We start from the raw sequence: 106,594 nt of genomic DNA, 5'->3' as shown, positions 1-106,594 counted from the left end.
GTGGAGTCAGGTTAGGGCTCAGTCTGACCTGGAAAGTACGCAAATTAATACACCAAGGAGCTAGGGCATGAGAGAGTTCACTGTTAAATTGTTTAAAACTATTTAAATCATGTGTAGACGCTTGGCTAAATGAGTGACTTTATAAATGTCTAGGCAACAGGTTAAAGGAATAATGAATTCCCACACAGCACACTATATGAGTGGTTAAACTCTGAGATTAATGAGCAGGGTAGTGTAAAAGTCTAAGTGCTTGGTTGTTCTGTTTTTATTCTTCAGTAAAGCAACGTAGATAGTGGAAGCCCTAAATTTTAGTTTTCTGGAGTGGTTTGATGTGTCAGCCTGAAAACATTGATAAAATACATTGTGAAGGGAGGGGGCAAGGTTTAGCAAACTGGAAATTTGTGTAATATTGAAAGCAAAAGAACAATCTAGAGCTGGGATTGTGGCTCAGTGATAGAGTGCTTGCCTAGCATGTGTGAGGCACTGGGTTTGATTCACCACATATAAATAAATAAAATAAAGGTCCATTGACAACTTAAAAAAATTAAAAAAAAAACAATCTAGAATAAAGTTACACTGACCTAAGAAGGGCAAAAAGGTTAAAGACAAATTGCATACACTCAAATACATACCTTGAATATATGGCACACATTTAAGTTTTTGAACAAATACTCTTGAGGAATTTCTGACATCCAACGGTATTTTTTTACCTTTATTTTGTTTATTTAGTTTTTTTATGTGGTGCTGAGAGTTGAAAGCAGTGCCTCACTTGCGCTAGGCAGGTGCACTATCACTGAGTGACAACCCCAGCCCCTAAGGATATTTTAATTTTTTTTTAGTTGTCAGTGGACCTTTCTTTTATCTATATGGGGTACTGTGGATTGAACCCAGTGCCTCTCACATGCTAGGCAAGCACTCCACCACTGAGCTACAGCCCCAGCCCCTGAGGGTATTTTTTGATTGGACAATAAGAACGTTTATATGTATTACATATAATACCTTTGTCAGATATATGGTCTCAAGGTATTTTTCTCCTAGTCTCTACTATTTTATTTTCTTAATGTCTAATACGGTTAAAGGGTTTTATTATTATTATTATTATTATTATTATTATTATCATTATTATTATTTAGTTGTAGTTGGACATAATACCTTTATTTTATTTATTTATTTTTATGTGGTACTAAGGATAGAACCCAGTGCCTCCCATGTGCCAGGCAAACATTCTGCCACTGAGCCACAACCCTAGCCCAAGGTTAAAGTTTTTAATTTTGAAAAAAAGGTATTGTGGGGGCAGGCCAAAAAATGGCTTTAGTTAGGCTCCCTCACTGAGACTTCAGGTGGGCTGTTATGTTTTTGAGACTTCTGGTGAGTTATGTTATGTTTTTAGTGCATAGCCAGGGCTGGGAACTAGCTGTTATGGTTAGTCAAGGCCAGAAACACCAGGATTCAGTATATGGACTCAAGGTCATAAACATTAAATTGGGAATATGTGCCCCCCCCCCATTATGTAACCTGTTGACAATGTGCCCTCTTTGTTTGGCCTGCATATAAAAAGGGCCCAAGGAAATGGGATAGGAAGGGCTAAAAAGAAACTGTCTGGGGCAAAGCTGAAGCTGGAGCTTGGCTAATGGCTATAGGGGCCTCCAAATAAAGGATGATCAATATTCCTACATCTTCTTCCATCTGCTCAACCCCAAATCTGTTTCCTGGGTCAGAGCCCCCTTGCACGACTGGTATTTTTTGTTGTCATTTTGGTTTTGTTTGTTCAATTTTGAGAGTTTGTTGTTTTGTTTGCACTGGGGTTTGAACCCAGGGCCTTAGCATATGCTAGGAGGGGGCTCTACTACAGAGCTAAACCCCAACCCTGGTGGTATTATTTTTAAAGAATGGGTTCTGTGAAATTCATTTGGTAGAGAGGGGTAGAGACTCTTAATTCAGACCAGATTGTTACCTGTGTTAATTTGAAATACTTTCGCAGTGGCTCAGGCAGTGGTGACTCATTTGTAGGTCAAGGGGCCAAAATATTACTATCTGACACCACAGAAAGCCATCAGTTGTATTAAGAGAATATTTTTCTAAACCAGAAGCAAACTCCAGGATGAGTTTATTCAGCTTTGCTCCACAGTGCATGCTTGAGTATAGTAATGGAAAGGAGCCACACATCTGGCTGTGTTGAGTTTTAGTAAATTTTGACCCACTTTGGCTAAATTGCTTTATCTCTATAGGCTGAAATACCCTTTTCCAATCACAGGTAAGGCAAGCTACAAATTCTCCAGGTCACCCATGAACAGCATTCCTTGTCAGACTATCTTTTTTTTACTCGTAAGAGGTTTCAGAGGATAAATGGCTCCTTAGACATCCTTGAGAAAACCTGTGTAAAAATCCATTCCACTTCTATTTAGTTACTTCAGACTGAAGTTGGGCTTTTCGCATAGGCTGTTCTCTATAGTATGACTTTTTGTTTCTTTGTTTGTTTCCTTTGTTTGTTTAGGTCTTGGGATTGAACCCAGGAATGCTTCACTGCTGAACTACAATCCCAGCCCTTTTTATTTATTTTTCATTTTGAGACAGGCTTTCCCTAAGTTGCTGAGGCTAGCCTCAGACTTGTAATCCTCCTGCCTCAACCTCCCAAGTTGCTGGGATTACAGGCAGGCACTGCCACTTTAAATGCATCCCACCTTATGCTCTTCCCCCACAGTCAGGGTGATAGGAAGGACCAAAAACATCTGAACACCTGATGGTCAATGGTCAGCTCTCAGGATCATTTCTTCAGTATGTTACCAGGCATAGCATTAACTGCTGGAACTGAGTACAGTGTGTCAGCTGGGCTTGAATTCAAGAATAGGAAAAAATTACTAAAGAATTTACAGACGGAAGGAAAGACAAAGCAATTAACCTAGTCCCAACCTGAACTGAAGGGAAACAGTGATAACTCCCCTAAAATATTTTATCAATAAGGGGCTGGGTTGTAGCTTAGTGGTAGAGTGCGTGCTTAGCATGTGTGAGGCCCTGGGTTTGATCCTCAGCACACATAGAGATAAATAAATAAAGGTATTGTGTCCATCTACAACTAAAAAAAATTAAAAAGTATTTTATCAATAAGGAAATAGCTTATTCCTGTGGAGTCTAAACTTTCAATGGTGTAAAGACTTGCATGTTGTGGAGTTTTTTTTTTTTTATTATTATGACATTAATTGTTCAATATGATAAACCAATCCCCTTTCTTCCCCCTCCCCATTAAAGTTTTGGTTTAAGAATAAGAGGGTCAAGTGGAGGTGGTGTCAGAGGACATTAATGTTCAGAAATATTCCTCTTCCCCATAGCTCTGTGGGTGTAATCTTGGATGGGCCTTAGAATGACATCCTAGTTCTGGGTTCTGATTTGAGATGGATTCATCTGGAGTCAGTCACTCAGGCCACCTATGTCATCCATGCCTCCTCTGCTCTTGCCTTCTTTTGGCCTGGAATGAGTTCCTGTCAACATCAGTCATTTTGTAGTCCCTATTTTCTTTCTTTTTTTCTTGGAGTTGGAGGGTACTGGGGATTGAACTCAGGGGCACTCAACCACTGTGTCACATCCCTAGCCCTATTTTGTATTTTATTTAGAGACAGGGTCTCACTGAGTTGCTTAGCACCTTGCTTTTGCTGAGGCTGGCTTTGAACTGGTGATCCTCCTGCCTCAGCTTCCCGAGCCACTGGGATTACAGGCGTGCGCCATTGTGCCTGGCTATAGTACCTATTTTCTAAGGTCTATCTTCATGATAGTTTTTCCAAAGTGTTATTTTGCCACTTTGGAGAACATAACATGACATCAAGAGTACATCACCAGGGCCAGAGTTGTGGCTCAGCGGTAGAGTCCTTGGGTAGAATGCTTGCCTAGCACGTGTGAGGCCCTGGGTTTGATCCTCAGCACCACATAAAAATAAATAAGAAAAATAAAGGTATTGTGTCCAACTACAACTAAAAAAAAAGAGTACATCACCAAATTCCTGTTAAAAAGAATTTAATAAATTTAACAGAGGGCTGGGGATGTGGCTCAAGCAGTAGCGCGCTCGCCTGGCATGCGTGCATCCCGGGTTTGATCCTCAGCACCACATACAAACAAAGATGTTGTGTCCGCCAAAAATTAAAAAATAAATATTAAAATTCTCTCTCTCTCTCTCTCTCTCTCTCTTTAAAAAAAAATTTAACAGACTCAATGCCTTTTTTTTTTCTTTTTAGTTGTAGGTGAACACAATACCTTTATTTTATTTATTTTTACGTAGTGCTGAGGATCGAACCCAGGGCCTCACATGTGCCAGGCAAGCGCTCTACCCCTGAGCCACAACCCCAGCCCCACCTTTGTTGTTGTTGTTGTTGTTTTTGATTGGACTTATTTTTGTATTTTTCAGTAAACAAGGGACTTCTCAGTATGATTGATTTTGTGTATAAAATGTTATTAGTATACAGATGGGAATGCCATTTAAACAGAATGGTGGGAAGATCTCTTTTCATGAAGTGACATCCCTGAATCACCATCAGTAGGCCTATGCATCCCACAAAAGTTTGCCAGATACCCATAGAGTCTTTACACTGACCTCCATTTTTTCTCCTCTGCCTTCCATCACTCCACCCTTACTCTCACACTTTGGGACCACATGCATGTGCAAGATGGAGCAAGGTGAGTTCCCAAGTGAGAGAACTATATTTCCAGGCAGGGCAGAATCCTTTCTGTGCTAATATGAATGTTCAGGCCCAACACTGGACTCAAATAAGGGAAACTTCTTAAGAGGCTACTCAGAGCTTCATGGGAAGGTAGCAGTGGAATCTTCATCTAGTACACTCCAAATTATGCTACTGCCCTCTCTCTTTATGAAGAACACGAGGAATAACCATTCTGGCCTAGAGGTCCTGCTGCTTCAAAAGAAACACAACAGAAGACTCCAAAACCAGAGTGAGACCCTTTTCCCCTTTCTCCTCCATCCCCGACCCAGAGAAGCTTGTAATTGTACCTTCCACATTGAAAACAGATAATCATGTTTTCAAATGTTCTTTGATCATCCTTGAGAGAAACCTCAATCCTGCTAATTTAATTTGGAAAGGGAAGTTTGGGGTTTAGTGCCATTGGAATCAAGTAGATAGAACAATCCTCACAGGAAAGAAGCATTCATTCATTTATGCTGTCATCTTCATGTGAAATAACCAGAGTAGAAAATAACAAAAATGAAAATTCAGGCTGAGCACAGTGGCACACGCCTGTAATCCTAGTGGCTCTGGAGGCTGAGGCAGGAGGATCACAAGTTCAAAGCCAGCCTCAGCAAAAGCGAGGTACTAAGCAACTCAGTGAGACCCTGTCTAAATAAAATGCAAAATAGAGCTGGGGATGTGGTTCAGTGGTTAAGCACACCTAAGTTCAATCCCCGACACCTAAAAAAAAAAAAAAAAAAATTCAGCTGGGCATGGTGGCTCACACCTATAATCCCAGCAGTTTGGGAGGCTAAGGCAGGAGGATCGCAAGTTCAAAACCAGCCTCAGCAGTTTAGCTAGGCCCTACATAACTCAGCAAGATCCTGTCTGTAAATAAAATATAAAAAAGGCTGGGGATGTGGCTCAGTGATTAAGTGGCCCTGGGTTCAATCCCTGGTACAAAAATATATAAACAAATAAATTTAGGGTGATATAGGAGACCAGGACAACTTTTTCTGGGGGGGGGGGTACTGAGATTGTATCCCAGGGAGTGCTTAACCAGTGAGCCACATCCCCAGGCCCCCCATTTTTAAGAAAAATTTTAATTAGTTATTGATGGACCTTTATTCATTTATTTGTTTAAATATGGTGCTGAGAATCGAACCCAGTGCCTCACACATGCCAGGCAAGTGTGCTACCACTGAGCCACAACCCCAGCCCCAGGCCCCTCATTTTTAAAAATATTTTGAGACAGGGTCTTGCTAAATTGCTGAGGCTGGCTTTGAACTCAAAATATTCCTGCCTCAGCCTCCCCAGCAGCTGGGGTTTTAGGCCACCATGCCTGACATCAGGCCCACTTTCTAAAAAAACACTTTAAGGATTTCTCAGTACAATCTTTGCTTTTGAGTGATCTCCTGCAATTCAAGGACACTTTAAGGTCAGGTTTTGTTAAAAATAGTTAATTGTGCCAGGTGCAGTGGTGCAGGCCTATAATCCCAGTGACTCAGGAGGCTGGGGCAGGAGGATTATGAGTTGAAAGCCAGCCTCAGCAATTTAGTAAGACCCCAAGTAACTTAGTGAGACCCTGCCTAAAAATAAATAAATATATAAACAAAGAGTGCTGGGGATGTGGCTCAGTGGTTAAGTACCCTTGGGTTCAATCCCTGGTAACAAAAAAAGAAATAAAGAGGGCTGGGATCGTGGCTCAGTGGTAGAGTACTTGCCTAGCATGTGTGAGACACTGGGTTTAATTCTCAGCACTGCATATCAATAAATAAAATAAAAGTCCATAAACAACTTAAAAAATTAAAAAAACAGAAATAAATCAAGAAAAGAAAAATAGCTAATTGTGAATACTTAGGTCACACACTATGAAGTAATTGCTAACGTGAAGTACTATGGTTACATCAGAATTTCCTCCCACAAGGGTTAATCAAATTTGTAAAGGGTTAACCAATTTGTAAAGAGAAGAAAGCATTTTTGCCATTTATCCACTATTTTATTTTAAAATATTTATTTTTTAGTTGTAGTTGGACACATTATTTTTATTTCATTTATTTATTTTTTTATGTGGTGCTGAGGATTGAACCCAGGGTCCCGTATATGCGAGGTGAGCACTCTACCACTGAGCCACAACCCCAGCCCCACTATTTTATTTTTTAAAATATTTGTATTAGTGCATTATACTTAAACATAATGTTGGGGTTCATTTTTACATAATCATATATACATGGAATATAATTTGCTCCACTTCAATCCCCAATACTTCCTCTTTGCCTCCCCTCCTTCCTATCCCTGTTCTCCTTCTTTTTGTTTACTGGTCTTCCTTCTATTTATTTATGTTTTTAAAAATTTATGCTTTAGAGACATACATAGAGGTGAAATTCACAGTGGTATATTCATTTTGTACACAATTTGGTCAATTTCACCCGACAGTTTGTACACTTTTTTTTTTCTACTGGGGATTGAAACCAAGGAAGCCTAACCACTGAGCCACATCTCCAACTCTTTTTTATATTTTATTTAGAGACAGGGTCTTGCTGAGTTGCTTAGGGCTAATTTGCTGGGTTGGTTTTGAACTTGTGATTCTCCTGTCTCAGCCTGAGCCACTGGGTTTACAGGAGTGCGCCACCACTCCCGGCTTGTCCACTATTTTAACTCCTTTTTTCTCTGCAAACTTCACATCTTTGGGTATCAAGCATCAGCAAAGCACTTGCACATAATATGGGCTTTTGCACTAAAAGGTCATTACTACCCAGAGGCCCCAGGCCCTGGAAGGAGTGAAGAACATCTAAGAATACACCTATACATGCCCATTGCCATCCTTACTAGATGATTATTAAACCAGCTCCTTATTCCCAATGTTGAGCCCTGTCCTTTTATTTTATTTTTTATAGACAAGGTCCTACTATGTTGCCCAGGCTGGTCTCAAACTCCTGGGCTCAAGTGATCCTCCTCAGCCTCCTGCATAGCTGGGACTATAGATGTGCACCACTGTGCATGAGAACTCCTGTTTATTGTTGTTGTTTTTGAGATGGTATTAATAAGTAGCTGAAGCTGTCTTTGAACTCATGATCCTCCTGCCTCAGCCTCCCAAGCCACTTAGATTACAGGTGTGTACCACCACACCTGGCTCCTATTCTGTGTGTGTGTGTGTGTGTGTGTGTGTTTTCTCACTATGCTGATAGGTTTGAGAATATATAAATTTAAATATATTAATGTAGTTTTTTTTCCTTTTAATCATTTTTTATTCATCTATTAGTTATTCAGCCTTTTTTTTTTACTTTGGAGAGTTGGGATTTTATGTGTGTTTGTTTTGATTTGATTTTTTTTAAAAAAAATTAGTTACTGATGGACTTATATTCATTTATTTATATGTGGTGCTGAAGTTCGAACCCGGTGCCTCACACATGGTAGGCAAGTGATCTTCCACTGAGCCACCACCTCAGCCCCTTGATTTGATTTTTAATTTGTTTGTTCTCGCCTTTTTGTTCCTCTTATTGCTCCTTATTCACTTTCTTCCACTATTAGTTCCCAAATTCTCTTGTTCCTTCTTGCTTTCTTTTTATTTATTTTATTGGGTGTAGTTATTTTTCATTCCTTCTTTGCAGACATCATCTGCTACCTCTCTCTGCTCCTCTCTGTTCATTTTTTAAATGTCTTGAAATTTCTCTTGCATTTCTATCTCATTTTCCCTTCACTGTAATTTTACTATGTGTTAGAACTATTCAGTCTATATAATCCCTACCCCCCACCAAAATCAAGTTGTGGTTATCAATACAGTGGATGATGTAGTTGACACCTGTTGTTTAAAGTTGGATCTAGTTCACAGCTGTTAATTGTTGGTGCTGATGTTAAATGCTGACCTAACCATTCTTCTTTGTCTGGCAATAAGTGTTATATGTCATAGTAGGCACCGGACATTTATTTTAAGGCTTTATATTGATTATTACTATTATTGCTATTCTTTGCTCACTCTTTATCTAGGAGAGACTAGGAAGTGATTGGGATACTACAAATTCATGGGTAGAGATCCTGTTACTGAGCTACATTCACAGATCAGCCAAGTGACAGCAAACCTCACTCCATGCATGAATTTGCCCCAATCAAGCTTCAACAATACTTCACATACAATAGGAGAAACAAAAACCCCAAACCAATGACCAGCCTCCAAGAAGGAACAGCTCTAGGAGGACCTCAGGTTCCACTCCTAGACATCTACTCATAGAGCAAAGAGAGAGAGAAGTCCCAAGATAATAGCTCAGAAAAAAAATCATAGTATGCAGCAGCTCTCCAAGAATGAATTAAATCAGTAATTTTACAGCAGCAAACTCAACAGAACTGAAACTAGAAATTTACACTTGGATTATGCTGAGCCTAGATGGTGAAGCTAAAAGATACCAACAACCTAGGACTTACTACAAAAAAGATAACTTCACACTGTTTTAATCAGCTTTTCATTACTGTGTCCAAAGACCCTGACAAGAACAACTTAGAGGATAAAAAGTTTATCTTGGCTTATGGTTTCAGAGGTTCAGGCCATGATTGGCCAACTCTGTAGCTCTGGGCCCAAGGTGAGGCAAAACATCATGAGGCAAGTGTGTAGTAGAGGAAAACAGCTGAGGACATGGCAACCAGGAAATAGGGAGAAATCTTTGCTCTCTAGGGACACAACATAAACTCAAAGACATACCACCAATGGCCTACTTCCTCTAGCCACACCCTTCCTGCCTATAGTTATCACCCAGTATGATAGTCCTTTCAAATTATTAATCCATCAAATGGATTAATCTACTGATTAGTTTACAGCTCTTATAATCTAATAATATCACCTATGAACATTCTTTCATTTTCTCACACATGAACTTTCAGGGTATACCTTATATTTAAATAATAACACACACTAAAGGACACATGCGTAAAGGAGGATGAGGAATACATATCAACAGATGCACAAGTCCATCTCCTCTGAAAACATGAATAAACAGGCAAACAAGTCTCCCCATAAAATTTACAGTACCGCAAAAAAGGAACCCACAGCTATGGAAGTGGATGAAATTCCACTACAAATTCATGGGTAGAGAAAAAGACTATTAAAAAACTGGTTATTAAAATGTTCCAGTAGGGGGCTGGAGTTGTAGCTCAGCGGAAGAGTGCTTGCCTTGTACACGTGAGGCACTGCATTCAATTCCCAGCACCACATATAAATAAGCAAATAAAATAAAGGACCATATTTTAAAATATTATTTTTTTAAAAGAAAGAGAGAGAGAGAGAGAGAATTTTAATATTTATTTTTTAGTTTTCGGCAGACACAACATCTTTGTATGTGGTGCTGAGTATCGAACCTGGGTTGCACGCATGCCAGGCGAGTGCGCTACCACTTGAGCCACATCCCCAGCCCAATATTAATTTTTAAAATTCATTTTAATTTAAATATTAAAAAAATGTTCAAATAGCTATATCTAAGGAACAAATTAGGAGAGCAAATACAGTAAATGAAAGATCATTTCTTTTTTTTAAATTTTTTTAGTTGTTGACAGACCTTTTTTAAAAAAAAAAAAATTATTTTTTAGTTTTAGGTGGACACAATATCTTTATTTTCTTTTATGTGGTGCTGAGGATTGAACCCAGTGCCTCACACATGCCGGGCAAGTGTGCTTCCACTAAGCCCCAGTCCCAGCCCCTGCAAGACCATTTCAATAAAAAAAATAGAGATTATGGAAAGAAACCAATTGGAACTCTTGAAAATGAAAGATGCAATGAATCAAACAAAAAATTCACTTGTATGTATCACCAACAGATTAGATTACATAGAAAATAGAACTTCAGGCCTCAATGATAGAACTTCAGGCCTTGAAGACAGGCTATATGAACTTGAACATTCAGTATACAATGAAGGAAAAAAATAAAAGACCATGATCAGAATGTACAAGAACTCTGGGACAATATCAAGAGAACAAACTTGAGGGGCTGGGGTTGTAGCTTAGTGGTAAAGTGTTTGCCTAGTATGTGAGAGGTACTGGGTTTGGTCCTCAGCCCCACATATAAATAAATAAAGGTATTATGTCCATCTATAACTAAAAATATTTTTTTAAAAAGAGAATAAACTTCAGAGTCATTTAGGACACAAGGGAAAATGGAGATACAAGCTAAAGGCATTCAGAACTCCAAATAAACAAGATCAAAAAAGAATCTCTGTGGTAGAGCACTTGCCTAGCACATGTGAGGCACTGGGTTCAATGCTCAGCACCACATAAAAATAAATAAAATCAAATAAAGGTATTATGTCTATCTATAACTAAAAAGTATATTTAGAAAGAACCTCTTCAAGACACATCATAATCAAAATGCCTAATAGAAAATAAGGAAAGAATATTAAAAGTTTCAAGAGAAAAACATTGGGTCATAATTAGAGACAATCAATAAGGCTCACTCTGACTTTTCAACTCAGACCCTAAAATCAAGGAGGGAATGTCAATGAGATATTTCAGGCTCTAAAAGTAAACAACTGCTATCCAAGATTGCTATATCCAGTAAAGCTATCAATGAGGATAGCTTTGTCTTTCCATGATAAACTAAAAGAATCCATGACCACTAAGCTAACACTACAAAGAATACTCAAAGATAAACGGCACACAGAAGAACCCAAAAACAAACCCCAGAGCTCCCAAATAGATGAAGATGACTAGAAGAACAACTAACTAAATGAAAATCAAGACTAATTTAAATATAGCAAACATACCAAAAAATGACAGGAAACTAGAAACACATAGCCATAATATAATTGAATGTAAATGGTCTCAAATTCCCAATTAAAAGACATAGATTAGGGGCTGGGGTTGTGGCTCAGTGGTAGTACACTTGCCTGGCATGTGTGAGGCACTGGGTTGGATTCTCAGCACCACATATAAATAAATAAAATAAAGATCTATTAATAACTAAAAAAAAGACATAGATTATCAGAATGGATCAGAAAAACAAAATCCAACTATATGCTATATGCAAGAGACTCATCTCATAGGCAAAGACACCCACAGGTGAAAGTTAAAGGATGGAAAAAGGTATTCCATGCAAGTGGAGTCTGAAAAAAAGCAAGAGTACCTATTTTCATATCTGAAAATGCAGATTTCAAGCAAAAATTAATTGGAAGAGACAAAGAAGGTCACTGCATACTTGTAAAGGGAACAATCCAACAAAAAGATATAATGACAGCTGCTCACAGTGGCTCACACCTGTAATCCCAGTGGTTTAAGAGTCTGAGGCAGGAGGATCTCGAGTTGAAAGCCAGCCTCAGCAAATTAGTGAAACCCTAAGCAACTTAGGGAGACCCTGTCTCTCAATAAAATACAAAATAGGGCTGGGGATGTGGCTCAGTGGTTGAGTGCCCCTGAGTTCAATTCCCTGGTATTCCCCACCCCCGCAAAAAAAAAAAAAAAAAAAAAAGATAAACCCAAGTAAATGTCAGCGCACTTATTTACATTAAAAAAAAAAAAGAATGCTAGGTGATTTCTTTAAATGCACTCTTATTACCAAAAGACAGATCATCCAAACAAAGTTAATAAAGATATTTCTGATCTAAATAATACTATAAATCAAATGGACCTAATAGGCTTTGTAATGGCTAATCTGAATTGTCAACTTGATTGGATTAAGAGACACCTAATATTAAGAGGCTTGTGGATATGCCAGTGAGGGTGTGTCAAGGCATGGTTGGCAAGTGGAACAGTGAACTGAAGTGGAGACAGTTGATTCTTCGTGAATGGTTTCTTGATTGCTGCTGCAATTGCCTAAGGATATCTTTCATTCTCCCAAAATGGACTCTGTAGTGATTCTCCAGGGGGTTTCCAGGACTTGGGTCCTGAACTGTGATAGCATCATTGATCCCTCTTGTTCTGAGGCTTCAGCATCTTGGACTGCACAACTACTGGTTCCTCCAGCTCTCCAGCCTGCAGATGGCCATTGTGGGACTATCCAGCTTCTGGTTATGTAAGCCAATCTAATAAATCCATTTTTATAATTGTTTCTGACCCTGTAGAGAACACTGACTAATGCAGAATTTGGTACTAGGAGTGATTCTAGAAACAGAATTGTAAGGACGAATTTCCTTGGTTGGTTTTATGGTTTCTGGAGTTGGCTGTCTAAATTGGTTAGGCCTAAAGTTACTAAAGTCTCTCCTACTGGTACTATGGAGAGCACTGATAATCCATGGTATGAACTGTTTAAGGACATTTGTAAACAAATGCTCTCAATTAGCCACTTGTAAAAAGCAAGTTTAGTGACTCATACTTTTGAACATTTCTGGAAAACTAAGAAATATGATGATGTTGGTTGGTTGCTTCTGGCTTCACTGGACAAAGTAACAAAGGAGAAGGATGAGCTCAGAAATTCAATTTCTCAGCTGCAGACTTGCATAACTGATGTAAAAACTGCTCAGGGCTGGAGTTGTAGCTCAGTGGTAGAGCACTCGCCTACCATGCGTGAGGCACCAGATTCGATCCTCAGCACCACATAAAAATAAAATAAAGATATTGTGTCCACCTATAACTAAAAAATAAATATTAAAAAAAAAACTGCTCAGGGTGCTCTGAGGGAAATCTTTCTTCTCAGAGGACTGAGGTTGCTGAAAACCAAACACAAATCCTCATCCAGCAATTGGCTGAATTAAGACAAGTTTAACTCTCAGCCTTGGAAGACATCTACAGTAAAAGTGAGGGTGCTGCTTGGAAAAGAATAGGGTCCACTAGATTAGGATAACAACATAAGGGAGGACCCTGAAGGGGCTAGGGACATTGAACTCCTAATTCTGATGAATTTATTTTGCCAGAAGTTGTTGAGTCCCCACCCTTAGCCATGGCCAAGTCATCCTTACTCCCATCCTTGGTGGTATTGGCTTCTTCACCTCACCTCGAGGGAAATAATTCTGTTTTGCCTATGAAAATAGTGAAGACCTTTCTTGATTCAGTTGCTCAGCATGAAAATGTTGACACTCCAAAGGACCCACCCTTACCACCACTTTTGACTCTAGGCCTGTAACTAGATGCAAGTCTAAGCAGGCCCTTAGAGGTAAGGTACAGAATGTGACCCACAAGGAGGTGCACTACTCTCCAAAGGAACTTCTAGAGTTTTCTAATTCATACAAGCAGAGGTCTGAGGAACGTGTGTGAAAATGGATTTTAAGGGTGTGGGATAATGGCAGAAGGAACATTAGGCCAGGCTGAATTTATTAATATTGGCCCATTAAGCAGATTCTAGTTTTTATGTAGCAGCTAGCAGTATTAAAAAATAGTACTAATATTTTGTTTGGATGGTTGGCTGAAGTATGAATCAAAAGATGGCCTCCTATGGGGCTCATTGGCAGAGCACTTGCCCAGCATGCTTAAGGTACTGGGTTCAATCCTTGGCATCACATAAAAATTTAAAACAATAAATAAATAAAATAAAGGTATTGTGTCCATATACAACTAAAAAAGCAAAAAAAAAAAAAAAAAAAAAGATGGCCTACTGTGAGTGAGCTGGAAATGCCTGATATCCCTTGGTTTACTATTGATGAAGGAATTCAGAGGCTCAGAGTGATTGAAGTGCTGGAGTGGATCTGTCATGTAGGACCTTCTCCTCCATCCTGGGAGGATCCAGAAGAAGGTGCACAAGTTTGTCCTTACTGAAATAGACACTTATTCTGGGTATGGATTTGCCTTCCCTGCACATAGTGCTTCAGCCAAAACCACCATCTGTGGACTTATCGAATGCCTTATCTATCATCATGGTATTCCCCACAGCATTACTTCAGACCAAGGAACTCACTTCACCACCAAAGAAAGTGAGATAATGAGCTCATTCTCATGGGATACACTGGTCTTACCATGTTTTCCACCATCCTGAAGCAGCTGGTTTGATAGAATGGTGGAATGGACTTTTGAAGTTACAGCATCAGCTAGGTGGCAGTACCTGGCAGGGCTGGGGCAAGGCTCTCCAGAAGGCTGTCTGTACTTCAAATCAGCACGCATTATATGGTACTGTCTCTCCTGTTGCTCGGATTCACAGGTCCAGGAATCAAGGACTGAAAACAGGAATGGTGCCACTCACCATTACTCCTACTGACCCACTAGAAAAGTTTTTGCTTCCTGTCCTACAACCTTATCCTCTGTTGGCCTGCAAGTCTTAGTTCCAGAGGGAAGAGTGCTTCCGCCAGGACGTACAACAATGATTTCATTAAACTGGAAGTTAATTTTTATTTTTTGGTACTGGGGACTGAACCTAGGGGTGTTTTACCACTGACCCACATCCCCAGGCTTTTAAAACTATTTTATTTAGAGGGGCTGGGGTTATGGCTCAGTGGTAGAGCTTGCCTTGCACGTGCAAGGCCCTTGGTTCGATCCTCAGCACCTTATATAAATAAATAAATAAAATAAAATAAAGTTACTGTGTACAACTACAAAAAATATATTTTAAAAATTTTAAAATATTTTATTTAGAGGCAGGGTCTTGTTGAGTTGCTTAGGGTCCTGTTAAGTTGCTGAGGCTGGCAAGTTAGGTGACCCTCCTACCTCAGCCTTCCAAGCCGCTGGAATTACAGGCGTGCACCACTGCACTTGGAAAACGGGAAGACTTCCCTCTGGCCACTTTGGACTCCTCATATCTCTGAGTCAACAGGCTAATAAGGGAGTTATGGTGCTGGCGGGGGTGATTGATCCAGATTACCAAGGGGAGATTGGACTATTACTACAAAATGGAGGTAAGGAAGCATAGTCCTGGAGTACAGGAAATCCCTTAGAGCATCTCTTGGTGTTACCACGTCCTGTTATTAAGTTCTGTGGGAAACTTCAACAACCCAATCCAGGAAAGATGACAGATGTCTCAGACCCAGGAATGAAGGTGTGGGTCACACCCAAAGGTAAAGAGCCAAGACTGGCTTAGGTGCTTGTGAAGGTAGAGGGAATACAGAATGGGTTACATAAGAAGGTAGTTATAAATACCAACTATAGCCACATGACCAGTTACAGAAATAAGGATTATAATTGGTATTAATGTTTCTTTCCTATTTTGTTAAGATTATGTTTGTGCATAGTTACACATGCATTAAGAGGACATGTTTGTTACTCTCCTATTATTCATTAATCATGCCATGTAATATTGATTGACTTAACATCAGTAATTAAAGTGATATTAAATGTGTATCAGAATATTTAAGTGGTGGGATGTCAGAAGAGCAAGCATCAAAAGCATTTTTCGACCAGGCGACGCACGCTGATATGGCTGCGCCAATACTGAGGGGCGTCCGGGAGCTGCTGAAGCATGCGAACTTCGCGCCGGTCCCGAGAAGACATCGACATAAGAAGAAGTGGGCAGCAACAGAGCCCAAATTCCCTGCCAGCCAGCTTGCTCTGCAGAATTTTGACATGACCTACAGTGTGCAGTTTGGGGATCTTTGGCCATCGATTCGTGTCAGTCTTCTCTCAGAACAGAAGTATGGTGCACTTGTCAATAATTTTGCTGCTTGGGACCATGTGAGTGCTAAGCTGGAGCAGCTGAGTGCCAGGGACTTTGTGAGTGATGCCATCTCCTGCTGGGAATTGGAGCCTGAGAATGGCCACTCTGCAACCCTGTCCCCAGCCTGCAGTCCAAATCTTCGATGCTTCACTTTTGCCAGAGGAGATGTCAGCCGCTTCCCTTCTGCCAGGCTTGGCAGTCTGGGTGTCATGGACTACTACCTGATGGATGCTGCCTCCTTGCTGCCTGTCCTGGCTCTTGGTCTACAGCCTGGGGACATTGTTCTTGACTTATGTGCAGCTCCTGGAGGAAAGACACTGGCATTGCTTCAGACTGGCTGTTGCCGCAACCTCGCTGCCAATGATCTCTCTACTGCCCGAACGAGCAGACTACAGAAGGTCCTTCATAGCTATGTGCCTCAAGATATCAGGGAAGGAAACTGAGTTCAAGTCACTTCATGGGATGGCAGGAAGTGGGGAGAACTGGAGGGGGACACCTATGACCGGGTGCTGGTGGATGTACCCTGTACCACAGACCGCCACTCCCTTCATGAAGAAGAGAACAACATTTCCCAACGGTCAAGGAAGAAGGAGCGACAGATGTTGCCTATGCTGCAGGTGCAGCTTCTTGCGGCTGGACTCCTTGCCACCAAACCGGGAGGCCATGTTGTCTATTCTACCTGCTCCCTCTCACACTTACAGAATGAATATGTGGTGCAAGGTACCATCGAACTTCTGGCCAATCAATATAGCATCAAAGTTCAGGTGGAAGACCTCTCTCACTTCCGAAAACTTTTCATGGACACATTCTGTTTCTTCCCATCCTGCCAGGTTGGGGAGCTGGTAATACCAAACCTCATGGCCAATTTTGGGCCTATGTACTTCTGCAAAATGCGTAGGCTGACCTAGCATCACTTGTCCCTGCAGTAGGAAGACAAAGGATGTACTCTATTGGAGGCACTGGAAACTGAGACCAGTGACAGAGATGCACTCTAGATCCCGTCTCCATCCTGAGTTTTTTCTGCATTTTTAAGCAGTAGGAAGTAGGAGTTTGTCCTACCACTCAATTGTGAAGTATCAACAGTTTTCTAACTCACTTATTACCCTTCCCCTTTTGCCAAGCTTATGCTAATGGTGCCTGTCCCATTTGGAGGTTAGAAGGAAAAAAAACCAATGAGAAACCTACACTGTAAGCTGTATACTTGTGAAGAAGCATTTAGCAAATAAAATTGTTGAAGTTCCATAGAGCTGGGGATATGTCAGGGGCTTTATGTCAGTGCAAGTACTGTTACAGTTGCATTTGTACCAACTGCAGCTGCTGAACACTAACTCCTTGGTGGCCAAGCTCAGGATCTCAGACTGGTGTTTGAGACTGGCCTCTGATTATAGAGTTCCTCTCACACTTGAGGTGAGTTCTGCTTAATTAGTTGATAGTTCAGCAAGCCCCCCTAGTTTCTCCATATGGCCTATGATCTAATTTAAGGAATAAGTAACTAAAAACGTTAAGCCAGTGCACAATAATTTGCTTACTTACTCATTGAGAAAGCTCTCCTTAGCTGAGTAATTCTGACCATTCCTTCTGCTGTCAAATGTAGATAGAGAAGCTTCTTCTGCCATAGGGATATCATACTTTTGTGTGTTTCTTAATAGTAAGTATTCTGTGGACTTCTGTATGTCAGGAAGCTAGGGAGCTCTGAAAACTATAGAACTGGGAGATATATAGAACTGGGAGATAATCAGACCTCTACAGCCTTCAGAATGACAACTCACCTCCTTTTGCTTTCTGAGTGCCTAGGAATATCCTAACGTTTTGTTTTCTTTTGTACCAGATTTTTTTTGTTCTTGTTTCTCATCTGTAACCAAATTCTAGTACCTGCTCTTTGGCCTATTTCAAAATCCCTCTGAACTCTTCCCCCAGCATCATAGGTTTTCACCTCATATAATGTGTATTTGGGGGCAACACTATATAATTTACTGACTGCATGCTATTTACATCTTTGTAATATTAGCCAAAAAATGGTAACCTTTAGTGGCAGGGAGATTAAAAATTGCTTGTGGTTACCTGAAAATTTTTTTCATTAAATTTTGTAGTCATTGTTATTCTGAAAAACTGACCCTTGTGCAAGAAAGGGTGCATGACTTTAGAATACCTGAAGGTTTCTTGACTCTTCCTGTTGTCCCTATCCCTCTTCTACCTCTTGCTGCCATTCCTTTTGCCCTTTATGCTTTTCTTGTTAATCCTTATTTGACTGTTAAAGATGTCAGATGAGAAAGACTTTAGTGAGCTTAAGCCTTTTTCATTCTTAGGATTTGCATTGTCACTAGGCTCTGAAAGATCTTTTAGACTCCAAATCAAGTGAAGCTAAGAAGGTAGAGCTCCAGGAGCTTGGCTGGTACTCTGAGTAGGACCTCAACCAGCTTTTATGCATATGGTTCCTACTTGCTGTTTTGGTCCTTGGCCACTTGGACCAGTCTGGTGCTATGTGAATATTAAGTAATAATAGTTCAAAAGGAGAGGCTTTCCTGTCCCTGTAATCTCATTCTAATTGGGGGCACCACCTCAGGTAAGAAAAGTAGAGAACTACTTTGGAAAACAGTTTGATTCTCTCTTATAATTGATTTGTGGTATTGAGGATCCCAAGGGCACTTTACCACTGAGCAACATCCCCAGCACTTTTTTTTTAGGGAGAGGTACTGGGGTTTGAACTCAGGGGCACTTGACCATTGAGCCACATCCCCAGCCCAATTTTGTATTTTATTTAGAGACAGGGTCTCACTGAGTTGCTTAGCACCTCACTTTTGCTAAGGCTGGCTTTGAACTCACAATCCTCCTGCCTCAGCCTCCCAAGCCCCTGGGATTACAGGAGAGCACCACCATGCCCGGCCCAGCACTTTTTTATTTTTGGAACAGGTTCTCCCTAAATTGTGCAGGCTGGCCATGAACTTGTGACCCTCTCACCTCAGCCTTCTAAATTTCTGGGATTACAGTGAGTGCCACAAAGCTACTATCTCCTGTAATTGAATATTCACTTACCCTGTACCCAGTTATTCCATACTAAGGATAAATCCCAGAGAAACTCATACGTGTATACCAGGGCACACGTGAAGGATGTTCAAAGCAGCCTGTTCACAAAAGCAAAAGCCAGGAAATAATCCAAATGTCCATGAAATAAAAGAGTGGGTGAATTAACTGAAATAGCCACACAATGAAATGTTATGTAGTTGTAGCCAGGCACAGTGGCGCATGCCTGTAATCCCAGTGGCTTGGGAGGCTGAGGCAGGGGGATCATGAATTCAAAGCCAGCCTCAGCAACTTAGCGAGACCCTGTCTCAAAATCAAATTTAAAAAAAGGGCCAGCGATATGGCTCAGTTCTTAAGCGCCCCTGGTTTCAATCCCTAGTGCCAAACAAAGAAAAGAAAAATATAGTTGTCAAAATAAAAACAAGTGAACTATAGCAGTACTATTATGGTTTGGATATGAGGTGTTTCCCCATAAGCACATGTGATAGACAATGCAAGAATATTCAGAGGTGAAATGGTTAGATTGTGAGAGTGGATTAATGAATTAATTAGTCAGTGGATTAATTCATTTAATAGATGAATACTTTGAAAGAACTACTGTTGGCAAATGGAGCATGACTGGAGGAGGTGGGTCCTGGGGGTGTGCCCTTGGGATTGTATTTTATCCCCCTTGTTCCTCCTCTTTTCTGTTCTCCAACTGTCCTGAGGTCCTCTACCACACCCCTCTGCCATGATTCTTCACCTCACCTTAGGCCCAGATCAATGGAGTTCATGGCTGGTCATGAACTGAACCTCTGAAACCATGAGCCAAATTAACTTTGCCTCCTCTAAGTTGTTCTTTTTTTTTTTTTTTTAATATTTTCTTAATTGTCAATGTACTTTGTTTATTTATATGCAGTGCTGAGAATTGAATCCAGTGCCTCATACATGCTAGGGCAAGTAGTCTACCACTGAGCCACAGCTCCAGCCCCTAAGTTGTTCTTTTTTTTTTTTTTAAGAGAGAGATAATTTTTTAATATTTATTTTTTAGTTTTCGGTGGACACAACATCTTTATTTTATTTTTATGTGGTACTGAGGATCGAACCCAGCGCCCCGCGCATGCCAGGCAAGAGCGCTACCGCTTGAGCCACATCCCCAGCCCCCTAAGTTGTTCTTTTCACGCATTTTGGTCACAGCAATGAAGAGTTGACTAATACAGAAATATAATAATATGGATGAATTTTAGCAATAAAACATGAAGTATTGTCCCGCCTCCCACCGACTCCCGGCTGTGCCGGAGTCGGGTGGGTCGGCGGCTATAAAGCTGGTAGCGGAGGGGAGGCGCCGCGTACGGTCTTTCGCGGCTTGGTCTTTTCCTGTGGTCACTACCGGTCACATCTGGCTCTTTCACCATGCCTGGGTCACTTCCTTTGAATGCAGAAGCTTGTTGGGCCAAAAGATGTGGGAATTGTTGCCCTTGAGATCTATTTTCCTTCTCAATATGTTGATCAAGCAGAGTTGGAAAAATATGATGGTGTAGATGCTGGAAAGTATACCATTGGCTTGGGCCAGGCCAGGATGGGCTTCTGCACAGATGGAGAAGATATCAACTCTCTTTGCCTAATTGTGGTTCAGAATCTAATGGAGAGAAATAACCTTTCTTATGATTGCATTGGACAGTTAGAAGTTGGAACAGAGACAATCATTGACAAATCAAAGTCAGTGAAGACTAATTTGATGCAGCTATTTGAGGAGTCTGGGAATACAGATATAGAAGGAATAGATACAACTAATGCGTGCTATGGAGGCACAGCTGCTGTCTTCAATGCTGTTAACTGGATTGAGTTCAGCTCTTGGGATGGACTGTATGCCCTGGTAGTTGCAGGAGATATTGCTATATATGCCACAGGAAATGCCAGACCTACAGGTGGAGTTGGAGCTGTGGCTTTGCTGATTGGGCCAAATGCTCCTTTAATTTTTGACCGAGGGCTTCGTGGAATACATATGCAACATGCCTATGATTTTTACAAGCTCGATATGGTCTCCGAATATCCTATAGTCGATGGAAAACTCTCCATACAATGCTACCTCAGTGCATTAGACCGCTGCTATTCTGTCTACCGCAAAAAGATCCATGCCCAGTGGCAGAAAGAGGGAAATGATAAAGATTTTACCTTAAATGATTTTGGCTTCATGATCTTTCACTCAAACTGGTTCAGAAATCTCTAGCTCGGATGATGCTGAATGACTTCCTTAATGACCAGAACAGAGATAAAAATACTATCTACAGTGGCCTGGAAGCTTTCGGGGATGTTAAATTAGAAGATATTTACTTTGACAGAGATGTGGAAAAGGCATTTATGAAGGCTAGTTCTGAACTCTTTAATCAGAAAACAAAGGCATCTTTGCTGGTATCAAATCAAAATGGAAATATGTATACATCCTCAGTATATGGTTCCCTTGCTTCTGTTCTAGCCCAGTACTCTCCTCAGCAGTTGGCAGGGAAGAGGATAGGAGTGTTCTCTTATGGTTCTGGTTTGGCTGCCACCTTGAACTCTCTTAAAGTTACACAAGATGCCACACCAGGGTCTGCTCTTGATAAAATAACAGCAAGTTTATGTGATCTTAAATCAAGGCTTGACTCAAGAACTTGTGTAGCACCAGATGTCTTTGCTGAAAACATGAAGCTCAGAGAGGACACTCATCACTTGGCCAACTATATACCCCAGTGTTCAATAGATTCACTCTTTGAAGGAACATGGTACCTAGTTAGAGTGAATGAAAAGCATAGAAGAAAGTAAGCTCGTCGCCCCTCTCCAAATGATGACACTTTGGGTGAAGGAGGAGGACTTGTGCATTCAAATACAGCAACTGAGCATATTCCAAGCCCTGCTAAGAAAGTGCCAAGGCTCCCTGCATCAGCAGCAGAACCCGAAGTAGCTGTCATTAGTAATGGGGAACATTAAGATACTCCGTGAACTGCGAGACTTCACAGTGTGTTTGGGTTGGGGTGGGGATAGGGGAATGGTTGGAGGAAGGGAATGTCTAGGGACAATTTTAAAGAATTACACATTGCTTAAATTTTTATGTGACTGACTTAAATTTTTATGTGACTGTTGTGCTCTTGGATAAGTCTATCTGCCCAATTTGCTAACATGCTTCCTGTTGTGGTCTAGCCAATTCTAAATGTACTCGAATGATGTTAAGGGCTCTGTAAACTTTATACCTCTCTGGCCATTTATATGCATGAAATTTAGTTTTTAAATGTAGTATGAATCCTGTGCTTCTGTTAGAGGAAAGCAGAGGTACTAGTCTCCAATTTAATTTTTTTTTAATGTGTAAGAATTTTATACTTTGAACAACAAGATTGTTGAAAGTAAAAAAAAAAAAAAAAAAGCATTTTTCATTTTTTCTTCCTTTCTAGGGAAAGAACTTTTTTGGTTATGTGCAGGATAGTTATATCATGTTAGACAGAATTATAACCTTCTTATTGTGTTTATTTGGAGATTAAGTATGATGTAAAGAGTCATGTTTGGGTATCAGATTGACAAGGGCTAACCTGAATTGTCAACTTAATTAGATTAAGAAACACCTAAGGGCTGGGGATATAGCTCAGTTGGTAGAGTGCTTGCCATGCATGCACAAGGCCCTGGGTTCAATCCACAGCACCACAAAAAAAAAAAAAAAAAAAAAGAGAGAGAGAGAAAGAAACACCTAAGAGGCTTCTGGGTGTGTCAATGTGGGTGTGTCTAGGAATGACTGGCATGTGGGACAGTGAACGGAAGCAGAGATCTACCCTAAATGTGGGCAGCACTGTCCAATAGGTTGGAGGCTTAGATAGAATAAAAGTTGGAAGAACAAGGAAATAGCAGCAGATGCATGCTTGATTCTTCTTAGGTCCTTCACTCTTCCAAAGTGGCCTCTGCCAGTGATTCTCCAGGGAGTTTCCAGGCCAGACTTGGGTAGCATCATTGCTTCCTCTTGTTCTGAGGCTTCAGAATCTTATACTGTGCAGTTACTGGTTCCTCCAGCTCTCTAGCCTACAGATGGCCATTGTGGACTATCCAGCTTCATGGATGGATGGATGGATAAATAAATAGTTAGATAGATAGATGCATATAGATATATATCCTGTTGTTTCTGTTCCTCTAGAAAACCCTGACTAATACAGATATCTACAGAATATTTCACCTCAAACAGCTGAATTGGACTGGAATGTAGCTCAGTGGTAAAGCACTTGCCTCACATGTGTGAAGCCAAATAAAGAAAACAAAACCAAAACAAACAAACAACAACAACAACAAAAAAACAGCTGAATTTACATTCTTCTCAGCAGCTCATGAAAGCTTTTTCAAAATACAACATATTCTAGTTCATAATGTAAATCTTAGTAAATACAAAAAAAGATAATAATCCCATGCATTCTAGCAGATCATAATGGAATGAAACTAGAAACAAAAAACAAACAGCAAGAAAAATAATAGGAACTAATAAACACATAGAGATTGAACAATACTCTTTTAAATGAAGAATGGATCATAGAAGAAATGAGAGAAGAAATCAAGAAATTCTTAAAAACAAATGAGAACAAAATAGAACATATCACAATCTCTGGAAAGTATGAAATCAGTTGTAAGAGGAAAATTTATATCGTTGAGTGCTTACATTAAAAATAGAGATCTCAAATAAGTAAGCTTAGGTTCCACCTCAAAGTCTTACCAAAGGAAGAACAAACTAATTTCAAAATCAATACAATACAGAAAATAATTAAGATCAGATACAAAATTAATGATATTGAGAATAAAAATACATTATACAGGATCAATGAACCAGGGTTGCAGGTGTACAACACCATGCCTAGCTTCAATGTTAACATCTTCTGTTAGTGTGGTACATTCGTTAAAATTGATGAATCAATATTGGTACATTATTAAATAAAGTCTATAGTGTATATTTGGTTTCATTCTATGTATTGAACATCTTATGGATTTTGATTTTTTCTTTCTGATACTGGGGATTGAGCCTGGGGGCACTCTGCCACTGAGCTACATCCATAGTCTTTTAATTTTTGTTTGTTTGTTTTGAGATAGGGTCTCTCTAAGTTGCTGAGGCTGGACAGGTATGGTGGTGCACAACTGTAATTTCAGTGACTTGGGTAGCTGAGGCAAGAGGATTGCAGATTTGAGGTCAGCCTCGGGAATTTGGTGAGAACCTGTCTCAAAATAGAAGGGACTGGGGATGGAGTTCAGTAGTGGAATGCCCCTGGGTTCAATCCCCTGTACCAAAAAAAAAAAAAAAAGTTGTTGAGGCTGGCTTTGAATTTGCAATCCTCCTGTCTCTGCCTCCCAAGTAGCTGGGACTATGGGTGTGTGCCACCACACCTATCACTGACCAAAGTTTGATGACATTTATCTAACATATAGTATCATGCAGAATAGTTTTACTGCCCTAATAATCCCTCATGATCCACTAGTTTCTCCCTTCCTCCATCCTCTGTAAATCAGATATTTTACTGTCCCTATAGTTTTGCCTTTTCTAGAAGGTCATGTATTTGGAATCACATCACAATAGCCTTTCAGATTTCTGAAATATGTATTTAAGATCTCTCCACATCATCATGGATTGATATTTTTTAATTTGAAATTTTTTTTTTTTGTGTGTGTGTGTGTGCTAGAGATTGAACTCAGAGGTACTTGACCACTGAGCCACATCCCCAGCCCTATTTTGTATTTTATTTAGAGACAGGGTCTCACTGAGTTGCTTAGTGCTTCACTGTTGCTGAGGCTGGCTTTGAACTCACGATTCTCCTATCTCAGCCTCCCAAGCCACTAGGATTACAGGCATGTGCCACCTTGCGGGCTGATTTGTTTGTAATGCTCAGTGATATTCCTTTCTCAAGATGTACCACACTTTATGTATTCATTTACCTACTGAAGGATACCTTGGTTGTTTCCAAATTTGGGCAGTTATGAAAAAAGCTGCTATAAACAAACAAACAAAAGAATACACATAACAAATTCAGGTGAGGATGTTGGGGGAAAGGTACACTCATATATTATTGGTGGGACTGCACATTAGTACAACTACTCTGGAAAGCAGTGTGGAGATTCTTCAAAAGACTAGAAATAGAACCATCATATGACCCAGATATCCCACTCCTTGGTATTTATCTAAAATAACTAAAATCAGCATGCTATGGGGATAAAAGGCACATCAATGTTTATAGAAGCACAATTCACAAAAGCCAAATTATGGAACCAGCCCAGGTGTCTGCCAACAGATGAATGGATAAAGAAAATGTAGTACATATGCATAATGAAGTTTTACTCAGCCTTAAAGAAGAACAAATTTGGGCTGGGGTTGTGGCTCAGTGGTAGAGTGCTCACCTAGGACATGAGAGGCCCTGGGATCAATCCTCAGCACCACATAAAAACAATAAACAAAATAAAGGTATTGTGTCCAACGACAACTAAAAAATAAATATTAAAAAAAGAAGAATGAATATATGGCACTTACTGGTAAAAGGACGGAACTGGAGAACATCATGCTAAGTGAAATAAACCAGATTCAGAAAGTCAAGGGTGAAATGTTCTCTCTCATATGCAAAAGCTAGAACAACATAAAGGACAAAAGAGAGGGAGGCAGATTTCATGAAAATAGAAGGGAGATCAGTGAAATAGAGGAAAGGGACGGAGGGGCAGGACAGAGGGACAGGAAAAGGGAGAAAATGAGGAATAAAATGGACAAAATTATGCTATACACATACACACATATCACAATGAATTCCACCTTGATGTATATCTATAAAGCACCAATTTGGGAAAAAAAAGAAGGAAGTCCTGTAGAATAAATGAAGGGGAATAGGGAGAGGAAGGTGGGGAGGGGAGGGAGAATCAGTACAGATTGAAATGGAGCAAATTACATTTCATGCATGTATGATTCTGTCAAAATGAACCTTACTACTATGTATAACTATGATGCACTTTTTAAAAAAGTAAGTGATTCAGGTTTTGAGCATGATAATTCATGGTGATGCATGCCTGTAATCCTAGCAACTCAGGAGTCCAAAACAGGTGGATTGCAAGTTTGAAGTCAGCCTCAGCAATTTAGCAAGGCCCTAAACACATTATCAAGACCCTGTCTCAAAATATAAAATAAAAATGACTGGGGATGTAGCTCAGTGGTAAAGCACCCCTGGGTTCAATCCCTAGTACAAAAAAAAAAATGCGATCAATAAATTTTAGTCTTGGAAGCTCTTAAACAATTATTGTTATAATCATAAAGTATCTACTAATTCAAATGGATACCGATCAGAAAAGTTTCCCTAATCACTTCTTCAACCCCCATTTTCACAACCCCCAAACCTGTCTCAGTTCTGTGGGTATCAACCATGTACCTTCCCAGTCAGCCGCAGGGTCTCATATTACAAAGAGGAATAGTGTATTGAAACTGAAGGCTCCCATGCCCCATAAGATACAATGATTTGATTCCTGAAAAGAATGACAGGTCTGTGTTTAGTGTAAATGATTCTTTGTCTGGGCTGTGCTGGTATTCGATAGGACCCACCCTCTGCAAGCCTGGAAGCACTGGGCATGGTGGCTTACCTGTAATCCCAGTGGCTGGGGAGGCTGAGGCAGGAGGATCATGAGTTCAAAGCCAGACTCAACAACTTAGTGAGGCCCTAAGCAATTTGGTGAGGCCCTGTCTCTAAGTAAAATAGAAAAAAGGCCAGGGATGTGGCTCAGTGGTTAAGTGTCCCTGGGTTCAATCTCTAGTACAAAAAAAAAAAAAAAAAAAAAGAAAGAAAGAAAAGAAAGGAAGGAAGCATGTGCCATGGGGCAGATAAACCACTGTTGGAAAACTTTAAAATGCTTAACTGATACAAGAGTGCACAGCCTGGTATCACAGAAGTTAGGCTGTAGACTTTCTTCCTTCTTAAGGGGTCTCTATATGTTACCAAAGCTGACCTTGAACTCCTGGACTCTTGGACATCCTCTTTTCTCAGCCTTCTGGCTAGCTGGGATTATAGACACACCCCACAGTGCCCAGCTAGACAGTAGTTTTTACATTGAAAGCTTTCTTATTAGAAAATTTCCATTCCAAATCACATAATTTCTCTGACTCAATTTAGTTCAATTGTGAATGTGTGAGGCCTGGATTTGATTGCCAGCACTGCAACAACAACAACAACAAAAATCCAAGTCATTTAAAAACAGTATAAAATGGTGCTGCAACACAATTCACGATAGCCAGATTATGGAATCAACCCAGATGGCTGTCAACAGATGAATAGATAAGAAAATGTGGTATATTTACAAACTAGAGTTTTACTCGGCCATAAAGAAGAATGAAATAATGTCATCTTCTGATAAATGGATGGAACCAGAGAACATCATACTGAGTGAAATAAGCCAGACTCAGAAAATCAAGGGTCAAATGTTTTCTTCATAAGTGGAAGTAAGAGCAAAATAAGAGAAAGAAGGTAGTTGGGGAGGGGATCAGATATCATAAGACATAAGGAAGATCAGTGGAGTAGGAGGAGAAGGAGAGGGAGGGAGGAAGGGAAAGGGGAAGAAATATGGAATGAATTCAACAAAATCATGTGATACACATTTGTAAATATACCAAAGGTAATTTCATCTTTATATATACATAGAAAAAGCATATAAGGGGCTGGGGCTGTAGCTCAGTGGCAGCATGTGTGAGGTACTTGCCTAGCATGTGTGAGGCACTGGGTTTGATCCTCAGCACCACATAAATAAATTAATTAATTAATTAAATAAAGACTTGCTGTCCATCTACAACTATATTAAAAAAATAAAGAAAAGAATGGAGTTTTGTGAAAGTGAAAAACAAACAAAAAATGTTTATCTTATTCTTTGCCTTCTGGTATGCAATTATAAATTTGTAGGAGAAAAGAAGTACCAGTCATAAATAAATAAAGGAGTGAAAGGAAGATCATCAGAGTAGAGGAGGGAGAATAGGAGGAGAGAGAAGGGGAGGGAAAATGGGGGGAATTTGGATTGAAATGAAGTTTAAAAAATAGTGCTACAAAAGTGTACAGATTAGTATCACAAAAGTTAGGGTCTTGATAAGCAAAAAGAGACCACATACTTGGGAGGCTGAGGCAGGAGGCTTGCAGTCTGAGGTCAGCCTGGGAAATTTAGTGAGACTCTGTCTCAAAATTAAAAATAAATAAATATCAGTTGTAGAGCACCCATAGATTCCATCCCCAGTAGCATGCAAAAAATTATAAAATGAATATAAATACTGATCATTAACCCTATTGCTTTGCTAGTAAATGAAAGACTGGTTCAATGGGCTGGATAACTAGTGGGTTCCAGTTTCCTTTAGTTGGAGCACATTGGTGGAGATGTGTGACTGGGGAATTAAATATGCAGTTTTTCTTTGGGCTGCTAACTTGATTGGAGAGCATCAGGCTCAAGTCATTAACATAGAATTTGTGCTTTCTAAATTAACTAGAAAATATGGGTATAAACATCATAGCTCACTCCTAATTGCAATAAACCCTCCTTATTTTGCTTGGGATTTCAAAAAAGAAAATAAATCATATTTTTTGATGTGTGTGTGTGTATATGTATGTATGTATATATATATATATATATATATATATATATATATATATATATATATATATGTATATATGCATAAAGTACATACATTCATATACATATACATGTCTATATAATTATACAGAGAAAGCACACGAAACACATGCAGAATTGTGTGTTGTTCACATGGTTACTCAGTGAAACATATCCTGTGTTCCGTGGACCTTCTCTTCAGGTATTTCAAGTTCGAATCTGAGAAAGGACTTGATCTCCTACGCGCCTTAGATTTGCTGAACCTCTGTCGGAACTGAACAAATGCGCGGACCCAGTTTCCAGACCGGCTTATTTATACTGGTACCTGCCCCTTCCGGTTGGGAGGAGCCCTTAGGTCTGGGGAAGGTATTTGCTGACGTACCCGGAACTGTTTCCAAGGTTTCTTCAGGTTTGGGAGGTTGCTCGGCGGCGAGCTGTGGGAGCCAAGGCAACCGGGAATCATCCCGGGGTCACAAGAGCGCCCCCTTGGCCCTCAGCTTCGGGGGCACAGCTGCGGTAATGGCTCCAGTGTCCAGTTCGCGCAGCCCTGAGCGGGAGGCCTCTGGCTCCGGAGGAAGACGCCGCAGTTCGTCGAAGAGCCCCAAACCCAGCAAATCTTCCCGCTCCCCGCGGTGTCGCCGGTCTCGCTCGCGTTCTTGTTCTCGGTCTGGTGACAAGAATGGCCTAAGTCATCAGCTGGGTGGTCTCAGCCAAGGTTCCCGAAACCAGTCGTACCGCTCGCGCTCGCGTTCGCGCTCTCGAGAGCGGCCCTCTGCGCCACGGAACACCCCTTTTGCTTCTGCCTCCTCGTCCACGTATTATGGAAGCTACTCACGCCCCTACGGGAGCGACAAGCCGTGGCCTAGCCTTCTGGACAAGGAGAGGGAAGAGAGCCTGCGGCAGAAGTGAGTGAGCTCGCCGCATCTTTTCTTGTATGAGCCCCCTCACCTTTCGAGTCCGATTTATCGTTCATTGTGTTTCTGACTATTCGCATTTCGTTCTACCTGTCTTGCACCCATTTTCGTCCCTTTCTTCATTCCACTCACGGCAACCTTGTATTCTGCCTTTATTTCCCATATATTTTCACTTGTCGGCGGGTCCCTTTATACAGCGCCCTATTTTATCGCTGTCCCCTTACCCGCTCCTGGCTTGTTAGCAGACGTCTCCAAGAGCCTCAGATCTACCGGAATTATAGCATTTACTTGGCTGTGTCATTATCAGTCGTGAGCATGATTTTATTTCTCACAAACTGAATTCATGGAAAGAAGGATCACTATTCTGTTGGTTCCAGAATTCGACATGCAATCAATCATTGCTTGAGTGGAGAAACAGACAAGTTTGAGATAACGGAATATATCAATGGAAATGTTTTGTACGGAATTGGAAAGAGTTGAAATTAAGGATTTATATTGCACAAGATAATTACATGAATGTGGGGGAAGTGATCTGCTTAGCTGTAGATGTAGTTACCTTAAGAAAGATCTGGGTAAGTGGTCTCAATCTTGTTGGTGAAAAATGATGTCAAGGTGAGATTGGGTCTCCTCTAATAAGAATGAATATTGGAGTGGGAAAGTGCCTGGTTTAAGGAAGAGGAAGAGGCTTAGAATCATTGCTGTGTGACTCACAATATCTAATATTTATTAAACATTACGTGTTGGGCATTGTACTAAGCCATGCACTATGTGTTTAAGAAACGAGACGTTTGAAAGTATTACAGGCATTGAGGGGCAAGTTAAAGTTCCAACAGTTGGGAGATGGCTTCATGATTCTTTTTCTTCCAGCAGTGGGAACTAATAAAGTATAGTGATGAGAAGGACAGGCTCCAGAATCAGACTGCTTGAAACCTTTGTTATCCACCTAATAGCAGTGCAGCCTTGTGAAAGTTAATTTAACCTCTGTGAACGTCATTTCTTCACCATTATAAAGATGCTGAGGCTGGGATATAGCTCAATGGTAGAGTGTTCACTGAACATACTTGAGGCCCTGGGTTCCATCCTGAGTATTGTAAAAAAAAAAAAAGCAGGGTGAGGGTATGGGGGTAGATAAAATTAGTACCATGTCTTTTAAGGTTGTAATAATTTAGTGCCTGGAACATAATAAATATCCCATAACTGTTAGCTATTAGTGCCTCATGCATGGAAGCAGAAAATAAAAACAGTCCTGAATTAGGTTAAAAGACCTACCCAAGTTAAATTGTTCAGAAAAGTATCCATAGAATATATCACTCAAAAAGCAAATGGCTTCTTTTTTTTAAATTTTTATTTATTTATTTATTTTTAGTCATACATGACAGTAGAATGCATTTTGACATATAATACATACATGGAATGTATATATATCAGCAAATGGCTTCTTGCTGGTGAATCCTCACCAAAAAATATCAGAACTGCTTAAGTTTTTTTTTTTTTTAATTTTAGTTATAGATGAGCAAAATACATCTATTTATTTATTTATTTTTGTGTGGTGCTGAGGATAAAACCCAGTGCCTCACATGTGCTAGGCAGGCGCTGTACCACCAAGGTACAACCCCAGCCCCATGCTTAAGTGAAATTTGCATTTGTACATTTAGAAGATAAATAATTTGTCTTAACAGTGCAGATGAAGCCAGATGGCAACAGGTATAAGAACAGGACTTTATGTTCTTCAGAGTCTGACAGCATTCTTTCCCCTATAGTTGTGTATTCTAAATACAGTTACAAGTATGGCCCCTTTGGGGCTGTTTCTTCAAAGTGGCAAACCCTTTGAGACTGACTCTATATAGCTATATCTTTTCCCCTGAATAAAGAAGTAAAAAATTCAAACCAATTATGTTTATTTTGAAGGATTATTAAAAACAAATGGAATCTAAAACAGCTAAACTTTGAGGAACTGAGCCTTAGGGTTTTTTTTTTTCAGTTTATGAAAAATAGCAAAAATTAAAACAGAATAAATCACAAACATCATAAAGCAAAATAATTAAACAATTTTAGTGTCCTCCAAAGAACAGAGAATGTACTCCTTTTCCAAAAAGGAGCTAAAGGGAAAACTGAGGGAACAAACCTGACATCTCATTGAGTATAATATTTGCCAAATAATTTTTTCTTTTATTTTCAGAACTCCCTTTATTTTCTATTTCTAATTCTTCATTTTTATTTTCTTTATTAATTCTTAGCTTCCTGAAAACTGAAGGTTTGACTAAATCAAAAGAGACTTCTTTTTTAATCATGCATGAACAAAGTTATTTCAAAATGTAAAACATTCTGTCACATATTACAATGAAGTGATCAATTAGAAGCTGTGCCATGCACTTGGCATAGGGATGCCCTGGACAGTCTCCCAAGCTATTGTTTCTTATCCAGGCACTGAGGCTATCTGTAGTTTGTACCATTTGATAGTATTACGAGAACATCAACTCCTATGTGATTAATTTCCACTTAAACCAGGTTTTTATTAACTTTAAAACATAAGGAAAGTCAGGTGTGATGGCAGGCTCCTATAGTCTCAGAAGCCTATGAGGCTGAGGTAGAAGGATCACTCGACCCTAGTAGTTTGAGGCTAATCTGAGCAAAATAGGGAGACCCTGGCTCTAAAAAGAAAAAGTATAATAAAACATTGGGAAAATAGGATTTAACTGGACTCTTGTTGAATTTGATTGTACATTTAGGAAATAATCCATCCATAAGTTATAATTTAAATGTTTATATCCTCTAGGAGATTAAGTGAGAGAGAGAGGATTGGAGAATTAGGAGCTCCTGAAGTATGGGGACTTTCTCCAAAGAATCCTGAACCTGAGTAAGTGATTTAAAAATATGTTATAATATTAATTTAAATCCTGTTCTATTGTGAACTTTTTTTTTTAATACCAGAGATTGAACCCAGGGGTGCTTAACCACTGAGCCATGTCCCCAGCCCTTTTTTATATTTTATTCAGAGATAGGGTCTTGCTGAGTTGCTTAGGACCTTGCTAAATTGCTGAGGCTGACCTTGAATTCATGATCCTCCCAACTCAGCCTCAGGGTGCTGGGATTACAGGTGTGCACCACTACGCCCAGCTCTGTGAACATTATGGTTAAGCAAAGAACTTTACATCTCAGGTTTTTTTTTTTTTTTATTTTCTTGTGATTTGTGCTATTTTACTCCTACGTCTTAAAAATGTAGAACAAGCTGGGCACTGTGGCATATGCCTTAATCCCAGTGACTCAGGAGGCTGAGACAGGGGGATTGCAACTCTGAGGCTAGCCTCAGCAATTTAGCCAGGCCCTAAGCAACTTAGTGAGACCCTGTCTCAAAATTTAAAGAAAGGTGGGGGTTGGGGATATAGCTCAATGGTAAAGTGCCTCTGGATTAAATTCCTAGTACCAAACAATAAACAAATAAATAAAAATAAAAACAGAACATATCTAAGGATTAAACATGTTGCTAGTGGACTTTAGCATGCTAATTGTTCTGTTTAAATTGTAATCCATGCATCTAATTTCCTATTTATAGAAAGGTTCAATTTTTTAAAAAAAATTTTATTAGTTATTGATGGAACTTTATGAATTTATTTATTTATATGTGGTGCTGAGAATCGAACCCAGTACCTCACACATGCTAGGCAAGCACTCTACCACTGAGCCACAACCCCAGCCCCTAGAAAGGTTCAATGTTAATATACATTATTTTGAATTATTATTCTCCACTAACCCAGTTTCAGATTGCATGGCAGTTTATAGCATTACAAAGAAATTTCTTTAAAAATGAACATCAAAAAAGAAAGAAAAAAAATGAAAATGAATATACTGGGCTGGGTTGTGGCTCAGTGGTAAGAGTGCTTGCCTAGCACACTTGAGGCACTGGGTTTGATCCTCAGCACCACATAAAAATGAAATAAAGATATTGTGTCCACCTACAACTAAAAAAATAAATATTAAAAAATGAGGGCTGGGTTGTGGCTCAGTGGTAGAGCACCTGCCTTGCATGTGCAAGACACTGGGTTCGATCCTTGGCACCACATAAAAATAAATAAATAAAATAATGGTATTGTGTCCATCTACAACTAAAACAAACAAATTTAAAAAATGAATATATTAGTATGGATTTGTTCAGCTGATTTTCCTATATCCAATACTATCTGAAGGTATGATGCTTTTTCCCCTTATTTTGTTTCTTTTGGTACTACTCGTAAGTTTTTTCTTCCCTCTTCTGTATTTCTTTGTCTACTTTAATTTGAATTGAGACAATTAAAATTGCCTGACAGGTAAACCTATAATTTGTGGCAGGATGAAAAGCATTATTATCTGAAACTTGAGGGCTAGATGGGGTACTAGGGATTGAACCCAGAGCACTCTATCACTGAGCTACATCCTCAGCCCTTTTTATTTTTTATTTTGAGTCAGGGTCTTGCTAAGTTGCTGAGGCTGGCCTCAAAATTGTGATCCTCCTGTCTCAGCCTCCCTAGTACCTGGAATTGCATTTGTGCACCTCCACACATAGCTTGAAACTTGTTCTTATAGATACCTTTGGAGAAAGCTTAAAGAACCTGAACTCAGAGAATTAGAGTTGGAAAAAACTCTAGAAATAATTTTCTAGACAATTCCTAAATTATTCCAGGTTTTATTTTCAGAGGAAAAGATTATATGATGTGGAAACTCTTCTTCTGAACTATTATAAGATTTTATTAATTCTCACTTTCAGAATTCTCTGCAAATGAATGAAATCTCTTTAAACTAGTTTATTAGGTTCTTCCTGCTGTGGGGAGACAGAACAGTTGTTGCTTCATCATATATCCTTTGCACACTTTGAATAAAATCCTGGGGCAGGGAAGGTAGCTTAGTGGTAGAGTGTTTGCCTAGCATGCTTGAGGCCCTGGATTCTATCCTTAGCTTTCCAAAAGACAAAAAAGGTAAGAATAAAATCCTAAAGTCTCCAGGCACAGTGGCACATGCTCAGGAGGCTGAGGCAGGATCATAAGTTCAAAGCCAGCCCCAACAAAAGCGAGGCCCTAAGCAACTCAGTGAGACCCTGTCTCTAAATAAAATTCAAAACAGGGCTGGAGATCTGGCTCAGTGGTTGAGTGCGCCTGAGTTCAATCCCCAGTACCCATCACCCCCTCCCCGCCCCCACCCCCCCCAAAAAACAATCCTGAAGTCTTTCCATAGCCTATCTCCAGGTTCTTTAATCTTTCCTTATGGTTTCTGTTCCTTTTTCCCTGTGGTTTCTTCTGAAATTGTAGATTTTTCTGTGTTTTGTTTGAATAACACTTTATAAACTCTGTAGAATGATGGAAATGCAAGAATTTTTTTATTATGAAGGTAGTAGACCCTTGAAATATGCTCTTACAAAAATGGTCCTGTGCTTACTTTTATGGTTCTTAGGCAATCAGTGTTGTTACTGAAAATTTTAAGGCTCTGTTTAATACTGCTATGGTCCATATTTCATCACTTTTCTAATTCTTACAACCATTTTCTTTAAATTAGCTCTGATGAACATACACCAGTAGAGGATGAAGAGCCAAAGAAAAGCACTACTTCAGCATCTAGTTCAGAAGGTATTTTTTAAATATAGAACTTTTTAATTGATTTTATTTTTTTAATATTTATTTTTTATTTGTACACAATACATTTATTTTGTTTATTTACTTTTATGTGGTGCTGAGGATCGAACCCAGGGCCTCGCACATGCTAGGCGAGTGCTCTACCACTGAGCCACAACCCCAGTCCCTTTAATTGATTTTAAAAAGTAAGTTTAGGGGGGCTGGAGTTGTGGCTCAGTGGTAGAACACTTGCCTAGCACGGGTGAGGCACTGGGTTCCATTCTCAGCACCACATATAAATAAATGAATAAAATAAAGGTCCATCAACACTAAAAAATATTTTTAAAAAGTAAGTTTATAAGTAGTTGAACATTGGACTTTGCTTTTATTCAGATTGCCAATCATCTATTCCTTTTCAGTATTTCAAAAACAATAAAATTGATGTTTAGAAATACTTCTTAGGAAATTAGTTTTTTTTAATTTGTGTTTCCTACAGATGAAAAGAAGAAAAAGAAGAAGTCTAGTCATTCAAAAGAAAAGTCTAAGAAAAAGAGAAAGAAAAAATCATCTAAAAGAAAACACAAGAAATATTCTGAAGATAGTGACAGTGACTCTGATTCTGAAACAGACTCCAGTGGTAAGCAAACCAACATCATTCTGCAAGCCTTTCTTCAAAAGTAGTTCTTTTTTTTCTTAAAATTTATTTAGAAGGACGTTGTTAAATAATAATAGCCAAAAGTTTCTGAATGCTCCTTGATTTTATGTAGGCATCCTGCTGTGTGCTTTATATTCATTACTGCTATTTAGTCCACACAATAGCATCTAATAGATGAGGAAATGGAGGCACAGAGCAGGTAATAAGTACCACACCCAAGGTCACATTTGGGATTCAAATGTAAACTAACTGACTACAAATTGATTGTGCATAGTTGTGCATAGCACAGGGAACCCAAACCAACTTGGGGTTAGGCTGCAAGATGTGTGGTGCCAAAGGAAACCATACAGGGCTCCATCAGGGGAGAGCTCTTTTTGTGTAATTAGCATGCCCAGTGGGCTCCACCTCTGTATAATTTTTTTAAAAGTCATGCTATAAAGTACTCCCTTCAGGTTGGCTGCAAGGTACCCCATCTGGGGTGGTACTTCACAATAAGCCACCAAAAAGGTGGCTTTAAAAAAAGTTTACTGTTTATCCGATTTATTTTATTTTTTTGGTGGTGCTGGGGATCAAACTCAGGGCCTTGCAAATATTAGACAAGCACTCCATCAACTAACCGAATTTATTTTTAAATGTGTTCCAATTTGAGCTGGTTTTGTGGCTCAGTGGTTAGAGTGCTTGCCTGGCACATGTGAGGCACTGGGTTTGATCCTCAGCACCGCATGAAAATAAATAAATAAAGGTATTTTGTTTATCTACAAATAAAAATATTTTTTAAAATGTGTTAAAATTCAACAGTGTGATATTATCTTATTTTTCTAATTATATTCTTACCTTTTTGTTTTCCTAATTTTCTGTAAATTTGTATAAAAGCCACATTTTTATACCCTCTCCTGGCTGATATATGACCAGAAGTTGCCTCCTTTGGGGTTGACACATTATATACAAGTGTCTCTTCCTCTGATGTTATCCAGGTTTCCTGGTTCCCATTGTCATTTTTCTTCCTTACTGCTGGAAGACTGAATTCTCTTAAAGTGCAAATCTAGGGCTGGGGTAGAGCTCAGTGATAGAACCCTTGCCTAATATGTGCAAGGCCTTGGGTTCTATCCCCAGCATCACAAAAATAAAACCAAAAAAAAAAAGCATAAATCTGAGGATGCCGATCCCCTACCTAAAATCTTTCAGTAGCTTTCCCTAGCCTTCAGGGTAAATTTCAGACCCTGATTGATCAGAATCCCATGTTCTTTCTCTTGACCCTGTCACTTGGTACAGAGGGGCTCTTTGCCTACAGCACCAGTCTGTCCCTTCCTCCAGCTTCACTCACTCATAGCAACCATGGGCATAGAGTACTTTTGTAATAAACTGATATTTTTTTAAACTAGCTTAAGAGTCACCTTTTCCTAGCTAACTATTCTTCAAACACCCTCCCCAAATCAGTCTGATTTCAAGATTCCTCTGTCACTCTGGATTATGTTTATCTCTATACCCATCTCTCTCCTCTATCACACTGAGCCACTAGAAAATATTCTCTGTACCGCAATACCATATTTTCACCTTTTTTTATCATGAAAATCTTTATAAACATTCAGAAAAGTAAAGAGAATAGCATGACTGATAGTATAATTAATACCATATTCTTATCCAAATTTAACAATTGTTAGTATTTTTGACATAATTGCTTCAAATATGTTTTTGTGTTGGTGCATTATAATTATACAGAATAGTAGGACTCATTATGCCATATTTGTACATGTGCATAACACAATCACATATGGGTCTTTTATTGAGATAGTCAAAGTAAGTTACAGATATACTTTGATGTAAATATTTCTATATGCATTTTTAAAAAGTAAGGACATCTTTCTACTTAAACACAAAACTGTTATCTCATTCAATGAAATTAATAATACTCGATATCGCCTTATACCTAGTATGACTTTAATTTTATGTTCCCAGTGCCTAGTACAGTTTCTGGCAAGTTGCAATAAATACTAGTATGAATTAATTTCTCTGTAACATCAAATGGTATAGCAATAAGACTTCATCTACTCAAAAGTATTAGGGTTTTAGAATTTAAAATTGTTTCTAATTATAATGTGTTTTAATTTACAGATGAAGTTACAAAGAGGAGAGCAAAGAAAACTAAGAAAAAGGAAAAGAAGAAGAAACACAGATCGTCAGTTTTTTTCTATAATGTTTTAGTGGAAAAGCTAAAATGTGTATAAAATTATATAAAACAGTATGATTCCCCTATATACTCATCACCCAGTTTGAATTATTTTCAACTCATGGGCAGTCTGCACTATCACCTATTGTCTTGAAACTAATCCCAAATATCATTCCATCCATAAATAGCTCACCTTTCTCTAAAAGATAAGCATTCTTAAAAAAAAAAAAAACACACACACACAATGTTCTTATCATGCCCAAAATATTTAACAATAATTACTCCATTCTCAGTAGTTTTTTCTACAGTTTATTCAAAGCAGAATCCAAATAATGTCTATAAATTGTAATGATTATATTTGTATAGTGTACTTCAGCATGCTCTTCTGACCTCTGTATTTCCCATACAATAATAGATCTAGAGACTTGACAAGCTTAATTTGGGCAGCTTCATAGGTGATGCTGTCTACTTCCATTAGGAGACAAAATAATGTCTGGTTGTCTCTTTTTGCTATATGAGCAGCCATTGGTTGTTATTGTCTAATCCTTTACTTCATTAGGGTTTGCAAAATGATGATAGCCTAATTCTGACTTTCCTTCTTCATTAATTAGGTAGAATAATTCTATAAAAGAAGCTTGCCCTCATCAATTACTTAAATATCCTGAAGTATAGTTTATATAGCAATTATCATTGCTTTGTTTTTTAAAATAATGAATTGGATTTTTTTAGTATTATGAGCTCAAAAAATGTAAACACATTTAATGTATTTTAATTCATTACAAAGATATTATTAGTGCTCAAATTGGTAAGAGCTGTTCTTAAGCTGTTTTATTTCTGTTGTCTTTCTACAATATAAGAACTATATTTCATTGTTCCCTTTAATCTCTTTTTAAATAGTGAAACATGATTTGGGTAAATATTAGAAAAATTTTAACTTAAACTTCTCTAACAAGTTTGAATTAGCTTGGAAGTCATTTTCATTACTGACTTAAAAAATTAAAATGTCTTTTAACATGGGAATATTAAGTGAATTTATATCAAATTATAATCCCTACAGGAAGAAATATAAGAAAAAGAAGTCTAAGAAGAACAGAAAAGAGTCTAGTGATTCAAGTTCTAAGGATTCTCAAGAAGAATTTCTAGAGAATCCCTGGAAGGATCGATCAAGTAAGTTCTTCTGATAGACTTTAACTCAAACAGATGAAACAGTAAAGTAACCATTTGGTCAAAATGTGAATGTGTTTCTGAATATCTTTCATGCAGAGGCTGAAGAACCCTCTGATTTAATTGGCCCAGAGGCTCCAAAAACACTTGCTTCTCAAGATGACAAACCTTTGAAGTAAGTTGCAGTGTATTTATAATATCTAATGTACCTTTCAAAAAGTATGGCTGTAACTTACCTTGCCAAGCTTATCCCCCTCTACTCCCCAGGTTCCATATGACCTGGACTACTAAAAGTTCCCTTTGTTTACAGTACATATTTCCACTTTTGTGCCTTATTCATCTTGTTTCTCCCCCCAACTTGCCTTTGCTTCTTATTCCTGCCCTGTTTTCTTCCCTATCCCCAATTTCTTCCTGTTAAAATCTTTATCCTTCAAAGCCCTTTTCAAAAAGAGGAAGCATATGCTGATTCCCAATACTTCAAGTAGTTGTAATTTCTACCCCACTTTAATCCTTACAGCATATTCCATTCTTTTATGGAAGGCATTTTTTACCATGTATTATAATTATATCCTTATTAATATGTAAACTCCAAAAGAACAAAGATTATTTTTATATTTCAAGCTTTGGGTTTAATAGGTATGCAAGAAACATTCACTGAATTAAATGAAGGGATAATAGCTTTTAAAGTCTCTTTGAATCAAAGGTAATAGATACTTGTTTCTAAATAGCATTATTATTAGTTATAAGTCTAAAAATATTAATTTTAGAGATATTATTTCTCCATTTAGGGTTTTTTTGTAAGGGAAAAAGAGAAAGGGAATGAGCTAGAGGAAGAAGCAGAAATGGCAGTACCTGTAGAGATAAATAAACCCACAATTATAAACCCTGAATTTACACTCACTAATATCAGTTCTTTTGTTTAAAATATGTATGTGTTTCTGAGTTAATAATGTAGGTCAAAGTGCATTGTTCATTAATTAAAGGAATTCACATTGGGCTTCCCAGCACACTACTGCTCAGCACATTCTTGTTGTTTGAAAAAAATGTTTTGTGCTCTCTTTAGACGATTAGTTTTATTATATTGAGATGGTTTTTAATGGACCTTTTCTGATTCTGAATTACTTTGTAGCTATGGCCATGCTCTCTTACCTGGTGAAGGTGCAGCTATGGCCGAATATGTAAAAGCTGGAAAACGTATCCCACGAAGAGGTGAAATTGGCTTGACAAGTGAAGAAATTGCATCATTTGAATGCTCAGGTTATGTAATGAGTGGTAGCAGGTATGTTCTTGGCATTGAATTCAATTTCCATGATTAGCTCTTTTCCTTTTCCTTCTACAAGAATAATATTTTGGTGATTGGAAATTGGAGTATAAATATTGGTTTGATATTGGCTTTTTGGTATAAACATACTTAGCTAACATCCCAAGTTTATATAAAACTTAGTCTCAAACTCAACTATAACCCTAACTTTGAAGAATCACTATTTCCTGTGTCCTTTCCTAGTTCATTTTTTGATACATATTTTATCCACTGGAAGATATAGTGAAGTTTAACTATCTATCGTAGTTCTACAAGGAATGTGGCATTTTAGTAGTAAGAAAAACATTTGCACAAGAAATGTTTCTTGGTTTTTGAACTTGCTTCCAGCTGTCAATGTACCCAGTTTTATGGTAATGAATAGCAGAGAAGGATTTTGAAAGATGTCAGGTTCAGCATGCTGAAAGGAATACAAAATTAGGGAGAAGAAAGCATAGTAACCAGGAAGAACAAGGAGAGTAAGGTAATAGGGCAGTAGTACTAAAATCAAATTGAAATTTGGATTCTTTAAAACTTACTTCTTTAAAAAGTAGATAACTAGGGCTAGGGTTGTGGCTCAGAGGTAGAGCACTCGCCTAGCATGCATGAGACACTGGGTTCAATCCTTAGCACCACATAAAAATAAAGATATTGTGTCCACCTATAACTAAAAAGTAAAAAAAAGTAGATAACTATTTTGAAATGACACTAGAAGCAAATATTTGCAGAACCCCTAAAGCACACCTTCAGAATCTTGGGAATTCTGAGGACCAACATGTGAAACATCATTTCAGAGACCTAGCACAGTAAGACAAGGAAAAGAAACCAGAGGCATAAGGATGGGAAAGAATGATATACCACAGTCATTTTTTGTGAAGTATATGTTTACATAAAAAATTCCAAAGAATCTTTAGTTGAATTATAAGTAATAGAAGGGTGTAACAAATTGTTGTATATAAGGTTACTACACACAAGTAAATTGCATTTCTATATACCATCAAAAAGCAACTACAGAATGTAATAAAATAAAAAAAGGAAACATCTTTTATAATAGTGTCAAAGAATACAAAGGACTGGGGAATGAATCTAACAAAAGATGCCCCAAACCTCTACAGGGAAAACATTATTAAGAGACATTAAATAAGACCTAAATGGTGGAAAGCTGCCATGTTCATGGATAGGAAGGTAATATTTTAAAGTTGTCATTTCTTACCAAATTGATCTATAGATTTGATAAAATTCCAATCAAACAGTTTTTCATGAAACTTATCAAACTGGTTCTCAAATATATTTATTAGATGAAAAGGCCAAGAAAAGCCAAGTCATTTCTGAAGAAGAGTAGGGAAGGTTAGATTTTCTCTACCAGAGATGAGAACTTAGGAAACTACAGCACTTTAGAAAGTACAGGAGAACACCAAATTGCTCATTGGAATAAAATACAGAGCCCAAGGACAACCATATGTGTATGGGACTTTGGTGTATGAAAGATATGGCATGTCAGATCAGTGGAAAAGAGGGAACTATTTAGTAAATGGAAAAAGAAAAAAAATGGTTATCCATATGGAAAAAGATGAAAGTAAGACCCTAAATCATCATATATGAAAGGCAGGGCCACTAGATTAAGGACTCAAAGAGCAGATATCTTTTAGACCTTGGGATGAAGAAGTATTTTCTAAAGAAAATAAAAAGTCTACTGACCATAATATATATTGATAAATTTGCCTAGGTTAAAAATAAGAATTTGTGTTCATGAAACAATGCATTAAAATAAGTAAAAAGACAAGTTTCAAACTGGAATGATCTTAGAATACACACAACTCATAGTTGAGAAAATTTAAAGAATACCTGTAAATAACACAAAAGAAAAATAGGAAAATGACACAAACAGGCATTTGTCAAAAGAAATAATACATATGCCCAATATACACTTAAAAAGATATTCTTATTATTGGAAATAGAAATCAAGAATTTAATGAAATACCATTTTACACCCATCTGATAGACAAAAGTTGAAAGTTCTAACAATACTAATCATTTTAATGAATGTGGACCTATAGGCTCTCTTAAATACTGCTAGTAGAGCTGGATGCAGTAAGGCATGCCTGTAATCCTAGCAGCTCAGGAGGCTGAGGCAGGAGGATCATGAGTTCAAAGCCAGCCTCAGCAACTTAGCAAGGCCCTGTCTCAACATAAAAAATTAAAAAAGGTCGGGGATGTAGCTCAGTGGTTAAGCGCCCCTGAGTTCCATCCCTGGTACCAAAAAAAATGGTATTATTAAGAAAAGATTAATGAGGATATTCTGTGAGAAGAATTACTGAGAAATTAAGCCAAAAATAAAATTATCTCCAGGCATCGCCGAATGGAGGCTGTGCGACTGCGGAAAGAGAACCAGATCTATAGTGCTGATGAGAAGAGAGCCCTTGCATCCTTTAACCAAGAAGAAAGACGAAAGAGAGAGAACAAGATTCTGGCCAGTTTTCGAGAGATGGTATACAGAAAGACCAAAGGAAAGGATGACAAATGAGGATTTTCCGACTGCTCAGCAGATATTTTTAATAACAAAAAAGAAAGCCTGGGTTCCATACATATACACAAAAAGATTATTATGCTCTGAAAAAGCTTTACAGTGCTACTGTGCCTTCTATTTAACTCTTTCAATCCCTCAATAAAAAGCTGCTTATTGATATATCTTTAGTAAGTTCTTTGGGTTATTTTGGATTGACTTACAACTTTCTGGTTTAAAAATCCAAAATATGAGTGAAATCCTACTATATTAGGGGAGGTGGCATAGAGAGAAAGAATCAGTGAGATGAGAAACCTTAATCACATGCCATGGTTCGGTGCTACTATTGGCTCTACATGATGCTCTCCCCCATCCCACTGAACTTGTGGGAAATGATCATTCCTCTGTGTTGAATGTGTTATAAATGGACTTGATAGAAGCTATATAGGAGGCTATTTTTGTTAACAAAATGAAGGCTTTGCTGAAAAAAGAAAATCTGGAATTTGAAAACTGACTTGTATAATGCAATATACAGTCTGCCCAGGAATTAATGTAATTTTGGTTTAAGTCCCTACCTCCATTCTAAAACTAACAAACCAACATGCATACTAGCCTATGGATTTGTTGAATTGAAAATGTGAACATTAGGTGGAATTCCTAATAAATTACTTAAAAATAGTTATTTTAGGGGCTGGGGGTATAGCTCAGTGGTAGAGCAGCAGGTGCTTGGCATGTGTAAGGCCCTGAATTTGATCTTCAGTACTGCAAGAAACAAAAAGTTCTCTCAAATATAAAGTCTTGGGAAATTTATTGCTATGCCAATATAAATTAGTATTTCTAAGTGGTACTTTAATGATAAGATAACATCTAAAAAGAGTGAGAGTCAACTACGGTCAAGAGTACTGATGGGAAAAATATAGTATTTTAACTTAGTTGTTTCAAATAGATGTAGATAAAATGATATTAAACTTTTTTAACCCTATCCTTTATGTAATAGGTAGATTTCATTTTAAGCATGGTTAAAGCTTTCAGTTTATGTTTTTATATCTATCATTCATTTTAATTCTTAACTTTGTATAAAAGGCCCTTATTTCATCACATTTTTTAAAGTAAAAATTGTGATCATAATATTTTTCCTTCCCTTATTTTGTTCAATTTTAGTTAGGTCACAAGTGTAAAAGGGGAGGGGCAATGGAAATTTTGACTTGTTATGGTTGGAAACTGTTTGATCTGTGTTGTTATTATGTACATAGGATGAATTTAGGTTACTGGGTGATGGGTAAATTCAGACTGTGCTATTTTTAAATGCCCTCTCTCCTTATAATAGTTTAAAGTGGTTTTTCTTTAAGGAATTTATAAGTAAAGCAGTCATATTTCATAGTATAGAGCACAGGTTTTTCTGTATGTTCTAAGTAAATGTCTACTTTTAACCCACAACTACTGAACTAAACAGCTGTCGCATGTAACAACATTCATGACCCCTGAACTTGAAGGGATTTGTATTTATCCATTTTGCTGAGCCTAATAAATCTGTAGTTTCCTAAAGTTAAAAGGAAACTAGAGCTGAGCACAGTGGCACATGACTGTAATCCTAACAACTCTGGAGGCTGAAGCAGAAGGATCACAAGTTCTAGGTCAGCCTCAGCATTTTAGCAAGACCTTGTCTCAAAATAAAAAATAAATAAATAAAAAGGGCTGGGGATGTAGCTCGGTAGGAAAGCAACCCTGTGTCCAGTCCCCAGTATTGCAAAAGAAAAACAGAACCAAGTTCCCAAACTTGTCTTAATCCATTTACTTCCTTATATAATAAAACCTAAAGTTTATAATTCCCACTTAAAAGTTTTATTCTCTAAGGACGTTATTTTTTAAAAAATATTTTTTACTTATAGATGGACACGATATCTTTATTTATGTTTTATGTGGTGCTGAGGATCGAACCCAGTGCCTCACACGTGCTAGGCAAGTACTCTACCACTCAGCTACAACCCCAGCCCCAGGACATTATTTTTAGTTGGCATGGTAGTTTTAACAGTAGCAATTTTGTGATATCCAAATATTGTGAATTTTTATTTGATTCTCTTGTGTCCTCCAGAGAGTAGATGCTCAACGACTGTTTGTTGAGTAAATGAAAGAAAAGGTATTTATTTCAGAACCTTACCATTCCTTTCATCGGGGTTTGTATAGGAAAGATCTGCCAAAGAATTGTTTTGGTAGCATATTCTTTGGGGAAGTAAAGGGAAGAATAAAAGGGCTAAAAGTATTTCATTTTCAGCTTATTACAGTTAATGCTTCAAACTATGCTTAGTCACTTGAGCCATCAAGTCAATAGTAAGGCTATTGTATTTTAAATGTATATATATATATATATTTTGTTCTCCAAGAAAACTTATCTAGTTTCCCACCTCATGTCTATTGCTCTGATAAGATTACCCCTCCTTTTTAATTTATTGTACAAATATAATAGTAAAAAAATAAGGAAGAAAAATTACAGTTCCTTCCCATCAATTATCATTTGTATTTTGTGTTTCTTTCCAGTGTTTGTCTTTGTAAATATGTATTCTAAAGTACTTGTAAGTAGTCACTCAGAGTATAATGTAATTTTGTCTTTGGTGTTTTAAAATTTGGCAACCAGACAAGGGAGTCTCACAGGAAAATTAGAAACAAGTGATAATCTGGTGTGAGGATAGGAAGACAAAAAATAAGTGAGGGTAGTAACTGAACCCATCCCTGTGTCATTATCCTCCCACCCCCATCCTCAAGCCACCCAGCTGCTAATGTAAGTAAAGTGGTAAGTTGAGGAAGGCATCATGCCAGGTTGCGGAGTTTCAAAATGTATTATTTAGCAGTGAGATTTAACTCACTATAAATGAATGGGCCTATGAGGAAGGGAACCCTTCAAACTGGTTATACTATAAACTGTAAAACTGTTGCCTTGTTTTTTTTTTTTTTTTTTTTTTTTTTTGATTCCCGCTTGTGTCCATAAAAGGTGTGTCTGGGCTGGAGACTTAAGTGCAGAGGGGAAACAAGAAGCCAAGTACTAATCTTAGTTTGGTCTGAGAGGTGAATTTTAGCACCTCTCTAAATTCAGCTCTGTGCTTGCAAGGATCTAAAGGATGCATAGAGGGATAATAAAATCTTTTAGAAACATACTAGTTAATCTGCTAATGTGATGGAAGTTGAATGGAAAAATGAATGCAAAAAATTACAGCTGGATTGTATGCCGCAAGTTTATTATTCAATAAATATTCTGTGGTTCGATGTGCTGTATTGTATTTTTAATATATTTGGATTAGAAAAACTGTTGAGAGCCACAGCCGAAGGGGCCCCAGCAAACTTCCAGCTGCCAGCAAACTTCCAGCTGCCGGCTGATGATTGGCTCACAGCGGCCCCAGCAACATCTAGCTGATTGGCTCCTCGGCCCCAGCAACATCTAGCTGATTGGCTCCTCTGCGGTGATGCTCATTGGGCTGTTTCCCTGCCCTTTCAGACCACGGAGCTGCTCATTGGGGGACTTTTTTGGCTCCGCCCACGTGACCCAGCCAATCGGCCTCAAGAGCAGGAGGATTGTGGGAGGTGGAGAGAAGCTTGTGTGGGAGAGAGAGGCTTGTGGAAAGCCGGTGGTGGCAGTTGAGGCTCTGAGGGTTTTTCCTGAGAGGCTGTTTTGTTTGGCGTGTGTGGTTCTAAAAATAAAGTTAGTTTCTTTTGACAAGTGGCTCCTGATTGTGCCCAGCCAGACTGCGGCATTTGGTGGCTCGCATGGGGAGCGACTGAGGTTAAGTGAAACTGCTCGCCCCTGAGGGCAGGGCGAGAGGATGGGTAGCCATTTTAAGATTCCTCTTTTATTTTGCTTCACTTTTGTTTTAAGTTGCCTGTCCCTGGAGATGAGTGAGACGGAAGAAAAACCGCTCACATCTGAGGAAAAACTATTTACGTCTGAGGAACAGATAGGGAGAAAGGACGGATGCACATGTCAGGAGGATAGAAAGGCTATAATGACTTTTTGTTGTTCCATTTTTATTTCATTCTGTCTCGGTTTTGTTTGGCGTCATCTTGTTGGGTTGTATTATAGTAGAAATACGGGATCAGAAATTAGTAAAAAACAAACTGAAAGAGTGTTAAGTAAATTGTTAGAGGAAGGAGGCATCTCAGTAAAATCAAGAACAATCAGGGCATACGTTGATACAATACAAAAATGTAGCCCATGGCTTTTTAAGGAGGAGTTGTTAAATATATCACAATGGAACCATCATGGTGAAGATTTAAAAAGAATAGAAAAGAAAAGCCCAGGGACTCTGCCAGTTGGCACATTGCCATTGTGGACGTTCATATCTTGTTTGCTTAGTCCAAAGCCTTCAGTTCAGACAATGGTAGAGGAAGAAGAAGACATAATGATTCAAGTAAAAGAGAAGGTCTCTCAAGTTAGTCAGAGGAAAAGATTCAAGTAAAAGAGAAGGCCTCTCAAGCTAGTCAGACAGAGAAAGAAAGTGTAAAACAGAAAAAGCCATCAGGGGGAAAGTTACAACAGGAGACTGCTACTAACACCTTTCTATCACCAGAGGGTGTAAGTGTCCAACCAACAGCACCACCTCTACAGGAGACTGCTACTAACACCTTTCTATCACCAGAGGACGTAAGTGTCCAACTAACAAGGCCACCTCCATATGCTGGGAGGTCCCCAACCCCCGCAGTTGATAGTTGGGATCCTGAGACAAGATCTCAAATATTAACATGCCCTGTATTTGAGGCAGGAGGGCAGCGATTTTACCAAGTTTTAAATTTCAAAACAGTGAAGCAGCTAAAAGACGCTGTAACAACCTATGGTCCTCAAGCACCCTTCACTGTAAGCATGGTCGAATCCATTAACAACTTGAACATGACGCCAGCAGATTGGGCTAATATGTGTAAAGCTGTGCTAAATGGAGGACAATACCTGTTATGGAAGGTTGCCAATGAGGAATTTTGCAAGGAGACGGCTAGGCGAAATGCAGCAGCTGGTTATCCTCAGAGAAATCTAGATATGTTGTTAGGAAAGGGACCTTATGAGGATCAGCAGCAACAAATTGCATATGATCCTGGCGTATATGCACAAATTGCTGTAGATGCAATTAAGGCATGGAAGACTTTACAAGGACATGGAGGTTTACAAGGTCAATTATCTAAGGTAATACAAGGAGCTAATGAACCTTATGCTGAATTTGTAGATAGGCTTATTCAAACAGCTACCAGAGTTTTTGGGAATACAGAACAAGCAATGCCATTACTAAAACACCTGGCTTATGAGCAAGCGAATCGTTGGTACAGAGATATCATTAGACCATGGAAACATGAAGATTTAAACAAATATATTAAATTATGTAGAGACATTAATGAACAAGAGCAAGTCGTGGCAGCTGCAGTAAAACAGGCTTTAGATGCCAGAGACATTAATGAACAAGGGCAAATTGTGGCAGCTGCAGTAAAACAGGCTTTAGATGCCAGGCCAAGAACATGCTACAATTGTGAACAAACAGGACATTTTAAAAGGAATTGCCCCATTGGAGGAGGGTTTAACAAAACTAGGTATCAAAGGAGTAGAATACCAGGTATTTGCCCACGATGCCGTAGAGGGAGACATTGGGCTAATGAATGCCGTTCTCAAACCACCATAGAGGGTACTCCATTATCAAAAAACGAACAAGGACCAGGTGTTTATCCACGATATCGTGGAGAAAGGCATCGGGCTCCATTGCCAAAAAATGGACAGGGGGTCCCAATGCTCCGGGGCCCAAAACCACAAATATACGGAGCACTGGAGGAACCCAGCAACCCCATCAGGGTAGTGCCCAGGACACATTGTCCATCAGATCCCTCATCAGACAAACCAGAGGGAGCGCAGGGTTGGACATCTGCGCCTCCGCCAGAGCAGTACTAACTCCAGAGATGGGAGTTCAAATCATTCCCACAGGGGTGAAAGGACCTCTTCCCAAAGGAACAGTAGGCTTATTATTGGGACGTAGTTCATCTACATTAAAAGGACTTATGATAAGTCCTGGGGTAATTGATCCCGATTATGTAGGTGAAATAAAAATTATAGCTAGTTCTCCAAGAGGTATATCAGTAATTTCACCTGGAGATAGAATAGCACAGTTGTTAATAATACCCAGCCTACATAATAAATTTCCTAGTCATAGTGTAGAAAGAGGTTCCAGGGGATTAGGCTCCACAGGTGTAGATTGGGCTATGCTTTCTTTAAATTTAGATTCTCGCCCCATGCTAAAACTAAATATTCAAGGACATGAATTTAATGGGCTACTGGATACAGGTGCAGACCTTAGCATCATCTCTCGTCAAGAATGGCCAAAACATTGGCCATTACAACAAGCCACTCAAACGCTTCGAGGCCTAGGAGTGGCAACTAATCCCCATAGAAGTGCAATGGTATTAGATTGGAAGGATCCTGAAGGATGTGAAGGAACTATACAGCCATATGTATTGGATCATCTTCCCGTAAATTTATGGGGACGAGATGTCCTAGATCAATTAGGTTTGACATTAACAAATAACATCAACCAAAATGCACCCACTATTATGACTAGACAAGGTTTTAGGAAAGGAAAAAGATTAGAAAAACAAGAACAAGGTATAGCAGCACCAATACAAATAGATCAAGGAACAGACAGACATGGGTTGGATTTTCAGAAAGGGCCACTGAGACAATAAAAATTACTTGGAAATCAGAAAGACCAGTATGGGTTCCTCAGTGGCCCCTGACTAAAGAAAAGATACAAGCAGCCCATGACCTGGTCAAACAACAATTAGCAGAAAGACATATACAACCTTCTGTATCTCCCCATAATACTCCCATTTTTGTCATCAAAAAGAAATCTGGTAAATGGAGATTATTGCAAGATTTAAGAGCCATTAATAATGAGATGGTTATTATGGGACCTGCTCAATCAGGGATTCCTCAGTTGTCTGCTTTGCCAAAAACCTGGTATGTTTTAGTTATAGATATTAAAGATTGTTTTTTTTCAATTCCAATTCATCCTGAGGATAGTCCACGTTTTGCATTTACTATCCCTGCACTGAATCATGAAGGTCCTGATCAGAGATATGAATGGAAAGTACTCCCTCAAGGGATGGCTAACAGCCCAACTATGTGTCAAATTTATGTTAACAAAGTAATCCAGCCACTTAGAAATCAAAATCCTGAACTACAAATATTTCACTATATGGATGATGTATTATTAGCACACAAAGATAAAAACACATTGCTAGAATGTTATGCCACACTTACAAACTTATTAAAAAATTATAATCTAGAGATAGCAATAGATAAAGTACAATTAAATTTTCCAATTAATTATTTAGGAGTTCTATTATCCTCAACCATGGTCCGTCCACCCAAAATTCAAATACGAGTAGATCAACTCAAATCACTTAATGACTTTCAAAAGTTATTAGGAGACATAAATTGGATAAGGCCTTATTTAGGTATACCAACAGGAGAGTTGGGACCTTTATTTGATATCCTAAAAGGTCCATCAGATCCAAATTCACCCCGAATGTTAACGCCTGAAGCAAGAAAGGCATTAAAAATCATTGAAACATATATGGAAAATATGCATTTGGATAGAATTGATATAAGTTTGCCTTTATTATTTATTGTACTACCAACAAAAAATATTCCTACAGGAGTATTTTGGCAAGAAGGTCCATTATTATGGATACATTTATCTTATTCTCCTAACACTATTCTTACTAGGTATCCTGAGGCTGTAGGACAATTAATACTCAAAGGAATAAAAGCAGCAAAGGGAGTGTTTGGAATTTCTCCCAATAAAATTATTACTCCATATACTATGAATCAAATTGATGAGTTAGCTAATGAGTTAAATACTTGGGCAATAATCATGTGCAAATCTAATGTTTCATTTGATAACCACTTACCATCTAATCCTTTATTGTCTTTTTGGTCATTGCATCCTGTAATTTTTCCAAAAATGACAAGAAAAACACCTATCATGAATGCTCCAAATATATTCACTGATGGGTCAAATAATGGTACAGCAGCAGTAGTTACCCCTGATCAAACTTTTACATTTTTAGTACCCAAACAATCAGCTCAAAAGGTAGAGCTTAATGCAGTTTTACAAGCTTTTGTGATGTTTAAAGATTCTGTATTTAATTTATTTTCTGATAGTCAGTATGTAGTTAATGCTATAGTATCTCTTGAAGATGCTGGTAGGATTTCCCCTTCTTCTACTGTTTTCTCTTTGCTTTCCACTATACAAAGTCTAATCTGGGACAGAAAAGATCCATTCTTTATAGGACATATCAGGGCACATACAGGATTGCCTGGAGCCCTTAGTTTGGGCAATGATTTAGCAGATAAAACTACACATGACATACATATTTTCTCTACACTAGAAGAAGCTATAAATTTTCATAAAAAGTTCCATGTCAATGCTAATACTTTACAAAAGCGCTTTAAAATAACTAAGGAACAAGCTAGACAAATAATAAAACAATGTCAAAATTGTGTGACCTTTTTACCACAAGTTAATCTTGGAGTCAATCCTAGAGGATTGATACCTAACCATATTTGGCAGATGGACGTCATACACTTGCCAGAATTTGGAAAATTAAAATATTTGCATGTTACAGTTGATACTTCTTCTGGATTTTTGATGGGCTCCCTTCATGCCGGAGAAAAAACTAAAGATGTTATAGCTCATTGCTTACAAAATTTTGCCACTGTGGGTGTTCCAAAACAGTTAAAAACAGATAATGCCCCTGGTTATTCTTCTACCTCTTTTAAACAATTTTGCTCAACATTTGGCATTACTCATATAACAGGAATCCCATACAATCCACAGGGACAAGGCATAGTTGAAAGAGCTCATCAAACTATTAAAATGTATTTATTAAAGCAAAAAGAAGGAATTGGGAAGGGGTATATATTCCCCAAAGATAAACTTAAAATAACCCTTTTTACTCTAAACTTTTTAAATTTGGATTCATCAGGACTTAGTGCTGCGGAAAGGCATATGTGTCCAAAAAATGTGCATAAGCCCAAGGTACTTTGGAAGGATATTCTAACAGGACAATGGAAAGGTCCTGACCCAGTAATTGTCTGGAGTCGGGGGTCTGTTTGTGTGTTTCCACAGGGAGAACAGCAGCCGATTTGGATTCCAGAGAGATTAACCAAGGTCCTGACCCAGTGATTGTCTGGAGTCGGGGGTCTGTTTATGTGTTTCCACAGGGAGAACAGCAGCCGATTTGGATTCCAGAAAGATTAACTAAAGCGATTTCTACAGACCAAAAAGAAGATGATTTAGCTCAAATCCATAACAACTGATATCCAAAACTCCAGTTTGGCTATTCTTACATCTGCAACAGAACCAGGATGCTTTTTTCAATATCTATTTTATTATTGCCCTTTGCCATATCATGAAGTTCTATTTTGTTTTTTGAGCTCATACAGACCTAGGTTAATGTTTTGCTGATCAGTTCTATTTTTTGACTATAGAGTTTTTAAACATTGCAATGGAGATTTCACCTGTAAAAAGTTATAAGGCCTTTACTATAATGTTATGTGTTGTATGTATTATATGTTTGAATGTATGTATGTCCATATATCATATATGATGAGCGCTCATGATAAAATGGATCCAAATATTTTTTTTCACGTGATTTATATGGTTTAATTTAAATTGGGTAAACAACTGTTGAGGATTGTTTTAATATGTAAACAAAAAAGAAGGTTAACAGATCTGTTTGTTTACTTTCACCTTTCCTTTTCATTATATTTAATAATTCTCTTAAAGATAATGTAAATGGTTAAGAAAATTGTTTTCTTTTAGTGCCTTCTGGAATGTTACATAATTTTTTCTTTAGCCATTATTGCCAGAATTCCTATCTTCATCCCAGTGCTGGTGAAGTCAAAGATAAAACCAATCTACAGCTTCTACAATAGCCATCACTGAACTGCTTGCAGAACTTGCCTGAACACATTGTGAGCTCACCTGTATGCATTGTGAACTATCTGTTGGTGCAGCGACTTGTGGTAGTGTTGGGGTATTTTTGCTGATGATGTCATTGGTGGTACAATTTTTCCAAAAGGAGCCATCAATTGGCTTGGTGTATCTTCCTCCCTTCTGCTTGTCATGATCGTCCAGCTAAAATTTGGGGGCCAACAGAGGTGAGGCAAAGAACCTCACCCCCCCTCTGGTACAAAGACCTCTCCACAGGCGTGGCTGTATACTGGACCGGTAGTCAGTGACGGGTAAGATCCAATTGCAATGGTACCAACCTAAGGACCATATGTACTATTGGACAACCTAAGGCAGGCACGGTCCCTAAGCCACATGCTTGTTGTTTAAACAGAGAGGGGGAGATGTTGAGAGCCACAGCCGAAGGGGCCCCAGCAAACTTCCAGCTGCCAGCAAACTTCCAGCTGCCGGCTGATGATTGGCTCACAGCGGCCCCAGCAACATCTAGCTGATTGGCTCCTCGGCCCCAGCAACATCTAGCTGATTGGCTCCTCTGCGGTGATGCTCATTGGGCTGTTTCCCTGCCCTTTCAGACCACGGAGCTGCTCATTAGGGGACTTTTTTGGCTCCGCCCACGTGACCCAGCCAATCAGCCTCAAGAGCAGGAGGATTGTGGGAGGTAGAGAGAAGCTTGTGTGGGAGAGAGAGGCTTGTGGAAAGCCGGTGGTGGCAGTTGAGGCTCTGAGGGTTTTTCCTGAGAGGCTGTTTTGTTTGGCGTGTGTGGTTCTAAAAATAAAGTTAGTTTCTTTTGACAAGTGGCTCCTGATTGTGCCCAGCCAGACTGCGGCATTAAACAATGCTAAAACATTCTGTAAGATTCAGACAATTGAATTTAGAAGGTGATTGACTCCATTAAAAGATTTTTGGCCTCAATAATGTCCCTTGGCCATTCTTCTCGAAAGTGAGCCATTCCTGGTCTACAGAGGAAGAAAAACAAACACCAAATGCTTTTAAAATTAAAAAAAAATTGAACCAGGGATTTACTGTTATATTCCTAGTGAGCAATAAGCCATTTTTTTGCCAGGGAGAGAGTAAGTAGAGAGGGTGGCAGGGTTCTCTCTATTCGTTACTGTTTTTTGGACCCAATCAACAAAAGGATTAATGAGCTTACATGTAAAGATCTTTAAGACAGCTACTATACAGATAAAGGGATTATTTAATACATGATATAACTCCATGTAATTTTGAAGTTTCTTATAGAAACAATAGACATGACCGGCTTTTTTACCCACCCTATTCCAGCAAATAATCCTCAAGTTTCTAATTATTATTATTATTTTTTTGGTGGTGCTGGAGATTGAACCCAGGGCTTTGTGAATTCTAGGCAAGCACTCTACCAAATGAGCTATATCCCCAGCCCCTCAAGTTTCTAATTATTGCAAAACCAGACACTAAGGAAAAGATGTTCTAGACCAATGGCAGAATTCTAGTTTTAGTTCATTCTAATAGGGTAGGTCCAAAGAAGATAAATGACTATTACGTGAATTATCTGGCTGTGGGTCTTCTGGATTCCTGGAGTATAATGACCTTTTCCCCACCCTTTCAAAATATGTCTCCAAATGTTCATTACCTTAGAACTAATGAATGGCCCTCAAAAATATAAGAGACATCAATGGGTGTATCCTAAGAGAAAGAAGGACAACTGTCAGTATAGACTGAACATACCAACTCTTAATTCCCTCCCTACTCTTCTCTAGATACTCTTGAATTTCCAGAATTCGTCCTAATTATAAAGTGGGAACCTCTAAGTGGTAGTTCTTTGTCACTTCAAATCTATCTGAAAAAAAGATCTTTTTGGCAAAAAATATCTTAAGAATTGCCACAAAATTGGAGACAGGTTGTCAGAGGATTATGCTGTTTATTAATAGGAACCTGAGGAGTTCATTTACTTTCTTTATATGCTTCAGTTTACTCAGCTGACAATCTCTACCTCTGAAGAATGACATCAGATGGAAATAATATAAATGAACAAGGTTTGAAAACATAATGAAATATAAGTCATAATGTCTCAATGTTCCCCTCCCAATCTGACCTCCAGAATGATGCCTGGAATATTGAGCAAGAGCCTTCTTCCCAAGACTATCTATATGTTGTCTCCAGTATGGTCTGGATCATTTCAACCAGCCTTACTTCAAAATCTCTGACTTTCAGAGCAAGACAACTGATGGAGGGATATATGACCAGAATTGAACTCTCCATCTATTGTACCTCTTTAGATTACTTCAGCTGAAGATACATGTGTTCTGGAATAGAATGAGTAGGGGACATAGTTGGCTCACTGATGATATGATCCATATATAAAGCCTTAAAGTCAGATCAGAGCTCAGGCAACTTTTGAGAAAGGATGGGAAGACAAAGGGAAAATAACATTTTTCATGTCTGTTATGTTCCAGGCATTATGCTTGGTACCAGCCCTGCTCCTCTGAGGCCCTTTCTCCTGGAATCATGGGTGTTATTTTGGCTCCTTTCACACCAACTCTCAAGTCAACATGCTATTTGTGGTCTACCTAGTGGCTACAAGCAGTCATTCCTTCAATATTTTTTTTTTTTTTGGGCCAGGTCTTGTTTTTCAGCAAGACAAACATCCCTGCCCTTATAGAACTTACATTCTAGTGGAACAGACAAGAACAAAATAATTGATGATACAGAATATTTGAAGGTAATAAAATGTAATGAAGAAAAAGCATGGGGGATGGGATGGAACAGAAAGAAAGTGCAGGAGAGAAGGTGAGGGGGTAGACAACTACACAATGCATGTAGGTAGAGGAGAGTATTCTAGTCAAATGGCACAGCAAGTGCAGAGTCCATGAGGCAGGACTATACCTGGCTTACTTGAGAAGCAGCAAGATCAGAGGGGTTGGAACAGAGTAAGTTAGTGGAAGGGGTAGTGGGAAAGCAGATAAAACAAGGGACCAGATCACACAAGGCCTTGTAGCCATTTGATATGCAAATATAAGTCTCTGGACCTGCAGTGTGAGCACTGCCTGGAGACTTGTTAGTGATGCAGAATCCCAAGTTTTACCCCTGACCTGCTGAATCAGAATCTCCATATTACCAAGTACTTTGTATGTGCTTTAGAATTGGAAAAGCACTTTTGGAAAGTTTTAAACAGAGGAGTGACAGAAATTCACTTGATGAGGTTCACTGGCTGATTGCTATATAGAAAAGAGGCACATTGATGGCAAGGACAGAAGCAGAGAGACTGGTTTGGAAGCTGTTGAAATAATCTTGGTGCAAGAGGATGGTGTCTTGGAAGAGGGTGGTACAAATGGACTGGTATGAAATTGTGGGGCGCTGGGTATGTTTTTGAAGGTAGAGTCAGCTGGATTTCTTAATGGATTGGTTGAGGAGTGTGAGAGAAAAGAAAGGGTCAAGGATGACACCAAGAATTTGGCTATCAGCTGAGACAAGGAAGACTGTATGTAGCTCAGATTTGGAATGGAAAATTGAAAGTTTAATTTTAAACACAATAAATGAAATATTTATTATACCTCCAAGTGGGAGAGATCTGGACTTGAGCTGTAAATTTGGGAACCACAAGCTCTTGGTGACATTTTTCAAGACTGATCGAGATAACTATGGAAGTGAGTAAAGGAAAGGGATTTAAGACTTGAGTTTTGGAACACATTACATGTAGAAGTTGGTGTGAGGCAGAGATAGCAATGGAGACTGATAGAGAATGTATGGTCAGTGAAGCAGGATGAAAACCAGAAGAGTGTATTCTTCTAGAAACCAAGTGGGAAGTTTCATGGAGGAGGGAATAATCAGGTAGGACAAGTGCTGCAGATGGGCCAAGTAAGATGAGGACAGAAATATGATAATTAAATTTTGCAAAGAGGGCATCATTGATAAATTTGACTAAAGACATCTCCATTCTCCTTGAAGCTTCACTGTGGGGAACAGAGCATCAAAGGAAGAGCTTACCGGAGGTTTGCTTTTGTTGATCTTGATGGTGAAGTAGGCAGTGGCACTGACTCGCGGCATGGGTACCTGAGCTGTTGGGATGCTCCAACGCACGCAGTAGATATAGCGGAAGGTGTGACTTAGCTCTTCCTTCTTTATAAACTCTGTGTGGTGCACCCAGCGGCTTTGGTACTCCCAAGTCTGCTTCATAGAAAAAAGAAAGCTCACAGACAAAGAAAGGCAGACTTCTACTCAAGCACTTTTGATAAAAGCAGTGCATAACAGTCAGGGTTGCAGCCCTGTTCCGGAGTCCTTGCATTTTTTTTTATTGGGAGTCAAACTAGAATCAACTCTCAGTTATCTCCACAGTGGGGGTGTGAAAAGGTGAAGCTGAAATGAAATAAAAAAAATAATGCACATATCACTTGAAATTGGGCTTTAGACTGGAGGGGCACACCCTCTGAAGTGTACGTGTACATATACACAGCCACAGGCTGCTCCACACCCTTACTTGGGTGTGTAATTGGAATTGTGGTTAATTGGAAAATAATTAAAGAGTGATTAGAACACGTGTTCTGCTTGCCCCATCTCAGGAGACCTACAGGTGTGACTAGAAAGGAATGAGGCTCCTTGATCACAGCTAGAGATGGTTTATAAAATAAGAGCAGAAGAAGTCAGGCAATAGGATAATCCATATCCCTCAGAAAGGGATGATGCTGTTTGCACCATAGGAAAAGCTTCTCCTTTCCAAAGCACTAGTGGAGTCAATAAACAGAAGACCTTAGAATATCTAACACTCATAGGATCTGTTTTCTGCCTCTCTTATTGCATTTGACACTCCCCTCTGTACTCCAGTGATGAGAAGCAGTGTTCACTGTAGTATCCATATTAAACATTATGGCAGGATTAAATTATCCATAATACATAATGGGCATAGCATCTTGGGCCCACAATACATTGAAAGCCCACAAAACTTTTTTTCTTTTAAAATCAGAAGAAATGGGCACAGTGGTGCATGCCTGTAATCCCAGCGACTCGGAAGGCTGAGGCAGGAGGACCACAGCTCAAGACCAACCTCAGCAACTTAGCAAGGCCCTAAGCAACTTAAACCTTGTCTCAAAATGAAAAATGAAAGGGGCTAGACGGGCACAGTGGCACACACCTGTAATCCCAGCTGCTCGGGAAGCTGAGGCAAGAGGATCATGAGTTCAAAGTCAGCCTCAGCAAAAGTGAGGTGCTAAGCAACTCAGTGAGACCCTGTCTCTAAATAAAATACAAAATAGGGCTGGGGATGTGGCTCAGTGATTGACTGCCCCTGAGTTCAATCCCTGGTACCAAAATAAAAAGGGGGGGCTGAGGATGTGACTTACTGGTTAAGTACCCCAAATTCAATCTCTAATACCCCAAAAAATAATAAATAAAAATAAAGTGAGAAGAAAGAAATGAACTTTTAGGGCCGATGTCATCTTTATAATGATGTTGTCTTAAACTAAAAATTTGAGAAAGGATCCCACAAAAGGAAGAGGGCAGCCTGGACTGGAGGATGACTCAGGAGGGTTGCTTGAGTCCAGGAGTTCAAGACCAGTTTGGGCAATGTGGCAGGATGCCATTTAAAAAAGTATAGTGTATATATGGGAGAATAGTGCATAGAAATCATAATGCAGCCCTGATTCTTAGCACAGGACCTGAATGTAATAGATATTCCAAAAGTTAAATTCAGGCTGGGGATGTAGCTCAGTGGTAGAGCAGTTGCATAGCATGTAAGAGGCCCTGTCCATTACCAGGGCCACAAAACAACAACAACAACAAAAATTCCAACTGAATCCCCTTGGGCTACTGAGGTACAGGAAGCTTCTGAATCAAAGAACAAATGTAACTAGGAAGCAGGATATCTAACAATCCCAGTGATATGGGAAAGGAATGTGGGGAAGCAGATGGCAAAAAGATTTCAGGCCCTCTTTTGTAAAAAGTAGGCTGATCTGCTTTGGTTTGTTTCCAACTCATATCTAGTTGGCCAGAGAGAACCATGGGAATCTAGATTTCTTGAGATCAGAAACTGTGTCTTCTTTCATATATCATCCTTTTTTGTTTGGTACCAGGGATTGAACTCAGGGCTGCTCAACCACTGAGCCACATCCCCAACCCTACTTTGTATTTTATTTAGAGGCAGGGTCTCACTGAGTTGCTTCGTGCCTCAGCCTCCTGATATATCATGCCTTTTCATGAAGAAGCCCAACAGTCAACCCCTTGTAGCCCAGTGAAGCTTAACTTATTTCCCCTTAACCTTTTTATATTACTTAATATATGTTTTTAGCTCTAAAATTTAATCTTTCACACAATTACAGACTTCATAGCACTGGAATGGTCCCTAGAGATAATCTAACAAAGCCCCTTACATTGCAGATGAGAATTCTGGGTCCTTGAGTAGAGACATTCTAACATGACACCTGGATGGTACCCAGGGATCAAAGCAGCCAGCTCAGTGTTTTTTTCCACCCCACCAGATGCTTCAATTTTAAGAGTTCTTCTTCTGAGCTTGGCTCTTTGTGTATTTTTTCCCTTTCATGAACTAAGGCAGCCTTAGATTGACATTAAATTCAACTATTCCCATTAGGCCAGTCTCTTCCCATTTTTATCATTATGCAGGCCCCTGTTTTTTGTTTTGTTTTGTTTTTTGGGGGGTGGTGCTGGGGATTGAACCCAGGGCCTTGTGCATGCAAGGCAAGCACTCTACCAATTGAGCTATATCACCAGACCCCTAGGGCTCTGATTTTTATGTACTTCCAGTGAATGTGTATGTTATCCTTATGTTTTGTAATGTTTATATAATACCACTTCATATACTCACTTCCAGGAAACAGTATGTCACTGTGTCACTCTACCATGGATGGCTTAGTCATTTACTTATTATTGGACCCACAAAACCAACAGGCATCTGGAATTACATGCACAAAACTGTTATCTATAGTAAATGACCTTTGGGAGAATAGAACTGGGCATCCTGGCAGTGGAGGGGAAGCTTTCATTTTCTACTTTGTGTCTTTTTGTTCACTGGGTTTTGAAAATAATGTCTTATTTTTATTTATAAAAAGAACTGTATTAGATGATGGGAATTTTCTATTTTTTTAATAAACAGCCCACTTGGGGGCTGGGGTTGTGGCTCAATGGTAGAGTGCTTGCCTAGCATGCTTGAGGCACTGGGTTCTATCCTCAGCACCATATAAATGTAAAATAAAGATATTGTGTCCACTTAAAACTAAAAAATAAATTTAAAAAAAGACTAATGTAAAAAAAAAGAACCCATTTGTGGGGCTAGGGTTGTGGCTCAGTGGTAGAGCACTTGCCAAGCACGTGTGAGGCACTGGGTTCAATTCTCAGCACCACATATAAACAAATAAATAAAGGTCCATCAATAACTAATAATAATAATAATAAAAGAGAACCCACTTGTAAAGCTAGGAGTGGTAGCACATGCTCGTAATCCCAACTACTCAGGAGTCTGAGTCAGGAGGATTGCAAGTTTGAGGTCAGCCTCAGCAACTTAGTGATATCTGTCACACACACACACACACTTGTATATTCTCATTGCCAGATTATGTTTCTGAAAAGAATAAATAAATCGTTGTGCTCACTGGCAATATATGAGTATACTATCCCTACCCCCACAAATGCACAAGCTTTCTGATACCAGGTCTAATCATTCTTATTCACATTGCAACACCTTGAAATCTTTTGAATTTGCATTTTAGGGATTTTCATTGATGATAAAACTATTGTCATCAAAAATAATTTTATTATTAGGGTAGAAAGAATATATTAGATGGGGGCTGTGGGTGTAGTTTAGTGATAGTGCACTTGCCTGGCATGTACAAGGCCCTGGATTTGGTCCCCAGCACCACAAAAACAAATAAACAAGCAAACAACAAAAGAATATATCAGACAATTAGTAAATGAGATGGCACAGGGCTGTAATCCCAGTAACTCAACTCAGGAGGTTGAGGCAGGAAGATCACATGTTTGAGGCCAGCCTCAGCAACTTAGCAAGATCCTGTCTCAAAATAAGAAGGACTGCAGGGCTTGGGTTGTGGCTCAGTGGTAGAATGCTTGCCTAGCATGCATGAGGCAGTGGGTTCGGTCCCCAATACCACATAAAAAAACTAAAGGTATTGTGTCCATCTACAACTAAAAATATTTTTTTTAAAAAATAGAAAGGAATGCAGATACCTCACATTTCCTCATCTATAAAATGGTCATTGATATACGTATGTACAGGTTTGTTGTGAGGACTAAATGAGATAATACATGGTGAAGTGCTTGGAGTGCTTGGCACATAGCAATGGTTAGCAAATGATCATCACCTAATTGACCATCCCCTATTATGTGGTAAACTCTGAGAAACTGACAATAAGCTTAAGAAAACTCACCATCAGAAATGCCTTGCATTTGGGGGCTGGGGTTGTAGCTCAGTGGTAAAGTGCTTGCCTAGCACGTGTGAGGCCCTGAGTTCGATTCTCAGCACCACATATAAATAAATAAAAGTAAAGGTCTATTAAAAAAAAAAAAAGAAATGCCTTGCATTTGGTAAATGGATGGACCCGGAGACTATCATGCTAAGTGAAATAAGCCAGTCCCCAAAAACCCAAGCCAGAATGTTCTCTCTGATGCCGATGCTGACTTACAGTGGGGTGGGGGGAGAAGGGAAGGTTCACCAGATTGGACAGGGCAGAGTGGGGGAAGCGAGGGGGGACAGGAATGGAAAAGAAAGTAGAATGAATCAGACCAGTGTAACTCCACATCATGTACAACCACAAGAATGGGAAGTTGTACTCCATGTATGTATGATATGTTAAAATACACTCTACTGTCATGTATAACTAAAAAGATCAATTTTTTTTTTAAATTAAAAAAAGAAATGCCTGGCACTGCCAGGCATAGTGGTGCATGCCTGTAATCCCAGTGGCATGGGAGGCTGAGGCAAAAGGATTGCAAGTTCAAAGCCAGCCTCTGCAACTTAGTGAGGCCCTAAGCAATTTAGCAAGACCCTGTCTTGAAATTAAAAAAATAAAAAGGGCTGGGGATTTGGCTCAGTGGTTAAGCACCTGGGTTCAATCCACATACAAAAAAAAAAAAAAGGAGGGGGATGAGGAGGAGGAGGAAAAAGGAGGAGAAGTAGAAGGAGACGGAGACGGAGAAGAAGAAGAAAGAAATGCCTGGCACCTAGATAGTAGACCTCACTTCTCAGGTTCACTGTATTAGTGGAGCCGGGAACAAGGTTCTTTTTTATCATGAGTTATATAGAGCTTTTAGCTTTTTAGTCATCTTCTTTCTAATTGACTCTATCCTCACAATAGGCCTCAAAGTAGTTGAGACAAATATTTTGACCCCTGGCTTTTCATCTATGAAGAAATAATGGTAATGAGATAATAAATCCACTCATATATTCAACACAGATTTATTGAGCATCCACTGTGTAGCTGATGTTGCTAGGGCCAGGGACAGCAGTGATCTCAGCCTTCATTGTCCATATTATCTGATGGTCTCTGGTAGAGATAAGTGCTGAGAGAGGAATGAATCAGAGAAAGGGAGAAGATTGCAATTCTCAGTGAAGTGGCCAGGAAAGGCCTTGATGAACACGTGGCATTTTAACAAAGATCTAAAGAGAGGTAAAGCAGTGAGCCATGAAAATATATCTTGAGAGAGTTCCAGGCAGAGCAGACAGTGAATGCAAAGATCAGGGCAAGAACATACCTGGAAATTAAAAAACAGCAAGGAGGTGGGAGGCTGAAGTGGGGAAAATAAAAAGGGAGAAGGTAGTTGCCGATGGAGTCAGACTCATAAGTGGTGAGAAAGGAGCAGGGGTTTGGATAACTTTATATCTTTTAGGCCATCATCAGAACTCACTTTCCCTTTTTTAAAAAATAACTTTATTTTTTATTTATTTGTGGTGCTGAGAATCAAACCCAGTGCCTCACATATGCTAGGCAAGTGCTCTACCACTGAGCCACAACCCCAGCCCTCACTTTGCCTTTAATCAGAATGGCCAGTGTGAGCTCCAAAAGAAAGTTCACCTGCTTTCTCTGTCCCACTCCAGTCTGATTTAGGAGCCCTGACTGCAACAGACAGAGGTCTTTGCCCAACCTCAAATGGAGACATGTTGTAGAGCAGGAAGGCCCCAGAGTAACTAATACTTCATTCCTCCTCACCATGCTCTACCCCTCTTGATGAGAACAGTGAGAGGTGCTACTGGAGCACAGAGGGAGAGTATAGAACCAGAAATGCCTGTCCTTTCCTCAGAACCACCTGACCAGGGTCTCTCTAGGGCCTAGGAAACTGCTCCAAAGAATGTAGTCTAATGGCCTGGCCAGAGGAACAACACAGCTGGAAACTTGTCTTAGGAATAGGTGAGTTCACCTCCATCAGTTTCAAATGGTTTCTCCTCTGTGGAAGTACAACGAGAGATTTCAAGCCTTATTTCTTTAGGTACCTGCCAATTAAGCAAAGCAACCCAAGATCTTCCTCTGAAATCTGCCAGGAAAAGACATAGAGGGATCAGAGCTGGACACAAGTGGGGAGGGGGAACTAATGGACATGTACATCTTACCATCTGGGCAATACATTCCAAAGCTGTAGCAAAAAGACACTTGTTCCTGGGGATGTGGATGTAGCTCAGTGGTGGAGTGTGTGCTTTGAATGAGCGAAGCCCTAGGTTATATCCCTAGCATCACACATACAAAAATGCACTTGATCCACTCACATCCACTCTTTTAGTATGAGCATAGTGAAGTTGGGAGCCACTGGACCCCCACTGAATGCAATAGCAGGAACAATTTGCTTAATGGGAAATGCTAGTTGTCTTTTTTTTCCCTCTAGGGCAATATCAAGTTAAGATGATACAAACACAGAGCAATATGATTAAGCTTTTTACCTTCAAAGACTAACCCACCTTGATTTTGGAACCCAGATGGAGACAATGCTTACTTAATCTAGTCACCTTTGATGTCATTACCTAGGTTTTCTGGACCTCAAACTTTTGATCAAACAAGGGCCCTTTTAACTAACTTACCAAAACAAACTTCTCAATTTGTTTACGGCCTTTTTCTACTGTGAATTCACCATGAGTAATCCACTTGATGTTTTTGATGGGGTTTCTAGCTTCTGCAAACAAGGCATGGATTTGTTAGTTGCCTGGTAGTTGCCATGAAACAATTCTTCAGGCAACCAAACAGGATTATTACCTTCCACAAACTGAACGGCAACAGCGATGGCATCCTCAACCAGAGCCAGAGCTACTTCGGTCACATTTCTCTTGTCTTGTGTGTCCTCCATCATTGCTGTCATCATAGACGTTGTTGCATTGGTTTCAGAATCCTTACCCAAAAACATTACCTTCCGACTTTTGGGTATTTCAGATGCATCCATTTTCTTTTGCCTGGATAAAGACACTCAAGAAGTTACTCTCTGGGGCTGGGGATGTGGCTCAAGCGGTAGCGCGCTCGCCTGGCATGCACTTGTCGCTGGGTTTGATCCTCAGCACCACATAAAATAAAGATGTTGTGTCTGCCGAAAACTAAAAAATAAATATTAAAAAATTCTCTCTCTCTCTCTCTCTCTCTCTCTCTCTCTCTCTCTCTCTCTTTCTTTCTTTAAAAAAAAAAGAAGTTGCACTCAAGTAAATATAGACTATCTCTTGAAGAATCATGACACAGGTAATAGCCGTTGTCCCTAGGAAGAATATTGGGAGTTAGGGGTAGGAGTGAGACCTCACTCTTCTTGACTTTGTACCTAGCTGCTGGGTTCTAATTTTCCTGAAAATCAAGGATTTCCACATTCTTAAAGCCATGAAGACTTACATCAAAATGTGTAGAACTGGACATAGTGGCACACACCTATAATCCCAGTACCTTGGGAGGCTGAGGTAAGAGAATTACAAGTTTGAGGCCAGCCTCAGCAACTTAACGAGACCCTGTCTCAAATTTTAAAAAATAAAAAGGACTGGGAGTGTAGCTCAGTTGTAAAGCACCCCTGGGTTCAATGTTCAATCCCTAGTACTTAAAAAAAAGTAATAAAATGATTCTTAACTTCTTTAGAGTTCTAGAAGTCCAAATAATAATTTCTTATTGATTCTTTAAAAGTACCTCAATCCCTGCTCTGAGCAACTGGGGTACAGGCTCTTTTAAGATAATGAATTCACAAGCTGGGGGTGTAGCTCACTGGTAGAGCACTTGCCTATCTACCTTGTGCAAGGCCCTGGGTTCCATCTCCAGCACCACACACACACAAACAGGGGTCAATTAAAAGTCAAGGCAGCAGAGGGCGGGTTGGTGACTCTGTTTTTTTTTTTTTCCCCCTCTTGGACTTTTCAGGCATATAATTAGACCATCTCCAAGAAATTATCATTTTTACTATATATTTTCCTGAAAAATATATCTTTATGGGTATTAGCTTTGACACTTCCAGAAAAAAACAATGTTAAATGGAAATGGAGATAATGAGCAATCTTCTTTTGTTTCTGAATTCAGTAGGCATGTTTTTTGGTGTTACACTATTAAGGATAACACATATGATTTGATATTTACCACATCAAGAAAAAAATTTGCTCCTATTCTATAAAGAAAATTATAAAGTTTTCCAAATGCCATCAACATCTTTTGAGAATGTTATTGGCGTTATCAGGGCTATGGACATTCATCTGTCACAGAGGTATCTTGGCACATTTTTAGTCTTTGAATATTTTTTCCTCAAGTCTTGGATTCTCTTTCTTTCTGTACTACTGCTTAAGTCTCTTCACTTCTGAGAAATCACTTCTTTTCAACACACTTATAAATCCTTGCAGGTAATTTCTTATATTGGAGTTCTGCATGATAGCAGATGTCTCTCTCCAAATGGAGCTATTTACTTTTTCTGTAAATAATAGTTTCCAGTGTGGGGGTGATTGATGTGCCACATTTCATTTAGCTGTTACCCCAGGGCTATGATATTAGCCACTGGATACCTCCCATTTGCCCTTCCAGATCCACTCACTCCCCTTTCCCATCTCTCCCTGATCACTGTCCTGGAAAGCTGATCACACAAATAGGCTCTCTATTGCCCTCTGGTGTCCAGAAGTTTCCACACAAGACCAAGCTGAGGGAAGGAGGATGAGGTGGAAGTTATATATCCCCTGATGGCTCTCCCCCTATAGGGTCACCTGTGGCTGACTTCCTGGACAAGGTTCCAGCTTCACCTAGGGCCAGTGTCTCACACAACCTCTTGGTTTGGTAAGAGTAATCATTTTTTCCCATCAACCCCCACTGGATCCCACTATCACTGGCGCTGGAGAAATAAAATGTTCCCTTGTTTCCCTGTACTCTAGTTACATCTTTGTATATATCCCCCTTACCAATTATTCTAATTTTAATATGCCAACAGTTTCCTATAGAGATGCTGAGACATAAACAGAGGGACTCTTGTTACCATGTAGAAATGAGGAGACCAAGCCTGTCTGGCTCCATAGCCAGTGCTATTAACTACACTACTCTTCTCTCTCCAGGATTCAGAAAGGGTGGTGGGGCCTTGTCCTCACATTTTCATCTGGCATCCAGAATGTACCCATTCTCCTGTGAACCTCCTTCATGAGGGGCAACTCCTTGTTGCCTTTCTTAACATCATTGTTGGTCATAGGGGGTGGTGGATACTGTACAAGGCAAACTGGTTCCCATGGCCATCAACCAAAAATAATTTGAACAGCCTTTACATATTCCTATCATAATATTGACCTGTGTTCATTTAGACCTTGATATTAGCCCATTAAGCTCATTATACCTCTGTCCCAATTCCTTCTTACTGTAGCTGGAGGGTAGACAAGATCATTTGCTGAAGGAAATAAAATCTTTCCACGCTGCCTATTCCAAAACTGGCAGAGGCTAAAAGATGGGTGTGAAGGGGATCTGAAAGCCCTCAACACTGGAGAACTGGCTTACCTTGGTCCTTGGGCCATGCCCATTTGGCCAAAGGAATTTGCCATCAATTCTGTGGCTAAAGACAACCACCCAAAAGGTTTTGTAATTTTTTTCAGTTCAATAGGCTTTGGTGAGTTAGAGCATCTTGATCCTTGAGAGAATTGGTCATTTGGTGACTTAGCTTTCAGTAAATTGTCTCTTAAGGGATTGATTAGAAACCAAATCTGTGATCTCCAACACCAAGCAAATGAGCTAGGGGCTTTAAACATGGAAGGATCACCTTAAGATCTTCTCCAGGAAGCCATATGCCCCCGCAGAAGGGGGCAGTTGGGGAGCAGGGCTCAGAAAGAAGCTCAGGTTTTTGTTTTTTTTTTTTTTAAAGAGAGAGTGAAAGAGGGAGAGAGAGAGACAGAGAATTTTAATATTTATTTTTTAGTTATTGGCGGACACAACATCTTTGTTTTGTATGTGGTGCTGAGGATCGAACCCGGGCCGCACGCATGCCAGGAGAGCGCGCTACCGCTTGAGCCACATCCCCAGCCCAGAAGCTCAGGTTTTATCCTCACACATCTGTATATCATTCTTGACCATCCCTCCAACTGGCTTCTTCTAGTTCTTTTCCCCCCCTTCCCTTTCTAATAAGAGGCTAGGTGAGCAGGATGGGTGGGAAGAAATGGGGGCACGGTCAAGTTTGAGGTCTGGGTGATAAGTAAGGAAAAATCATTGCAGATCCTTTTCATGGAATCTCCCACCCCTTAAGAATCCCCATACCTGAGTGAACAGATCTTTGTTTGAAGCAGTAGCAGCAGAAGCAGGGAAAGTCTCAGAAGGAATTTCTCAGCAGCTTTTCCCCCAAGATTCAGAGCCGGAATGTTTACAAATGCTGCCAAGGCAACACCAGTTTCAACCAATGAGAAGAAAACCCACATGTTTCTGGCTGCTTCTGTTAATAAAAAAGGAAAATAAAGAGGGAGGGAAGGAAGGGGGAGGAAGACCAGTCACAGCCACCATCTGACCTTGATATAACAGGACTAAGTCATAGGAGCCATACCCACTTCGTCCCAGCAGGAGATGAGCTTGCAGGGCTGTGCCAGGAGGACTAGTAATGTTGCATTTCTCAGCTGGTATGCATTGGGCATCCTGATGATATGCCAGTCACAGTATTAAACCTTTAATGATAAATTATCTATACCTTATAACAGCACCATGAGATAGGTATCTGTACTTTCATTTTATAGATGAACAAAACAAGGCCCAAAGAGTGTTAAATAAATTGCCCAAACTCAAACCCAGAGTTGTCTGCATCATTAACCAGGGTCATTTACTTTTTCATTTCCAAATTCTAAGGTTAGAACCTCCCCTGTGCCATTGACTATTTTTAAAGACATTTTTTGGACTGGGGATGTGGCTCAATGGTAGAATGCTTGCCTGGCCTGTGTGAGGCCCTGGGTTCCATCCCCAGCACTGGAAAAAAAGTCTTTTGTGAATCAAGCATGAGAGAGTATACTAGAATGGTTATCAGCACAGACTCAGGAACAATTTACTTAACACTTATCTTTCTCAGTTTACTTGTCTATAAAGTGGGGATGATGATAATACCTAAAGAATAGGATTTTGGAGTGGATTTTTGTTGTCATTGTTGTTTGTTTTTATTTTTGTTGTTTTCTTTTGGTTTTGGTAATAGGCATTGAACTCAGGGGCACTTAACACTGAGCTACATCCCCAGCCCTTTTTATTTTTTATTTTGAGACAAGAGTTTCGCTAAGTTTCTGAGGCTGGCTTTGAACTCCTGCCTCAGCTTCCCCAGCTTCTGGGATTATAGGTGTGTGCTACAATGCCCAGCTGGAATTTTTTTTTAAAGAGATACATTTATTCAGTGTCAGGATCACAATATTATATTTAGCAATCAACAGTATGGGTGCCAAAATAATCTTTATTAAAAGCTTTTGTGCTGGGTGTGGTGGCACACATCTGTAATCTCCATGGCTCAGGAGGCTGAGGCAGGAGGATTTCAAGTTCAAAGCCAGCCCTAGCAAAAGCGAAGCACTAAGCAACTCAGTGAGACCCTGTACTCAGTGAGTACTGCCCCCCCACCCCCACCAAAAAAAAAAAAAACTTCATTGGAATGCTTTATACTTTCCACAGAACTAAAACTAAAGTAACCTGTCATACAATTAGTCACAAATACAGTCCTCAAGGTTTTTTTTTTTCCCCCATACACATGAATGTTGTCTAGAATATGGCTTCTTTGTAAGCAGCTAAGCCCTGCCACCACTGTGTCTCGTTGAATTGACCAATCTGCTGTAACCTGTAGTTTCCCTGTCACCACCCTGGCTCTCCTCTTCTGCTAAGCTTTGTTTCCTGGCAGTAATTAAAACCTTCTGTCACTGGCATAGATACTGCTACTGCTGCTGCTGGAACCGCTCTAGCTGCCTTTATTTTGTGGTTTGGCCATGTATAGGCTTCCACCATTATAGGGGCCAGAGCTTTTGCCTTCAAAGTTTCCTCCTTTCATGGATCCCAGATTTGAAGATTGATTGTTGTAATTGCCAAGATCCTTGTAGCTTCTACCACCTCCAAAACTGTTTCTAGCCAGGCACAGTGGCAATCCCAGAGGCTTGGGAGGCTGAAGCAGGAGGATCGCAAGTTCAAAGCCAGCCTCAGCAACATAGCAAGAACCTATCTCAAAATAAAAAATAAAAAGGACTGAGGATGTGGCTCAGTAGTTAAACACCCCTGGGTTTAATCCCCACTACCAAAAATAAATAAATAAATAAACAAACAAAACTGTTTCTATCATTACCAAATCCATTGTAGCCATCCATGTTTCCACCATATCCACCACCCCCACAGCTGCCATCAAAGCCTCCATACTCACTTGAAGTTTCCTCCATGACCAAAATTGTCATTGTCACCAAAGCCACCTGCATGACTACCACCAAAGTTTCCAGAACCACTTTGACTTCTATGGCTAAATGAAGCATTAACCATCTCTTGCTTCTACGGCGCTTTCTTCACTTCACAGTTGTGGCCATTCATAGTATGGTTTCTATGAATGACAATCTTATCCACAGTCATAGTTGTCCAAGGTTACAAAAGCAAAGCCCTGAGCTGGGAGACCCTGTCCCTAAATAAAATACAAAATAGGGCTGGGGATGTGGCTCAGTGGTTGAATGCCCTTGAGTTCAATCCCTGGTACCCGCCCCCCCCCAAAAAAATAGCAAAGCCCCTCTTCTTTCTGCTGACTCACTCAGTCATGAGCAGTCACTTCCATTTTTGCATAGATGATGTTCTTCTGCATCTTCTTTACTGCCACAAAGTTCTTTTTCACAGTTAAGTGGGCCCCTATTCTTTGAGAATCTTTTCTTTAGACAGCTCTCTTTGGTTCCACAACTCTTCCATCCACCTTGTGTGGCCTAGCACACATGGCTACATCCACTTCTCTGCAGTGGCTTAAGTGATAAGCCCCTGGAGTATTTTGTGTTTGGGTCTCTTGTTACCACATAGTCCATGAGTGTTCCCCATGGCTCAAAATGGCTTCTTAGATTCTCATTAATTATTTCAAAGCTCAGCCATCTGATGAAGAGCCTCTGCAGCTGTTTGGGCTCTTCAGGAGACATGACAGCACTGGGAAGAGAGACTTTAATGATGCTTTGTCCATAGGCAGAAAAATCTTTCTTTTTTTCTTCATGGTCCTGGGGATAGAACGCAGGGTCTCATACATGCTAGACAAGTGCTCTATCACTGAACTACATTCCCAGCTAGGGTTTTTCTTTTTTTAATATTTATTTTTTAGTTATAGGTGGACACAATATCTTTATTTTATATTTTTGTGGTGCTGAGGATTGAACCCAGTACCTCACACATGTCAGGTGAGCGCTCTACCTCTGAGCCACAACCCCAGCCCCAGTTTTTCTTTTCTTTTTTTTTTTTTTTTAGAGTAACAAGGCATGAGTTTTATTAAAGAGATAGGAAAAGGGAAAGGGGATACTTGTAAGGGAGAGAGTGGGTCCTCTCAAAGAGGAGATGGATAATGTGCCTTTCCTGCACCCCAGTTTTATTGGGGATCCCATAGAGGTTTTCAGAGAGTTCCACCCAGGTCCACCTCTTGACTTTTAACCGACAATAGGATGATGATCCTGGTGATGAGAATCAGGGCCAAGTTACATTTCTCTGGAATGTTGAAGACTGAACACCCAAGAAATGCCTAGGCAATTATTTAAAGGATAGAACAGAGATAGACTTCTCCGCAGAGTAGGGGCCCCAGAGCTGGGTGTCCAAGGAAGTGGGGGTGTCCTGCCCCTTTTATAATTTTAGATTTCCTTTATTCTCATTCTCTCTCCTCCCCCATCCTGACTACAAGACTAGTGACCAAAAGGTAGTTTTTCTTTTTTTAATGAGGATTAAACTCACATAAATTTCAGAAAATTCATGTGAACACTGAGAACAATGCCTGGTACATCAAAAACTCTAATGGCTAGATACTACTCCTACTATTATTATTAATAGTAGGTGTATTATAAATGATATTCTTTTAAATGGCCTTAACTGGTGAAATGAAAAGTTGCTGACACTATATCAGAACTCAGTTTTATTTTATTTATTTATATTTTTTGGTACCAGGGATTGAACCTAAGATTGCTTTACCACTGAGCCACATCCCTAGCCCTTTTTGTGTTTTAGAAAAGGGTCTTGCTAAGTTGCTTAGGGCCTTGCTAAGTTGCTGAGATTGGCTTTGAACCTGTGATCCTCCTGCCTCAGCCTCCCAAGGCACTGGGATTACAGAGTGTGCCACCATGCTCGGCTCCTGATTTTATTTTATTAGCCCATGAAATTCCCAAGTCTCAGAATGCCTGCCCTGAATCATGCTATGTATATGGAGAGGTTGCTCACCATGAGGCAATTGATCTCAATCCTGGCAAAGGAAGAAAAACGCTATAAATATCCTCATTACCCAGAAGAAATACTGAACTCTCAACCTGGAAGACACCACCATATACACTGAGGTTCTGCACACAAATGGTGTTGCTGAGATGTTGTGGTGAGGAAGGTGAGTGTGAGGGACAGTGTATCTCAGTAGGAAGAACACAGACTCTGAACACAGAAGGGATTCAAATCCCAGCAGGTCCTTCCACCTCTCTGAGCCTCGTATGTACAATGGGGATCTTATTTCTTTTCTTTTCTTTTTTTTTAGATGTTGACAGACCTTTATTTTATTCATTTATTTATATGTGGTGCTGAGATTCTAACCCAGTGCCTCACACATGCTAGGCAAACGCTCTGCCTCCGAGCCACAACCCCCAGCCCCGGGGATCTTATTTCATGGGATTAAAAAGAGGATGAAATGAGGTAATTCATACAGAGAACTCTGAACAAGGACAGGCATATTGTGAGTGCTCAATAACATTACTTACCTCAATCATGATGAGGAAGAGACTAACCATAACAGAATAAAAAAGCAGAGGAGCCAGAAAGAGCATGCCACTGCCCTGAAGCTGGGAGCTTGTATTCTGAGCTCTCATTCATTAGGGAAAATGCCCAGTAGCCAAGCTAGAAGGAATCCTGTAGACACTCTCACCAGTGAGCACACTCGCTCCAGGGCTACAAATACTATTAATGAAAATAACTGGCCTCAGTCCTATCCACTAGTTTGATGCCCATGTAGATCCTGTCAGACCAAATGTTATGAACCTTATAGTGCCACAGTATGCCTGAAACCACAGCCTGAATCACCAAGCCCCACAGTAGTACATTCCAAAATGGCAGAACTCTTACTTCCTTTATGCCAAGCTTTGGTGAGCAGCAAGGTATTAGAAGCCCTGGGCCACTGATGAGTGGCACATGGTGAGGGCCTGGCATGGAGGCAGGGAGAGTGGGATTCTTTTTTTGAAAAATTTATTTATTTGTTCTAATTTGTTATACATGACAGCAGAATGCATTTCAGTTCATAGTATACATTAGAGCATAATTTTTCATTTCTCTGGTTGTACACAAAGTAGAGTCACACCATTCGTGTTTTCTAACATGTACCTAGGGTAATGATGTCCGTCTCATTCCACCATCTTTCCTACTACCATGTCCCCTCCCTTCCCCTCCCTCACCTTTGCTCTATCTAAAGTTCCTCCATTCCTCCCATGCTCCCCCCACCAGCCCCATTATGGATCAGCATCCACTTATCAGAGAAAACATTTGGCCTTTGGTTTTTTGGAACTGGCTTACTTAGCATGATAATCTCCAACTCCATCCATTTACCTGGAAATGCCATGATTATATTCTCTTTTAATGCTGATAACATTCCATTGTGTGTGTGTGTGTGTGTGTGTATCACATATATATATCACATTTTCTTTATCCATTCATCTATTGAAGGGCATCTAGGTTGGTTCCACAATTTAGCTATTGTGAATTGTGCTGCTAAAAACATTGATGTGGCTGCTTCACTATAGTATGCTGTTTTTAAATCCTTTAGGTATAAACTGAGGAGTGGGATAGCTGGGTCAAATGGTGGTTTCATTTCAAGTTTTCTAAGGAAGCTCCATACTGCTTTCCAGATTGGTTGCACCAATTTGCAGTCCCACCAGCAATGTATGACTGAGTCTTTTTCCCCAAATCCTTGCCAACACTTATTGTTGTTTGTATTCTTAAAAGCTGCCATTCTGACTGGAATGAGATGAAACCTTAGAGTAGTTTTGATTTGCATTTCTCTAATTGCTAGAGATGTTGAACATTTTTTCATATATATGTTGATTGATTGTATACCATTTTCTGAGAAGTGTCTGTTCAGTTCCTTAGCCCATTTATTGATTGGGTTATTTGTTTTTTGGTGTTAAGTTTTTTTTAATATTTATTTTTTAGTTGTAGTTGGACACAATACCTCTATTTATTTATGTTTATGTGGTGCTGAGGATCAAACCCAGGGTCTCACACATACTAGGTGAGTGGTCTACTGCTGAGCCACAATCCCAGCCCCTTGTGTTAAGTTTTTTGAGTGCTTTATGTATCCTAGACTTAGTGCTCTATCTGATGTATGTGTGGTAAAAATTTGCTCCCTTTCTGTAGGTGCTTTCTGCACCCCACTGATTGTTTCTTTTGCTGAGAAGAAGTTTTTCAGCTTGAATCCATCCCATTTATTGATTCTTAATTTTATATCTTGTACTATAAGAGTCTTGTTAAGGAAATCGGAGCCTAATCTGATAATGACTATTTGGGCCTACTTTTTCTTCTATTAGGTACAGGATCTCTGGTCCTTGATCCACTTTGAGTTGAGTTTAGTGCATGGTGAGAGATAGGGAGAGAGTGGGATTCTTAATTTCCATGCAAGCAAGTGACAAGAGACTCCTTGCAAGCAAAATGCTTTGGGTGGGGGGCTGGGGCTGGGGCTCAGCGGAAGTGTACTTGCTGGGCATGTGTGAGGCACTAGGTTCATTTCTCAGCACCGCATAAAAATAAATAAAAGGTCTGTCAACAACTAAAATAACATCTTAAGAAATGTTTTGGGTGGAAGAGTGAGTGGGTGGAAGGAGGCAGGAAAGATTTTCTAGCAGATTAACAAGACTCCTTCTTTGAAGCAGGCATTAAATCCACAGCTGAAACTTTACCTCCTACCCCCAGCCAAGATGCCAACAAATTATAGACCATCCACCTCCAGGGCTCTCCAGATTGGAAACCTTTTGAATTCTCATGCAGTGCTAAGAACAGACTCTTCCAAACTACACCCTCTTCAGACACTAGTGCAGGTAAGTATGGAGATGTGGCACAGAAGCATGAGATGGAGAGCAGTGGTGAGAGCAGCAGGTGAGGCAGAGGAGCTAGCTAGAGGATTGCCAGCTCAGCCCTTGGCTGGTTGTGAGTTCCCCATCCCAAATTCCCACGTTGTCACCTCCCCCCACCCCCATGAGCCTCAAAGTACCAGGGTGTCCAGTCTCCCCAGAACTCTAGGCCCCTATTCCTGTCCTGGACCCTGCTGGAGGTGTGCATCTGCTGGTTCATGTTCTAGTGATGCAGCAATGTGTCCACATTTGCCTGAGTACAACCTGTGCACAGACATCCTGCCCCAGAACTTCAAAGGGCCCTTCCAGACCATTCTGAGAGAAGCTGACTTTGCTAATGGCCTGTCAGGCCAAGGTGATTTTGCATACTGTCGGATCCCCAGGAGTTGTACATGCCCTGCCCTGCTCACCAGGACTGCCTGGAGCTGGACAGAATGCCAGGGAAAAGAGAGGCCTGTGCCTCACTTGCCCCCAAGTGTGCAGTGGGGACAATTTGTATGAATGACATTGGGCTCATTACAGAGAGTTGCTTTGGAGACACCTGTAGGTCATCACTCTGTTAGCTTCTTCCTGAACTGAGGAAAATCCAGGGAGAGGGCCCTAGGTAGGGGTGTTGTATGCCAGAGCACAAGAAAGGGGATGGAACACCTCTTCAATACCATAGACTTTCTTCAGAACTCCACACCCTAAATCTTGAATTATTTTCTTTTCCACCTATATAATTCCAGTCATTTTCATTCCCCATCAGTTTCTTCCCTCTCTTTCCCATACACTCTCATTTTCACCCTACCACACCATTCCCTGTCTATATTCTTACTCCTTTCCCTTCTCCTTCCTCTCCTGCCTGTGCCTAGCAAGGTTGATGACTCTCAGCAATGAAGTCTAGGTCAAATGTTGACATTCTCTTTTTTCATGTGAATCCAAGCAGCCAATACATATATTGAAGTATCTGTAAAGTGCACAGATAACAGGAATTGTGGAGAAGTAAGCTAAGTCATGGTTCCCACCCTCAAGGACTCATAGTCCAGTTGGAAGATGAGATGTGCTGACATGAAAAGATAACTAGTGAGTCAAAGTAGGGGACAGTGAAATGCTTCTGGGCTCAAAACACGAGGCATATTAGATTTGGGCAGATCTAAACAGGTATAGCTGAGTGATGTCATTACAAGTCTAAAAAGCCACCAGACTGCCCTGGGAAAGGAGAGAAGGTGATAGGATCCCAGGACCTTTCCCAAGCTGCAGGCCCATTCTCACTACTGTGCTAGTGAGACCCAGCTTTAGGCATCTCTGAGAGTCATGATATCATGGAGTCCTCTCAGAATACTCTGACATCCTTGAGTACAAGTGTCTCATTGCTCAGAACAAAGGTACTATGAATGGCAAAGCCTCTTGGTTAGCTGAATTTCTGATGGTGATGTCTTGATATTCCAGCCCATAGTTATAACTAGAGTAGGCAGCTCTCATAAGCACTCAATGGAAACTCCAAGGTTGCCCTAGAGACCTTACCAACTCTACCCCAAATATTAACTTCTTAGAAACAAGCCACTCTACAGCCACATGTAACAGGTGACACACAGGGGGATAAGCACAATATACAAAAAAAAAAAAAAAAAAAAAAAACCTCTTGGGCTGGCAACATCACTCAGTGGTGGAGTGCTTGCCTAGAATGCACGAAGCCCTGGATTATTCAATTCACAGCACCACACACACACACACACACACACAAAAAAAAAAAAAAAAAAAAAAAAAAAAAAACCTCTTAAGCATGTGGAAAATATTTTTTGTTTTCTTGGAGATTCTAGTTCTTTGGGGGGTCATAGTCAAAATTGCATACTTGTAAGTTTTATTAGCTGATCAATTAGTTTATAGCCCAAATATAATTGGCTTCTCCATGTTTTCTAGAACCCAGGAAGGTACCTACCAAGAAACAAATCAACAGATGGTACAAAATATTTTCAAACTAATAAAGCAGCACTTATGTGGGTTTATATAAGAAGTGCCAGGCCATCTTCTTAGTGATGCCCTGAACAGAACAATTACAACTCTAATCCTGAAACAAGATTTGTGGAAATCCCAAAAGCAATTATTTGGCTCTTCATTGCAGAATAGTCTTTGGGGTGGAGGAAGAGGTACTGTAGTCCATGGCACAAGATATAGAGGGGTACACAAATATACTGAAGAAACCCTTAACAATTAAAAATTATACAAACATAGCATAGGATATGTTATTTACAGGAATTTCCATCTTTTATCAAAAATACATCAAAATATAAAGGTTATTAGAAGATTCTCAACCTCAGTAGGCCATGAAGATCTGCTCCAGCTTCTCTTAGAAAACAAAAGAAGAGCACACCCCAAAAGAATATTCCATGCAAACCTCATAGATGAAATATTTGACCAGGAGGGTGAAGAGTGGATGAGGGTGTATGTGTGTGTGTGTGTGGGGGGGGGGACACACAGACCCAAACCAATAAGCTAAATGTCATTTTCTTTAGTTATCTAAAATTTGGATCTACATACTTAGTACAGACAAAAGTAATTGTTCCATGTGTCTTGTTTCTCTCAAAAACACAATAGAATAATTTGAGTTCTTAAGTCATAAAAATATCAAAGTGAACTGGGTGCAGTGGTGAATGCCTGTAAACCCAGTGGCTTAGGAGGCTGAGGCAGAAGAATTGCAAGTTCAAAGCCAGCTTTAATAACTTAGCGAGATACTGAACAACTCAGTGAGACCCTGTCTCTAGATAAAATATTTTTTAAAAAGGGCTGGGGATGTGGTTCAGTGCTTAAGCACTCCTAGGTTCAATACTGGGTACCCCTCAAAAAAATCAAAGTGATATGGAATCTCAAACACTAGATGATGCTTAATTCTCACCCCCACCTGTTACCCCCATGTAGAAGCTTCCTTGTGAGGATAGCCAGCTTCAACCCCATCCACTAACCACTTTCCCTTAGAACAGAGGAAGCAGCAAGAGCTGAGAAGGGTAACCAGGCATGCAGTTCTCATGGTGGCATTAAACTGCATTTTTATTTCTGCTTTTAGAAAACTCCTTTAGAACAATTAGTCTCATCATTGAAGTTCTTACTGTCTGTTGCCTTCATTTACAGTGCTCTGAGATTCTGTAGATGTGACCACTCTAACAGAACCAGAGATTGAGGCCTTAGGATCCTCCCAACATCACACTTGTATAAGTGCCTTTTGGGGGGACTTGGGATGAGCTGAAGAGCTGTTACAGTGATGCTTCAATGCAGTGATGATCCCTTCTACATGCATAAGGTTATATATACACTTATAAACTATTTCACATATATAATTGCTTGAAATCATCTCAAATACCTAGGGCCATGTGCAGCAAATACCATCCTCACTTGAGAGATAGGGATGGAGGCTCAGATCAGTAAAGTGATGTACTGAAGGTCACCCAACACACAGGTGGAACCTCCTGATGTAAACATGCTCCCAAATCTCATGTTTCCACATCTCATACCATCTATTTGGAAAAGAAGGGGGTAGAGGAATGGCTCCATGGAAAGCACTTGCTTAGCATTCCTGAGGCCAGGAATTCCATGCCCAACACAGCAAACAAAAAAGAGAGAGAAATCTGGGCATGATGCTGCATGCCTGTAATCCCAGCAACTTGGTAGGCTGAGGCAGGAGGATCACAAGTTTGAGGCCAACCTCAGTAATTTAGCAAGGCCCTAAGCAACTTAGTGAAACCCTGGCTCAAAAATAAATAAATAAAAGGCTGGGGATGTGGCTCAGTGGTTAAGTGCCCCTGCACTAAATCCTCAGTGAAAAAAAAAAAAAAGAAAGAAAGAAATATTTTATTCTGTGGTCTTCATGACCTCAGGCACATCACTGAGTACAGGTTGGGATGCAGTCCTTGGGAAAACAAATGCCTCCAGGAAAGAAATAAAGGTCAAGTTTATAGATGAGCTAAAAGGGATCTGAACTTTAATGAAAAACAAACAAACAAAAAAACACACCAGGGAAATTGCTCCCATACATTCCTGAAAATGTAGAAATTTAAATTAAATAAAACATCAACAACACTTCCTTTTCAGTGGAGTTCCTGCTACTGTTTTCAGGGTTTCTCAACCTTACACTATCTGGCATTTTGAGCTACTAGAAACTTGTCATGGGACAGGGTGGTATCCTATGTACTGTAGGATGTTTAGAAGCATCATGGGCTTCTGCCACTAGATGTCAGAAATATGTCCTCCTCCAAACTCCATAGACTGCCTATAGATCTTCTGAGTGTGCCCTGGGGGCAAATTGGTACTGCTGAGAACCACAGCTTGCTTGATTGATTGATTCAATATTGGGAATTGAACCCAGAAGTTCTTAACCACTTAGCCACATCCCCAGCCATTTTTATTTTTTCTTTTGAGACAGGGTCTTGCTAAATTGATTAGGGCCTTGCTAAGTTGCTAAGGCTGGCCTTGAACTTGCAATCCTCCTTTCTCAGCCTCCCCAGTTGCTGGGATTACAGTTGTGTGCAACTGTGTCCAAGAACCACCACCGCTTTAAGTCCAGAGCAGCCTGACAGACTATCTTGTTCTGCATAGACTTCCAATGGCCCTCAGAAATTCCAACACCCTGAGGGAGACACAAAAGTCCTTCCTGCTGCAGCCCTGCCAACCTCCCCAGTCCCTCCTGCCTCTCCCTGCCTTACACTCTGCCCTTGCTCTGCAAAACTGCTGGTAGAGCTTTCCCACACAGCCGCACTAGTTTCCATCCCCACCCTCACTGCTCTTCCCTTTGCTTGGAATATTTTCCCTGAGTTATGTCTACTAAACCCTACCCAACTCTCAAGAGTTGGCTTACAACATCATGATAAATGGAGAAAAACTGAAAATATTTCCTCCAAAATCAGGATCAAGTCAAGGCTGTCCACTCTCACCATTCCTATTCCACATAGTCCTCAAAACGTCAGCCACAGCAATCAGGCAAGAAAAAGAAATCAAAGGGATGCAAGTAGGAAAAGAAAAAGCCAAACTATCTGTTTTCCATCAACATGATCCTACATCTAGAAAACCTTAAAAGTCTACCAGAAGACTTCTAGAGTTTATAAATGAGTTTAGCAAAGTAGCAGGATACAAGATCAACACCCATAGCTTTCCTATACTTCAACAGTCATTCAGTCAAGGAAGAAATCAGGAAAACTATCCCATTGACAGTAACCTAAAAAAAAAATAAATATAGGCTGGGGCTGCAGCTCATTGGCAGAGTGCTTGCCTAGCATGTGTGAGGCACTGGGTTCGATCCTTAGCACCACATAAAAATAAACAAATAAAATAAAGACATGCTCTCCAAACACAACTACCAAAACAAAAAAATTTTAAAAAATTAAATACATTGGAATTAATCTAACCAAGGAGGTAAAAGAGCTCTATAATGAAAATTATAGAACACTGAAGAAAGAAACTGAAGAAAACCTTAGAAGATAGAAAGACATCCTGTCATGTTCTGAGATAGGAAAAATCAATATTGTCAAAATGGCCACTCTACCAAAAGCAATACACAGATTCAATGCAATCCTCATCAAAATACCAATGACATTCTTCACAGAATTAGAAAAAAACAATTCTTAAATTCGTTTGAAAGAATAAGAGACCCAGAATAGCCAAAGCAATACTAAGCAAGAAAAGTGAAGCAGGAAATGTCACAATACCCGATCTAAAATTATAATCCAGACTTGTAGTAACAAAACCAGCATGGTATTAGCATCAAAATAGACATGATGACCAGTGGAACAGAAGACACAGAAATAAATCCACATGCCTACAGCCATGTGATATTTGAAAAAAATACCAAAAATATATTTTGGAGAAAAGACAGTCTTTTTAATAAATGGTGCTGGGGAAACTGAATAGTTATATGTAGAAAAATGAAATTAGACCCATCTCTCTCACCCTGCACAAAACTCAAATTGAAATGGATTAAAGACTTAGGAATTAGATCAAAACTTTACAACTTCTAGAAGAAAACATGGGGTCAACAATCCATCACATAGGTGCTGGCACCGAGTTCCTTAACAAGACCCCCAAAGCACAAGAAATAAAACCAAGAATCAATAAATGGGATGCTGTCAAACTGAAAAGCTTCTGCACAGCAAAGGAAATGATTAAGAGCATGAAGAGAGAGCCTACAGAATGGGAGAAAATCTTGGCTAGCTACTCCTCCAAAGGGATAAATATCCAGAATATATAAAGAATTAAAAATAACACCAAAAAAAACCAATCAATAAATGAGCAAAAGAATTAAAAAGAAACTTCTCAAAAGAAGAAACACAAGTGGCCAATAAACATATGAAAAAATGTTCAATATCCCTAGCAGTCTGGGAAATGCAAATCAAACTACACTAAGGGGAGAGGGGACAGGAGAGGAAAGGGCAATGAAAAAGGCAGTGGGGGGGGGGGTTGTTAATTGAAATAGATTTCCATGCATGTATGAGTTTGTTGGGATTAACACAGCTACTATGTATAACTATAAAGCTCTGATTAAAAAAAATTTGGTTTAGTGTAGACTTACCCTAAGCCTTTCCTTTACCCCCAATCTAAGGTTGGTTCATGACCCCACCTCTGTGTCCCTATAGCACCTTTTGCAAATTTCTGTCACAATTCTTACCCCTCATACCCCTATGTTACTCCTACTGACTGTGAGCTCCTAGAGGATAAGGCCATGCCATTCAAATCTGAGGCACAGTGCCTGGTGTGTAGCACTTATTCAACCAATCTTTATTGACGTGAACCACAGAGAAGAGCTAAAAGGACACCAGGTTGGGAGTCAAAACATCACAATTATCTTCCCTTGTTGCTGCCGCCAGCTTTACCCATAACCTACCACCATGGCCTAAGCCCGTGGAATTTGCAAAGCTTCCAAAGTCTTAGACAAGAGCCGAGCCCATCTTTGTGTGCTTGCATCCAACTGTGATAAGCCTATGTATTCAGGTTGGTGAAGGCCTTTTGTGCTGATCCCCAAACCAACCTAATTAAGGTTGATGAAAAGAAGGTACTAGGGGAGAGCATAGGCCTCTGTAAAGTTGACCACAAGAGAAAACCCCATAAAGTGTTTGTTTGCAGTTGTATAGTGGTTGAGGACCATTAGCAAAGAATCCCAACAAGGATGTAATCCAAGAGTACTTCATATGCAAGAAATAAACAAATAAAATTTTGGGTTGGGGCTGGGATTGTGGCTCAGAGGTAGAGTGCTCACCTAGCATGCCTGAGGCACTGAGTTCAATCTTCAGCACCACATAAAAATAAAAATAAAGATATTGTGGGCTGGGATTGTGCCTCAGTGGTAGAGCGCTCGCCTAGCACGTGCGAGGCCCTGGTTCAATCCTCAGCACCACATAAAAATAAAATAAAGATATTGTGTCCAACTACAACTAAAAAATAAATAAATAAAGATATTGTGTCCACCTGTAACTAAAAAATGAATATTTTAAAAACAATTTTGGTTAACAAAGAAAGCACACCAGAATTTCAGTCCGAGTTCTGCCACTCGCAAGTGATCGATCACTTTGCATCTCTGAACCTTTGTTGACTCATCTGAGTAATCAATTCAGACTAAATAAGTACCTAATAGGTCCTTCTAAGTTTGAACTATTGATTCTATAAGTTTCTTTTTCACATCTTATTTTAAAACATTTCCCAGCCAGGCATAGTGGCACATACCTATAATCAATTCATGAAGTTTAAGGCAGGAGGATCACAAGTTCAAGACTGGTGTCAGCAACTTAGTGAGACCCTGTCTCAAAAAGTAAAAGTGGTTGGGATGTGGCTCAGTGGTTAAGAACCTAAATTCAATCTGCAGTACCAAAATAAAACAAAATTAAAAAAAAAAAAACATTTCCCAAAGGACAGGGTCATTATCTTCCTCTCTCTTCTGAGTGATACAGCTTCTTCTACTGTTCTTCAAAGTCTTTTCCTATTGACTATTTCGTTTGACCCTAGAAATAATTATACTGTGACAGCTTAGTAGCTGTAATTTTAAAAAATCAGCATTCTTCAGAACAAGTGGCATGAAGATGAACAGTGTGAGATACTACCACTGCATATTTATATGTGCATAAAGACACCCTTTAGGGAGGTGTGATGATTGGGCGGTGCTGGGCAAGAGATTACAAGTCTTTTCACTGCATATCTTATATCATTGGATTTTTTAAACTATGTGAATATGGCATCTATTTTTAAAAAATTAGGGATAACAAAAAAAAAAACGAATAACAACATTTCCAATGCAACATTTCAACAGGCCATAGCAGGTGACAGACGGATCTGAGATTAGCAGCCAGGCCACAACTGTCAAAACGGCTATCAGAAAACCCTTTTAACTACATGTGAAAAGAATCAAGCTGGGAGCTGGGGATATAGCTCAATTGGTAGAGTGCTTGCCTCACATGCACAAGGCCCTGGATTTAATCCCCAGCACCAAAAAAGAAAAAGAAAAGAAAGAATGAAGCTTGGGGTCTGGGGTTGTAACTCAGTGGTAGAGTGCTTGCCTAGCATGTATGAGGCACTGGGTTCAATCCTCAGCACCACATCACCACATAGAAATAAATAAAATAAAGGTCCATCAACAACTAAAAAATATTTTTAAAAAAGAATCAAGCAGGGTATGATGGTACACACCTGTAATCTGAGGAGGCTGATGCAGAATGATTCCAAGTTTGAGGCCAGCTTAAGTAATTTAGTGACAATTATCTAAAAATAAAATTTAAGAAAAGGACTGGGAACCAGGTGCAATGGCTAATGCCTATAATCCCTGCAACTTGGGAGGCAAGAGAATCACAAGTTTGAGGCCAGCCTCAGCAATTTATCAAGACCCTCAGCACCTTAGTGAGACCCTCACAATAAAAAATAAAAAGGAGCTGGACATGGTGGCACATGCCTATAATCCCAAAGGCTTGGGAGGCTGAGGCTGGAGGATTGCGAGTTCAAAGCCAGTTTCAGCATGATTGGGGATGTAGCTCAGTGGTAGAATGCCCCTGGATTCAACTCAAAGTACCATAAAAAAGAATTGGGGGTGTTTTCTCACTGGTAGAGCACTTACCTCACGTGTGCAAAGCCCCGAGTTCAATCACTAGCACTGGAAAAAAAAAGAATCAATCAAAATCTAATAATCTAGTTTCTGTTTTAATCTATTTCATTCCCAGACAATAAGATATAAACTAAAATTCAGGGCTGGAATGTATTTCAATGGTAGAATGTTTGCCTATCATATATGAGGCACTGGGTTCAATTCCCAGTACCATTAAAAAAAAACAAATAAAATAAAGATCAACTTCACAGAAGATGCTTTCAAAAGGGGAGGTAAAGAATTTGGATTCTAACATTGAATCTGAACAACTCCTGTTTCTCATTTTGTAGCCTCTAAGGAGATATATTTAGTGGATGATCCCCACCTAGAGGCAAAGTGGAGAAATAACAGACTTGAAAAGCAATAGATTTAGTGATTTAATAATGCTATAAATCTTTTATATCCACAATTCCCTATATGTACTGCCTGCCCTCTTTCTTCCTTTCCAGCAATAGCTATCACAACAGCCAATCAAATGAGGCCTGTGAGACACTAAATAATGACTAGCAGTTACATTAAATTTGTCATTAGGGCCGGGTGTAGTGGCACATGCCTGTAATCCCAGCAGTTTGGGAGGCTAACACAGGAGGATCCGAAGTTCAAAGCCAGCCAGAGCAATGGAAAGGCGCTAAGCAACTCAGTGAGACCTTGTCTCTAAATAAAATACAAAACAGGGCTGGGGATGTGGCTCAGTGGTTGAGTGCCCCCAAGTTCAACCTCCAGTACAAAAAAAAAAAATGTCATTAGGATGGGGGGGGGCTTTCCTTGAACTGTAAAAGGTCACTGCTGTACCATCACAGGGTGACACAATAAAGACCAAGTGTGAATATAACCTCCTTCCTTCTGTAACTCCTGCCCTGTAAAATGAGGTGGGTGGATATCACACAGCATATGTGTGTTTAAGATCTCCTCAATTCAGGCACCATGGTATACACCTATATTCCCAGTGCCTCTGGAGGCTGAGGCAGGAAGATGGTGAGTTCAAAGCCAGGCTCAGCAACTTAGTGAGGCCCTATGCAACTCAGTGAAACCCTGTCTTTACATAAAATACAAAAAAGGGCTGGGGATGTGGCTCAGTGGTTGAGCACCCCTGGGTTCAATCCCCAGTACCAAAAACAAACAAACAAAAACAACTTAGTGAATTGGGGATGTGACTCAGTGATACAGCACTTGCCTAGCATTCACAAGGCCCTGGTTACTGTCCCTGGTACCACAATAAAACAAAGAACTGGTGTTCTCACCTAGAAGTCCTGATGTCACCTGTTTTTGTATACATATAGAGCAGCATTGTCTTCACTGTGTCAGCTCTTCATATTATTTGGTTACCTTTAATGTTAAAATATGATGGGCTGGGATTGTGGCTCAGCAGTAGAGTGCTCGCTTAGCAAGGGCGAGGCCCTAGGTTTGGTCCTCAGCACCACATAAAAATAAGTAAATAAAATAAAGGCATTGTGTCCATCTACACCTAAAAAATAAATATTAAAAAAAACCCATGCAACTCTTTCAAGGGATCACTACACTCATTTGAATAAAACAAATGATTGTTGATACTGCTCTATCCTAAAACAAGTCAACACTTATGCATATACTGTGATAGATACTATACAAAATGAATGAAAGCTGAAGGTGTGATATCAGTTTCAACTTTTTTTAATTATTTTTTAGTTGTAGTTGGACACAATACCTTTATTTCACTTATTTATTTTTATGAGGTGCTGAGGATCGAACCCAGGTCTCGCACATGCAAGGCGATCGCTCTACCACTGAGCCACAACCCCAGCCCGAGTTTCAACCTATCTTAACTGTAATTTTATTTTCCTACCATGCAAAAGATTTAACCCAGGACCTTGTACTTCCTAACGAGTGATCTACCACTGAGCTACCTCCCTAGGCACCTAAATAAAATTTTAAATACTGCAGGATCCACCCAGAAAAGGAACTAGGGGAAAAAAATTTGTTTTCTGCGTTATCCTAGCAATCTCTGAAGAAATGTTTATTTTAAAATATTTATTTTTTTAGTTATAGGTGGACATAATATCTTTATTTTATTTTTATGTGGTGCTGAAGATCAAACCCGGTGCCTCACGCATGGTAGGCGAGCACTCTACCTCTGAGCCACAACCCCAGCCCATGAAGAAATGTTTTTTAAAAATATATTAATACCTATTAAAATGATAATTGTAATACCATTCATGATGTATTAGGTTCTAGGTACAGAGATAGTGCTTGGTGTACATTATTTCTATAATTGTACAAGGCTTAGCTGCTTCCTGGTTTTGCTTTTTTTTGTTTTTAAAAGTGATAAAGCTACACTGTGTAGACCGCTTGAACTCGTATAGTATATATTAAAGAAAGAAATGCCTTTGTATTTTTCTTTTTCATTTTATTTGGGTTTTCATTTTATTTTGATTATGTATCACATAACACACTGCATGCTTCATAATATATCAAATAACCTTCTAGCAGGGGTAGATGACCATACTGAGTTTTTTCCATCAATCAGGAAAATGCTTCCTTAATCAATGTTCTCCAAACCCTGAAAAACAGTTTAAAAAAAGAGAATGTGAGAATTCTGTTCCCATCAAAGATGTACCATGTACTTTATTTCCACTGTCACAGAATGGCATTCTCTCTTATTAAAACAAGTGTTTTCATATCCTGCAACAATATGGAATTGAAATGCAATGAATTTTATAATCACCATAGAAGAATAATCTGTAATGATTTCTACTTTTCCTTTTCTGATAGCAGCAAACATTACTTTACATGAAAAGACCCTTCCCTCCCTGCAATCAGAACTAAAGTCAAGAAACTATTTTTAACACCTCAATTCTTACACAAAGCACTCTCTGAGTCAGAGGATAATAGGGTAAAATCTGCTTCATAAAGTAACAGCCAACTTGAGGTACATACTATTATCCTCATTCCATTTTTTTTCAGATGAGGAAATAGAGGCTCAGAGAGGTTAAAAAAATCACTTGCTTAAGTCAGTAAGGAAGTAGCAGAACTAGAATTCAAGTACAAGGACCCCCAACTCCAAAATCCTTGCCCTGTAAGCACAACACTATTTTTCAAGAGTCACAACCAAATACTTCAGCATCTATAAATTAAAAGATTATTCAGTGACGACATTTCTTCTAGGTATTTTGTTTACTACTACTGGAAGAATTGCCTTGAGAGAAGACAAAATAGTATACTTCTAGGAGCTACCTCTCAGAAATCTTAATCCTATTTCACATGCCAGATGATCTTGATGGTTATTCTTAGACCAAACTTTGAGAAACACAGCTCTAGACAAGTAGACACAGCTATCCCCCCTTATCTATTAGGGATCCATTCCAAAACCACCAGTGGATGCCTGAAACCACAAATGTACATACTGTTTCTTCCTATATATACATTCCTGTGATAAAATTTAATTTATAAATTAGGCACAGTAAGAGTTTAATAGTAACTAATAAAAATAATTATAATAAAAGCATTTAACATTTTATAACTTTATTTCTGGAGTTTTCCATTTCAGATCACAGTTGATGGAGGTAACTGACATATGGAAAGTGAAACTGCAGATAAGGGAGGACTACTCTATCTAACTTCTGTTATCTCAAATAGCAGTATATTGAGAGGCAGATCACCTACAGTGAGTAATTTAATTTGCTCTGACCCTCTGTTTTTCATCTACAAAATGAGAATAATATTTACCTAGGTTCCCTGTGAAGAATAAATGAGCAAGGAATAAATATTAAAAAGTATCTAAAATTTTTAAAAAGAATTATTAGGAAAAACTACTCCTATAAGTTATATGAACATACTATTAGGTTGAGCCATATGAAAATACTACTACTTGGTCATTTTGACTTACAGAAAAAAGCAGTTTAATATGATTCAATCAAACACAGAATTACAACAATTCTTTAAGTAAGTTATTAGTGTGCCAACTGGCAGACCAGTGGAATACAGAAGAGCAAATTCAGGAAACAGGCCCATGCATATATGGAAATTTAGTTTACTAGAATGGTATTACAAATAAAAATAAACTGTTTTATAAATTAATGACAGTAACAACTGACTATCTCCCGGAAAAAAGTTAAATCCTTGCTCACATTATATTCCCAAATGACCAGTAGCTGGATCAAATAAGGACATGAGGGAAAAAAAAAAAAGAAACTGTAACAGTATTTGGAAATTATATATGCTTATAATCTTGGGTAGAAAAGGCATTTGTTACAGAAAATGTAAAACCCAGAATACAGAATGATAAACTAAACATCAAAATTAAAAACTACTATCTGATGAAAAATATCACAAAGTGAAAAAGAAGACTGGGAAAAATATTCAACATACATAAAAAATTTTTATAAGAATGCTGTTTTCCTTTTTTTATATACGTTTATTTTTATTTATTTATTTGTATGTGGTGCTGAGGATCGAACCCAGGGCCCTGCACATGCTAGGCAAATGCTCTAACGCTGAGCCACAATCCCAGCCCATACATAAAATTTTTAAATAATTAAAATCCAGTGGCTGGGGATGTGGCTCAAGCGGTAATGCGCTCACCTGGCATGCATGGGGCGCTGGGTTCGATCCTCAGTACCACATAAAATAAAGATGTTGTGTCCACTGAAAAACTGAAAAATAAATATTAAAAAAAAATTCAGGGGCTGGGGATGTGGCTCAAGCGGTAGCGCGCTCGCCTGGCATGCGTACGGCCGGGTTCGAGTTCGATCCTCGGCAACACATACAAACAAAGATGTTGTGTCCGCTGAAAACTAAAAAATAAATATTAAAAAAAATTCTCTCTCTTTCTCTCTTAAAAAAATAATTAAAATCCAGAGTACATATACAACTACTATAAATAAAAAAGACAAATCCAATAGGCAAAGGATATAAGTAAACAATCCACAGAATAAGGAATACAGAAGATCATTAAGTAGAGCTGTGCTTCATGGTGCAGGCCTTTAATCCCAGTAATCTGGGAAACTGTGACAGGAGGATCACCAAGTTCAAAACCAGCCTCAGCAACTCAGAGACACCCTGTTTCAAAATTTAAAAAGGAATGCCCCTGGGTTCAATCTATAGTATTTAAAAAAAAATCATTAAATACATAAAAGATTGCTTGCCTCACTAGTAGACAAGAAAATGCAAATTAAGTTCCAGAGCTCCCCTCAAGCCTGGCAGATGGTTAGCATCAGAAACATCTTACCTTTGATTTATAATAGCGATTAACTCCAGATATGCGTCTATCTCTTTCCATCAAACTCCACTGATAGTGAAAATGGGCAACCCTTTTTTCCTTCAAATAAAAGACAAACATTATTGCAATTTGTAAAGATAAGTGACCCAACAGATGGATCATACAACTTTTAATAAGTGCTATGCTAGAAAAATGGAATCATCACTGAAATAAAAGCCAAATTAGTTGGGCAAACCTATAATCCCAGCGACTCAGGAGGCTGAGGCGGGCGGTTTGAAAGTTCAAAGACAGCGTGGGCAACTTGCCAAGACCCTATCTTAAAATTAAAAATAGGAAGGACTGGGGATGTAGCTCAGTGGTAGAGCACCCCTGGATTCAATACTCAGTATCGCTAAAAATTTACTTAATTAGTTAATTAAACTAAAGCCAAATTGACATACAACACCAGAACCTGGTACTTCACGGGTGAAAGACAATCACGAAACCAAAAAACAAATCTATATATATTCCGAGTGTACTTAAAGATGTTGTGAAGGACTAGAACGAGGAAAAAATGAAAATCCTAATGTGATTCCCTAAAGGCTTGCAAAGCAAAGTGGGGGATAAAACCTTCATGGCGGAGGGAGGGGACTATGGGTAGGGAAAAAAATTAAGAAGCTACAGAGATGTGAACATGAGAAATAAAAACCAAAATCGACCAAAACAATTGGAGGTCTAAAGGAATGGGAACATGACAAACGCCTCTCCGCTCTGCCTAGGAATTTTGACCTACCTACCTCTTTCATCTCTATCTTTCCAGCACCAGATAGGCTACTCTGCCCTATGGCACTCTCTTCTCCCTCCAGGAACTATCTATTTCTAACTAAAGCAAGATGTGCATTCCGCAAGCCTCCACTTTTAGGCAACACCAAGAAAGAGGAGGGTCAGCCTTGGTATCTCCCACCTCGGAGAGAGACTCCATATCCTAACAATCTCCCTATCCCACCGCTGTTTTGGGACCGCGGTCCGTGGAGTCGTTCCCCGGTTGGGGGAAGTTGCCTTACCTTGCCCCCGTTAGTGAACCTGTGGATGTAGGCAGTGGCCACTCCCGGGACAAGCAAGCACACGCCCATTATACCGAGTCCTGGAAGAATTTCGAACCACATTTCGGCACGGTTATCTAAACCAAATCCCTACCCCTTAGGTTCCTTAGAGGTGACCGGTTTCGGCTTCTTTCCCAGGAAACCCCGCGGCACCCCGCGAGAGGGGCGGTGCCCTGTCTTCCTCCGGAAGAAGCGACGGAGTCCGCCAAGGCTCAAGAGTGTCAGGGGCTCGCGCACTAGCCTTCTGTCACTATCGCTCTCTCGAGGTTCTTCCCTCTGGTTTTTCAGTTCCGACTCACCGCAGAGCGTAAGACGCTCAGTGACGTGAAGAACTCCGTGCAACCCACCAGCCACAGCAGTTTCGGAGCTCGGGACTCTAAAATGGCAGAGCAACTTTCTCCAGGAAAGTCGGCAGACCAAGTATGCACCTTCCTCTTCAAAAAGCCTGTGCGGAAAGGGGCAGCAGGCCGGCGAAAACGCCGGATCTGCGACCCGGAGCCCGGGGAAAGCAGCAGCAGCAGTGACGAAGGCAACACTGTGGTCCGACCGGAAAAGAAGCGTGTGGCCCACAATCCAATGATACAGAAGACCCGCGGCAGTGGTAAACAGAAGGCGGCCTACGGCGACTTGAGTAGTGATGAGGAGGAGGAGAATGAGCCTCAGAGTCTCGGCGTGGTCTACAAGTCCACTCGCTCGGCGAAACCAGTGGGGCCAGAGGATATGGGGGCGACAGCCGTCTATGAGCTAGACACAGAGAAGGAACGTGACGCACAAGCCATTTTTGAGCGCAGCCAGAAGATCCAGGAGGAGCTGAGGGGCAAGGAAGATGACAAGATCTATCGGGGAATCAATAATTATCAGAAATACATGAAGCCCAAAGATACGTCTATGGGCAATGCTTCCTCTGGGATGGTGAGGAAGGGCCCCATCCGAGCCCCTGAGCATCTCCGTGCCACCGTGCGCTGGGATTACCAGCCCGATATCTGTAAGGACTACAAGGAGACTGGCTTCTGCGGCTTCGGAGACAGCTGCAAATTCCTCCATGATCGTTCAGATTACAAGCACGGGTGGCAGATCGAACGTGAGCTTGATGAGGGTCGCTATGGTGTCTATGAGGATGAAAACTACGAAGTAGGAAGTGATGATGAGGAAATACCATTCAAGTGTTTCATCTGCCGCCAGACCTTCCAAAACCCAGTTGTCACCAAGTGCAGGCATTATTTCTGCGAGAGATGTGCACTGCAGCATTTCCGCACCACCCCGCGCTGCTATGTCTGTGACCAGCAGACCAATGGCGTCTTCAATCCAGCGAAAGAATTGATTGCTAAACTGGAAAAGCAGCGAGCTGCAGTAGAGGGTGGTGCTACGGATTTCCCAGAAGAGCCTGATGAGGGTCCAATTCCCATTACCTAGATGGTTTTCTATAATTCTCAAATCTCAAAATAAATATTTTGTTGCTCTTTTGAAAATCTTAATTCGTGTCCTTTCTTTTCAGGGAAAGTGACAGAAAAGGTGGGTGTTGAGATAGGGTCCTGGTTTAAAAGCTTCAAGGTGAGTATTATGAAGATTTTTAGCACTGGGATAAACATTTCACCTGTGTTTTCAGAAACCTTGAGCAAAAATTAAGGGGATGGGAGAAGTTCGAGAAAAGAGCTAGAATTTTGAAGTAACACAAAGCTGTGATGAAAGCCTATTTATTATATCGCATTTCTTTATCACATTATAGTTTACAAAGTACTCTGATGCATTATCTCTCTTGGGAGCCAGAACTACTTGAAAATACACCCAAACCAAAGTGTTGGGGTTAGGGTTAGGGAGCATGTCCTCAGTATGGTCCTTGCCCTCTTAAGCACCTATAGGTAATCCCCAATTTCTTGGATATAGAAATGATCTGTGCTGTCCAATACCATAGATGCTAGCCCCACATAGCTATTGAGTACTTGAAATGTGGCTAGTGGTCACTGTATTGAATGTTACAATTCTAAACTTGTGAATTTGCATAGGGAAAAACTTATAATCCAGGCTGGGGCTGTAGCTTAGTAGTAGAGTGCTTCCAAGAATGTGTCAGGCACTAGGTTCACATTAAAATAAATAAGTGGAATGTGATGGACATTATTATCCAAAGTACACGTATGAAGACACGAATTGTTGTGAATATACTATGTATATAACCATAAAAATAACAAAAAATGAAAAATAAAATAAAGGCATGCTGTCCATCTACAACTATAAAAAAATTTTTAGGGGCTGGGGATGTGGCTTAAGCAGTAGCGCTTGCCTGGCATGCGTGCGGCCTGGGTTCGATCCTCAGCACCACATACAAACAAAGATGTTGTGTCTGCCAAAAACTAAAAAAAAAATTTAAAAACTTATAATCTATCACAGACTCTAATAGAGTTGATCATGCCCTTTAAAGTTAGTAGATGTGCTTGTCTTCCCAACTCAGTAACTAGCATAGCATTTGGTATACTGTAATCACTTAATAAATAAGATCAGAGATTTAGGAAGAATGATTGGGGCCAAACCCTCAAATCCAAGATGAGGGGCTTTGACTATATTCTGTAGGTAATGGGGAAATAGCAGAGGATTGGGGAGGGGAAACACAAGTAGACTGTGGGGGTTTTTGTTGTTGTTTGTTTTGGTTTGGTTTTAATGTTACTGATGTTGCAGTCATGGTATGGATTGCAGAGAGATGGAAGACAAGAGGCCAGGAGAGCAGTTAGGCCAAATGATTAGTAAATATTATTAAAATAACTAGAATTTGGACTGATCAGGAAGCAGATGAAAGAATAAAGATTAAACTCTTTTTTTTAAATTTTTTTTTTTAATATTTATTTTTCAGTTTTCGGCGGACACAACATCTTTGTTTGTATGTGGTGCTGAGGATCGAACCCAGGCCGCACGCATGCCAGGCGAGCACGCTACCGCTTGAGCCACATCCCCAGTCCTAAACTCTTTTTTTATTCACATTAACTTATTTAAGGATATTCTTTGAGCAGCTGCACTGCGCTTGTCACAGGGGATATTAACAGTAAACAAGATAGACACAGACCCTGCCCTCATAGAACTGGACACTAAATAATAACAAGTGTGATTAGTACACTGATCAGTGCACTGAGTTTAATCTCCAGAATTAACCCAATCCCAGCCGTGGAGGAATTCAAAGACATGAACCCACATCATACATTGTGATACATTCTATTATATAAAGTATCATGGGGATCATGAGATACACAAGAGCCTACAGGGAAAGAGGCTTAAGGAAGCATCCCATAAAAAACATCAAAAGAGTAGAGGAAGAAACAGCCAAATAGGAACAGAAAAGATGACATTTAGAGGTAGATGGAGAAGGAGGAGAGTACACTGCCATGCAAGGTAGAGGAAAAGTAGCTTAGAAAGAAATATGGCCATGAGGAGCAAAAGAAGTATTAAAATTGCTCAATTTTTGGTTACTATTCCTGAAAATATATACTTAACAATGTATTCAAAAGTAGAATAAAGCTTTATGGGGAAAGGTATACTTTGAATCATATAAACTGAGAGAAAGATCCAGGAACACAATAGAGAAGATGAAAGAGAAAATGCTGCTGCTGACTACTAACTTCTAGAAGGTAGAGCTGGGAAGGTATGGAATTAGCACAAATCATCCAAGGATAGCGACAGCACACACCTATAATCCCAGGCTGAGGCAGGAGGATGGCAAATTCAAGGTCAGCCTCATAATTCAGTGAGGCCCTAAGCAACATAGTGAGACCCTGTCTCAAAAAATAAAAGGGGAAAAAATTCAAAACGAAAATAAAAGGGGCTGGGATGTGGCTAAGTGGTTAAGCACCCCTGGGTTCAATAGGTGGTACAAAAAAAAAAAAAACAGATCAAGTTAGTCTTAAAAAGATAAGAGAAAAAAGTGAAGAAATAACATTTGCTTACTATTCCACATACTGGGCACTTACCCACTGAACCACATCCCCAGTCCTTTTTGTATTTTATTTTAGAGAAGTTAGTAGTCAGCAGCAGCATTTTAGACACAGAGTTACTTAGGGCCTCACTAAGTTGCTGAAGCTGGCTTTGAACTCACGATCCTCCTGCCTCAGCTTCCCAAGCCACTGAAATTACAGTGTGCACCACCATGCCCGGCTCCCACATAATGTTTTTTAGTACTTATATGTGAAACTTGAAAGAGTACACAAAATACCTGCAAACGACTATTGTTCTTGGGATTCACAGCATTCATTTCTTAAAAGCGATAAGTACACAAAAGCACATAATAGTGTATTCAGAAGTATCTTTCATGTTTATAAGCTTATGACCAACATTTTTTTAGAGAGAGAGAGAGAGAGAATTTTTTAATATTTATTTTTTAGTTTTTGGCAGACACAACATCTTTATTTGTACGTGGTGCTGAGGATCAAACCCAGGGCCATGTGCATGCCAGGCGAGTGCGCTACCGCTTGAACCACATCCCCAGCCCATGACCAACATATTTAAAGTAAATATTTTATCACTTTTACTTAAATGGTACAACTTCATTTCATAGGTGGAAATTAAATACTTGTTCTTACAAGTTGAAAATAAATAAATATGGGATGGAGGGAGGAAGCACCTCAGCACCCTGCAGAGACTGTAGCTGGACTCTGAAGGAGCTTACAAAGTCTGAGCCTCCCTTGGGAAATAAACCTCAAATTGAGATTTGAAAGGTGAACAGGAGAGAGAGTATCCCAGGCAGCGGGACAAGTATATACTAAGGACCTGATGTGAGAGACTGGCTTCAGCTAAGAACTCAAAGTGATCCAGCATGACTGGAGGAAAAAGACCAAGATGGCCAGGTAGTCGAAGCCAAAGAGTAGACACCTTACACTTGGCATAGGGGATGTTATGGAGAAGGAGGAGAGTACACTGCCATGCAAGGATTTGGGACTTTATCTGAAAGGCCAAGGGATGGCCATCAAAGGGTTCTAAGAATAAAAGTGAGATGGCCTGATTTTAATTTCTAAAAGTTATTTCTGCAGTGTGGTAAATGATTTGAAGGAAACCAGACAAAAAGGGCTGGGCAAAGAGATCAGTTAGGAGGGAGGTGATGTAGTCCAGGTGAGAGGATGGTGGAGTAGGCTAGACTGGTGGCTGTGGACAGTCATTTAATACATTTTTTTGAGCACTCACCTCATAACAGACTTGAAGTAGTGGAGTCATTACACAAGCACACAAGTCCCAGCTCCCATAGAACTTACATGAGAGACAGTAACAGATTTAAACATATATGTGTGTGTATGTATACATATTTATACATATATATAGAGAGATAAATAGATGTACATATATAATATCAGATTATGACAAGTATTGGGAAAGATGATAATGCAAGATAAGGGGATAAAAAATCAGGGAAGTGGGGGAATGTTATTTTTTGGAGGGGTAGTGGGAATTGAACTTGGGCACTCAACCACTAAGCCACATCCCCAGCCTTATTTTGTATTTTATTTGGAGACAGGGTCTCACTGAGTTGCTTAGTGCCTCACTTTTGCTGAGGCTGGCTTTGAAATCATGATTCTCCTGCCTTAGCATCCCGAACCATTGGGATTACAGACATACTTCACCACACTGGGTTGGTAATGTTATTTTGTATATGGTGGTCAGAGAGGGCTTCTGATCAGGTGACATTTGAAGAGAGACCTAAAGGAAGTGGGTATCTGGAAGGAGAGCATTCCAGATTGAATGCCAAGTGTAAAGGCTCTGATACAAGAAAGTGCCTGACGTCTGCAAGGGACAGGGAGGAAGAAATGTAATTGGAGTGGACTGAATCAAGAGAAAAGAACTTTAAAATGAGGTCAGAGTAGTTGGAGGAAGGGGCAACTATGAACAGCCTTATTAACCATTACAAGGACTTAGGCTTTTATTCTCAGTGGTGAGAAAAGCCACTAGGAAGTTTTGAGTGGAGGAATGACATAAGTTAACACTGGCTTTGAAAAGAATTCTTCTCAGGGATGGGGATGTAGCTCAGGAGCAGCACTTGTGTAGCATACACAACGTCTTGGGTTCAATTCCCAGTATTGCAAAAAAAAAAAAAATCCTTTTGAATTTTGGGGGAGCAATAGGAATGTTTTATATCTTTTAAAAATATTCTTTTATTTTATTAGTTGTAGATGGACACAGTACTTTTTATTTATTTAATATTTATTTTTTCATTTTAGGTGGACACAATATCTTTATTTTATTTTTATGTGGTGCTGAGGATTGAACCCAGTGTCTCACATGTGCTAGGCAAGCACTCTACATTTGAATCACAACCTCAACCCTTAATTATTTATTTTTATGTGGTGCTAAGGATCAAAGCCAGTGCCTCACACATGCTAGGCAAATACTCAGCCACTGAGCTACAGCCCCAACCCTGTTTTACATCTTTTTTTAATATTTATTTTTTAGGTGTGGATGGAAACAACACAATACCCCTATTTTCATGTGGTGCTAGGTGAGTGCTCTACCACTGAGCCACAATCCCAGCCCCCTGCTTTACATCTTAATTGAGGTGTTTGTTACATGGTTGTCTACATTTGTCTGAACTCACTGAAATGTATATTTATATGTGTTTCATTGTATTGAATGCAATCACATTGTATGTGGTTATATCTTATTAAGAAATATATTACTAGATGCACTAGCTCATACCCATAATTCCAGCAACTCAATAGGCTGAGGCAGAAGGATCTGAATCTCCAGGCCAGCCTTGGCAATTTATTCAAACGCTGTCTCAAAGTAAGAAAAAAAAAAAAAAAAAAAAGCCTGGTGGGGTGGCGCACACCTGTAAACCCAGTGGCTCTGAAGGCTGAGACAGGAGTATCTCGAGTTCAAAGCCAGCCTCAGCAAAAGCCAGGCACTTAGCAACTCAGGGAAACCCTGTCTCTAAATAAAATATAAAATAGAGCTGGGGACGTGGCTCAGTAGCTGAGTGCCTCTGAGTTCAATTCCCAGTACCCCCCACCCTGCCCCCAAAAAAGTGAAAAAAAAAAAGTTCAAAAAGGGTTGGATATGTAGCTAGTTCAGTGGTAAAGCATCCCTGTGTTCAGTTCCCAGTACTTTCACCAAAAAAAAAAAAAAAGTGCACAAAGACTTTACAAAATCTAAATAGGTATTAACTAGCTTGTTTTTTTTAAATATATTTTTAGTTGCCAATGGATTTTTTTAACTTTATCTGTTTATTCATATGTGGTGCTGAGGACCGAACCCAGAGCCTCACACATGCTAGGCAGTGCTCTACCACTGAGCCACAACCCCAGTCCCTTGTTTTTGTTTTTGTGGTAGTGAAGATTGAGCCCAGGGCTCTCTACCACTGCGTTACATTCTCAACCCTATTTATTTATCTTTTTATTTATTTAAACTGAAGATTGAAACCAGAACTATTCTGCTTCTGAGATAGATCCAGACCTTTTTAAATTTTATTTTAAGATAAGGTCTTGCTAAGTAGCCAAGGTTGACCTCAAACTTTCAATCCTCCAGCCTCAGCCTCCAGAGTCACTGGGATCAGAGGTGTATACCACTACACCTAGCTTAGCTGTTAATATAAAAAAAGAGAAGGTTAAAACAATGAAACCCAGGGGCTGGGATTGGGGCTTAGTGGCAGAATGCTTGCCTCGAATGTTTGAGGCACTGGGTTCAATCCTCAGCACCACGTAAAAATAAATAAATAAATAATAAAGGTATTGTGTCCATCTACAACTAAAAACAATATTAAAAAAAAAAAAAACAATGAAACCCAAATACCTTTAATGGTTATAATCATTACATGGAAAAGTGTAAGTGTATGGCATGATGGGAAATATCAGTATTAAAGAACTGAAAACTCCTTGTATTACTTGGAAGAATGATAGGAACTTATTAGCTCTAAACTTAGTAGAAATTAGGTGTTCATGTTGAAATTTTAAATCAATAGTAAAGCATGTGCAAAAACTAAAAAGAAAATAGCCAATGAGTTAACAGAAACATCATAAAAGAAGTCATTATAAGGTTAAAACTGAATGACAACAATATACATATAAAAATATGTGAAATGCAATCATTCCAGGTGTGGTGGTGCACGCCTATAAATCCCAGCAACTCAGGAGGCTGAGGGAGGAGGATTGCAAATTCAAGACCAGCCTCAGCAACTCAGCAAGGCCCTAAGCTAGCAAAACCTTGTCTAAAAAATAAAAAGGGATGGAGTTGTGACTTAGTGGTAAAGTGCCCCTGGGTTAAATCCCCAGTACCCCCCCCCACAAAAAAAACCAAACACACACACACACAATCATTAGGGCTGGGGATGTAGCTCAATGGAGAAAATTTATAGTATTGAATGCATCTGTAATAAATATTCTAGGCTGGTGATTTAGTTTAGTGGTAGAACACAAGCTTGGCATGCATCATGCATGATGCTCTATGTTCAATCCCCAGCACCAAGGGGAAAAATTCCAAATTATTACATAAAGCATTCAATTTACAAAACTAGAGAAAGAGCAGAATAAACTTAAGCAGGTAGAGGGAAGAAAATAATACAAGAGCAAAAATTTAAAAACGAACACAGCAGTTTCTCTGTGTCTTTATCCCAATCTTCAGATAACCACTAATCAAGATTCTGTCAGTATAGATTATTTTGAATTTTCTAGAGTTTTGAACAAATTAAATAATATTGTATATATAGTATTATATTTAGCTTCTTTTCACTCAGCATAATTCTTTAAAAAAAAACTAAATTAAATACACTAGGGTGAAACTCCACATCATGTACAGCTGAAAGAATGGGATCCTAATAAGACTAAGTTATACTTCATGTATGTATAATATGTCAGAATACACTCTACTGTCATGTATATCTAAAAAGATTACATAATAATGGTGAAATTTAAAAAAAATTAAAAATAAACATGATGCTGAACACAGTGGCACATGACTGTAATCCCTGCAACTTCAGAGGCTGAGGCAGGAGGATTGCAGGTAAAGCACCTTGAGTTCAACCCCCATTACTAGGAAAAAAAACCTATAGAAGTAGGAGGTGAGATGGCAGAAGGAAAGATGCCTCCAAATAGAACAAAAAGTAATAGATACATGATATTTGACCACATAGAGTAGGGTTTTACATTCGTGAAGGAGTTTGATGGAAAAAAATATTAATGAGTACAAGAAAATCAATCAAATCAATAAAGTATGTTAGTCTGCTGTTACTGTGAAAAAAATACTTAATATAAACAGAAAAGATTTATTCTGAATCACAGTTTCAGAGGATGCAGCCCATGGTCAGTTGTCCCATTACTTCTGGGCCTCTGGCTAGGCAGTAAGACATGGTGGGAAGCGTGTAGTAGAACAAGGCTGGAACAAAGCTGCTTATCTCATGGGGACCAGGAAGTGAAAAAAACCAAAGTTCCATTATTTCCTTGAAGGTCATGCCCCCCAGCTACTTAACTTCTTTCCATTAGGCCCCACCTCCTAAGGCTCCACAATAGTACCACAGGCTAGGGAACCACGCCATCAACTTTCAACAGCTGGACCTTTGGGAAACATTCAAGATCTAAATTGTAACATAAAGCAAAATATAAAAATGAATAAAATAAAGGTATTGTGTCCATCTACACCTAATTTTTTTTTAAAAAAAAGAAGGATTTGAGGTATTAGGCAAACCACCTTTTGAGTTTAAGGTTTAGAAAAAAATTTAAAAAATTTTAGCAGAAAGATTAATTTAAAATTCCTCATCTTAACATTAAGATAAAGCTTTTTATTTTGAACAGCCTGTCCTTAGCTAGTGACTCTAAATGGTTCATTTAAAAGTCACTATTATTCATTATTTGTATGATTATCTGAACAACATTTTGAAGTATTTGTTTTTATTTCCATTTTTTGTTGTTGTTGTTGTTGTTTTTGTGGTGCTGGAGTTCAAACCCAAAGGCTCCTGCATGCTGGGGGAGTGTTGTGTTCTACCACTGAGAGCTACAGCTCCAGCCCTAGTTGGAAGTATTTGATACAATGAAAAGGCAAGGTATCTGTACTGTTCATAAAAAAGGAACATAAACTACCTTATCTTAACATTGGAAACCTTTTTTTTTTTTAATCTTCAGTACACTATGCTACTTGAAATAGGAAAGTGCTCATTTTGAAACATTTTTTCCTTTAGTCTTGGAAGTTAATATTAGAAGTTGTTTACATAAAAGAGAAATATTTATGGTCTTAATTTTTTATAGTCTTATATATTATTCTTTGATGCCCACCACCCCCATTTGGGAGCTTTTTTAAAAATTAACTAATTTTCTTTTTTAAACATTTTTTTAGTTGTTGATAGGTGTTTATTTTTATTTATTTATATGTGGTGCTGAGAAACTAACCCAGTGCATTTGGGAGCTTTTTATAGCCCTAAATTCCTCAAACCTGATTTCTTTTCTTCTCTTTTCTTTTAGACAGGGTCTTGCTGCATTACCCAGGATGGTCTAGAACTCCTGGGCTGAAGCAATCTTCCTCTCTCAGCCTCCTGAGTGGCTAGAAGTACAGGCATGTGCCACACACCTCTGCTTGAGTCTCATTTCTATATGTTCCATTATTTCTCTCTTTAACAATCTTTCCCTACTTCCCATATCCACAGAATATGTACTGTACATGATTAATGTTTGTGAAGAGTTGCTTGCTATTTTTGTAATGCAATATTTTATTAACATTATTGTTACCCCAGGTAATCTAAACTACCAACCTTGAGATATAATTTGAATTTATGAATCAGCTGTGTTACTTACTAACCCTGTAATTTTGGGTTTGAGCCACCAATATATGTCTTAATTTCACTCACTGAAAAAGAAGGAAAATAGCAGCTTTTTCCACCCCTTTTCCTTAATTGCTCATGATACAGAATTAACTTGTTTCATTGAGTCTAAGACTTTTTTCACATTTTAACACTTCTGAAATCAGGATGAATTTAAAGGTTTACGGTGTAATGCAGTTCAATTGGCAGTATTTTACTTTCTTTTTTTTTTTTTTTTTTTAGAACTTTTTTTTTTTTAATATTTATTTTTTAGTTTTCGGCGGACACAACATCTTTGTTTGTATGTGGTGCTGAGGATCGAACCCGGGCCGCACGCATGCCAGGCGAGCGCGCTACCGCCTGAGCCACATCTCCAGCCCAGTATTTTACTTTCTTGGTATATAAAATAGTGGTGGTAGCTTCAGTGGTATCAGATTTGATAATGCAAACCCTTTCTCATTGGGACAATAAATTTTACATTTTGTAGGGCTGAGTTTTACTGACAATTCAATGAGTTTACACAAATGTGCAGTAATGCAACCGTCACAATCATGATAAAGAATGTTTTCATCATACCAAGAAGTTGCCAGGAGCCCCTTTTCAGTTCATCTCTTTTCCCTACCCTGTGCTCTGGCAATCACTTATCTGCTATCACTATTTTTTTTACCTTTACTGGAAGTTCATATAAATTGATCCTTACAGCATGTACTCTCTTTGTGTATGGATTCTTTCATATAATCATTTTTATTTGAGGGGGGGAAATGGGGACTGAACACAGGGGCACTTGACCACTGAGCCACATCCCCAACACTTTTTTGTATTTTAGAGACCCCTGAGTTGCTTAGGGCCTCACTAAGTTGCTGAGGCTGGCTTTGAACTCATGATCCTCATGCCTCAGCCTCCTGAGCTGCTGGGATTACAGGCATGGGTCACCTTCCCTGGCTATATAATCATTTTGAGATTCACTCATGTTGATGCGTATATAATTAGTTCATTTTTATTGCTGAGTGGTATTCTATGAAATGTGCCATATTTTGCATATCCATTCACCTGATGATGGGAATTTGGATTGTTTCCAGCTTTGGGTAATTTATAAATAATGTAAAATTGGCTTTTTCTTTAAAAGTGGGAAGGAGGGTGAGCCCAACTAAATCAAGTTGGGTCTTTCCCCTGCTTCCTATGGAGCCCCAGCACCAAAAGAGAATCCTTTTACTTTAAAAATGGTGATGAAAACAAATCCTATACATTTTGGTGATACTGCTCCTTTACACCAATATCTTCTGTATTTAAGTATCTACAAATCCCAATCAATATATGGAAAAGAAACTAAAGCCTCTGAAGGTACACTTTGGATTCCATGATAGAAAATACAAAACTGGACACAGTGGTATATCTGTAATTCCAGCTACTGGTGATGAGTTTTGCTCCCTCACATGTTGAAGTATAACATTAGAGAAGCACTGCAAGTAAATAGCTGATATCCTGGTATCCCAATAAGTGAGGCCTTCCTCCTTTTTTATATGTCTTAGGCTTCCTTTTTTCTCCTGCTCTCTTCCCCTTATCTCTTTGCTTCCTGCCTAAGTGACCAGGCCCAGGAGATGCTCAGTGGGAGGGCCAAAAGGAGAGAAGCAGCCCAGGACACAACTTCCCTCCCTGGAGGGAACCGGGGCAGGTTATCTTGATTGGGTGGAAGAAGAGCTCCGAAGGCATTTTAATCCCTCAGGGGGCAGTCTCCAACTTCCCGGACTCACTCAAATTGGCTTCCATGATCCTTGATCCGACCTGCCTCGATTTACCTACCTATACTGACTGCCTGTCTAATTCTGGCGTCACTGGAGATAGCCTGGGCAATGCAGTGAGACTCTCCTCCAACTCATCTCACAAAACCCACAATTTATTCCAGAGTGAGGCAAAATTTGGATAATATTATTTATCCAAAGAATTATGCTAAGTACCCCCCCACAAAACCTATATATTTTTTAAAGAAATAGGGCCTTTTAAAAAATAATTTTTAAATTTATGACAGCAGAATGCATTAAAATTCTTACTACACATATAGAGCACAATTTTTAATATCTCTGGATGTGTCTGGGCTTTTCTAATATTTATTTTTTAGTTGTAGTTGGACACTACCTTTACTTTATTTATTTATTTAGGATTGAACCCAGGCCCTCACCCGTGCTAGGCGAGCGCTCTACCGCAGAGCCACAATCCCAGCCCCTATATTTTGATCTTTAAAAAATTCCTAAATTTTCAAGGTGAAAAGATTCGATTTATTACAAATAGGAACATGAGATATCTAAGGTTCCCATACTCCTAACCAAAAGCGGATAACCGTTTTGTATGCCGGGATATGTACTCCCTGAAAGAGCTGTTTCTAGTCAAGATGGCCGAGTTGCTCACGATGCGCGAAGGGGCGGGCCTCGAGGGAATCTGGGTCGCGAGGGGATTGGGCGGCGCGGGGACTCAGCAGGCGGGAAGTAAAGACCAGGTATTAGAACCTTTCCACTAAGGGAAGCTGAGCACCCTGAAGTATCGCGAGATTTTGGGGGGCCCAATGGAACACGCAGCTCGGCTTATCACTAGGGGTATTTGTTGGGGGCGGAGCTCCAACGGGAGCTACCCGCGAGTCGTAGGTGCCCAGCGTAACGGCGTTGGCTGAGCGGCCGCTCGGAGGAGCGTAACCGTGGCCATGAAGGAAGAAAAGGAGCACAGGCCTAAGGAGAAGCGAGTAACCCTGTTAACACCTCCGGGGGCCACAGGAAGCAGCGGTGGGGCTTCGTTGGAAGGTGCCAAAGGGGACGATAAGCAGGACCGCAACAAGGAGAAGAAAGAAGCTCTAAGCAAGGTGCCCAGCGGCAGCTGGCCCGAGAGGGCGGGACGGGTCCATGGCTCGTGGAGGTTGCTGGAATGGGGTTGTTTCTTCCTCTATTGGTTCTTCTCTCTCTTCGTCTGAATGAAAATCGCTTCACTTTGTCTTGTATATTAGCCCTAAATGGGGGGGCGTCCCTCCTGACCAAGCTCTGGGGTGGGGTTAGGGAAAAAGGGAATTCCCCAGACAAGGGTTTAGGTCCGAGCTTCTAGATGATAATGGGAGGGGAGAGCGGAAGTAAAGGAATGAGGAATAAAGTTTAATTGGGGAGAATTATTAGTGAAGGGAACATCGGGGTGGGAGTAGTTTGCGGTAGGAATATTAATCGAGGTGAATTGGGGGAGAGGGCTAGGAGGATTAATTGTCTGGAAAGGCAGATCGAGAACATACTGTTTTGAGAGCAGTGGACGAATTTTTTGTCTGCGTTATGGAGTTTTTACGTCTTTAAGCTGAATGGTCAAGGATTTTGTTTTAGGGTGTGTTAGACTGGATGAGAGATACCACTAAATTCAAATTTCATGGCAAAAGACCAGAGATGGTATGCTAATTTGCTACTAGATCTATTGGAAATGAATAGTAGACAGTGTTTCCCAAAACTGGTAAACTGTGCGATAACAGCAGAACGGGAGGTTTTCCTTGCCCCAGGCGGTTTTCATTTCCAGGAGTTTTTAAAAACCGCGTTAGTATTACATTTGACTAATTCTGAGCATTGGACTACAGAAGAATATTTTCTCTTGGGTTTTAATAAGTGATCTTATATTTTAAAGCCGATCTTCAGGGACTGTGATTCTTTCAGGTATGATAGAAAGTTGACTTGTACTAATTTTATTTTCCTTATTCATTTCCTAAGGTGGTAATTCGAAGATTACCTCCCACTTTGACCAAGGAACAGCTTCAGGAACATCTTCAACCTATGCCTGAGCATGATTATTTTGAGTTTTTTTCTAATGACACTAGGTAAAAGAAAAAAGAGGGAGGGGTAAATGAAAAAGGTTTCTTCCATTCTTTTTACCTTGTTAGTGTTTTTCATTTGATTTTTGATCCTGTCTCTTTAAATGTGTACTTGTAATTCAGCCAGACACATGCAAGTACATTTACATAATTGCTTTCTTCTCTGCAGTCTGTATCCTCATATGTATGCCAGAGCATACATCAACTTTAAAAACCAAGAGGACATTATTTTGTTCAGGGATCGCTTTGATGGTTATGTATTCCTTGACAATAAAGGTGAGTCTTTGTAACTGAACTAGAAGGGGAGTTTGTCATTTTTATGTTTAAAACAATATACACATGGCAGTGTTTTCTCCATGACTTTGTAGGTAGCTTTTCTAAAATCCTAGGTGATAAAATGTGTAACATTTAAAAAGCTTTACACATTTTATAAGCTTATTGTATTCTTATAAATTGGTAGTCCTGGGTATTTTTATTAACCTGTTATTTCTTTAATTTGATCAACCGAATGAAATTACCACAGTTTTCTCTTTGTGAGACAGATTTTTTTTTTTTTTTTTTTTGTCCTGGATTAGACCTTCTGTTTTGACTGTTTAGTCACAGCAGCAATTCTGGTAAATGACTCTTTAAACTTGTATGACAAGTTTTAAATATTTACTTCTCACCCTGCTTCAAGGACCATTTATTTAATTATTTAATTCATATCTTTTAAGCCAACAGTTGTATATAATTAAAACATCAAGTTTGATCCTCCTACATTATATCCAGAAGGGTCTAGTCTACAGGGAAGGCATAGTTCTGCCTTAACTTGCTTTTTATTTAAAACCTGCTGCTTGCAACATTTAGCCAGAACATATCCAAGTTGCCATTTCTTACCTTTTGGGGGGCTTTGTAATCATAGGTAAATGGTGTGGTTTGTTTTGTTTTGTTTTCTTAGTATTACTTCAATTTGGTAAAATTTATCAGGGATTATGCCAATAAAAGCTGAAGAAGGATTGCCACCTGTGTTTGTCCAACTTTTTTTTTTTTTTTTGTGCTGGGCATCAAACCTTGGGCCTTGTGCATGCTAAGCTTGTGCTCTACCCCTGAGCTACATCCCCGCCCTACTCCCACATTTATTAATTCCCTCAAACCATCTAGTTATCCACCCTATTTTTGGGATAAAAGATGGTTTTCCATCTTTTTATTCCAGTAGATAGTAATGATTTCCTATTTACTTAGCTTGGAAATCCAAGTTGTGTTTGATTTTTACATTTCTTTTTAAAACTTAAATTTAATACAAGTGATGAGTCTTGTCAGTTTAATGTTTTTATTGTCTTATTCTCCTAGACCTAATTATACTTTTATATTTTATGTCCTTATCAGCTAATGCTTAGACAACTACTGTCTGTAAATTTACAGGATTTTCTATTTATATTTAATTCAATGTATTGTCATAAAATTAATCTTTTAAAGTTAACAGTTGTGGAAAAGAATGAAAGTATGAACTCAGATTGTTAGCCAAAGCCCTCCATAGTCTGGCCTTGCTCCTGCTTTTTCAGCCTGTCTTCCACAATTTCCCTCTGCTTTAGTCTGGTTTATTTATTCCATTCCTTCTCAGATATATCACAATTATTTAGCTAATCTGATTCTGCATTTGCTAGGATTTCTTTTTAAAAAAACATTTATATTTTTAGTTGTAGTTGGACACAATACCTTTATTTTATTTATTTTTATGTGGTGCTGAGGATCGAACCCAGGGCCTCACATGTGCTAGGATGAGCGCTCTACCGCTGAGCCACACTCAGCCCTCTTTTTATAAATATATTTTTTAGTTAAAGATGGACACAATACCTTTATTTTATTTATTTATTTTTATGTGGTGCTAAGGATGGAACCCAGTGCCTCACATGTGCTAGGCAAGCTCACAACCACTGAACTATAACCTCAGCTCCATTTGCTAAAACCACATTTCCTCTATGATTGCTTTGTGATGCCTT

At 39.5% G+C, this 106,594-nt stretch overlaps 5 protein-coding genes, 1 non-coding gene and 3 pseudogenes across 7 annotated transcripts in view; 5 read left to right on the top strand and 4 right to left on the bottom strand.

Moving 5' to 3' along the window:
* Positions 1-15,913: 15,913 nt before the first annotated feature.
* Positions 15,914-17,397, top strand: LOC139703365 (5-cytosine rRNA methyltransferase NSUN4 pseudogene; annotated as a pseudogene).
* Positions 17,398-20,568: 3,171 nt separating this feature from the next.
* Positions 20,569-22,529, top strand: LOC139703080 (hydroxymethylglutaryl-CoA synthase, cytoplasmic-like; annotated as a pseudogene).
* Positions 22,530-29,149: 6,620 nt separating this feature from the next.
* Positions 29,150-43,223, top strand: Nkap (NFKB activating protein). The gene is made up of 9 exons (XM_027931042.2): positions 29,150-29,666; positions 32,452-32,532; positions 35,199-35,269; positions 35,751-35,891; positions 38,022-38,085; positions 39,134-39,243; positions 39,340-39,415; positions 40,370-40,519; positions 42,887-43,223. The coding sequence occupies exons 1-9, from the start codon at positions 29,281-29,283 to the stop codon at positions 43,059-43,061; spliced, it is 1,254 nt and encodes a 417-aa protein (XP_027786843.1). The 5' UTR covers positions 29,150-29,280; the 3' UTR covers positions 43,062-43,223.
* A 10,683-nt stretch (positions 43,224-53,906) lies between these two features.
* Positions 53,907-64,396, bottom strand: Akap14 (A-kinase anchoring protein 14). The gene is made up of 5 exons (XM_027931843.1): positions 64,213-64,396; positions 64,041-64,132; positions 56,999-57,181; positions 54,645-54,697; positions 53,907-53,991 (listed from the first exon to the last, which is right to left on the bottom strand). Exons 1-5 carry the CDS (start codon positions 64,394-64,396, stop codon positions 53,907-53,909), a joined length of 597 nt encoding a protein of 198 aa, XP_027787644.1.
* On the bottom strand, positions 59,657-59,729 carry Trnaa-ugc (transfer RNA alanine (anticodon UGC)). The gene has a single exon. It is a non-coding gene; the product is annotated as a tRNA-Ala (tRNA).
* A 4,890-nt stretch (positions 64,397-69,286) lies between the features above and the next one.
* Positions 69,287-70,535, bottom strand: LOC114089869 (heterogeneous nuclear ribonucleoprotein A1-like; annotated as a pseudogene).
* A 15,599-nt stretch (positions 70,536-86,134) lies between these two features.
* Ndufa1 (NADH:ubiquinone oxidoreductase subunit A1) lies at positions 86,135-90,226 on the bottom strand. Its single transcript, XM_027931032.3, has 3 exons — positions 90,010-90,226; positions 88,976-89,065; positions 86,135-86,308 (listed from the first exon to the last, which is right to left on the bottom strand). Exons 1-3 carry the CDS (start codon positions 90,109-90,111, stop codon positions 86,288-86,290), a joined length of 213 nt encoding a protein of 70 aa, XP_027786833.1. The 5' UTR covers positions 90,112-90,226; the 3' UTR covers positions 86,135-86,287.
* Positions 90,227-90,250: 24 nt separating this feature from the next.
* Rnf113a (ring finger protein 113A) lies at positions 90,251-91,523 on the top strand. Its single transcript, XM_027931023.3, has one exon. It carries the CDS (start codon positions 90,430-90,432, stop codon positions 91,459-91,461), a length of 1,032 nt encoding a protein of 343 aa, XP_027786824.1. The 5' UTR covers positions 90,251-90,429; the 3' UTR covers positions 91,462-91,523.
* Positions 91,524-103,400: 11,877 nt separating this feature from the next.
* The window catches only part of Upf3b (UPF3B regulator of nonsense mediated mRNA decay), a 17,652-nt gene continuing 14,458 nt past the window's right edge, over positions 103,401-106,594 (top strand). For both annotated transcript variants that reach the window (XM_027931009.2, XM_071606336.1), the window contains exons 1-3: positions 103,401-103,640; positions 104,515-104,621; positions 104,785-104,891. In XM_027931009.2, coding sequence (XP_027786810.1) covers positions 103,485-103,640; positions 104,515-104,621; positions 104,785-104,891 — 370 coding nt within the window. In that variant the 5' untranslated portion in view covers positions 103,401-103,484. The remainder of the gene's footprint in view (positions 103,641-104,514; positions 104,622-104,784; positions 104,892-106,594) is intronic.

Source organism: Marmota flaviventris, chromosome X, assembly GCF_047511675.1.
Source record: "Marmota flaviventris isolate mMarFla1 chromosome X, mMarFla1.hap1, whole genome shotgun sequence".
Classification (NCBI taxonomy): Eukaryota; Metazoa; Chordata; class Mammalia; order Rodentia; family Sciuridae; genus Marmota; species Marmota flaviventris.
Note: the sequence above shows the minus strand (reverse complement) of the source record. Positions and strands in the feature narration are given on the sequence as shown.

Excerpts from the sequence above, each read along its gene's own strand:
- Nkap (XM_027931042.2), top strand. The coding sequence starts at position 29,281 with ATGGCTCCAGTGTCCAGTTCGCGCAGCCCTGAGCGGGAGGCCTCTGGC. Across the intron at positions 32,533-35,198 it reads CCAAAGAATCCTGAACCTGA|CTCTGATGAACATACACCAG; the intron begins GTAAGTGATTTA and ends TCTTTAAATTAG. Across the intron at positions 35,892-38,021 it reads TTCTGAAACAGACTCCAGTG|ATGAAGTTACAAAGAGGAGA; the intron begins GTAAGCAAACCA and ends TTTAATTTACAG.
- Akap14 (XM_027931843.1), bottom strand. The coding sequence starts at position 64,396 with ATGGATGCATCTGAAATACCCAAAAGTCGGAAGGTAATGTTTTTGGGT. Across the intron at positions 64,133-64,212 it reads TGCCGTTCAGTTTGTGGAAG|AAGCTAGAAACCCCATCAAA; the intron begins GTAATAATCCTG and ends CCTTGTTTGCAG. Across the intron at positions 57,182-64,040 it reads AAATTGAGAAGTTTGTTTTG|CAGACTTGGGAGTACCAAAG; the intron begins GTAAGTTAGTTA and ends TTTTCTATGAAG.
- Ndufa1 (XM_027931032.3), bottom strand. The coding sequence starts at position 90,111 with ATGTGGTTCGAAATTCTTCCAGGACTCGGTATAATGGGCGTGTGCTTG. Across the intron at positions 89,066-90,009 it reads GGTTCACTAACGGGGGCAAG|GAAAAAAGGGTTGCCCATTT; the intron begins GTAAGGCAACTT and ends TTTTATTTGAAG. Across the intron at positions 86,309-88,975 it reads ATCGCTATTATAAATCAAAG|GGTTTGGAGAACATTGATTA; the intron begins GTAAGATGTTTC and ends ACTGTTTTTCAG.
- Rnf113a (XM_027931023.3), top strand. The coding sequence starts at position 90,430 with ATGGCAGAGCAACTTTCTCCAGGAAAGTCGGCAGACCAAGTATGCACC.